At 42.3% G+C, this 112,560-nt stretch overlaps 1 protein-coding gene across 1 annotated transcript; it reads right to left on the bottom strand.

The window, feature by feature from the left end:
- Positions 1–1,348: 1,348 nt before the first annotated feature.
- Positions 1,349–103,427, bottom strand: LOC143389855 (alpha-1,6-mannosylglycoprotein 6-beta-N-acetylglucosaminyltransferase A-like). Its single transcript, XM_076842622.2, has 9 exons — positions 103,339–103,427; positions 59,388–59,464; positions 57,911–58,000; positions 42,450–42,599; positions 34,750–34,896; positions 27,380–27,496; positions 20,730–20,804; positions 8,401–8,558; positions 1,349–1,905 (listed from the first exon to the last, which is right to left on the bottom strand). The coding sequence occupies exons 1-9, from the start codon at positions 103,346–103,348 to the stop codon at positions 1,890–1,892; spliced, it is 840 nt and encodes a 279-aa protein (XP_076698737.1). The 5' UTR covers positions 103,349–103,427; the 3' UTR covers positions 1,349–1,889.
- Positions 103,428–112,560: the final 9,133 nt, after the last annotated feature.

Genomic DNA, 112,560 nt, shown 5'->3' with positions numbered 1-112,560 from the left:
ATTTTCCAGATGTAGAGGCTCCCTGCTCCCCCGAAAGCAGAATTTTTCCCTTCCCTCATTTCCTGAAGGCCTACTCCATCATTAGCCTCGCCCAGCTGTTCAACCTGGCAGAGGCTCCACCTGGCTTCACCCCCACAAGCAGGGTGCTAGGAAACGGTTTCTGGTGTGTACTGCAGGCTTTTCAGTACACCAAACCACCAGTCAGAGCTGAGTGGATGATGCTGGCAGCTCCTAAACAGAAAAAGAAGATGGCTCACTCTCACAGGCATGGAGGTGCCAGGGGCCTCATGAGAAACCCACAAACATTTGTAGAGCATGGAAGCAGTGCTTCAGAAGATATGGGAACTTACAAAAAAACAGGGCTCCAGGGTGTGTGGAAGGTGGTTGCAACATGTCTGCCCAGCCTGCTGGTGAGCTCATTCAGTGGGGTTGCTCAGCCCTCTCAGAATAACTCTTCCTGGAGTAAAGTCTGCCCAACACTTTCACCCTTTGCAAGTGACACCAATGGGAGAGTGGTCAGGGCAGTGCAGGGCACTCATCCTGAGCTGTTCCTGCTCTCCCAGCAAACATCAAATGTTCACTGAGAGCCCCATTCCCTGGACTTTGGTGATATCAGACTTCAGAAGGAATATAACACCAGAACACCTGTGAGGTGTTCTTCGATAATTCCACTAATCTTAAGAGCCGAATTCATTCTTTCCGAAGCTCAGCTGTCTGAATGCTAGAAGGCCATCCCTCCAAGTCCAAAGGTAGTTTAGTTCTTTGAGTCCCACACCTCTACTCTCCTTATAGTAGCATATCAGAGAGGGCCAAGTTACCATAAATTAGCTAACAAAAATTCTACAATCCTGCATTTCTTTTCTAAGGACATTCTAGCCCAATTAGGGCCAAGGTGGGTGGGTTGGTGGGAACACACAGGAAAGGGTCTCTCTTGACTATAAAGCAGATGTCCCTGGCTGTCTTCTGTCCATGACTGGGTTCTCTGGACATGACAGCCATGTCCCCCCTACCAAAGGGGTTAAATGTCCTTTAGCTGCCATTTGCCAAGTACACACAGGATGCCTCCACTTGATGACAATGCCCTGGACAGTTTGCCTGTGTTTTCAAAGCAACAGTTTCTTTTGCTCTGCTGCCACCTGCTTCCAGAAGTCAGGTCCCCATAGCTGCCCTTGAGCACACCATTGGCCCCACTGTACCTGCCTGAGGCAGACAGAGGAACAGCAGTATTGAGAATAACTAACAGTGGGAAATAAAAGAAGAAACGTGTGATCAATCCCCTTCCTCCCTCCCTGTCCCCCTCCCTCCCTCCCAAATAAATAAGTTAATGGGTTTAGGAATGTTCCCAAAGTTCTTTCTAATCAGCTCATTTCTCCTCTTTTGTTTTAAATGAATCATGAGATTTTTTTCCCCCACCCTGGAGCACCTTCATTGACAATCTCCCTACAGCTGCTCCTCACAAAATAGGAAGGATGTTCCTTGAACCACAAGAAGCCAGGCTCCTTGCCTCACAACTTCTCTTGTGTTTGTTTTGGTGAAAACTCCCTGGGGGAGGCATTAACCTCAGCGGGAGCAATCCCAAGTCCAAACCTTAGACAAAAAATTCAGGCTCTGGCCAGAGTCCCTGAATGATTTCTGCCCCCCTGTCTCTGCCCAGTGGAGCCACCATCTTCCCCAGCAGACTTCATGTGGGGCTGAGCTGGCAGCTGCTATAGGCAGTCTTTACAGAGGGCCACTTGGCCTTTGATGAAGTCCCAGCAGGGGCAGATCCTCTGGTGCCTGGGGTGGGCGCCTGCACAGCTCAAGAGCAGAAGGTCCCCTTGAAACACACAGTGATTGCTCTTGGGGTCATAGGAGGGCTCCAGGATGTCCTTGGCCAGCTCTGAGCTTTGTCAGATCATTTCATACCTGAAGAGGAAGAGAAAAGCACATGGGTTGGAAATGCAGGGGACAGAGCTCATCCCTGTCACTGGCCACATTGGCCCACTTGCTGAGGTGTGGGAGATGCATTCAGTTCTCCTGCTGCAGAAATGAAATGGTGCCCCTCTAAGTCTTCAATTCTTCACTTCTAGGAACCTCAGCTCTGGAAACACAGGTGTGCCTGGGTGTACACAGGGGGGTATCTTTGAGGCTGCTCTGTAATAAAGGAGAACTGGAACCAACTGTCTTCTCACCAAGTAGGGAATCGCCAAATAAACCATGGCCATCCTGTGTCTGTGGAATTCCACACAGAACTCCAAACATGAAAAGTGTGCCCCGGCATGAGAGATGTCCCAGAGGAGGGCAAATTATGAAATAGGACATACAACATGGTCAACCTGGTGTGTTGTGTGACTATCCAAGCCAAGATGGCTGCACATGAAAGTGTTGACGGCGAGCAGAGGAACAGCACTGGGGCTTAGTGCTGGGTTTTTTAAGTATTTTTTTGATTAAATGTTCAAAAAGATTCCCATGATATGGCCTTAGTTTCTACTGGTGAGCAATTGGGTGCTCTCCCAGGGACTTCCTGCCCAGAATCTTGGAGTGTCACATGACCCTTCAATACAGCAGATTGTAATCTAAGCTACAGAAGAAGGAGCCAAGGCTTCAGGATGTGCAGAGCCAGTGAGCCAGGCCCTGCTCCTGAGGCTTGTGCTCTTCGCCATCTTCTCCCCACAGCAGAGTTGTCTGAGGGGCTGCAAAGGATATTCTGGGGTTTTTTTTGTTTATTGTTTTGGTTGTTGTTTGTTTCCAAAGGTACTGGCCACCTATCTCCAAGGGCTTTCCCTCTCACCTGGGATACACTGGTTCACCCCACCGTGGCTTCTCCAGGACAACAAGGCTTAGCCTGGTGTCTTGTGTGGAAGCCAGTTAGGACCTGGTGCTGCACTCAAGTTCCAGAAACAAGGTGTAGGGGGCCGGGCAGACCTGGGTTTCAGTTCCTGGCTTTGTCTCTTAAGAGCTGTGTAATCCCAGACAAAGGACTGAGTCTCTGTGTGGCTCAGTGTTTTCTTCCGTAAAATGGGATAAATAGTCCTTAACTGCAGGAATTAGAGAAACATTTCTAGAGCACTTGGTGGAATCTGGTTCTGAGTGGTGGTCGATAAATATTAGCTATTACTATTATTACTGCCATTGCCATCACAACCCTGGCAGGCCTTGCATGGGTTATGTCACCTTCCTCCCTTGTAGATGGCATGAATCTACACACACCAGCTATTTCCATTGCATTTTTCACAGAAGTCTCACTTCTTGCTTGGATGGAGAGAGATTAGAACAGTGAATTTGAGATTTCCCACTACCTCTGGGAGGCTTCCAGGTGGCAGGGAAAAGCACCGCCCTCCTTCTTTCTCCAGCCAACCAAGGGGCCTGAGCCCGGCCTCCTTTGGCCAGTGTTTATCTGGCGATTACCAGCACATCTGCTATGGCTTCTGGGGCACTCTTCCAGGCTACCAGCCTGGCTCCTGCTCAGCCAGGGCTGAAGTCCCACTGCTCCAGGAACCAGCACTCCCTGGGGCTCTGGCTTCCCTGATGCATGCCAACTGGACCCAGCTCCAATGCCTGCTCCGGAGGCCAACACCCCTCTTGACTTGTCCCTGCAGTCACCAGGGGTGTTCTACACTTTCTCAAGTGCCCTAACATCCCTGGCCTTGGTGCCACCTGGGAGATAGTGATGAACTAGGAAGAAGGCTAAAGTGAGCATTTCATGGATTTCCTGAAAGGAAAAAAGAGTCAGAGACTATGTCCTTGTCAGTGTACCAAACTGGCCATCAAAGAGAAAGGGGAATCTGGAGCTGAGCTGGGAATGAAAAGTTTACATGTGGTAAGAAAGAACATGTAATATTTCTCTTTAAAGGTCTCACTTATGTCACTTAATGTCTTCCAGTTCCATCCATTTTGCTTCAAGTGACAAGATTTCAGTTTTTAATGACTCAGAATGATCCATTGTGATTATGTGCCACATTTTTTTTATCCATTCATTGTTGAGCACCTGGGTTGATTCCTTCCACTTTTAGCTATTGTGAATGGTGCTACAATAAACAGATATGTGTGTCTCTCTTTGGAAAAAAAAAAGAAAAGCTTACATGTAGAATGTGGCTTTGGGACACAGATTTATGTTTATGCTATTATTTATGTTGGTGGATTACAGTAGCTGCTGTGACCTCATTCAGACCAGCTGCCTGGAATGTGGCTAACAAGAAGTATGGAAATCTCTACCACAACTCTCAGACCCTGTGGTAGGGGTGGAATTGCTGGAGCCATGAAAAGTCTTCCTATGCCCTCCCAGGTCACCAATCCCCAGGCTCCTGTGCAGTCTGCTCGTGTGCGTGTACTTGTGAGTGCAAACCTGTGAATGGGTCTCAACTGAGGCTGTAGCAGGTGACACCTGCTGGGGAGAAGCAGAGACTCCCACCGAGGGCTGCAGCAACTGTCACTTCCTGGGGCCACAGTGAAGGCACACCTCAGGCAGCTCCCCAAAGGTTCACTGATGTGTGTTGGGGGTATGTATGACCCTACCCCCTCTCGAACACCACCCAACCCCTGGCCTGAGCATCTCCTAGGTCCCTGGTGGGGGGGGGGGGCTCCCTTTTGTGGGTGTGCAGGTACCTGTTCTGCAGCCCTGGGCAGGCAAAAAGGCTACTCCATCATCCTTGTGTAACTAGTGAGCAAAAGTCACAAGAGAGGTGCCTCACTGGATTAGACAGCCTCCCTAGTCCAGGGGTCCTCAATCCCTAAGGGATCCCCGACCTTTTCAGGGTACACACAGGGCTGCATGTGCCTCTCTGTCCTATCTTGTCAGATACACACACCCTTCCCTTCTTCTCAGAGACTCCAAGCATCATGTGTGTGTCCTCCCATCCACTCTCCCACAGTACCACCTTCTCTCGGACTGGCCCATGACACTTTTCTTACAGGTTGAGTTTGGTAGTTTCTGGGACCCCTCAGTACTCAGTGCACAATTTTTGGCTCTTGAAGAAGAATAAGAGAGCAAATTCTCCTCCCATGGGGCTGCCACCTTCTCCTTACCACAGGAGTTAGGTAGGCTAGGAACCCCAGCACTAGGTGGAGAATGGAAGGTACTGGCCCCTCCCAGACAGGACACAAGCCTGTCCTACATCCTGCTCCTGTTCCTCCCACTGGTCCCTGCCCCAGAGTGCCTGCCTTCTCTCCAAGACCTGGTAACCACTCTGATTCAGGGCCATCTCCTTTCTTGATGCCAAGGCACACACAGTCTAGACTCTACAGCTCAGAAGACCTAAAGGGCCAACACAGATGCACCTCTGCTTCAGACAGTGTTATGCCTCCATCTATCCATCCTATGCTGAAAATATATCAAAACATGCACTGAATACCCAACCTACTGACCACACCAGCTTAGCCACACAGCACCTTGTGAAGCAGGTGGTTCCCTCTGGTGACCGTGTGGCTGACTGGCGTCTCAGTTTAACCCTACGGCCCAATATCGTGAGACAGTATTAAACTACCTGCACAAAGCCTGGAAAAAGATCCAAATTCAAATCTGGAGCACAGTTTCTGCTGAACATCCACACCCTCATATCAACCTATAGTCAAAAAAATTATAAGCTGCCCCATCTTATGTTAGGGGGTCACCTGCATTTTAAAATTTTGGAAGATACACCTTTAAGGGGTAGCTAAGGGCTGGGGAAGTGGCTCAGCAGTAGAATACTTGCTTAGCATGTGTGAGGCCCTAGGTTTTATCCCCAGAAAAACAGAGGTAACCAAAATATAAAGTGGGCTTCATATTAACACATGTTCCTTTTTATGGAGCTCAGTCCTCTCCACTGGGCCATGCTGGAATGATCTCGGCACTTCAGGGGCTTTTTGCCTTCTGGATCCTTCTACTCCTGATCTAGGTGAAGTCTTGCCCAGAGGAGGAATCACAAATGCTCCGAGGTGGTCTCTCCAGCATTTAACAGTTCCCTGCACATATAGGAATTCAAAGACCCCTGGCCTGCTCCTCCCTGATTCAAGATGGCCACATGGATGCTCCAAAGGACGTGATTTATGTAATCTGTTAAATTCATACTATACAGTGAGGACAGGTGGCTCTTAAAAGTTGTGGACACCCCAAGATGGAAAAAGCGTAAGCTCAGCTTAGAACCAAGTCCCAAGTTGGAGAAGCAAAAGCAGCCCTAGTTCGTGGAGCTGCTAATTGCTAATTGGCCATGAATATGGATGGGCCAGGATTACCTCCACGCTGAGGAGGCACTCAATAGACTGTCAGATAGCTGGGGTTTTTTTACAACATTATCTGTATTTACCAATGCATGAACAAGTTATTCAGTAGGGCTGTTATGTTCACAGAATTAATTTTAGACGGCTTTATTACGAAATTACCATTCATTCCAGCCTCCTGGTAAGAAAACCCAAATATCCACTGTGGGGAGGCGTGGAGGAGACAGCGATCGCCTGGCACAGGGTCTGACTGCAGGACTGTCCCACACCATGCCCTTCTCTACTCTGTGGATCTGCATGGGGCATGAAGGAGGAGGAAAAGGTGGCAGTCTGGCCAGGAAATTGGTTTTTGAACTCTATCACCTAGAACTGCCTGGAAGGAGGGGCCATTCTGTTCTTCAGCAAGAGCTATCCATTATCATCCTGTTATCACCCAGGATGTCCCCACTCTACAGCTGAGAAACTGATGGAACAGAGGGCACTGGCCCCTTTCCCAGCAGTTGGTTGCCCTTTTTCTGTTCCCATTGACCCAGACCCTTACCCTAGAGGCAGGCCACCTGCATGGGCTCCAGGCTAGTTCTGAGCCAGATATCAGTCACTGTACTAAGTGCCATGACTCCCTCCCAGGCTTGGAGGGAAGACCCACTATTCAGGAGTCCCATGCAGGTCTCATTCCCAGGAGGCACCTTCTTGTCCTCCGTTTTCCAGAAGGGGCTGCATACAGGCAGAACTAGGAGTACAGTGCCACATCTGTACCAAGCAATTTCAGAACTCCAATACAGTGCTCAGGGTTCTCAAAAAGCCATCTTGCCCTGGGAGATATCTACAAACTGAGCCAGTGGAAAGCCAGCCCCAGAATTCAACATCTCTGCTGTGGAGTTGGAGGTTCCATGTCAAAACCAGCCCTCTTAGGAAGCTCCCTCCCCTCCCTCTCTGGCCTGTGCTTTTATGTTGATGGTGGAATCAAGGTAGCCTCTAGTTACCTACCCCATAAAAAGCCTGGTTCCCCTATAAAAAGAAAAAACAGCATCCCTCAGAGTCCTGCTCAGGAGAGCATTCCTACCAGTAATGCTTGAGACCATGCATTCCAAAGGGAGTTTTATACCATGTTTCAGGACAGCAAGACACACAGGAGGAAGCAGGCCAGCTCAGACCACCATGAACAATAACGGCAGTGGCCGGGTAGGAAGCCAGAATGGGGGATAACTGATCCCCAAGACCACTCTATTCCTGAAACATCTCCTTCAAGCCTAGGACAGCACAACCATTGGACTGAATCTTCACAGTTAAGATAGCAGTCCTTATTGTTTATAGACATGTTTCTTGGAGAAAATCCCTTATCAGGGAAATTAAGGTGGAAGACTAGATGGTGGACCAAGGTGGGGAGTGATAAAATTTAGGAGAGCAGAATTCATACTGAGAGGGATCAGGAGGCAGAAGCCAGAAAAAAAAACCTCATGTGGAAATCTTGGAACTGTAGATGTCAAACTCAAATGCTGATGCAAAGGGAAATGAATGGCATCACTAAACAAATTGCAAGTATGAGGCAAGAAATTCCAGGAACATAAAGGCCCCCCCGATACAGCCCTGGCCAACATTCCCAGGCCTGCACCTGTGTGCTGGGGAGGGACCCAGCAGTCAGGTCTACTGAGGCCTGATGCATGATGCACCAAAGGTTCCCGAGGAAAGTTGGAGAGGGGAGGGGACCAGAAGAGGGGAAGGTGGCACTTGGAATCTGTTTTGGGCAGTTTTGTGCCAGCTGCTCCTCCCCATTTCTCAATCCTTTCTGACTCCAAAGTTGAAGATGCCACCTCTTTTCTATGCTGCTCATACTCTGCCAGGGGCCATCTAGGGATCTGCCTGCTGCCAGAGGTCTCAGGGGTGGGTCCACCCATGGCTATGATTCTGTGCCACCTCCATTCCCTGTTCATGGGTATGGCATTAGCAAAACCAACATCTCCCATGATCTCCAAGGCCAGATGTGGCTTTATTTATGCAAATACAATGTCCCTACACAGATCCCAAGTATACCAGGTGACTACATCTTACTGAACACTGAAAATGTAGGGGTCCAGCTGCAAACTGCTGCCTTCACCTCATCTTTCCCCTAAAGCCCACAGCCTGGAAACTGAGAATGAGCACCTCTCAATCTGACTCTAACCCAGAAAGCTCACAGAGGCTGAGTTGACCCCCTTCCATTCTCTCTCCCCATCCCAAGGCACTTACTTCAGTAGGTCCTTGTCCTTGTTGAGGTGCTGGAAGAATGACGGCTCACAGATGAGCTGGTTCTCCTGGCACACCTGCTTGCAGGACTGCCCAGGCTCAGCAAGCTTCACTTGTAGGGCACTGAGGGGCGGCCACATCACCTGCCCGTGGCAGAAGTCCTAAAAATGAAAACACAGCCATCAGCCAAGGGACCAAGGATGCAACTGGGCATCTCCACCTCTGCCAAACCATCTGGAAGATGAGAGGGACCCACCATGCTGTGAAAGAAGAGTGAACAGGATAGTTGGGAGCCAGTTGGACACACCCTGAGCCAGGTCTTGATTTGTCTCATTACCAGCTTCCTCAACCATAAAGGGGGATGACAGCAGCATCTCCCATGCAGGGATGAGGGGCGAGAGGTGACATCTGCAGTGCACACAGAACCTACTATGGTTTGAACATGAGGTGTCCCCTTAAAGCTCCTGTGTTAGTGAAGGAATACTCAGAGGCAAAATGATTCATTTATGAGAACTGTAACATTGGTCTGTCCTAATTTGAATGGGTGGCAACTATAGGCAGGTGGGATATGGCTGGAGGAGGTGGGTCACTGTGGGTATGTCCTGGAAGGGTGCATTTTCCCTGCTGCCCCTAATCCTTTCTCTCTCTCTGCTTCCCAGCCACTATAAGATGAGCCCCTTTCCTCTACCACTGCCCTTCTGCCATGCTGTTTGGCCTCATCTCAGGCTCAAAGCAATGGAGTTAGCCAACCATGGACTCAATCTCTGAAACCAGGAGCCCCAAATAAACTTTTCTTCCTCTAAGTTCTTTGTTTAGGCATTTTGGTCACAATGACAAAAAAGCTTACTAACACAGTAACACACTGGCCCACAGGGGTGGCTATTCACTATCGTCACATCACTAATGCCCCAAAGGCTATCACAATCTGCCCTTGAAGGCACAGCCTCACCCACCTGCACCAGCTGGCCAGTTCACCCCTCTCTGAGTCTCAAGTCTTGGTAAGGATATACCGAAATTTTGCAGCTACCTAGTATGACCTTGTTTTAACTCAATGACTGAGGCTGTGAAAATGCTGAGGCTGTGAGGTGGAGGATGCCACCAAGGACCCGTAGGCATCCAGAGCATCACCAGACACAGTCCAACATCTTTTCCAGGGATTCTGTGCTTATTGGTTGAAAATAGTGACTACTATGTCACAGGAACTCGACAAGTAGAGACATATGCGAAGGACATAGTACCCCTAACAACAGGGTTATGTGGGGCAAAGCCAGTCTCTCTGGGATGTAGAGTGAGGAAGTAGCATGCTGGAGGGAGACGCAGGGGTGAGGGCATCATGAATGATGAGAAACTGGAGAAGGGAGGGGCAGCCACTCTCTGACCTGGGACCTCCTGTCAGCTGTGCCCAAAGCAACCTTATGTAAGCGCCAGTGCTGGGATGCATGACCCTGGTGCCCAGAGCTGGTTCTTCTTGCCCAAGGCAGAATGGACCTGTGAATGGACCCAAGGCAGAATGGCTTCAAGTCCCCAGATGACACAACCTGCTGAAGATGCTACCTGCACAGGAGCACAGAGGACCTGTGTGTGATATTCCCTCAGGGAAGTGCCAGTCCTCAGGAGTGACGATTAGAATGCTGGGTACATGCGTGCCTTCTGATAATGCACCCCACAGAAAGAGGGGACACATGCAAAGAAACCATCTGAAACAGCACGGCAGCATTGGAAAGATGAAGCAAAGAGCTCCATATCATCCAAAGGTTGTATTTACACAGACACCTATTTAGGACAAATAATACACCAAATGAGGAGGTTTCCATGCACTGATGTAAGAACATCTCTGAGGCATGCTGATCAGTGAGAGGAACCAGGTAACGGGGGCTCCCAGTGTGTTTCCATCTGTGGCAGGCGCTGAGGGGAGGAGGCACAGACATACAGAAACGTGTGTGTGCTATTCCAAGAACACCTCCTGCTGGTCATGATGCTGCTGAGAAGGGAAACGCAGGACTAGGCTCAGGAGATTCACTTTGCAATGTGTGTCCTTCTGGAAGACTGTATTTTTCCTCAGGTTTCCTTACCCACTTTGGTGTGGATGAGGAAATTAGTCATCTCAGGGCCCAGAGCTCCTGGCACTGGGGCACACAGAGGAAACGTTCTGTCCCACCCTTGTTTGTTGCAGAGAGTGTTGCATGAGGGACCTCCTACTGCCCAGCAGGTCCTCTAGCAACGAGAAGGGTGTGGCTCCCCAACAAACTGTATCCAACAGGGGCCTCTGGCACTTCTTGTGTGTTAGTGTTTTCATTTTTTTTAAACCTTATGCCTGTATTACTTTTTAATGAGTAAGCCAAGACACAGCAAAGAGAGCAAAGTAACCTCCCCGATTCTGCAGCCAGCAGCCATCAAGGTCCACCCTGCCTCTCCCGTTTACTAGCTATGTGAATCTTTGGGCAAAAATACTTAACATTTGGAGTTTCAGTTTCTTCCTCAGAAAAAACAGAGAGAAAGACAGTGATGATTACCTGTGCTGCCTCCTTCTTAAAGGAGGTTAAGCTGCTGAGAAAGGCAGTCTCCAGGTGGCCAGCCCCTGGCAGGACCTTCTCTTTCAGTCTCTACAAAGGACTGCATCAGGCAGGCCCACTGCGGGTCTCCACGTCACTCTCCCCTGATAGGGAACTTGACTCCACCAGTCTGAGTTTGTGGAGAAAGAACAGAAACGCTTCCCCCAACAGTGGGTAGGAAACCTAGAGCCGGATTCCTAGCCACGGAAAGCACAAGACTCCAGAATGGTCTAATAATTCAGAGATAGGGAGAAATACACTGGATTACTTAGGAATGTTGAGATGCAGCCTAATCTTCTGAAAGTGAGGCATGGTGGCAGGTAAGCAGGGTGTCCTGAGACCTACACAGCCCTGGGCATCACTAGGCAGGAAGACACATCTGACTTCTCACATTCACAGTGCTTTTGAGTACAGTCTAAGCCCTTTCTCAGCCAAGGGCAGCAGCAGTAATGTGGGCCTGGACACTGTCACTAAGGGTGACAGCATGACTGCACAGACCCGTTATCCAAATGGGACACTGTGCACTGCTGGCCACTGCTCTTTTGTAATGACAGCACAGGGAAGCCTTGCATTTTATACCCTGTCCATTCCACCAGGATGACCGTCATCAGATAGGAAGAATGAACATACACCATGACCTGAAGTTATTGGTTATGAGAACGGAGAGCTGCAGGGGCATTTGGAAGATGTCCAGGTCGACATTACTGTGCTGTTCACGGCTGTGCAAGAGCTTAGACTGGACTTAAAAGCACTGTGAACATGAGAAGTCAGATGGGTCTCCCTGCCTAGTGGTGGGTCTCAGGACACTCCGTGTGGGTCTCAGGACACTCCGTTCACCTGCCACCAATGTGGTTTGCCTGGCTGGCTAATGTAAGCATCTTTGCTTACAATTCCTTAGGAAAAAATGGATAACTACAACAGCTTTTAACTATAATAATAAAGAGATGTGAAATCCAGCACACTCCAAAGTCTACAGCACAGGCAAACAACCAGCAAAATGACATCAGACCATACCTGCCTCAGATGAAGCCAAGTGGGACTTTCTTTTTGGATAGGCCCAAAGTCCCATCTGTTAAAACCCGATCTCTGGTATAGCACTACTGGGAGGGGCTGGATCATGTTGGAGCTGGGACCTAGTGAGAAGTCCTAAGGTAACTGGGAGTGTGACCTGAAGGTGATATTAATAATCTGGCCCCATCTTGTCTCTCTTTGCTTCCTGACCATGAGGTAAGAGGTTTTGCTTGGCTTTTGTGTGAGTGTATGTGGCATGAAGTAGTAACACAGTCCCAAAGCAATGGGGCCAATCAATCATGGACAGAAACCTCTGAAACTATGTGCCCAAGGAAACATTTTTGATTTGTAAGTTGATTATTGCAGGCATTTATTATAGTAACAGCAAGCTAACTAACACACCTGGATTAGGCTGGGTGATTAAAAACCCATGAAGGATAAAGTGGAGCCTGTATTTTATTTATTTTTCTAAGAAAACTGACATCTCTCTCCATGAGCACCTCAGAGCTGAGGAGAGCTTCTCTGCACCTCTTGAGTAGGAGGAAGATTAAGAAACTTTCTTTTGTATTTATTCTCAGCCTGTACAAGGCCAGAACTAAAGTTAGAACACAGATCCCGCTGTGTTGGAGAGGAGATGATGTGGCAAAGGACTGGATGGACAAAATTTGAGGCCCTACCATGTGGCACATTACACAGCAGGTCTGACCTTCATTAGAATGATGTTAACAGGGTGTGAGAATGGCGGCAAATGTCAGGTGCACCACGAACACTTGTCTCCATCCTTGGGCTCCTCCTGGGAAGAGCTGCCTCCACCCTGTGCAGCTTTCAGGCCCACCTCATTGGAGAAACAGACTAGGCACCCCCAGATAAACAGATGTCCCAAACCTGGTCTAGACTAGGGCAGGGCAGGGCAGGGCTGCGAGGTCTGGCAATGGGAGTTGGCCTTAAAGCTACACCGTGAGCTTCCTGCTTCTTCATCAACCTCAGCAGCCACCCTTCTTGGGTCCCTGGCAACAGGCCTGCTCAGCTCACTTCTGCACAGCAGCGTGGGGGCTCCAGGCACCTTGCTGCTGCTCACCAGGAAGACTGTCTGGCATCCTCCCAGGAGGCCCAGAAGATCAGGAATAATAAAAATAGCAGCAGGACCTTCTTAAAGCTTGGGGAACCATCTGGAAAGCCTGAAGGTGATAAGGTGGAACAGAGGGAGCCTGAAGGTGTTATCAGAAAGCACAACAGGAGTAAGGTAGGAGGGACCTGGGGGCTTGGGCTGAGATCCTGGCCCCCCGAGGGGGAGGGCTTTATAGATATAGTCTCCCAAGCTTTCTATGCCTGTCCTCTCACATAAAACTGGGATAGTACCATCTGCCCTACATCCCTGGATAATTTCTGTGGAATGGAAGTGAGAGGACTAAGGAGAAGGTCCCTGAGATATTCAAGGTAATGCTCTAGGCTGGACCATTCTGAATAGTCAAGCACAATTAGTAGAAATTTGGTGACTAGTCGAAATATTTGTTTGAGAGGCATGCAGATGGAGTGTGTTCTAGATATACACAGATATAAACAGCAATTTCCAATCTGGTGAACAAGCCCCCGGGAAGAAGAACTGGGCCAAAGCCTCTGGACCATTGCTGCCCTGGTCCAGAGGCTGAAGCCAAGCAGGAGGGGTAACATATGACAATTCATGCAGGACAGCCTCCGGGCCCAGATGCTCGCAGGTGGAAATGGAAGTCCCTGCCAGAAGCCTCCCCTCACTGAAGGTGCAACCCCTACTGGGTGCTCACAGGAGGCTGGAGGTCTTCTGTCTCATTCAACCTCAGCACAGGCTAACATGGCAACACCAAGCCACCTTTTCTCCTCGCTGCAGGCACACATTCACTCATATGTTCATTCAACACATATTTTCTAAGAGATAGAAAAGCACCATTCATTCACAACTTCACAAATGGCCGTTCAAGCCTTATGCTGGGTATTAGAAATAGGAACACGAAAGAGACACAGTCTCTGGACTCAGAGGTTCAGTGCACAGGCTAGTAAGAGAGGCTGACACTTAAAAAAATTACAGAACAGAATTAAACTCATGCCCAAGAATGAGGTCACCTGGAGGAGCAAAAGAGTGACAGTGGTAGCAATTAGAGAAGGCTTTCAGAAGATAAGGATTTTCTAGGATGGGTTTTGCAGGCTGAATAGGAGTTAGTGGCTTACCACTAACAAGGTGTTTTGCATATAACTGGTGCTCATCAAAGAGATGTTGAACAGAACTAAATGGTCTTGGCATCCTGGAACTCTGATAGCAACAGAAATAGAAAAGGAGACTATTCCAACCTAATGAGGCATTTATGCAGCCAAAATGAGATATACACAGTAATTTCCAATCTGGTTAACAAGCCCACTTAGAACACACACCATCTGCATTCCTCTCTAACAATTATTTCAACTAGTCACCAAATTTCTACTAAATGTGCTTGACTATTCAGAAATTTCCAGGCAGTAAGCATAAACCACAGTTAGAAAGGTTTATTCACCAAGAAAATCTATGAGAAAACAGGTAAATGCAAGCTCCGTGAGGCAAGGTATGGGTGCCACCTCTATCATGGAGGCTAATTGGTGACACAAAGAAAATGAGACTCACAAACTACCCCAAGAGCTAGAGAAGACAGGGTGGGGCTGCCGCAGGGGAGAAGCACCAGGTGGAGGGGCCATCTGTGCCAGGTGGGGAGGGTCACCTGCTAGCTACAAAGCAGAGGTGCGGGAACAGCAGAGAATACCATCTATAGAATGTACAGCCTTCGCCACAAACCCTCCACCCACCTGGTCCTGGCCAGATCAATAATGGAGTTACTAAAGCTCTGACACGTTAGGTGTACATGGATCTCTATGGAACCCACATTGTCTGGAACTGAGAAGACAGGTTCAGATGTACAGGACTAAAGGCAGACGCTACAGGGAATAAGGTCAGGAATTTGCAAAAAAAAATAAAAATAAAAATGAATAAAAGGGGGTTTGATAGGACAGGTTTCAGACCATGAAAGGGGGATGTGGCTCACATTCAGCTACCTGGGGGCCAAGGCACATATTTGTTACCTGTGTGATAGTAGTGAAATCCAGGGGCTGGCACAGAATGTTCAATAAATACTGATGACTGATTGGGTTAAGTCAGCTCAGTTGCCTGTTGGCACCCACCATTCTTAGTCTGCATGACCCTCAAAAGGAAGTGAACACTGTCCCCAGGTGCTTCACCAAAGGAGGTGTCCATTTGTTTTCATAAAGGCAACGAACAATGTGACTGTGAAGCTGAGCAATAAGGACTGATGTCCACAGAGCATCCTTACGCATGTCAATCATCTGAGCCCAAAATGGACCTTGACAGTGACGCATAAATCTACCATATTTCATTCTCCTGGAACACTGGGAGTCTCCTTAGGAGAAATAAAAAAACACATCCACACGAACAGCGGATGTTATAGCAGCACTCATCACACAATCAAAATAAGTGGGGGTCCGTCAGCTGGTGAATGGACAACACATTGTGGTACATACACTCTATGACTATTCAGCAATAAAAGGAAATTAAATTCAGATACACACTACAATCCGGAGGAGCCCCAACAACATATGCTAAGTGAGAGAGGCCAGAAATCTCCAGAAAAGGCAAAGCTGCAGAGAAAGGAAATAGATAAGTGATTTCTGAGGCAAAGGCAGAAACAAGAACTGATTGTGGACAGATATCATTTTGGGGTGATAGAAATGTTGCTAAACTAGACTGAGGTAGTTACTGTTCATCTTGATCAATTTGCTAAATAAACACTGATTGCGTCCTTATATGGAGTGATTTTTATGGTCTGTAAATTACACCTCAGTGAGGCTGTTAGAAAAAGATACCTTGGCTGGTTTCTGGGCTCCTGCAGCAGCAAGCAGCTAAGGCTTTCAGAGTGCTCATGTGGGCCAGCTACAGTTCTTAGCCTCATCATGTATTAATCTATTGATTCCTCCACCAACACCATGAGGCAAAAGCATTATCCCTATTTCACAGAAGAGGAAAGAGCACAAAGAGGGTAGATAACCTGCCCAAGGTCAAAGTCAGTGGCAGCAGAGCAGGTGTGAAGATTCTAGGGTCCAGCACTCCATTGACGCCCAACCAGGCTCCAGGAGCAGATTGATAGCAGCCTCAGTTATTTGAAGAGTAAAGACATCTCAAGCCAGTGCCCATCTTCTCCCCCTGCCAATTCCTTTTCCTCTTTTGTTCGGCAACCTCTGTCACCTCCACCATCTTCCTGCCCTGGGACTACCCAGACTCACTAAGAGATTTCCCTTGTACCTAGAACATACCCCAGTAAGTTCCACCTGGACTCAGAGGAGCAAGACATCCTAGGAGCTTAATCAGTTTCCACTGCTGTTTTTGGACTTGATTCTTTGTCCCTCCATATCTCCAGCATGCTTTTCACATGAATTCCAAGGCTCTTTACAAACCATGAGTGTGACTGACCATCCTGCACATTCACAGTCTTTATGGGGACTGGAAAATAGGGTTGAAGACAGTGTATGTGTGGCTTTCAGAAAACCCATGAGAACACTGCCTTTCCTTGTTATGTTATCTAGCTGGAGGCAAATACAAAACTTTCCTAAGAAATGCACAAGGAAAACCTTAACAAGCCTGGACACACTCAGGGAATAATTTCCCTTGATCTTCAATTACAAGGGACTTCCCCCTTGGCACTCACTACCCCTTTGCTGGAGGCAGCCTTTTAAAGTGCTCATCTCAAAGAGCATGCCACCCAATCAACATTTGTAGTATTAGCAAAGTGTTTAGGGTGGGTGCATGGAGGGAGAAGAGCAAGCACTCCTCCTAGAGCCAGGCTTCTTTTCCTCTGGGTGCCTGCACACCGGGCTGGCTGGATCCGAGGAAGGTTTCCTGTCAGTGGCTGTTCAACTGTCCACTAAAGCCTGGGGTGCTCTCGATTGCTGTCAATTGTCTTCCTCTGGTGCCTGCCACCTTGGGTAAGCATGATGGACGACCTTGAAAGTGTTCTGGGATAGAAGACCCTGTGTTCCCCTTGCAGATCACAGGGAGGACTCTGAGGCTGAGATCAGCCTAACAAGCACTGTAGCTCCCCTGGTTCACACACAGGAAGCTCCTGCTTATGGCTGCAGCCTTTTCCACCTACACCAGAGGCACATTCTCTCCATCCTCGCTGCTCTTTGAAGATACTCTGCTGGCTGTAAAAATAACCAATGCCCCAAGCTGTACAAGACTGGGACCTGGAGCTCACAGTGAGAGGCTGGAGACTCAGTTTGTGGGTCAATGGGGTCTGGTCTGGCATCGGGAGAGTATTCTGGGTCTGATAGAATTCCTGGCAAAAACTCAAACTAGTCTCCTTTATTGCCCATTTAGCAGCACTGGGAGAATGTTTTACAAGAAATTCCCTAAATACAAGATTCCTAGAAAGATTTTTCTAGAGCTCCTGGTAGCAGCATTGCTGCTCACCCTGTAGTAAATCTTCTCTTTAGCTTATCTCAGAATCAAATTTGGACCCTCCAGATGAGTCTTGGTCTTTTCACACTGGTTCCTCCTCCAGCCTTGACTCCCATGCCACTGTGCTCTTCAGCCACACATACGTATGCATCCTAAAATTCACCATCATTTCCTTTTTTTTTTTTTTTTAGGCCCTGACATCTCGACTTGGTGGGCCCTTCCCATTTTCTTTCTCACACTTTCTTTCAGGACTTACCTCCTACAAGATGCCTTCCATTACTCTTGCCATCTTTCCCATCCTTCCTGGGGGCTGAGTCACATGATCCCAAAGCACCCTGGTTCTATCACTTGTACAGAGTTTAACCTGCAGGGGTGCACTGGCTCTATAAAACCTCACCCACCCAAGGCCTTGGACTTCTCTTCTTGACTGCCTGCACAGCGCATGGCGTGCTGTACTAACAAGTAGTGACAGAGTTGATGAGAGAATCAATAAGGCAGATAAAAAAAGAGATATCTCTGGATTTCCGTGGCCAGCATATCCCTGTAGAAAAGTCTCTATGCAGAAGTGATGGGAAGGAGCAGTTTCATTAGCATGTTTTCCAGAAGAGAATTTTAGTAGTATGTTTTAGAATATTTATAATTTTAGTACCAGGCTGGTGCTGGGCGCGTGGGATTGTGAGGTGAACAAGCCAGGAGGAGCTGGTGCTAAGTAGCACTTAACAAGGACTGTTTGGGAAATGGGACCTTCCTGCTTAAAAGGAAATCTAGCATTAGACTCAATGGAGGAGCTTAGACCTCAAAAGGACTGGCTGGATTCATAAGCTGACTCAGGGAGGAAAGAAGTAAAGATCTTCAAATAAACCTGGCCAAGAGACATTTATGTCTGCTGGTGACTTTCTCCTAAGAGGAGGCAGAACCAGGAAAAAAGGAAGAGAGTTTCAGAATCAGCCACAGAAATGGAGTAAGAGCTCAAGAGAGCCTCTGAGAGGGAGGGTATGGTAGGCACAGCTGTGAGGTATCAAAACCCTGTGCCAAAAGTGGTCAGTGGCTCCTCTCCAAACCTTCAGGGAGGTACACCAGGGAGAATGTGAGAAGCTGAGCTTAGGGACACCTGCCACCTCCTGAGTCCCTAGTAAATGCTTCCAGTGCAGACTTAGCCCCACACCAAACTGTATTGAATCTTTTTTATTTTTTTGAGAGAGAGAGAGAGAGAGAGAGAGAGAGAGAATTTTTTAATATTTATTTTTTAGTCTTTGGCGGACACAACATCTTTGTTTGTATGTGGTGCTGAGGATCAAACCCTGGCCGCACGCATGCCAGGCGAGCACGCTACCACTTGAGCCCATCCCCAGCCCCCTGTATTGAATCTTGATTGTTCCACCTGTGAGCCTCTTGCCTGGGAGTCCTGATTCCCATTATGCAGAGAATGGAGTTATTATTGCCACCTCCTGGGGCTACTGTGAAGATTAAATGAGATGTTACCCAGTAAATAGTCCTCCCTTGTCCTCAGGGACACGTTCTGAACACCAACTGGATGCCTGAAACTGTAGATAGTACCAAACCCTATATATCTTTTCTCCTATGATAAAGTTGATTTTATAAATTAGGCAGAGCAAGAGATTAACTATAATTAAAACAATAATAACGATACACTGTAAAAGAAGTTATATAAATATTTATATGAATTATCTCTGTCTCTCAAAATATCTCACTGTAATGGTATTTCCACTTGGTATTTTGGGTTGTGGTTGACTGTGGGTAATCAAAACCTTGGAAAGTGAAACTGCAGATTGGGCGGGGGGGCTGTAGGGTACTGTGATGTGTTTCATGTGTTGGCATAGAATCTGTGTATACATGGCAGTTAGTTATGATAATGCCACCATTCTGTAGTCATGTACAGACTGAATGAGATGATGAGTTCAATGTTACACTCTCCTGGAAAAGCCTGAGAATTAGTGTATGAGATATATAATTATTAATGTGATATCACATAATTTAATATACTATAATATAGCATAACATGTTCAATAACAATACTAGGTCATATTTATTGAGCACTATGTGCAAGGCCCTGTTCCAAATACTTTCTGTGTATTAGCTTGTGTGATCTTCCCATTAGCTCAGTAAGGTCCTCTTATTATTTTTATGTTACTGAGGGAAGAAGGCACAGAGAAGCTGAGTAATGTCTGTTCAGCTCATATAACCACAGACTCGTGGTGCTAAGAGCTGAACCTAGCAGCTGGACTGGAGGGCACATCCTTTTGCAGCTCTCAAAACCTGAGATGATCAGATAGGCCATCCTGAAGCCGATGTGCCATGGTGCTCTTGCCAACAGCAGTGCCCCGCTGCCGGCCACCGTCCACCGCCTTACTTTCCTCAAACCACCAACTCTTCCTTTTGAAACTCCCACTGGGCCTTCAGTCTATTGCCTACTTAAATTTTCAACTCACAGTTTCTATTTTCAGTTGGCTCTGTTGGTCCCCCACTGGGTAAAGATCCTTTACGGCCTAGACCACTCTGCCCTGCCCTTTAAAGGGAGCCCCTTATATTTGAAATCTGGTCAAGGAGTTTAGATTCTCCTACCCACAGGGGTTCCAAGTCTGTCTATTTCTAGCTCTGGGTTGCTTTCAAAGCCCAAGGAATTAAAACATTATAAAAGGAAGGTGGTGACACTCATGGCCTTCACTTCTAAGGACACAAGCTGTAGTTTCCAAGCCCTGTTGGGGGTGGTGGAACTGTGTGCACTCTCCCCTGCTTTGGAGTTGAAGTCCTTCTTTTATCTGTTTTATATACCTAGGATTTGTTTGAAAGAGGTCTTGTGTGAAGAGATATTTGAAAAACCACTAAAAAGTCCTAAAATGCTTAGAATTACTGAGCACATACTATTAAAAGAAAGCTTAGAAAACAGTTTCAGTTCTTGCCTTTCTTGCGGGTGAGAAACAAAGGCAGGACAGACAGCTGTCTGTCTACCCCTCCTAAGTCCTTGTGATGCCCCCAGAGCACACTTACTACACAAGCCCTGCTGGTCAGGGAAAACTCTGACCTGATCATCCTGTCTTCCCTGCTGTCAGTGTCAATGTGACCTTCCACTGTCACCAAGAACATCCCCCAATGAAAGACTGCTCCCTTGGGTGACCATGATGGTGCTGCATTTAGAATTCCAACAAGGCATTATCCAGATTCTGGAGACTTCCAAAGCAGGCAAATAACCACAGAAATATTGTGAGCTCACAACTGTTGATGAGAACCTGATGAGGGAATGGGAAGCAAGGAAAGACGGACTCTTTGACAAGACTTACTTGTTTTTCGATGAATGCATTGATTCGCTGCAACATCCCCTCACATGTGAATTCGTAGGGCATGTATGGCTCAATCTGCGGAAACAGAAGGTTCCATGAATGAGGAGAACACACAACACACACCACTTACCAGCTCTCCTAGAACCTCTCAATGCATGAGTGCCAATGCCTGCAGGCGGCCTTGGGAGAAGCTGGAAGTCACCAGTTTCCCAATGTCACCTTGTCTGCCCTAGGTGCAGTCCCTGAGCAGACTGTCTACCATCCACAAGTCTCAGATCACCCAAGAATGAAGCAGTGGCAAGAAAGCCACTGTTTTTTTTAAGCTACAGTGAAGACTATATAAGGGGAAAAGCACTAAATTTAGTGTTTGGCACACAGTAGGCACTCAACAGAAGGTGGAGATTACCACTTGCTAGCAGGTAAGCCCCCTGGGGTAAAGTTATGGCTGTGTCATTTGCACCCCTGTGTGCACACAGTGTAGGACAGGTAGGCTCTTAGCATGAATCTGTTGAATGAAGATAAGGTTACACTGCTTTGAGGAAACCACACAATGAGCTATTTATAGACCCACAACAGTGACCGGAAAACTGAGTTACAATCTTAGGTGAGGTCAGCACATATGCATGGAACTCATGGTACAAAACTAACTGATATAAGGTCCTGAAGAGCCCAGCTAGAGGATTCTGGGAGGTCAGAGGGCGAAGCAGACTATGTTTATGAGTCCAGAGAGCCAAGACTGGGGAGTGAGGAGAGATGGCAGCTGTTCCAGGTGGAGTAGCATGAGATTTGATGTGTAAAGACAGAGGAAGCTGCAGCTCAGGACTGTGGACCTTGGTGAGAGGACGCAGGAAAGACTCACTGATGTCACCAAAAGTCTTGAGATTTCTAAACTGAGTTGCTTGAACTTCAAGGAGGGCAGAAAACCCTGGGAGGTGCTCACTGTTGTGGGGAAGGCATTCCAATCTACACTGAGCCTGGAGGGAAGGGGAAGATAGGTGCGTCTGGATCTCCACTGCACAATGTTTGCTAGGATGCTGAGGTCTGCATCTTCAGCAGCGCACCAATCTGAGATGGGAAATTCACTTCGGAGAAAATCACCAGCTTCACAGAGCCCTTTAGCCCCTGGGGATCTCTGGGTGGGAAGGAGCACCTTCACCTCTTCCTCTTGAGTCTACACTTACCTACCTCAGATCTCTGGGGTAGAGAACAGGACAAAGTACCTGAGATCTGAGGCCTGCTAAACGTGGGACAATGGACAGAGGATATTCCTTAGTAGGCAGCCACAAAGTTGGTTTCGGGACATCCTCTCCCCTTTTCTCTAAGTTTATGTTATATTTAAAATTTTAAGCCATGATTTATAAAAAATTGATAACATATCTTTATTTATACACAATTAAATGCCAGTAGTGTGTTTACAGACAACTGGATGCCAGTTTCATCACACAGGTTGGATCTCAGCCATATCTGTCCACATCTGTCTGGACAGTCAGGAGAGGCTGAGCCTCTGTAAGATCATGGACACTCTTCCACAAGAACAGAGAGGTCACCTTCCTCATCTCTAAAGAGCTCAACCTTCTTTGAAGAACATATTCTCAGCTTGTTTGTCCCCATTTCAAGCTTCTGAACCTCAGCAGGGCCATTTCTGACCTAGATATAGCTCTTCATATAAAATGTGAAATTTTCTTTTCTTTTAAAGGTATTTATTTACTGAACTCATGGATGATTCAAGAAGCTTTGTGTAACAGGCCTAGAGAAATGTCTCCTCTCAAAGGATACATAGGAACCAAAAGAAACCATTTAAGGCAGAGGACATGCATATCTGGAATTATTTACAAGTAGACAAGTAGAATTCAGAATTAAACATACATTGGTGTTCTTCTGTCACAAGACCAAGAGATCTACTTCTGTGGCAGGAAGCACCCAATGGCGATTCTGACAATATATTCCAAAGGGCATCCATTAGAACTCATAAATTAATGAATTCAAATGATTCAATGCAGTAAATACAGAAAATGGCTCTTCCTGTTCTCCCAGTCACGCCCAATTTAACCAAAGGGATGCTGACTCATTCATTGCTCTAGGGCCAATTCACTGTTTTAAAGGATATGAAGCCAGACAGTTTTCCTACAAAGGAAAAGGAAAAAAAAAAGGAAACTGCATTCCTATGCCACTGCACTGCCAGGGAGTCCCCCTTGCCATTCCAGTGTGGATGGGTACAACCTCCTCTGCATGGGAAAGCTCTCCAGACCCTGAGCTTAGGGGACAGAGAGCAACAGCACACCCCAGAAGTGAAAGCCATTTCATGGACTGAAGGGAAGGGACAGCCTTCTGCCTAATACACCTTCAGGAACAAGTGAAGGCCACTTTGGGGTATGAATGAAAGAGAATGCTGACCACACCCAATCCCTGAGAAACCCAAGTAGGGCCCAAAAGGGAAAAACAAGGGCCCGCTTGTGGTCATCCTCCTTTGTGGAAAAAGGCCTGTTACTCATCCAACTAAGGCCGCAGGCAGGATGTTTGCAGGCTACTGGCCTGCTGGCTTGGAAAATTTCTATGAATTTTCCATCTTCTCCTCTGGACCTGCTTTCCTGTGAGATTTCCTGTGTCCACTGGTACCCCCTCACCTTTGCAAATCTTACTGCAAATTGCTTTCAAAAATCAGCTAAAGCCTGAATGGTCCCACCTAACAGGTGGCTTGACATCATCTGATGAAGACATGGTTTTAGTAGGTACCAGAAAACCAGGGTTTAAGTCTAGGTTCCTCTTTTACTAGCCATACAGTTTTAAGTTAGGGAGATCTTATATTTTCTCTGGAGGATTCCAAATATAAACTAGGTCATGTCATTGTCCTGTTCAAAATTTCCCACCATACTTAAAAATACATACTTAAATACACATACTTAAAGAATACAATAGCCTCCTCATTGTCCCCAAGAGTGCCTATTTAAAAGCCCCATACATCTTCTAGTTTCTAAAATCTGTTTTATGGTTTCCATTGTTTCTGATGAGTAGTTGGCTGTCTTTAATATCATCATTCTTCTGAACGTAATGTTTTTCCTCCAGCTAGCTGCTTTCAAGATTTTTTCCTTTATTTGTTTCTTGCCCTTTGACTATGTGCTTTTCTTTTTGTATTTATTCCTGTTGGGGTCCACTGTGCCCTTAGCATTTGTAAATTGATTGGAAAATTCTTCGTTCATTAATTGGAAAATTCTTACCCACTGCTCTTTCAGAAATTTCTTCTGTGCCAGTCTCTCCCTTTTCTCAGATTCCAACTACACCTAATTTATGCTGCTTCATTTTGTCCCAAAGATATCATGTACCCTTTTCCATTTAATTCTTTCTCTGTGTTTCAGTTTGAATAATTTCTATTGAGGAGTCTCCAACTTCATTGTTTTTTCCCCCCTCTGCTTTGTACAGTCTGCTTAGAAGCCACTGAAGGAATGCATTTCTGACATTGTATTTTTTTCCTAGAATTTTTCATTTGACTTAAAAAATAGCTTCCACCTCTCTGATGAAATTCTCCATCCATTTACGTATGTTGTCCACTTTCTTCCCCAAATTGTTCAATATATTTATCATAGAACTTTTTTTCTTTCTTTGTGGGTGTTGGGGATAGAACCCAAGGGTGATCTACCACTGAGCTACATCCTGCCCTTTTTATTTTTTATGTGGACCATTAAAGGTCTTGTTAAGTTTCCTAGGCTGACCTTGAACTTGTGATCCTCCTGCCTTAGCCACCTGAGATGATGTGATTACAGGAGTACATAACCTTGCATGTTATTATAAAATTTTTAAGTTGTTATCTCATAATTCCAATATCTCGACCATCTCAAGTTCTGGTTGTGTTGATTGTTTCCTCTCTTAATGAAAGGTCATGTTTTCTTTTTCTTTTTTGGGTGTCATGTAATTTAAAAATCTTGGAATTACATATGAGAAAACACTACCACATTTCTAATCCATCTCTAACAACTTTTATGACAATAATTTTTATATTAATCTCTTTCCTTATTCCATACTCCATTACTCTTTCACAGTTTATCTTTCCTTTTATTCTATTTTGTGTTTTTTTTTAATTATTATCTTAAAAAACTAATAAAAAAGACTTGAATTTGATTCCAGGTTTTACTAGTTACTAGTATGATCTTGCAAAACATCTTTTTAAGCCTTAATTTTCTCATCTGTATCATGGAAAATAATCCCACTTAAAATGTGAATGTAACTTTATTTGGAAATAGGGTCTTTGTAAATGTACTCAAGATGAGGTCACACTGATTTAGGGTGGACCCTAATTTATCATAAGTAGAGGAGAAGCAGAGATACACACAGGGAGAAGCCACACTGTCATGTAGGCAGAGAATAAAGCTCAGAGACTTTAAGCCAAGTAATGCTTGAGGTTGATAGAAGCTTGGAGGGGCAAGAAAGAATACAATAGCCTCCTCATCAATGGGGGATACATTCTAATACTCCTTGTAGATGCCTAAAACTGAGGATAGTACACAAACTTTTATATAAGCACTGTGGTAGCACAATAGCTTAGCTGATAACAGATAGCTACTAAGTGACTAAACCAGGGTGGATAGTGTATATAGCATGGATACACTGGACATAAGGCTGATTCATGTCATGAGTGGGATGGAGAAAGATGGTGTGAGATCTCATCATATTATTCAGAATGGTATGCAATTTAAAATATATGACTTTTATGGAAATTTCCATTTAATATTTTTGTAACATGGATGACTATAGGTCACTGACATCATAGAAAATTTCAGATATAAGGAACTACTGTATAGTCCAGTAGAATTGCTGTATACTTCACAGTGTGCATGATCCTCTGCTGACATCTAATTTCAGACTTCAGGCCTTTAAAACTGAGAGACAACATTTCTGTTGTTCAAGCCATCAAATTGTGGTACTATGTCACATGCAACCCTAGATAACTAATACACAAGTAACTCTGGGACACAGGAAGGAAGATCCTTAAATCTCCTCAGGAATGACTCCCTGGTGGTAAAACTTTAGGTGTGGAGCAAATATTTTCAGGCAGCCCAGTATGACCACACTTCACTAGGAACTTCTATCAAATGGGTCAGTTGAGTTCGGGGACTCCTGCCTACAATTGTTGAGACTGGGTTTGGGACTACACATGTGACCATTGGGAAGCTGAGAGCTATGCCAAAGCCCAATACCCAGACCATCTTCAAGGGGACAGAATATGGATAGCACATCAGAGTGCCCTTGCTCCCCTGGAGATGCTCTCAATTAACTGAAATTGGCAGGTTAGTGGGCCACCGACTTGTTATCATTCCATTCTATTTCCCAAAGGGGAAAGATGTTGTTTCAAAGAGGTAAACTGGCCATTCATCCAGGATATGTGCCCTTCTCGGATCTTTTCCTTCCACTGAACCCATGCCTTATCCATGCCATTCACAGTTTTGCTTTGAAAATTCCTACTCAAATGATAACTCAAAATGCAGCATTCACCAGAAGCACCCCCGACCCCTGCTCCCATCCCTAGATCTTCTGCATGTTGATTTTGGCACTGAACATCATCTGCGCTGTTAAGCATGTGTTTGTTGCTAACATCAACTCCTATCTCTGATCCAGGTAAATCACAGTGCTGAATACTAGGAATATAGCAGGCAGACATATATAGCAGGCAGACATATATGTGCTGCTTTCATGTTGCTTATAGTCTAGCAGAAACTCAGATGGTCTATTGTAAGAAATAAAAAACACTTCTTAGTGGCTAAACACTTCCTATGTGATAGACATTGTATTCAAGCACTTTGTATATGTGATCTCATTTAGTCCACTCAGGTTACCAGTCAAGTATGTAATATCAGCTCTACATTACAGAGGAGGGAACTCTACTAGTCACTGGAAGCCAAACCCAAAGTGTGTAAGTCCAGCCCACCCTCAAAACACACCTGCATGATTCTCTTAAATATCACAACCAAGTGTGAAGAGTGCTCTGATAGGAGAAGCACAGGGGCAGTGTGTACCTGAGACAGTTAACTGCAGGATCAGGACAACTGAACTCATCCCAGGTGGGTGGTCAACTCCCACAGGTGGTGAGACAGCCTCACCTGTGGTTATGGAACAAGCACCCCTCCCCCTCCCCAGAGTGACTCAGACAGTTCTCACAGACAGTAAGTGCTTAATAAATGTCTACTGAATTGATGAGAAGAGTCCAGAAAAGTAAGTTATTTTACAAGAGCCTACCTAATATTTTGGTAGAAAGAAACAAATAAACAGATATTATGCAAAAACATTTCTTTCATGATTTCTTCCCCATCTCCCCCTCCCCTCTTTTGGGGTAAGGTAAAAGAAGCAGGCCCATCTTTTCAGATCTCTAAGAGTGACCTAAGTCAATCTTGGAAGCTAGCCTAGTTCAAGCCCCTCCTTCTGTGCCTGGTACACAGGATCCATGACAGTTCAGAAGAATCCATGGCCACATGTGGACACTGGCTCTGCTTTCCATGTCACACAACATCCATAAAATCCCCAGGCCAAGTCCTACAGACTGGCTACTCTTCTAACTCCAGCTACTGTGGGAAAGTGCTATTGACTGAATCCAAGGGACTGTGATGCTTTCCACACATCAGGTCCCATCACAAATGGGGGGGAAATGGAATTAAAGAAACAACCTTCTGATTCAAAATCGCTTTCACTGCATCCTCGACTTCCTCCTGATTGTTGAGATTGACAGTCCACACATGCGGCCGGCTGATGAAAACTTCAGCATACGGATGCTGGGATGTCAGCTGGAAAAGAGGAAACAACACCTCAGTTTCACACTGATTTACAAAAATCTTCTGGGCTAGATGAAGTGTTGTACATTTTACCGCACTGAGTTGTACTTGCGCAGGTAATAAGACACTCATCCTCTCCCTCGACAACTGAAACATCCTGTGCAAACATAGCAGTTCAGAAACAAATAGTGATGGCTGCACATCTTGAATCCCTCTTGGAAATAAGAGAATGTCACAATCTGGTGACAAGGTGGCTGTTTTAGGTGGGGTGTGTGGGTGTGCCAGGGATTGAACCTGGGACCTTGTGCATGTTAGGCAGGGGCTCTACCACCAAGCTACACTCCCAGCCCTTATAGGTGACTTTAATTCCTAATGAACATTTATGCTCAACCAAAATAAGCATAGCTCATCCATACTCACCCCTGAAAATAACCTCTTTCAAACCAGTATCTATTTTCTTGGCTAGGACAGACAGGTAAGCATAAAAAATTGCAATAAAAATCAAGGCTGCAACAGTCCCAAGAAGATGAGTAATGGTGCATACAAAAGGTGATAGAAACAGAAGTGATCCCATCAGAATAAAACAGAATCTTTAGGGTTTGGGGAATAATCATCAGCATAATATTGGGGCCTGAAATTTTTAGAAGCAATCTGTAATTGGAAAAGCAAGAAATGGCAGTTTTATCCTAAAGGAGGTTTTATTTTATAAAACAGGGTGGTCAAAGAAGCAAAGATATATATTGACAATTCTGGGTTCTTTAAAAATCCATTCTTCAGGACAGCTAAATTTATCCCTCGATCATGCTGCCACCTCTATTCTTATACCCCTTTAAGGTAGTGGTGTAAAGGAGTGTTCTAGACATTTATGAGAATATTTTTAGTTACCACAAGAGCTGGTGCTACTCTTAGCCTGTGGGTGGGGACTAGGGATACATGACATCTAGTGAGGTCTAGGACAGACCTGCACAAGGAGGAATTGTTCAACTTCCATCATCATCATCATTTTCATCATTTTTGATGATGGGAATTGAACCAGGACCTTGTTAATGCTCTTTACCACTGATCTCCTCCTCCAGCTCAAAGAACTTCCAAATGCCCTGCTGGGCTTTTAGGTGGATTTATAGCATCTAACACTTTGATACAGTTTTAATATACAATAAATTTCCCAGGAGCATAATTACCATGTAAATCAAGAAATGTTTGTACTGTTTTATTTGGAACTTCGCCCATGAGCTGTCACCATTTTGGAAAAATCATGGCAGTGAAGTCAATGCCACTCAGGATATCAGAACTGCCAGTAAAATGTCCCCAAATTGGTCTATATTTGTAGCTATCACATTAATGGCAATTATGTATATATGTGTGATATGTGTACACACTCTTATATTTAGTTTCTCGTTCATAATGTCAATTACAAGCAAAAAAGGCTGACAACTCTTAGTTGAATGTTTTATTCCTTTTAAATACAAGTGTTCATGGTAAGAGGGAATGAAAAATCATGTCTGCTAGGATAGGTCTTGGCTACATAATATTGAAATATGTATTACTTTATTATGAATTATTTTCTTTTTATTTATTCTTCATATTCGAGTTAGGAAACTATACTTTTTTAATTATGTAGGCAGGCAGGTTACATTATTTAAGATTTTCATTTCAGGAGAAAAAAAAGATGTTATAACATGTTTATCATAAAAGGAGGTGTTAGCTCTGGAGTGTTAAGACCTTTGCTGTGGAAGCAAAAGGTCTGGCTCTCTTTTTTCCTTTTCTCTTTAGACTCTGATATAGAGATATACTTGGAGGAGTGGATGTTCCCTCTTGCTCTCAGTCACTGGTCTTGGTAGCCTGCTGCAGCAGTGGTGTGCAAAAACATGACTAAGGACAGGAAAAATGGGCCACAAGTCATTGGGCTCCAGCTGCAGTTTTCACTGCCAGTCACTCAGGGAAATCATGTGAGGAAAGTCCAAGAAGGTTTTCCCCGCTCTGCTCCTGCTTCTCTGCCCTGGGTCAGGTCCTGCACTAGCCTTTTCAACTCTCCACCCTCCTGATGTGTGCCTTGCTCTTTTGCACACTGGGCTTTGTGGTCAGTGGAAGGCTACAGATGATATGCAGTTCCATGGAACTGGGAACACCTGTTTTTTTTTTTCTCTGCACATATTTGGATTCAATCCCTATCAGTGAAATCCCATGTGGGGCCAGGCATTGCGTGATCACCTGCACATACATCACTTATTGGGTTTCTTATGTAGTCGTAAAGATTCTGAGGTATAGACCCAACAACCAGAATGTTCAAATCCAGATCCTTCAACAACTTATTAGCTTTGAAAAGGAAAGAGCATGACAATTTAGAGGATGTCAATGACTGAAGGCAAACAAAAGCCTTTTAAAACTTGCCAACATAAAACAAAATTCATTGGACTGGATTTATGCCCCTATTAGACCTTTTGTGAAGATGAGCAAAAAATGTTGCATTATTTTCATTTTGTGGCTTAGAGGACAAACTAATTAGCCCTTCTGCTCTAATCAGTGTAAATTAGAGTTGCCATCAATGTCACTATTTAGCAAGTAATATATCAGCAGCAGTCTCTCACCCCTCCCTACTCTTTAAGGTCCCTGCATATTTACAGGTTGCTCTAAGCACTAAGAAAATACAAAATGTTGAGCCATTATAATTTCATTCATCTACATTTATTGAGGGTTGCTTAATTTTATGAGGGAGGCATTTTGTGATTCATTAGCCCCTTTTGAATGTTATGTTCTTCCTTGCTAATTTATTGAGAACCGTCTGATCTCAGCTACTTCATCATGTATCAATCAGGAAATTTACTATAGAATAGTTTGTAAAAGTAATGAAAATCTTATTAAATATGAGACATTACTTCAGAGTAGCTATTAAATCTCCAAGGAGAACATGGGTTCTCTTTATTGGATAGGTTAAGAAAACCCAAAACAACAACAACAAAAAAAACCCTGAACTCAGAGAATTTCTCATAGTTTACAAAATGTCAGAATAATGACTGGGAATCTACTAATATGTTTCCAAATATGAAGATAAAAATAAAAATCCAATTCATATTAAAGTATAAAGAACCAAGTATAACCTAAGGCATTGTGAAATGTTTTTCCCTCTGAGTATACACTGTATTTAAAAAACTTGGCCCAATGCAAAAATAAAAACAAAGTTAAACTTACAGTTAGAACTCTAGACTTTCCCTTCAAGTGAAGGCAAAAAAAGAGACCCATAGGCAATTGATATGGGCCAATTTATGTTGCATGAATTGTTGATTGACATAAAAGGTTAACATAGGCAAAATAGAGATTTATAATTATACATACTCAGGTATATTTATAATTATATATATATACTTGTAAAAATTTCCCCTTTCCTGAGGGGAAAAATAAAAGATAATTTCTAAGAGGTTTTGACCCTTAGAAATCTGTAGACCTATTGACAGCTTTTTTCTAATTAAAAGCATCTTTGGGTAGGAGGATTTGGCAGCTTCTGTGAGCTGAAAGAGCAGAGGAGGCAGCCCCTCTCAAAGCTGCCTGGTGTTGCTGGAGGGAGCTACAGATGAAACCTGACCTTCTTGGGTTTCCCCCCAAGTTCATCAACATTCATCCCTCTCAGGCTTGAAGTCCTTTCTTCTCCTTTTTCTTTAAGGCCAAGCCCCATCTGTCAATCTTTGTCAGTTAACCCTGCACATTCTCCTTCCACCTGGCACAACTCCAAGTTAACTCCCCTCCTTAATCCATCTCCCTATTTCTTATGCACTCCCACTGATTATGCAGCTGTCTTATCCTTCTTCCAGATCAGATCTAGAGCTCTGAAAACAGAAAATGTGTCCTGCTGAATTCCATTAACGCAGCAAATAGTACCATGGACTCTGTAGGGATGCATTAAACATCTGTCAACTGCCCTTCTGCCTCCCAGCCCTCCGGTGGAAGCCCAGGACTGATGGAGTCATCTGTCTGAGGTCACTCACTGAGCAACCGTTGAAAGCAGTCCACACTGTCTTTCTATTGGAATCTCATTTCGGGCCTGGTGGCATCATCCCAGGCAGCAGTTCCAATGTCTGTTCTCTCTTTATGGCATAAAGAATGAAAACCCTCTGCGACCTCGGCAGTAAGCAAATGACTAAATGATGGCACTAACTGACAGAAAATAATGAACATACTTTTCTTGATAACTTCGTACTGGTTGATCTGGGCCATGTAACGTGACATCACTGACTTGGCCAAGTGTCTGGAGTGTTCTCAGTGTTGTGAGGAAACACTCAGCATACAAACAGCTGATCTGAATTCTTTAAAAGCAGTGAGGGTCATGAGTGACAATGAAAGGCTGGCTTTTTACAGACTGGGAGACTAACGGGACATGACAATCGACAAATGCAACATGGGATTCTGAATCAGATCCAGTAACAGAAGAATAATTTTAGCAGAAAAAAATGGCAAAGTGCAAATATAGTCTTTAGTTCAGATAATACTAGGGTACTGCTATTAATTTTATTTATTTTGATAATTGTAGTATGGTTTTGTAAAATGTCACCAGAAGATGAAGCTGGATAAAGAATATACCTCAATGCTATATTATTTTTGCAACTTCTCTGCAGACTATCTTAAAATCAGTAAAAAATGCAAAATTCTACTTGTAGGCATATAATCAAAAGAGTTATTATCAGGAACTCAAACAGACAGGGGTATACCACTATTCATAGTTGCATTAATCAGAATAAGGAAAAAAAAAAGTGGGAACAGCTCAAATGTCCATCAGCAAATGAAAGGATAAGTTCAACATGGTAAATACATGCAATGGAAAATTAGCCTTAAAAAAATTAAAAAGGATTCGGACACACGCTGCAACATGATCAACCCTGAAAACATCACATCAAAGTGAATAAGGCAGACCTAAGAACAAATATAACATGATTCCATCAAGCCCCTAGAGTGGGCAAACTCATAGAGACATAAAGTAGGAGAGAGGAGGAGGGGAGAATGGGGAGTTACCACCGTTTAAAGGGGACAGAGTTTCTGCTTGGATGATGAATAAGGCTACAGATTGATAATAGTGATTGTTGCATAACACTGTGAATTTACTTAATGCCAGTGAATCACACTTATAAATGGCTAAAAGGTTTTATATTATGTATGATTTATCACAAAGTTTTAAAATAGGGGAAATTACAAAAAAAAATCAATTTGGACAGAAGAAGGAACTTCTGAGATTTTCTATACCCAAAGGAAAACCTATGGATGATACACAATGGAGAAGAACAGTCTCATCAATGAATAGTGATAGGTGTGTTAATGAGCTTTATTATGGTGATCACTTTGCAATGTTTATTATTTCAAATATCAAGTTGTTTATCTTATATATATACTTCTTATTTGTGAAAAACAAACAAAAACTGCTAGGGATGACTGAAGTCTATTTTCAACCTCAAACTCTAAAGTTTCAAAATCAGTCACGTGCTGTAGCAGAGATTTCTAAACTGAGAAGTTAATCTCCCTGTTGGGAAAAGTCTTTTAAGCCTTTCCAAAATAAATAGGCTCTTCAAGACTGTTCCTGATCTCTGCGTCTAGTGCCTCCCACAGCACTGGCACCTGGCACACAGGTGAGCTAAATATTGGTGAATGAACTGACCTTTCAAAATGAAACCACTTCCATGAAGAGTTCAAGTTATACGAGTAAAAGGTAAAAAGTAAGCAAACATCCAGTTAACCCTGGTCAGATGTTATCTGGGCTACAGTTAACCTCTTTGAGATAATCTATGGTTCTTATTGATTTTCCATCTCCTTTGGCCATTTCACCAATGATACAGGGGGTTGGAGAAAAGAACTCTTAAAAATAATCAGTTCTATGAACTGATAGGATTCCCGATTCATTAATAAACATCACTAAACAATTTATTTTATGTGCTATATAACATTTGTTATACAGTTATGACAGGTTCAGAGAAAGTGACCCAGAAGGGTTTCAAAGCAGCAGCACTGAAAAAATAAATGCTTCAAAAAGTCATGGTTATGTCATGGGAGGACTGTCCATCAGTGTAATTCCCCTGTTGAAGGCCCTGAAGGACAAGGGTGTTGCTTTAACTGATGGAGAACATCTTGCAGAACCACCTACTAACTACATGGAAATAAAAAGAAAATCATTCTTAAAGTTTCTTGCACACATCTTTTTCTGGCCAGATATGGAAGCACCCAGCTTGATCATTCACACTTAGCTGCAAATGACTTGTTTATTGCTTCTAATCAAATCCAGCTTTCCTTGGTGGTGATTTATCATCTATTGTGAATTTTCAAGCTGATCTCTGAAGGCAACTGAAGCAAGGCTTCTGCAAATGGTTCTAGCAATGGCAGGACCACTTCATGGGGTGGTGCCTGCTGATGGTGGGCTAAAAACTCAGGCATATCACCTGAGTGCCCAGGGACATGTTTTGCCTCTTAAGGTTGAGGTTCTTGGAGAATATCCATGGCCCACTTTTAACTCTCTATAGCTCATCATGGAGAGTTGATTCTCCACAAATATGTTACAAATTTGTTACTCAGTTGATCTTATCCTAAGCTCCCAACAAGAAGAGTTTAGCTTCAGACAAGAAGAGCTCAGCTGCAATCAAAAGGCTAGAATGTCCTTGTTGATTAGACAGTTGGCATAGAGGTGATGTGACTGAATCATTTGTTTCTCTAAGCTCCAGGATCAGGTCCCTAACCATTTCCCTTCCCACATAACCATGTTGGATGATGCTAATAACACTATCACTTCTCTGCTTTCTTTATCCCTGGTTCAGCATCTTTGGGTCCAGAAATATTTAAAAACATTTGAAAAAACTTCATGTACTCTGAAAATGGGCAGACTTTTTCCTCTTAACATTATCCCTTAAACACTGCATAACTACTGTTTATGTAGCACTTACATTGTAATTATAAGTAATCCAGAGATGATTTGAAGTATGTAAGGGGATATTCTATGCAAATACTATGCCATTTTACATAAGGGACTTGAGGATCCAGAGATTTTGGTGTCTGTGTGTGCACGCATGGGGAGGGGTGGCCAAGGGGGGCGGTCCTGGCACCAATTCTCCATAGATACCAAGAAGACTATACCTACATTATCACTAAGTAAATAGTTCTTCTTTTTTACCTCCCATGTTGCTGGGGATTGATCCCAGGACCCTGAGCACGCTAGGCAAGTGCTCTATTACTGAGCTACATCCTACCCCCAATTATTCCTGTAATTGAAAAATAGAATGATTCTGATAGATACTTACCTCTCTCAGTGTTGGCTTGCCAATGAAAAAGTCTGTGTTTTTGCTGCTTTTTGGTGGGTTGAACTTGGGATTCAGAAAAGCACATCCATTTGCAATAGCCTCCAGGGGAGCTGGGCCCTCATATGGGAACCCAAGTCCAACAAACAACTGGAAGACAGAAAAACATGCATATATAAACACATCAGTCAGGACTGGCCTCCCTGGCTCACAGGGGGCTACACTGTGGTCCATTCCTGTGAATGCCTCAGACACTCTGGAAGGGTCCCAGATCCTAGGGGGTGGGGTGGGGCAAAAAGAAGGGGCTTGTTCCAATATCTGAAAAACATCACCAGGGACTTTTAAAACCCTTGTGAAGTGGCTCAGCTTACGGTATTCTTCTTCTCTCTGCTAAAAAAAGTAAGAAAATAAGTGTTGGGAGGGGGGTTGAGGGTGGCTAGAGTATTAAAAGAAAAACAACAACAACAAAAACCAAGGCCCTACAATCATCTTTCTGTAACTCACCAGGAGACATGACTGAAAAAACACTTGCTTAACTAAACAGAAGGTTTCTTCATTGAAGCAGCAAACAACAGGCCCTTTCAGGGATGCTGGGCAGAGGGACAGAAAGGTCACTTGGCGGTTTGATTACAGTTCAAATGGAACTGCTTTAAAACAATGGTAGGTCAGTAAACACAGGTTTTCATAATGGGGTTTTCACTGGGGGACACCAACATCTTGGTTTTACTTTCTTCTGGGTGGGGGAAGAAGGTACTCAGTTGCTAAATCTGCACGGCAATGAATGTTCCTGCTCCAGCAAGCAAGCCACATGTTTCCCCCAAGGCAGACAATAGATGGCAGCAGAAACACGCTCTCTCAAAGTCTTAGGAACAACCACAGCAGCAGGGAGACACTGTGACAAAGGGGACGTGCTGCTACAGTTCAGTGGATCTGATTCCTGGGTCCAAAAATGAGATAATATCTCAGACAAATGCCTCACTCTGCATAATGTTCATGCAAGAATACTGCACACTGCTGGAGGGCTGGAGGTAGGTGACGGTGAGGTACAAGCCTGAGTTTAGTGAGGCCTGTGTTCTTCCTACCCACATCACAGAGTCAATTCTGAAATCTCTCCAGTTCCCAAGAGGCATGTCAAGTGATAAAGCCCAGGTGGGCCCCAGGGCAGTGCTTCCTTTCATCTTCATGGTGAGAAACACCCACAGAAGGTCCTGAGAGTGGAGGAGTCTGCTGAGCTGGATTTATCTGTATGTGTGGTTCTCCCGTCCCTAGGCTCTCTCCTCAGCTCCCCCACCCCATGCAGCTGTTTTAAATGAGCAATCACTGAGATGTTTCTGCTGGAAAGCACCGGGTCCAAGCTGCTGGATTCCCTGTGCATTCCTGGAAGACAAAGGATGCATGTGTCTGGCACTCAACACAAGGGCTGCACAGAGAGCAGTCCACATGTGACACTGGAGAATCATGCAGATCCCTAAGGAGTTTTGGAGCAAAACACCTGAAATTTCAGGTTTTCTGAAGAAACTCCCTATCCTATTAATTTTTGTATAGACAGGGCACTTAACCTTTCTTTTTTTTTGCTGAAGAAATAACCTTTCATTTTCTGTAAACCTTGAGATCACACAGCCAGGGACATCCATGAGGGAGAAAGGGAGGTGGGGTGAACAGAAGGTTCAGGAGGCCTGCAGAACTCCTACTGCTGGCTGTGTCATTTCCCCTTGGAAGGAAGAGTCCCTGGAGGTCATGGGGTGAGGGTGAGGGCCTGGAAGCTGCAGCATAGAGGGAAATCTCTATTCCACTCTCCTGCTCTGGATTTCATTCTTGGTGCAGAGTGAACAGAAGTCAGATTCTCAGAGAGAACTGTTGAATACAGAGTGTGGCCCGGCACTGTGGCCCAGAGGTGGAAGAGGCCTGACAGCAGAAGAAATGCAAATAAATATTGGGATGTACTAATGCTCCAGGACATTCTCCAGGCTCTCTCCTCAGCCCCCCCCAACCCCATGCAGCTGTTTTAAATGAGCAATCATTGAGACATTTCTGCTGGAAAGAGGCCTTATTGAGCATGAAGAATCCAGGGTTTCCATCCTTAAGGCTTTTGACTTCTGTGATCTCCTCTTCCTATCACACTTTAGGAAGAATGTGCCAAAACTCTCCAGGAAAAAATAGATGACATCCATCAGGCCATGATTGGACAGAGCACAGCATAGAACACCTGGGCCTTTTTGATTAAAAGCAGTACTAAAAGATGCAGAATAGGTTTTCATGGGTTTAGTCAGAGACCCAGCACCCACAGTGGTTCCTGACCTTTGGAAATTGAGGCCTGCCATGAAATGCCAATACCCTTATCAACCCTAAACTGTCAATAACAACTTTGGAGGAAATGGAAGAAGCACAATGCTTTTCTATTTCAATGGAAAATCTTGGAGAAAAATTTAATTAGCTCCTTCAGATCAACCAATCTGAACCTATTAATTAAAAGAATTTGAGGCTGTGGCTTAATGGACTTGAATATAACCTAGGTTTAATTATATCTGAATAACAATTTGCACCAACTCTTCTGCCTTGCTGGGACCAGAATATCTCAGTGCGAAGAAAATAAACACTTTGGGCTACCTCTCCCAAGCCTATTTAGAAGGAAGCTTGAGCAAATACCACATAATTTCTTGGCAATGGGTTTTCCTGTCACACTAATTAACACTGCAGAAAATGCATGATTTGGAAACACCAAATAATAGTTTTCTGTCACTTCTGTCAATAAGCAAGTATTTTCTTGCTTCCTGTCTACTCATTACTTGTGACATTATGATGGAGCAGATATATTAAGGTCAAACAGCACATCTGAGAGTTGAACGACAACAGGATAGGCACAGAAAATTCACCACTTCTAGCTGGAAACTTTGGCATGCTTACAGCCTTGCCACAAACCAGTACCTTAACTGTAACAAATTGTTTTGGCCCTAATCTCCACTCCCCAGTCCTTGCACCTACTTGCAGACTTACTTAGCATGGATGAAAGAGAGAAAGAGACAGAAGTAGGACAGCATTCAAGCACTGGGGATAACCTTCTCAGGAGAAAACTGTCCATATTTTATTTAAACTGCATCTGGCCCTCAGAAGCCCAGAATCTAACAAGGATATTTCAGGTGACAGAACATCTCCATGGCTGCAACTCTAACCCCATCAGTGAGTGTTCCTAAACAGAGGGATGACATGCTCTAAAATTAAATTGTGAACTAATGCTAAGAGAAAAAGGGCAGATGAAGCACCATTCGCCTTCTTCACAGCATAGGGTGGAAACATTCCAACACAGAGACCAGCAAAATTTTTCCTCTCAGAATTTTTCTCTGTGTGAAAGGAGAAATGGAATTATTTCAAACCCATAAGTGGGGCACTCAACAAAGATTCCTTCAAACATGGACAAAGGCAGTTCTTATGATAACTGCATGGTTTTGGTCAGTTTTAGTCACTTTCTTTTTTTGGGTGGTGGTGCTGAGGATGGAAGTCAGTGTCAGCCTCCTAGGCAAGGGCTCTACCACTGTGCTATACTCCCAGCCCAGTTCTAGTCACTTTTGATGGGGCACATCAAGAATAATCCAAAATCTGGTATACTCAACATACACTTTTCTGATGATAATTAGCCGTGCTGAGGTGGCTCAGGAGGGAGTTGAGCAATGAAGTAACCTTGAGTTACCCAATAAATTGGTTATGACACAAAGTAGCAATTAACAGTACAAGCTTGGGAGTCAAGGAGAACAGGGTTCAAGTCCTGACACCGTCATTTCATACTTCCATAACTGTGACAAGTTGCCTGTCTGTGGATTCTCTGAGGCTCATGCATAATCTATTTTCTTCAGGGTTGGGACCTTCTCAAGTGCAAAATGGGGACAACAACATTGTTTTATCTCATGGGGTTGCTGTGAGGATTATGTGAAATATTTCACAGAAAAATTCAATATTCCAAAACTTGGTACTCTATAAACATTTACTAAGTAGTGGCCCAAGTTCATATACCGCTACAGTGTCACACATCTGCACATCATGGGCTAGCATCAGTAGTTGGGGTTTAGTTGTATGGAAGTTGTGCTTGTAGCATCATGTCAGCACCCAAAAAGTTTTGGATTGCAACATTTTGGATGAGGGATATTTGGCCTGTATCCAGTACCTTCTATAAGCCAGGTGTTCTTCTAGGCATTGGAAATATACCCACAAAGAGAACAAGCAAAACCTCTGGTGCAAAGTTCATGGTGCTACATGGTGGCCTGGTTCCAGTGGTGGTGGAACCTCAAGTCCTGATTCTGAGAGAGGTTTCAAAACCCATCCAAGCTGTATAAGAAAAGTCATAGCTGAATGAATGTCTATTTGGCAGAGGGTGGGGAGTTAGGCATGAAGACAGGATAGGATGTGGCAGCCCGTTTGCCAAATCTGTCCAGGCCTCTATGTGAGCTGGCATGGTGGGGAACACAGGATCACCATGGTTTACCAAGGCTTGGAGGGGAAAAGAAATAAAGTCTGGGTAGAGAAGGGTACAGGTATAGCATGAGCACTAGTAGCAGCTTCACCTGGCAGGCCACAGTCAGAGATGTTCTGACTGCAGAAAGGAAGGTATCTTGTCTGGCTCCTACGTCAGAACTGCAGACACCCTTGCATCCCAGTGTTAAATGTGAATACCCTATTTAATATCACAAATGTAATAGGAAGCTTCCTGAAGCAAGAAGAGGAAGGTGGACATGAAGAGGTTACGATTAGGAAGGTGAAGAAAGAAAATATATTACAAGAGATGGAGATTTACATCAAAATTAAAAACATGCTACTCTAGCGAATCCTGATTTGCTGACCTCAACTGATCTCTTGGAGTTTGCTGGACTGAATGACTTGTCTGTGGTCCTTTGATAAATAATTCATTCATCCAAATTTTTATCATTTTCTCTAGATTCTCATCTCTTTCAGTGTTTCATTAATTCCTCCTGTCTTTCCAGATTCCCTGAAGCAAGAGTCTGCTGGAGATGCCTGGGCCCCTAATGGCATGCCAGGACAAATTATGCTGAGCAGAGGGTTTCCTGGGCTTGGTGCAGAGATTCAAAGAGGGCTCATAAAGAAAAATAATGAGTCTAGAGCTGATTAAACATCAATCATTCCTTCAAACCTCTCGAGGAGCTCAGGCTTGTTCCCTCTCCAGTATTGAGGCTGAAGACCTTGTGAATCTACTTTATTCCACAGTCCTCAGCAGCTCTACGTCTCCACTTCCAAGGTGGATTGGAATAAGTTGCTTTTAAATTGCTCAGAGACACAGAGGAAGGAGTTGGAAGCAGAAAGGGTTATAAATGCAAAGGCTGACCGGCCTTCCATGTCACTACTGCAGAGGCCAAGATCCATTCATTTTAGTGCATGAGGGTGTGTTCTGGGTGTGAGGAGAATCTCAGTGATACACTGCCTTAGCCTCATCCTATTTGCTAACTGTTTGAGCCATAGTTCCACTTGGAGTATTTTAATATATTCTTTTCAGATAAGCAGGCACTATGTAATGGGCTCAGGGACATGCTCAGAAGTTACCCATTTTTCAAGGATGAATACATGTCCCTCATGCTAAAATTCAAGCTGTCCTCCTTGGCTGTTGGCCACTCTGACATCGTGGCTGGGGTTTTATGGGCCTCTTCTTGTTCTCTCCTGGACATCAGGGACCTCAGTTTTGGCCTATTTCCTATTCTATGACAGGGTAAGTGGATGGTAAGTAAGTAAGGGTTCTTTTAAAATTTGCAAGGCTGAGCAAGACATTCATGAGGCTGGGTTAATAGAAGTGTGTGAGACAGTAAAGACATGCTCCTGAAAACCAGCTCTGCCAAATGTTATTTTAAAGGAGCTTGAACTTTTTCCACAACCTGATGTGGAGAAAAGTAAAATGAGGCAAATAGCAAAAAATAGCACTGCTGTTAAAGGGCCCGGACATCCTGATGATTCTAAAATATCAACGTAAGACAGGAGGTGATGGGAAGCAAATGGTAAAACGGGACACACGTCATTCCTGGAGGGCTTCAAATAATCATCTGATTACAGGTGACCTTACAAGGAAATAATATCTTCATTAAAACAAGGACTTAAAGAACTGACAGAATATTTTGTTCATGCTATTGCACAAATAACTTGAAGGTTGAAAGGATAAAATATATTTACAAATGAAGAAACTGAAGCAGAGGAGATAGATACTCTTTGATAGGTTGGTTTCCATTGAGTTTGGGTGTTTATGAGGCTGGTTCATCAACAGCCTAGCAGAGATTTCATTTGCAATTAAAACAATCACGAGTTAGAGTGACCTCCTCAACTTGACCTCAATTTACCATAGGCATGTCCAGCTCTCCAGAGTTAACAACCCTACTAGCACTGTCTACCTCTTAAAGCTGTTGTGAGATTCCAAGAGGATAGCACATATGAATGTACCTTCTAAATAAGATCAGTGATGGCTAACATGCTACAAAAGTTTATTTGTTCAACCTCTCTGCCCTATCTTGAATATAAAAGCAAAGTGAGCCAAGGACCAGAGTTAAGAAATCCACCCGTGATAATAAACTTCTCTATGCTTTAGGAAACACTAGTGGAGGGATCTGCTTGTTTTGTTCACTGTTGCATTCCTTGCACAATGCCTGGTATATACTAGTTGTTCAATAAGTATATGCAAAATTCATAAAAAAAACTTATTAGTAAATATAAGAAAGCATATCAAATAAATTAAAGGGCTTTCACAGCCAACTCTGTTATTCACAAGCTACCTAACTTCATGTGATACTTTAATGCAGGAATATAGAAAGGGCATAGCCCACAAAGCCCCAGACCATTATGCTCTAGTGTAGTACAATAACACTCAGTGGCTCCCCAACTATCTATGTGCAGTGTCTGCATGCCTCTTTCTGTGACCATTGACCCTTATTTCCTGTTGTATTTAATCATCTACTATTTTCCAATACTTTCTAGATAGGTTGCTTTCTAGTTTTCTCCTGAATATGCCATTGGCACCTTGGCTACCTGATTCTGTCTCTTTATATGGTTCAATAGTAGGTGTATCCATACCCCAGCAATCTCTTATATCTGTGATGATGATTTCTCTGCTCCCTGAGGCAGCAGGGATTTTTCTTCCATATGAACCTCTTCTTTTTTTTTTCTGGTGTCCAGGACATACTTGCTAAATGAGGAGGTATGAGGAAAAGCTGGTTAGGGACCCAATTTGATTCCTTGAACACAGATAACAGAGTGAAGAGTTCATTAACCCTGGCTTACTGTGAAGAGGCTCCTATTCTAGCAGAAGGACTGTCCTTTAAGATAGAGCCTTACCTTTCCCATGTTTGGCCCTACTCCCAGCCCCTGGCTTATTGCCTAGCACAGAGAAGATCCTCTGTAAATTTTTTTTATTATAAAGTTTCCTGACTTCCCCACTTATTTTTAGTTAGTTCAGGAATTGTGCAAATAACAATTTTTGAAAAAAAATTAATTGCATTATTTTTTTGCCAAAATCAATTAACAAACAGTAGCAACCTCCTTTCCCTATTCACTAATTTTTTTAGTGACAGCTGCTAGGAAACTACTGCCCAATCAAGGCCTAAAGAGCTATTGCATTGTTAGAAAGAAAACAAGAAAGAATCTGATTGCATTTTTAATGCCAAGGGAAACAAACCTGTAAAGAGCAACTCTGGTCAATGTTTACAAATCTACTGAAAACTCACCTTGGTTTCTCGGAGAAGAAATTGCAGGTCTCGTCCACTGAGTATGCCATGGTTTTTCACGTAACTGGAAATATTCTTTGTGCTGGAGCCATAAACTGTTGCATGCACTTCCATATATGTGTGGATGATGTCCAAATAGATCTTTCTATTCTAAAACGAGGGCACAAGCAGAAAGCATTTCTTGTTTTATTTGCTTAACAACCTGTCTGGAAGGATGGAGCTTCTAAGAGCTAGAGGCCTCAGGGGTGGGCATTCTTATCGTGGAAATGGCAGTAGTTTGGCAATCCAAATTCTGGACTTTCTTTTTTAAGGTTAAAAATAGTCATATTGCTACTGTATAACTATGCAAGAAATACACTATATTACAACACATTACTGAGTACCAATGACAACTCATTGCCACTCTTTGGAAGTATCGTCCTCACTTTGTAAATTACCAGGGATCCTCAAGTTGCTTTTGGCTCATCCTCTTTATGGGGGAGAGAGTTTGGAGATGGAAGACCCAGAGAAGCCAGAAGATTGGACTGGAATGTTTATCCGGAGATGCTAAGCTGTCCCCAAGGAATACAAACATCCCCAGCTCTTGCCAATATTTCTAGTGATGATTAACTCATGTTGTTGGAACTGGATCCCACTTAATTCTCGTCATGGGGAGAGAAGAGTTTCCCACAATATGTATCGATTGACTCAGTAGCTGGAGAGAGAAGAATATCCAGGTAGGCAAAAGTAAAAAAAGGGATAAATGGAAACTCTGGTAAGACCAGAAACATTCAAGAGTAGTTTTACTTTTTATTCTAGAAGCAAAACCAAGCCCCCCTTTTTTTTGTATTTGTAGGAACTGGATTTGAAGCATATTTTCTGAATCAAAACCACCTATAAAGTGGAAACCAGATCACTTTTTCTTCCTCTTCGTGTTTCCGTGTGACTAAGTTGTGCAAGCTGGATTTTGTACAGCTTGGTTGTTTGGTGTTTTATTTATTTATTTGAAAGCTGAAAAATTCAAGTTCTGTAATGTTTTCCAGTTGTATGAAGGTGGGACAAGGCTTTCCCATTCTAAGCCTGTTTCAGACACTTGAGGCAAATCTATTAATAGAAAGTTCTGTGACTCAAACCCATAAGGGACACAGGGTGTGACAACAGTAGCCATGGAGCACAGGGAAGAGGAGGCAGGCTCTGAATGCAGCCAGTCACAATTTGCCCTCTGCCACTCACTGCCCTCGTGACTATAACACAGGACTCTCAGTCTAGGGGAAAACTTTCAAATCATATATCAGAAATATTCATGAAGGATACAACAGCAAGTCCACATTCTCTATTTTACAGATCAGGATGACTTAGCATCAAGCAAGCTACTCCCTGAAGACTAACATATAAATAACATGAACGCTTGAGCTGCAAGTTTAATTCCAGGTGAAGTTTGGTGAGGCTGCTGGGCATAGTGATGAGGAACCATTTATAAATCACAGCTTCCCACTTGGGAGTTTGAGCCATGCTTAGGGCCATCTACCTGGGAAAGGTTAATTGGAGGGGCTCTGGGATATGGTTCTTATGGTAGACATGTTTGGTAACTCTTGCCTCACACAACCTCTTCTCAGGGACCCTGCCTCCTCCCCTGCTAATGGAACTGGGGGACCCAGGGATGGTGTGGTAGGCTGAAGCAGATGAAGAAAGTCAGAATCCTGACTCAGAGGGATTCCTGACAGATGGTGATAGACATTATAGCAAAAAGGTCATTCAGTGTTGGAATCTGTGAGGTCATAGACCAGGGAACAGGCCCCGAGGAAGCCAGAGGCCAATTGTGGTGTGGGAAAAGAATCAAGTAAGTACTAAAGGGAAGGAGGGGGTAGGCACGGGCAGATGGTAATGAGAGGGACTGCACTGAGACATCCCAGTGAGAGAAAGGAGGAAAAGGAGGGAGAGAGGGGAATAGAGAGGAAGAAGGGGCAAAGGGGAAGGGGGAGATGAAGGAGGAGGAGGAGGAGGAGAAGATAAAAGCAAGAGATGGAGAGAAAACTAGGGCCCACCCACGAGCAGCCATTCCCTATTCTAAGTGTGCCAGGTCTTTCTGGACACTTTCAACAGCAGCAGCTACCCAAACTCTTCCTGGACCCCACCCTACATTTTTAGCTACTGAGGGCTGATTCCAATCACACAAAAGGAGGCCTCTCAGGACATCCTGCTGGCCTTGAGGCAGAGATTGGGGGTGGGGACAGGCATCTCTCCCTTATAAAAAGGAGACACCGCCCCATGAAAAGTCAGCTGCTAAATAGTGAGGGTGGACCACAGGCCCCAGGTAAGACCTGCAGCAAGCTACAGGCAGAATAGGGAATGGTCCATCTGCTTCCCACCCTGCAGAAAACCATTCATGGCAGACTTAAGAGTAGAGTTCCCAGAGTAAATGTCTGTGAAAGAAATGATACACTAGGTTACATATGTACTGTCAGCAAATCCCAGGAAAGGTTGGGGCACCTTGAAGCATAACAAGGTGGCAAGTTTGGGCAAATAGAAAGAAGTCTACATAAAGGCTAATAAAGTCTTTGAACTCTTTAACACTAAGGCATGGTGCAGTCAGAAAGCAGGAATTATATTCAGAGAGGATTTATAGAATCTCACAAATGAGAAAATCCCCATGGATGATTGGAGGGAAAACTGTCTCAAGTATAACTCTAACCTTTGAAGCTGACATGGTAATTAGTTAACTCAGCCTTGGTTCTCTTGCTGACACTTGTCAGAGTTTGGTAGAAATCTCGTGAGTCTGAACCACACTATTTATTCCAGGTAAAGGTGCCACTGAAGTTTCTTAAACCAAACTATTATAATGCCTGAAGTGAACGCTCATGAGATGCTCAAGGAACCCAACAAGGCATTTCCAGCTCAGGTCTCTTTCCTGAATTTCAAGTCCAAATATCTCATGGCATTCTGAAATTTTCCATCTGTTATGCTGTAGTTGCTTCCAACTTAACAGGTCTAAAAGAGGACCCATCACCTAACCTGAGCAGTATCCTTGTATCTGCCCCTGAGTTCAGTGACCAGCATTAATCTCCCTACCAATACCTGGACCATAATCATTATTCCTCACTCCAATTCCTGCCAATATGTGCATCAAATCAATCACAAAGTTCTGCTGATGCTGCCTGTAGAATGTCAAGTTGGTCTCTTTCCAGGCCCTGATTGTTCATCTGGATTGTGCCACAATTAATATAAGCAGCACCTTACCACATACTTCCCTGTAGCTCAAAAGGGGATGTAACTTGTCTGTGGTTTCTGCAAGAGAGCAACAGTATGGGGACCCATTGTGAAACAATCTATATGGCTGGATGCAACTTTTGTATATTCTTAACCCTACAAAGCAATATTATGCATGTGGGTAATGTTCACACTTATGGACATTTGTAGCTGAAGTACAAAAACATGTAGGAGGATGATTGGAACTAAATTCCAGATACTGATTACAGAGGAGAGATGATCTACAGAAGCAGATGGAGCTTCAGTGTTATTTGTAATATATCATTTCCATGTTTAAAAATACTGTAAGTACTAACATCAACAAATCTGGGTGGTACTTGGATGTCTGCTATGATTCAGATGTGTTTCCCCAAGGTGATGTGTTAGAAATTCATATATTAATGGTATTTGGAGGTGGGCCTTTGGGAGGTAATTAGGATTAGATGAGGTCATGACGGTGAAGCCCCCAGATGACATTAGTGGTCTTATGAGAAGAAGCGAGGCCTGAGCTGGCACACTTGCTCTGTCTCCCCAGGGGATGTCCTCCTCTATATTATGATGAAGCATGAGGCCCTCACCAAGCCCCCAGAAGATGCCAGCATCGCGCTCTTGGACTTCTCAGCCTCCAGAATCATGAGCCAAAAAAAGTCTGTTCTTTATAAATTATCCAAACTAAAATATTTTATTATGCTAAGAGAAAATGGACTAAGACAATGCCTTGGTTTTTAAAGACTTCTGTATATTTCACAATGGAATTTTATTCAGCCATAAAGAAAAAAGAAATCATGGCATTTGCAGGAAAATGGATGGAACAAGTGGCCATCATGTTAAGTAAAATAAGTCAAACTCAGAAGGTCAAGGGTCATATGTTTTCTCTCAAATGTGAAAGCTGGACAGAAAAAGAAAAAGAAAGGTGGGGGTGGATCTCAGGGAATGAAAATCAAAGGGAGATCAGTAAAGGAAAGGAACCAGGGAGTGGAAGGGAGAGGGGGAGGCAGGGGGAGGGGGGAAGTGCTGGGGCGTGATACTGGCCAAATTATATTGTTACCTTGTGTGCATGTACAAATACACAACAACAAATCCCATCAATATGTACAATTATAGTACACCAGTAAAAAAATGTGGAAAAAACATTTGTATATTTGATATAGTTCACATGTAAAATGTAAAAATTTAAAACAGATGTGATCATGAATAAACCAAACACAGTATGTCCAAGACTCTAAGGCCTCACCACTGTCACCACACTGTAAGGCTTAGTTCCTGGCATCAAGGGGTTCAAGGGATCCCCTTTTATCTTCAGTGTGTGATGTGTACTCTACCCTTTGTGTTTAAGGGCTGAGGTTTCTTAAATTAAGTGTGTCCCTGCTTGCCTTTCCTCAACTCATGGGAAGGCCCAAAGAGGCGGGTGATATACAGGGATGGGGGCATCTTCTAGCATATACCCCCTTCCTTTCCCTTGTTTTGGTCATCCAGGCTTAGATGGAAAATCCAAGTCCCATTGATCAAAGAAGTGGGTTGAAATCACTCTAGGAAGCTTTCCTTCTCTGACTTAAGGGGCCAAAGTTAAAAAAAAAAAAAAAAAGCTTAGTCCCAATGCTCTGCCACCTACTAATTCCTGAGATCTAGTCAGAAAGGGCTTGCACTGAGGATCACACTACAGCAAGCCACCACCCATCTTAGAGCCAGGGGAAATGCTGCTACCACGTTCCAGCTGAGTGACTTGCAGCCCCCTAATATTTTCAGTCCCTAGTTCAATTTAAATTCCCATTAAAAACAACGGATCTAACTGATTAAAATTTAAATCTACCTAACCTCATCTGGGGGCAGGAGATGCAAAGGGAAAAGAGAGCCCTGATGGAGTCAACGAGCACCGCAGTCGCGTGTCTTTGGCTGTTTATGGCTATAGCTGGGGGCAGGCACATTTGCGGAACTTGTAGGAAGATATTTAGAGCCAGGATGGAGAGATTTAGGAAAACAATTCAATCTAAGCAACACTGGTAAGCGCTGCAGCAGGGGAGGCAGGATGCAGAACTTGAGAGGCAGAAGCTCTGTGTCTAACTTCTCTTTCATCTGGGAGTATAGACTTGACCTCTGGAAATGGCAGTATTTTGAGCTTTAGATTGGAGTATGGATGGCATGTATTTTTCCTCAGTAATACCCCTGTTCCCCACTGCAAACACACATAGCCTCTTCTACTTCATTTCTACACATCCATGTAGCACCTGGTGACCTGCCATTAACAACAACAACAACAAAAACGAATTTACAGCCCTGCCCCAAGTTTGTTTGTCTAGTGGAAAGTACCTGGTAAGTCTGAGCCAGGGGAATTCTCCCTGGGACGTGCCAGGCAGTATGGAGAGTCAAGACCTCTCCAGGCAATAGAAATTGGACTGCAAAACTGGGCTGTGGAGGCAAGGGCAGATCCTACCCTGCGGAGACCAGACTCAAAGAAAAATGAAGCCCTCACACATACAAGGCCAAGTGGGAGAGAGTTTGTGGCCCTGAAAGGCTTCTGGTCTGCAGAACCAGTTAATTCTGAGCCCTGCTGCATCCTTGCCCTCCATCAGGGTTCCAAGAGTCAGCACATCCTGGCTATGGTCCAGGCCAGGGAAGTTGGGCTGCCATTTCCAGCACAAAGAATCTGAGAAGGACACTTGTGATCAGGAGCTTCCTGGAGTTTCAATCACTTTTAAAGTAGTAGCTTCCACCTCCTTCCCCACAAATTAAGAAACTGGTCTATTACATGGTTTTACAACTATAGATGCTCCTTGACTTACAATGGGGCTACGTCCTGGTAAGCACAGCTTAAGAAATGATATGGTAAATCACAAGTGTATTTAATACTCCAATGAACCAAGTCGAACTGTAAGTTGGGGCCATGTGTGTACAATAATGCATCATGTTTTCCTTAAGAAACAAGGCCATAGAATAAGCACATCTAGACTGAAAATAGACATACAAGTCCTTTACTAGTGCTGCGATATTCCTTCTTAAAAGATTATGTGTGGACTTGTCCACTGTACTGAGTGGCCATCTTGTGCATCTTCTGCTGCTCCCGGTCTCCTCCTTTCACTCTGCACCTGTCCCATCCTGTTGTCACTTCTGTAAGCTAAGTTCCATTGTGCATGATGACACACATACATTATGAGCCTTCCCTGATTTCCCCAGCTGCCTGCTCTTTCTCTTTCTCTTTCTCAGTCAGTGCTCACATCAGCCAGGCTAGGAAGAAGCCACAAGGTGGAATGGTGGGACATGGGGGTTTAGTTTACTGTGAGGTAAACCAAGGCCAATGGCACATTGGGCAGAGCAGGGCAAATAAGCCCACTTCTTTTATGTCACCTAGACGATGCTAAAGCAGAGATCTTTATAAACCTCCAGGAGTCCAGTATCCACTGTGCCCCCATGTCTGTATGGCTCTTGGTAAAACAGAGGAACAGCGTGGTTACACACTCCATCACATCTTCTCACACTTTTCCTTTGCCACAGTAAAATATGGTAGTCTCTCTTTATCTATGAGGGATAGTTCCAAGAACCCCAGTGGATGCCTGAAGCTGCAGATAGAAAGGGAACCTACATATACTGTGTTCTTTCCTATATATAGGAACTTATGATCAATTTTAATTAATAAGTTAGGCACAATGAGAGACAATAGCTTACAATAAAAGAAAATAATGATAACAACATATGGTCATAAAAGTCATCCAACACTTAGAAACTGGTTGTTTCTGGAATTTTCCACTTACTATTTTAAGGACACAGTGTAACACAGTTAAATGAATTTATGGACAGCAATCCTAGAGAGGAGGGGCTACTGTGTGTGAGTCTGCCTCAAGCCCTACTTCCTAGAAGGTAAGATACTATTTCCAAACTCTAGCTCCTTCAATCCACCTTCTAGTTTCTCAAATGAAAATTTTGCTCTCCTATAGAAATGGTTCTAAAGGTCCCTCCGGTCATTTGGATAAAAGACTCCTTTCTGAACTCTATACACAAGTCCCCTCACAATCTGGGCTTCTTTCCTGAAAGCTCTCCAACTTTTCCTTCTATGGTTTATTTCTTCTCTATTTCCTTCTATGGTTTATTTCCTTCTGGTCATTCCCAGCCTCTCTTGCACCTGGTACCATTGTCTTTGCCTGCAATGCCCCTCCTTCCTCTTTATTTTTCTCCTGGATAGACTTCTTCATCCTCATCCTTGACAAGTCTGATTTCCTGCATTCACCCAAGTGAATTTCACTGCTACCAGCTCTGTATCTTCAAGATCTTCTTGCTTGATCTCTGGGCAACACAGTCCCTGGAGGTTCCCACCCAGGTGGAACTGTGGACTTCTAAAGAGCAGGACACGAACTCAGCAGAGACCTGATACTGAGCAAGCACTCATACATGATGATTAAGAAGGATAGAGGATGCCCAGACCACAAAGCATTTATGGATTTATAGAAAAGACAGTCTTAGGTAAGGCCTAGTTCCTGATACACACTAAGGATCTGTTCAACTTCCCAGGTGGGGGTCAGGAGCCATGTCCTTCCACTTAGATAAGGAGTTCAAGTTCAGGACCATCTAGACTTATTTTTAATAAAAAATAAAAGGAGAATTATGAACCTTAGAAGGTACACTGTACAATTGATTCACCTTCCTTTTAACATAGCTACTAAGAATAAGGTTCTCTCAAATGCAAATCAAAACTACTCTGAGATATCATCTTCCTCTTGTCAGAATGGCAGCTATTATGAAGACAAACAACAATAAGTGTTGGTGAGGATGTGGGGAGAAAAGGTACACGCATACGTTGCTGACGGGACTGCAAATTGGTGTAGCCAATATGGAAAGCAGGATGGAGATTCCTTGAAAAACTGGGAATGAAACCACCATTTAACCCAGCTATCCCTCTCCTCAAACTACACCCAACGGACTTAAAAACAGCATACTATAGAAAAATAGCCACATCAATGTTTATGGCACACAATTCACAATAGCTAAACAGTAGAACAAACCTAGATGCCCTTCAATAGATAAATGGGTAAAGAAAATGTGGCATATATACACAATGGAACATTACTCAGCAATAAAAGAGAATAAAATCATGGCATTTGCAGGTAAATGGATGGTATTGGAGAAGATAATGCTAAGTGAAGTTAGCCAATCCCCCCAAACCAAATGCCAAATGTTTTCTCTGATATAAGGAGGCTGATTCATAGTGAGATAGGGAGAAGAAGCATGGGAGGAATAGACAAACACTAGATAGGGCAGAGGAGTGGGAGGGGAAGGGAGAGGACATGGAGTTAGGAATGATGGTGGAATGAGATGGATATCATTATACAAAGTACATGTATGGAGACACGAATTAATGTGAATATACTTTATATACAACCAGAGATATGAAAAAATGTGCTGTATATGTATAATAAGAATTATAATACATTGTGCTGTCATATATAAAAAAATCAATAAAAAACAAAAACAAAAGATAAAGGAAAATGATCCAAAAAAAAAAGAATAAGGTTTTCTCTCATAGGAATTTTGAGGTAAAAAGAAAGAAGAGAGGTGCAAAGGGAGACAAAAGGAGACAACCTCATCTGCCTGCTCCTGAAGGCTAAAATTCAACAAGGATGAAAAAGTGTTTTATTCCAAGATTAGAGGTAAGCTCTAAAATGAAAATCTCTGTGAATTTCAGCACTGAAGCAGAAATAATTTACATTGCAGAATAATTTAAAGTCTGTGCAGTTCTTGGCTCATTTATCTCATGTAACCCCCTGAGAGAAAGGTGTGTATGTATGGGGGAGGGGGAGCAGTCCTTGCTGTATCTCATTCAAGTCTTGAGGGTTCCAGAAGATCTTCAGAAGCCAAGGATCTCAAAGGCTACCCCACCTGCCCTCCTCCTCCCCACATTCTTTCTTTAGGCAAAGAAATGGTGCTCAGTTCTGACAGCAGGAGTAACAAGGGGAATTCTGCTCTTTTGCCACTGGCCTGGCCTGTGGTCTACCTGTGGGCAATAAAAAGAAAGAATTCTGCTGCTTATGATACACTTGTTGAGTGTTTCTAATCCCCAAATCTGAAATTTAAAAGGCTCAAAAAAAATCCAGATTTTGTAGCATTTCAAGTTTCAAATTTTCAGATTTAGGATGCTCAATCAGGAAAGCCTATGCAAATATTCCAAAATCAAAAACTCTCTGAAATTCTGGTCATAAGCATTTCAGATGCTAAATAGAGCCACATTTGAAACCCAGGTGATTTAAATAAAAGGCTGAATGCAAAGTCAATTCCTATAAATTACATGCCTGAGTTTTCTTTGGGACCAAGGAGCAGCAAAGAGACGTCTGAGCTATCTGTGACTTGGGTTTCCATTAACCATTGGAACTGATGAGTGGTTTAAATGAGATTGGATATTTGAGGTGTCCGTCTTAGAGTGGGGGCTCAATGATGCTTCATTCTCTCTACCACCCAGAGACCCCCCAAAACAAGGGCACCTCTTTCACCACAATGGTCCTGTCCATTCCAGGCAATAGTGCAGTGTCAGACATATAACAAGCAGTCACAGGGATACTATAAGGGGTCAGTCATTCTGATGGCTTCACTTCCTACATGATTAACCAAAAATGATCTGTAGATCACACATAATGAGGGCAAAAGTGGAGGTTTCTAAATCTGTAATTCAGTGGGATCTGGCCACTGAGACAACCCTAAGAAGAAGGAATGAAGGAAGGAAGAAAGAATGCCACTTATTAAGACAGGGCTGGGGCTGGGGCTGAGCAGTGGAGCGCTAGGCTAGCATGAGCATAGCCCTGGGTTCGATCCTCAGCACCATATAAAAATAAAGAAAATGAAGGTATTGTGTCCAGCTACAACTAAATTTTTTTTTTTTTAACACCGTTCTGCATCTGATGCTGCAATTCACCAGGTAACTAAAAAGATGAGGCATTTTACTTTATTTCCTTGTGAGATCTGTCAAACTTCTAATGTTGAAAATAGATAGAAAAAAGAATTGGCTCTTTCAATAGGATAACTAGAACAAAAGTCACTGGGGCATATGCTGATCAAGTTGAGAAGCCAAATAAGGATATCCCTCTAGGTTATCTTATCACCCGCTAGAGAAATCTGGCATATGATATGGGAAATTATCAATCTTCAGGGTTCAATGAAGTAAGAAAACAGGGAGAGAGGAGAGAGGGGAAGGGGAAATGGGGGAGAGACATAAAACGAAAAAATAAACCAAAACCAGACCAGCAAACCCCAACAATGACTGAGGTATTATCTAGGATTTAAAATACTAGATGGGAATTAATTGAAGGAATTAATTGGCTTTGGAAACCATCTCTGCCAATTTCACTTTAACAATTATAGTGGGTATACTGACTCCATATACACCAGCTCCCAATTTATTTTTTTATTATTTTTTTTAAAGAGAGAGTGAGAGAGGGAGAGAGAGAGAGAGAGAGAGAGAGAGAGAGAGAGAGAGAGAGAGAGAGAGAATTTTTAATATTTACTTTTTAGTTTTCGGCGTACACAACATCTTTGTTTGTATGTGGTGTTAAGGATCGAACCTGGGACCCGGGCCGCACGCATGCCAGGCGAGCATGCTACCACTTGAGCCACATCCCCAACCACCAGCTCACAATTTAAATGCAAACACAAGCATCATATCCAGAGATAAACAGGTAAGGGGAAATGTGCTTTCCATTAAAAAAAAGTGAGGTAAAGGGCATGCTAATTAGCTTGATTTGGTCTTTTACAATATATGAGTGTATCAAAACATTGTGTTGCACAAACTTAGACAATTTCTATTTTTCAATTTAAAAAAAAAGCATCAAGGGAACTGTTGAATTTCTAAATTACCAGAAGTCAAAGGATCTAAAGTTAAATCAGATTTGGTGAGCAAGAACCATACATTGATTTTAATTCTAAAATGGAACCAAAAGCCCACTTATAATGTCCAAGGCTAAGTGACAGGCCACAACTATCTTCAAATAATGATGACATTGAAAACCATAAATGTATCAGTTATGTTGATTGCCTGTCTTCCATTTCTAGGCTCTGCTCTAAGTACTTTCTCATAGAAACGAGAATCCTCACAATACACTCAAGGTAAGGTCTTTCAAAACCAAACAAAAATTAAAACTAATAGTTACTAAAGGAAGAACCCCAGGCATGAAGAAGTTGAGTCACTTTCCCAAAATCACAAAACATAGAAAACAGGAGAAATGGAAGCTGAAGTTCAGTTATGAGGCTCTAAGGCAGTAAGTAATCCTATTGAAGTGACCATCACAGTGAAACTTTTGAACTCTTATAAGGTAACTTGATGATGCTTTGATTAAAAAAAATTTTTTAAAGTCCTGGTTCAGGGTTATTTTTAGAATAAAACTTAAAAAAGAGGTTCCTAGCACTCTCCCAAGAGAAACCATCTCTATCCTTCCTGGATCATTCTTCCTCTCCCATCTGACTCTTAGGATGAGCACACAGCATGATGGAAAGAAAATGAGTTCTCAGTAGTTGACAATAGATGATTATGACAGATGTTCAAGAAGTGCTCACTTAGAATTTGCCTAAACAAAAGGGAAAACCTGATCATCTTCAGAAAAGAGTGATTGAGTAATGAATTCCCATTCCACACTTTGTGACTATAAGAATCATGTCCTGAAAGGAAACACTCTGTCTCCAAAGTAAGTACAGATGACCCATGCAGAGCCAAATCTGTCCAGCAGTCCTTTCAATTTTGCTTCAGAACCTTGCTTTTCTTTCCTTTCAGCTCCCCTGGGAACTGGGAGTGGGCAGTGGTCTCAAAGGAAGGGAACAGGTCATGAATAATTGCAGTCCCTTTCTAGCAGGTCCCCCCCACTTTCGTACTGTGGATTGAACCTAGGGACACTAAACCACTGAGCAACAACCCCAGACCTTTTATTTTTTATGAGACAGGGTCTCATAGGGCCTCCCTAAGTTGTTGAAGCTGGCTTTGAACATATGATCTTCCTGCCTCAGCATCCTGAATTGCTGGGATTACAGGAATGTACCACTGCACCTGGCTTTTCAGTGGTCTTTATTGCACTCCGACAGCTTTCCAGCTCCTGCCTCAGAGATGGAGAGGAAGTTGAAGTGGGAATGTAAAATCCTCTATTCTGTCCTCAGTCCTCTCCTTCTTGGGAAGGTGTGAAATTGGCTTGGTTTGTCAATCATAGTGCACAGTTGGATTCTGGCTATATTCTATCACAGGGAAAGGGGAAGAAAACTTGAAAATTAAATTGAATGAGAAGCCTCTCCCTCGGGGCAGGAAAAGTACTTCTAATTGACTTCTCACTGGAGTGAAGGTTAATTTGTAGACCCAAGCCTTAACCCCCTACAGAAGGAAATGATAACTTAGGCCACAGGCCACCCAAGTCACAAATAAGAAACACACAGAGATAACCAGTAGTCAGACGGCCCCTGGCATATGCCTATAATCCCAGCAACTCAGGAGGCTGAGGCAGGAGATTGCAAGTTCCAGGCCAGCTTCAGCAATTTAGCAACACCCTGTCTCAACATTGAAAAAAGGGGTAGATGTGGGCCTGGAGATGTAACTCAGTGGTAGAGGTTCAGTCTTCAGTAGAATAAAAACATAAAAATAAAAATGTATTTGCTAGCAGCCCGCTAATGAGGCAAAGCACAAGCCCAACTCTTGAACTTTTAATTTCCAAGAGGTTCTAAACTCATTTATTCTGGGGTTCTCATGATGGCCACAGAGTGGCCATTGAACAACTTGTCAAAAAATTTTTTTAAAAAGTCTGTGGGACTGGAAGTATAGCTCAGTGATAGAGCATATGAGAAGCCCTGGGTTCAATCCCCTGGACTATACAAAAAAGTCTGATTTAAATGTACTAAAGAAAGAGGGAATGATCAAAAAAGAGAGGCAAACTCCATAGAATGCAGGGATACATGCTGGCACGCTGAATACCAATACTGACCTGACTTCTGTAATCAAAAGAGGTCTGCTCCTGTCACCTTATGAAGCAGAAAAGAAAGGCACCTGAATCCCACTAAGAGACCCAAGTGGTGGGAATATGAGGTTAAGGGATCATTCAATAAGCTGGTCCTACCAAGCTAACCTTCATATGCAGGAGAAATGTGGATTCAAAATGCCCATAAGAACACAAGTTACTCTGAAGGGGGGACTTTTGTGACCCTTACACAGACCAGGTTTCAGAAGTCAGGGAGAGGCCTGGGGTTGTGGCTCAGAGGTAGAGCACTCACCTAGCACGAGTGAGGCCCTGGGTTCAACACTCAGCACCACATAGAAATAAATAAATAAAGATATTGTGTCCAACTACAACTAAAAAATAAATATTAAAAGAAAAGAAGTCAGGGAGATAAGGATAATTCACCCTAACCATAAAATCTATAACAAGAGGACCCAATTAGCACTGTGACAAGCATGGGCCAAAATGACCTAACATTGTCCTGGACCTTTACCATGCACAGTGAGGACTTAGAAGACTGATATCATTCTGTTGTCAGTCAAAAGTCAAGAGGTAGACATGGGTGGGACTCTCTGGAAACTCTCCTTGGACCCTCAATGAAACTTGAGGGAAGGAGGGGCATTTTGTTCGTCTCCTCTTTGAGAGGACTCACTCTCTCCTTGAGAGTGTCCCCTTTTCCTATCCCTTCAATGAAAGTATGCCTAGTACTCTTGAGAGACATGTCTGATGTGATTGAAAGAGCCAGCAAGAAAGGACCACTCTAGTGGCCTCAGCTCTACAATGGGAACTTGCCCTGTAACATCACAATGAAAACTATGGCAAACACATTTAATTTAGCTTCAAAACTGGAGTCATTTTCCATGGAGCACCGGGGAGCTATTAATGTTGGCTAAATGGCAATATCAACAGCACACAAAAATAGGATAGGATGAAAAAGAAATGGCAGCAGAAAGCCCACTGAGCTGCATTCTCTGAAACTGGTCTTCATCTGTTTCATCAGCCCTGAGGGCTGGCCTGGCCATCAGTGGGAGAAGGAGAAGTAGCAGGGTTTGGTCCCCTAGAGGTTCTTCCCCTTCAGCTGCTTCTGTATAGACCTTAACACCTCTCCACTCCTTGACTTTCCTAAAGGTGAAATGAAGATCACTGAAGCCTATAGCAAATCCAGTGTGGTCTGGAAAATGCTCTGCAATCCTTATTTAAAACAAACAAACAAACAAACAAAGCTTCTATTTAAATTCAAGGGTGCAATAACAGAAGTAAGAGAAGGCAAAAGTAACTAATTCAACCTTTAAGAAAATGGCTAACTCTGGCCACATGACAAGAAGCTCAGTATCACTAAAAAAGGAAATGCAAACCAAAACCACAATGAGTTTTATCACTCACATCCATAGAGATGGCTACTATCGAAAACACAGAAGGTACCATGTATTGGTGAAGATTTGGAGAATCTGGAACCCTTGTTTTTGGTGGCAATGTAAAGGGTATGACTGTCATAGAAAACAATACAGCAGGTCCTCAAGAAATGAAAAATAGAATTATTGAATCATCCTGTAATTCCATTTCTGGGTATATACTTTCCAAAGAACTAAAAACAAGGTATTCAAGAGAAAATTATACACCCAGGCTCAAAGCAGCATTATTCACAAAAGCCAAATGGAGAAGCAACCCAAGCATTCACAGATAGGTGGATAAATAAGCAAATGGTAGTATATAAACACAGTGGCATATGGTTCAGTCTTAAAATGGAAAGAAACTCTAACACATACTACAACTTGAAGATTAGTGAAGTGAGCCAGATGCAAATTATACGATTTTGTTTTTAGGGGGTAACTAGAATAGTCAAGTTCAAAGAGACAGAAAGTAGAATGATGACTGCTAGATGCTAGGGGACAAAGGTGTGGAATTAGTGCTAACTAGGTACAGAGTTTAAGTTGTGCAAGATGAAAATGATTCTGGAGATGGGTGGCGCTGATGTTTACACAATACTGTGGAAGTACTCAATGCCACTGAATTGGTCTTAAACGTGGTTCAGAGGGTAGATCTCACATTACCTGTTTTTCACAATAGGAAAAATTGAAGGAAAAAGTGAACAGCTCACTCAAGCCTGTTTTTCTACTAATGAAAAAAAAATCTTTTGAGAGGTGGGGAGAATAATGACAAAAAGACCATAGTTCCTCCATATAAAAACAACACTACACATTTTGAAACTTTTCAAATTCCAGGCTCAGCCACAAAACAGTTTAGCCACACACATGCACCCCGCCAGGAGCCACAGGAAGTGAGCTACTTACCTACCTCACTGAGGTAAATAAAAAATGAGCAGGTGGACCCATCCACTCCATAGTCTGCGTAGCAGCGATCCGAGCGCCACATATCTTTCATCCACTGAAATGACAAGCACACACATGAACACCTTTCAGCTCTCCATTCCCTGGGCTCCTACCCATCTGCTGAGAGAAGGAGGGGGTATAAAGGGTGATAGCAGGGTGAATGGTTCAAACCATAGCTTAACAACAGAGCAAGTGGTTGCTGAGCCACGATGACCAGATGTTCAACACCTGGAGCACCCACAGGAAGACACTGGCTTCAGCTAGGCCACAGCTGTAGAGTGAGGCCAGGAGAGGCCATGCCTAGCAGAGTTTTATCAAGGCCAAATGCACATCTTCTGGAAACTAGGGTTTCACCAATGCCTGAAACACAGAGTGTGGGCAGGTGGGCCTGAGTGCAATTTGAGCATCGGGGAGCACCTGCTCCAAAGGAGATCAGCAAGTGCTTGCCAGGTTGGTCTCACAGTCATAACTGCAGACCTAAACTGAAACTTCTCCCTGAAAGTTACTGGGCAGGCTATATAATTTTCTTTTTAACTATAGACTTTATGTTTTAGAGCAGTTTTAGGTTCACAGCAAAAGTGAGTGGACGGTACAGAGCTTCTATGCACCCTTCTCCACAACACAGCACTCCCATCAACATCCTGCATTAGAGTGTTACATTTGCTATAATCAGTGACCTACATGAACACATCAATATCAACTCAAGACCATCATCCACATTAGGCTTCACCTTTGGTGTTGTACATTCCATAGCTTTAGATAAATGTATTATAGCATGCATCCACCATGAAATTATCAATGGGATAGTTCATTGCCTAAATAATCCCTTCTGCTTTACCTCATGTCTCCCACCCCCCCAATCCCCTGGCAACCACTAATCTCTTTACTGTCGCTATGGATTTTTAAAAAAAATGTAACATTGGGCTGGGGCTGCAGGTTGGTGTTAGAGAATGAGCGTAGCATACATGAGGCATGGGTTGGTCCCCAGCACCAAAAAATAAAAAATGATAACTCTGAAAGAGTGGCCCAGTATCGCTGGGTACTCACCACAAATGCAAATGTGGCACCAAATTTATAGCCTGGATTAAATGATCAGGAGCCTGGGACTAAGACGGCAGGGAGGTAGGGGTAGGGGGCAGGTGGACACTAAGAAACCCTCACAGGAAGCACCCACCCACTAGAGGCTGGAAAAGAAAGCAGCATTATGGCAGGCACCCAAAGCGGGCCAGGCTCTTCCAGTGTGACCATGGAGGGTAAATGTTGACTAACTCCATGGGGTTGGCATAAGCAAAGAAGGGTCATGATGGCCACAATGCAATACTGAAGGATGGAGGCACCCCTTAAATAACTCACTTCCAGGTCTCACTCACTCATTTGTATCTGGGGGGGTGGGGTGGAAGATTGAGGATGATGGAAATGAGCAGGTGATGCTTCAGCCTTACCTTGATCTTCCCCTCGTAGTGGGGGTAGCCATCCATAGGAGGCAATACACATTTTTCTCGAGCTCCATTAATGATATCTAAAAAAATGAAAAACAACAAAGGATACCATCAAGTCCATAAAATATACATGCCTAACATCCTTGTCAGCAGAGAGACAGGAAGAGAAACCAAAATAAGAGATGCCCATCATGGCAGCCAGGTTCTGACCCATAGAACCTCACCAGCTCCAAACATGTTTGATTGGTCTGTGGTGAGGACCTGACTCCAGGAGACCCCACCTACAAGATGATGACCTCTGACTGGTGTGCCTTGGCTCAGAACGGTGAGTAGGCTGACCAGTGTGCTTGCTTAGAAATTTGCAAGTGAGAAACAGAGAACCAAATGAATGGGGAGCAGGAAATAAAGCCATGAGATTAGGAGTGCCTGCCAGGGCTGGGGGGTGGGGGGGCATCGGAGGCCACATGGGCAAAGTGAGATCATGCAGAAACTTCATGCAGTCATGTGTATGAGCTCAAGAAACCAACAGGAGACAGAAGGGCAAATAGAACTTGGGTGCAGAGGAGCAGAGAGGCACAAAACACCTGCGCCATCTTGAGGAATTCCCACTGTGGTTCCAATAGGGACAGCTCCTTACAGATATTAGATTTCCACCAGGATTTCTTTATTGCTTTATATATTTTCTCACCACAAATCCCATTTATAGTAACTAGTACAAGTGGATTCCGCTTCCTGGTGACTATAGAATCAAAACTGAAAAAAGAGCAGCATTCTTACAAGAAGCTTATAATCTAAAGAGAAAGAGTGAACAAGAAACTGAACGGTATAGCTGACATGATTCAGGACTGGCCAAGGGAGGAGACCCAACTCAATCTCCAAAGCTCAGAGACGGCCTCCCAGATCCAATACTAACTTAGCTGAGATGGGAGGACAATGTGGGAATGAGCCAGACAATTTAAAGATGTCTTTCAAAGTACTGAGGTGGGTCCAAATGTAGGAACCCACTTAGGCTGGAAGGAAAATATGTGAGATACTGAGAGGTGAGACAGATGAGACAGGCAGTGCCCACACAGGAAAGACCTCAAATGCCACGACAAGGACTTTGGTCTTTTCCTCAAAGAACAGCAGAGCAATAAATAGTGAAAGGTTTTAAGAAGTGAATAGTTATAAACCGATTTTTCTATAGCAATGATCATGCTGGTTGGAAATCTGGATGACTCTATCTGCTTCATTCTCATTTTGTATCTATATTTTCCAGGAAGGTTTGGAAAATGTCACCCTTATTTCCTACCAGTGGTTTTCTATATAAAGAACTAGTCAGAAATCAGATCCCAAATTGCAACATTATTTGATAAATAGTACCTTGGTGGTTATTGGGACTAAAAGAAGAAGTTAGCCCTACAGAGGATCTTAGCTGTACCTAATCCTCAAAAGCCACATCTTTCGAAAGTCTGCAACAGAAATTCATGACTTCTTGATCAGGCATTTCACTGGGACATCTCCACAAGAAGAAACACCATCCTTATCAGGGATCAGAGGCAGCGTCTACTGGCAGTCAAAACGAAGTTACTTAGATTGTCGGGGCCTCTGTTTTGTTATCTATAAAATGGAAATGGCTGTTGCTCTATTTCTTCTAGCTCTTACTAGCCAAGAGTTCAGCCTGGCTCAGCCACTTTTAGAAATGCATTCTTTGTGTTTCTTCATGCTCTGCCTGCAGCTTCCCTCTCCCACTTGCTAGGGCACAGAAGTCACTAAAGCATGGGCTGCTGCATCAAAGAATACAGAGTACTTCCCAATGACTGTGACTCCCATCAGTGTTGCAAATCCTGGTTTTGCTGGGCAACACTTACCAAGCTGCTAAACAGTAGCAGAGGTCCTGAGAAATTAGGAGTCTCCAACAGTTGCAGGATGGGGTGATCAGATGTTTTTGAAGAGATATATAGAGTGAAATGCCCAGCCCCCTACCTCCACTACAGACACTATTCTACTTCCAGAGTGTTTAGAGACCAGAGGCTCCTGACTTGAGTGGCAGGTAGGGTGGGGTGAAGCAAATTCATTAGATGGTCCAGGAAGTAGATAGAGCCCTGGGGCTGGACTATGAGTATTCTTATTGAGAGTTTCAAAAATATGTGATGGCCAAGGTCACTAAACTTTTTCTAAAACACACCCAATATAGGCAGTGTGCCACACAGTCTCTCTCTGATGTAGTAGCCACACAAAAGAATGGGTGGGGCCACACTCTAATATAACTTTATTTACAGAATCAGATACAGACCCTTGGGTTTGCTCTGCTAGGAGACTCCCCAAATGAGATTCATCCTTTCTGTGAACACCTGCTGAACTGATTCCTTCCCCAAGACTAAGGACAAAATATTCAGGGGAATTTTGCTACTAAGCTTCAGTCCCAGCCCTTTCTATTTTGAGACAGGGTCTCCTTAAGTTGCTGAGGCTGGCCTCAAACTTGTGATCTTTCTGCCTCAGCCTCTCAGGACACTAGGATGACAGGTGTGCACCTTACTTGGCCTGAAGCCAGTCCTTCTAAGGAGCCCTGCAGGAATTCCTCTGCCTCTTCTGTTCTCCGCCCACCTTCCTTTATATAGAACTCAACCAGGGCTTGCCTCCGTGAAAACACAGTCCTCAACCTGACCCTCTTATGCCCGGTTGGGTTTAGTTGGATTTGGCCTTGCCCTCCTTTGGGCTTCCCTGGACTCCTGTGTACACCTCTCCACCACCATCTGCTATTCTCTTTATATCTGTCCATCTCCTGTCCCAGGTCATGAGGAACACGAGAAGCTAATATCTTTTTGCTGGGTCACCAGGCACTCAGTGAATGCTGTTTGAATGAACGCAGGCAGGTTCCCGTCTTTCCCTCGATCTGACTCCTAGTCTGGGGAGGAGACTCCAGCTAGGCCACAGTTTTTAATCTTCCTCTTGACAGTTTATCAACAAATCTAACAGGGTCTCCTCTGTGATTCTATTACCTAATAGTTGAATTTCCTGTCCCTTATTTTGTGACACAGTGATGGTTCTGAATACACAATGGGTTTCCAAAGGCTCTAATGTGCTACAGGCTGTGGGGTGGGTGGAATCAGAGTGCAATAAACAGAAGTTCCAGCCTTCTACCACAGGGAAGAGCTGCTCCCTAAATCCGACCAAGGGCAGAACCTTCCATCACCACACAGCTCCTGAGGACTCTGGGCTTTTTCTCAGAGGACAGCTCCCCATTTTGTTTCCATCACAATGAAAAAAAAACTCAGTAAATGTTTTTATTAGTTTGTACTCACGGAGAACTTTCCAACCTGTGGAAGAGTCTGTGATCTGAGTGTGGCTAAGAAACAAAATCTTAATCTAGTAAAGGTTAATGCTAATGCTTTTCAGGGGATGCTTGTAATTACTCTATACAAGGTCCCTTCAAAAGAGGGGGACAGACCCTGCTAAGATGTCACTAGAACGTTTTCCCTGCCATTCACCCAAGTTCTCTCTCCCTGCCATTTTTTTTCCATATGATGAAAGGGCAAAGAAATACAAAGAGATGTTAATATAAGCAATGAGGCTCAGTTCTTAACTGTTGTTGAGGATTCAGTTTCACCTCTCACCTTCACGAAAGCCAAGCTACATCATTGTGGTTCACCTAAAACTTCACCTCTGTACTGATTCTACAGAACTGTCACCCAGCTGTCAACAGAACAGGCAGACTACGTTGGTGTGAAAATTCCTCTGTTTTATAATGGTACCCACACAGTGTAGAAAGTGCTTGGGTACTGGGTTTAATCTATGAGAACAAACACTTTCTGTCATGCTTAGACTTGGGAAGAACACACAATACAGAGGCAGCGGTAGCAAATGGAGGGGTCCACACACATAGATGCGTGCTCCTGTGAAGGGTAGGCAGCATCTCCTGACTGCCACACAGATGCAGCTACGCTGGGAGACATGTGCACAGGGCAAGAGCAGCATTAAACACACACTGACAGGAAACGATGACTGTGAACCAGATAGATTTTTTTCACTCATGCTTTCCTTCCCATCTGAGGGCAGAAGGGAGGGAAGCAGGGAGTCAGGACACGAATAAGGAGTAAAGAGGTTTTGAAGGAATGGAGGAGATGGAAATACGGTAATATAAGGCAGGAAGCCAAGGTGGATGGAGGACACTAACAGGCTTATGCAGCACTTGTCTTTCTGAAGTGTTGTCGCACACAGGATCACATTTTAGACAAGGGAGATGGTGACCTCATCTTATAGATGGGAAAGTAGAATGTTTAAAATCCTCAGCACCAACCTCCAAACTCAGCCCAGTCGATGTGAACCTGCTGCCTGCTGTGTGCTGAAATGGGTCCTTCTGAGACATAGTCTGCACCTTCTAGAAGGTAACCACCACGTGTGTGGAGGAAGGGACCTTGTGTGGCATGTGGAAGGAGGGGTCTCATGGGGGGATATGGGAAGAGGGACCCCTGTGTGGGAGGTGGGGACCCATGTAACAGTAAAAGAGGTACCTGTCAGCCTCCTGTGGTGGGGGGGAGTGGGCAGGATTTTTGTCCAGGGGTCCAAACTCCACAGGCTTTTTCAAACAACTGAATGAACAAATGCAAAAAGTCGTAAAGAGCCCAAGTTCCCATGAAGTGGAGAGGAACGTTTCACAGAGAAACAAGGGACCAGAAATCCTCTCTCCTAATCACTGACCCAGCAACTCTGAGTTGTGGACCACAGCCTAGGGAACCTGGGCTCAAAATGAGGCAAACAGCAGCAGAAGAAGACCCTTTTCTGCTGGGAGAGGAGATGTGGATTGCTGATATTTAAAGCTTCTTGGAATTTAAAAAGAGAGCTTGTGGTTTTTTGATATGATCTTAATGAATCATTTGTTAACTGTCCTGATGCTTTTACAAGGTTCATCAGGTACTATACAATTGATCTCTTAACTACCCCGTTTGACATACATGCATATATATATTTTTAAGACATCAACTCTTGACTATGCAGCATAGTTCAAACATCTACTGCACACTGAAGTTAATGATAACCAGTCCTCGCTGCCGAATCAAAGAGATCTGGAAATAAGGTCACAAAAAGAGTCTCCCAAACAAAAGAGACTGAAGTCAGATGTCAATCTCAATCCTGATTCAGACAGTGCTTATAGGTGGGATGATGCATAAGAAACTCAATCAGCTCTGGGTGATGATAAAGTGATGAAGGAATAGAGGAAAACCAGTGGTAGGGAGAGGGACAGGTATCTGAAAGTGAGCCTCACACAAAGACAGGTATTCAGAGTGAAATTTGCTCTACCATGAAGAGAGGTTGCTCTGCCAAGGCTCACTTTTCTGTACATCGATAACAGTAAAGAAGACAAGTGTTTGAAATGACATCTTAGAAAAGAATTCAAAGGACATAGTGTCATTGGCTTTTTTATTGAGAACCCCCCCAGGTGTCTGAGAGGTTAAGAGTGTCTGATCCCTCACCCTGAGTGAAGAGAGAAAAGGGGCAAAGGTAGAAGAAAGATGAGTTTAAAATAAACCTCTCAAAATTCAAAAACTGATGGCCATCTGTTTGCTCCTGGAAGTGTCACAAAACCCAGTTTGATCTTCTCACCTTTACCGACAACTGGGATCACCATCCACACTAGCACGGGCTCCATTCAACTCAAAGGCACTTCACCCATAATTCCTCTCCAATGATAAAAGGTCTCCAGGGATTCTGTCCTGTGTGTAGGACAAGGTGGCAATTTCTCCATGCACACCTCATATGAACATGCAGCTACACTTATCAGAAGGCCCCAGCAAAGTGCACCCCTGTGAACCCACACTGCCTCAGCATCTCAGCAACAGCCAGGAGCTGGCTGGATCTGCACACTTGAGACCCAGCTCTTGCCAGCATCTCCATCAGCTAGCTTGGCTACAGGAGTGAAGAGCAATAAAGCCAACAGAAATCAGCCATGGTAAAATACAGTCTCCAATTAAAATGACCTCACTGCTCATTCTCAGTTTGCAAATACTCACTTAGGGCTGCTTCACAGTTTCGCTATGAGAAAAGTAATTTAATTTCTATAACTGAGCCATGTACACATATTTCAAGCAGAAGACTCTACAGTAATGAGAAGGTCCTTGATCACCAAAGGAATGGGGCAGCCAAGATGTGGCTAACAGGCAAGACTCTATCCCAGAGAGTATAGAGCTTGAGTATCCCTTCTTTTAAATGCCTGGAAGTATTTAAAATCTGAGAGATTTTTCAGAATGGAATATTTGCATAAACTTCTGGTTAAGCATTCCTCATCAGAGAATCCCAAATCAAAAACGTCCCAAAATTTGAAAACTTGGGGGCATCATGTCAACAACTGAAAAAGCTTAGGATTTTCAAGTATTGTGGACATCAGATTAGTGACGCTCAACTAGTACTGGACACTCTGAAAAGGCTTATAATATTTTCTTGTTCTTTTAGTCTAAAAAGCTGGGAATGCAATTATCTCTGTGCAGAGGAATTTTGGAGCTGCAAGAGACTTCATATTTGTCAGACCTTTCTTTACTTAAAACTCTTGATTCATAAAACTACAGCCTAGAGAAATGAAGTGCAATCCTCATTCATTGATGTAACAAAATTTATCAAGCACCTTCCCTGTGCAAGACACTGTGAATGTTCAACCCAGGACTTTGTCTTCTGATTCAAATTCATTCCCAGCATTCTGTTTCTAGGAATTTAAAAGACAAAGAACCAGTAACAGTACCATATTTGTGTTCTGCATAGGAAATTCCATGAATCAACACAGAGGAATAAAATAACAAATTATTTTTCCCTTCTGTAAAAAGCACTTCCAAGGTCCTTGTGGATTTGTTAAATGGAAACCTAGAGCTCCACTGTTGCCCATGTATGAATACTATGGAAGTAATGGAAGTCAACAAGCATATAAAAGTACATTGCCAAGTACAAACATTGTCATAATATTTCCTATCATAATTTGGCCAAATAACCTCAGATTATTTATACTACCCTTGTTCACATATTCTTTCATTATTTTTTATAACTTTATCTTCCTAATTAAGCTTCCAAGAATTAATGAGGTTTTTCCTTTTCTTGGTAAGTTAGTATTAAGAACAGGACCTCGACCAAGATTCTCCGTATGAGAGACAGGACTTATACACATCCATACACTACATGCATACACCAAAACTCCATTCTGATAAGCCCCAAGATGTTGCTTCTAGACATGTCCACCCAGAGAAAAAGGTGCATATCACATGGTAGGCAGAAAATAGATAGGGTTAAATAACTGCCACTCAAATGAAAAAAAAAAGAGCTTATCATTAGACATCAGGGAAAAACAAATCAAAAGCACAGTGAAACAGGAGTTCACATCAATTAAAATGACTATAATAAAAAATTCAGATAATAACAAGTATTGACAAGGATAAGGAAACATTAGCACCCTCTAACAGTCCCCAAAACTCTGCCATTGATTCATTCAACAAACCCTGGACTTAAATAAGCATCTGTAATGACTTCAGTACCTTTCTAAGAAGTTAACACAGCAATAAAAAACACTCTCTACCTTAAGAGAATATAAAATGCTGTGGCTACTTTGGAAAACACTCTGGCAGTTCCTTTAAAAGACAGAGTGATCATTTGGACCTAGCATTTCTACTTCTTGGTTTATAAAGAACAAAAGCATATGTCCATGCAAAAAAAAAATTTGTACACAAATGTTCACTGCAGTCTTACTGTTAACAGCCAAAAGTTAAACAATTTAAATGCCCATCAGCCAATGATTAAATCAAATGTGATCCATTCGTAGGGTGGAGTATCATTCAGCCATAGAAAGGAATTAAGTGCTAACATTGATGAATCTTTAAAAGTTCATGCTAGATGAAAGCTAGTCACAAGAGGCACTCATTGTAGGGTTTCACTTAAAAGAAATTCCCAGAATAGGAAAATCTATAGAGGTGGGAAGTAGATAAGCATTTGAGGGAGGGGACATGGAGAAGCAGAGGGAGGATGATGGCTAAAGGGCACAAAGTTTATTGTGGGGTGATGAAAATATTATAAAATTAATTGTGATATGAGCAGTAGAACCCCCTGAATATGCTACAACTTTTTTGAATAGGACATTTCAGATGGGTAATTTGCATGCTGTATGAATTCTATCTCAGTAAAGCGGTTACAGAGCCCCTAATAGTCTGCCACCCATTTGTAATGATTTTAATAGCTTCCTAAGAAATAAAGCAACACAAAATAATCTCAACCTCGAGGGTGTCTCGGATAAAATTTGTAAGTTGCTCCAGGAAAGGCAGTTAAAAGTCCAATGTCATGTATAGAGAGGGACTGATGCGACGATGAGGAGGAATGACAGGAAGAGGAAGCCCACGACTAGCGCCCAGGGGGATCAGTAAGCCTCCAGGGTTTCGAAGGCCAATTGTGAACCTCCCAGTTTATATTTGTAGTTATATTTATATCTCCCAGAGAGAAATACAGATACCTAGATTAGAAAACAATTTGATTGCCCCTCATTCCATAGGACCAGATTACTTAAGTACCCAGGCACATAGTCAGGGTCTCTTCTGCAGGTAGGTGTGAGGTTAATATTAAATTCAGGACCAGTACATGTGAGAACAAATGTCAAATGACCTCAAATTTCAGGACAATCTGCCTGGCTGAGCTATTGTTTTGACACCCCCCCCACCCTCAACAGTTATGTATAGAAAGGTAGCAGAACTGTCCTTTTCTCTCAGTTTGAATATTCTATTGTGAACATGAAATTTAATTTGTTATCTGAAGACTAGGAAGAGAAAGCAGTTGGCCCATTTATCTGAATATTTAGAGCAAGAATTCTCAACCTCAACTTCACACCCAGGATCACCTCAGAGAACTGCATTTACAATTACATACCATGGAAGGGAATTTCTATTGAAGAGGGATTGCAGATATAACAGGGGTCTCCTAAGATCATAAAGGAGCTGGAAAGTAAGTACTGCAGAACACATCACTTGGTGTTGTTTAAACAAGCATCATCCTGCCAGGAATGTAAAAATAAAGCAATACAGCTACAGACAACACATCTTCACAACTTCACAACTTCACAACTTCATCATGATAAATGACTGTTACTGATTTATGTATTTACTACACTATACCTTTGGTCATTATTTTAGTGTACTCCTTGTTATATTTTTTTTAAAAAAGAATATGCCATGTTTTACTGGCAGCAACCTCATCTATCTCTTGTTTACAAGTGTCTCTGGATCACAACAAGAGGATCAATGATGTGGTTGACCTACACCAACTAGGTTTGTGTTCTTGTTTTGTTTTGTGCAGTCTGAAGATGAAATGCAGGACCTTATGCACTTTTGGCAAGTGCTGCACCACTGAGCTACACCTCCAGCCCCACAAGGTTTGTGGAAGCACACTCTATGATGTTCACACAATGATACAATCACTTAATGGCTGGCACAGTTCTCAAGAACATATCCCTATGATTAAGGGACTGATGACTGTAATTGGTCTGGGCACTGGAATTCCTGAAAGTCTCTCAGATGATCCTAGTGGGCAGACATGGTTGAGAACCATGACAATATCAGAATAAAATTTGGACCACAGGTGACAGAGTAGGGTCTTAACCTTTTGTATTCCCTGAACCCCACTGACAATCTGATGATTGGGTATTTCCTTCAAATAATGCAGGAAATGCATGAAATAAAACACAAAGGATTTAAGGGAAACAAATTAGACTTGTTATCATAATACGTTAAAGTTGCAATATGGTAATATGAGTGCCTCTTTATGAATACACAAAGTTATAAGATCCAAAAATGGGTCAGTTATATACCATCATTTTGAAGTTGTGATGACTGAAAAAAATATTTAGAAATCTCTGCAACAATAGTAATGTGATATGGATTCACAGATAACAAAGGTCAAAGTATTCCTGATACAGCTAGTCTCTATATCGGTGGGCGCTACATCCTCAGATTCAACCAAGCACAGATTGAAAATATCCCCCTCAGGATATTATTTTTGTACAATTTTTTCTTGCCATTATTCCTTAAACAATACCGTATAACAATTATTTACATTGCATTAGTGCTTATATGTCATCTAGAGATGATTTAAAGTACAGGGGAGGATGTGTCTAGAATGCACTATTTTATATAAGGGATTTGAGTGGCTGCAGATTTTGGCATCTACAGGGGTCCTGGAACCAATTCTGCTCAGATTCCAAGGTATAACTGTTTTACTTTAGTTTATGCCTGTACCCATAACTGAAGAAAAGGCCAAATTTTAATGAGAACTTGGTCCATAAAAAAAGGGAATTACTTCTCACCACCTAAGTTCACAGTCTTTCCCGTACAGAGGAGGGGAAGAGGAGAGGTGAAAACAGACTTATAGGACTTGCTCACCCTTGCATTGATTTGACCACCTTCAATAGAAGGGAGGAAAAAAGCCAATAATATCAACCTCATCAAGTGCTAATTTCCAGTAGACTATCCCTCCTTTTTCTCTTAAATAACTCCGTAAAGTTTCTTCAAGACATGAAAAATGTACATTTCCTGAAAATTAACTATACTGTATGTTTTAATTACAGCAATATTTTTCAAGTGCCATGTCATGTGAAAAGATTCCTGTTTCTTCCACTAAAAAGACTCAACTGTTTTATCTGCCTGGAGACATCCATCACACAAGTGCTGATATCTTGGGACTTAAAAGGGTTTTTTTTGAAACTTTCTAGGTGTTTAATCAATAGGCTCCTTTTCATATAGTGCTATGCTGCCTGAATAGATTCTGAATGTTTTTCCCCCCATTTAATCTGAATTTAAAATAGCATTAACCATGTACTGAATGGCTGTTATACTTTGGGTACGGCACTAGGCTCTTTTCTTAAATTATTCTAATGTTCACATCCATCATCTCATCTTACTAATGAAGAAATAAAATGATTAAGAATTTCAAAACAGTTGATGTTACAAAATCATTTTCTGAGAAAAACAGTGTGTATATGAAAGAGAGAACCCAAGCTACATTAAAATTCGTGTTTGAAATTCCAGCTATAAATTAAAAGGTACTTATTTTTAAGTAAGTAAATAATAAAATATTGTCCTGGGGTAGGAAGGAGACATCACTTCACTTTTCCTAGAAGCAGACAGAATTAAGTGGCTCAAAAGTTGATCTTTCTTCATAGCCAAACTTTCCTAACTGTAGAATGACTTCTCAAATTTCTTCCATTCATGAGTAATACAATGTTCTTATAAAAATTCAAGAGTCAATGGCATTGTCAGACCCAGAATGCAGGCATATGGCAGTCAAAACAGCAGTCACCACTCTGCAGAGGCCAAAGAAGGTCAGCTGCAGATGCTAGTGCCCAATAGACCAGGAGGCACTGGCCCATGTAATGTCTTGAACAAGTTAGGGAGGTTCCCAATGTCTCATGTCCATCAAAGACAACAGGAAGGTTCTCATTCATCACTACTAAGAGACTTTAAAAATGACCCTACTCAAACACTTTAATTCTAAAAGTTCTCAGAACTCATTCCCTTCATCATGATAAAAGAAGTGGGGCAGGATGAAGTGGAGTGACATCAGTTTTACTTTATGCCCGCTATGAAATCAGTTCTTCATTTAACCATTTAATGGGGAGGGGGAGACTTATTGCTGAGAGCCATAGCCAAGTAGGAAAGACGCATGGCAATTTCCTTGTCAGCCTACCCAATGTTGTTTAGAGGGAGGACTCTCCATTGTGGAAATGGGCTTGCCTTGGACCCAGGTCATTTGCAGTGACATTCCATGAAAGGTGACCTTGCTCAGGGATTAGGGCGGATCTGGGTTTAGGGCGGATCCGGGTTTAGAGTGGATCCGGGTTTAGGGTGGATCCTGCTGGGAATAGGGCACCCGCTCCTTGAGTTCTCCAAGGATTCAGAGAGTATTTGGGATGCAGAGCCCAGTGGAGGTGTGGATTTTCCCAGAATGTGGGTGTAGAGTGCCGGTGAGAGTTCGGGAATAAAGAGTTGCTGTTTGAATCTACAAGGCTTTTGTGGTGGCTCAGTTATTTTGTGCCGAGCCAGACTGTGGCAACTTATCATTAATGAGTTGTTTCAACACTAACCAAAACTATAAACATAACTAAGAATGCCCCAAACCCTCCGTAATGCCAGATAAAGAGTTGAGAAACGAAATCAGGAAAGAAAGATCACACGGAAAAGACCAGACTCACCAATAACATGGACATGTTGAAGACAGTCTTACAGAAAAATCACAGCACTTACCTTATATTCTCAAACCACTTATCCCACCAGGGTGGAAATGTAGAAGAGGCCAGAGCTTAAAAACAAATGGAGGCATGGTATGTCAAGAAAGAACTGGCATTATTAAGTCCTAGTAAGTTTAAGGGACTTTCACAAGCATAACTCCTTTATTTTTTCCCAAAACCTTATCAGATCAGTAATCACCTCTCCAATTTATAAATGAAACTGAAAGTTAGAGCAATTAAGCAACTTTCCCAGAAGAAACATGGTCAGTAACAGAAATGAGAATTGGAAAGGGTTGTCCTTCCCCTGAGGCTCCTTCTCCTGCCCCCCACTCCCCTCAGATCTTCTTAGTTATTTTCACTTCAAATTTTAAGACTCGGGAAAATTGTATCTCAGATTCTTAAGGATGGGAGTGGTGGGGGAGAACTTTCCTAGGTCATTATCTCTTGGAGGATAAGGGGAAATATCAACATATATCCAGGAAGGGAGAAGAGGAGGGAGATAAAAGCAAACTGATTGATTTAAAAAATAAAATAAAATTAGGGAGGTTGAGGTGGAGCCCAGAAATTATACATCCTGAGTATTCAATTTCTAAACAGGAATATTTAGCAAATCATTTGTGAACATCTGAAAAGATGATCCTACAAAGAATAATTGGTAAACAGCCAGGCACGCCAGGGTAAACCCAGGTCCTTTCTGGAAGGGATGCTTAGCCTGGTCAACCTAGAGGTGGTACAGACTCATGGTCTCTGTCTCAACAAGCCATCCGACATGGTCGCCTGTGAGACATCACTCTCAATGGCCCAAGGACATCTAAGGCCCTCCCAACCTTCAAAACCTCCTTCAAAATCATTTTGATCATATATCCCTTCCGTCCCAAATAAGCATTACCCTAACACATTTAAAAAAAATGTGTATATATATATATATATATATATATATATATATATATATATATATATATATATATGTATTACTGCCAACGTATAACTAAGTAAAATTTAAGATTTTAATTTTTAAGGGTGAAAAAATGCAAGTTTTCTTCTCCCCTGAGCACTAAATGTTAGAATTCACTGCCCTGGACATGCAACAATGCAGGTCTTAGGCCCAATGATTTCCCTCCACCTGAGCCACCTCCACTGCCAATGACAGTGACTTGCTCTTCACCATGACAGTCCTGGAATCATTCCTTTCCATTTTATCATCATCCACGCCTCTCCCCTCCATATTCTCTTAGCCCCCTGGACCATCTACTATCAGTGCCTTCTTCTCCACATCCTTATCTTACCTCTCTGATCACCCCACCAAAATCCCCACCTTTTAACAACAAATTATGGCTTTGCTTCACAATCTAACTTCCCTTCTGCACTCAGGGAGCTCAAAAAAATAAAATAAAAATAAATGAATGAATATAGAGTACCTACATAAACAATGTGACCAGGTTAATGAGGCCCTGGTTTTCCCCAGGTCGCATAATAATTCAAGACTTTTCTTGTCCTCAGCCAACTCCATTTCCCTTCCTCCTCAGCCAAGCAGAACATGCACTACCTTCCTTCCTCCCACCTGCTAATTAATGGATCTCCCTCATTCTCTTGTGTGTTAAAACATTCTCTGAGCACACACTGTATGGTCAGCATTTCCAGACAGGACCAAATCTCACAGTGCTTCCTCTCCATAAGCAAGAAAGTACCAGGGACTAGGCAATGCTGAGAATATAGATCTTTACAAAATAGGGAGCAAGCATGGGCAGAGGTAGGGCTCACCTTACTCCCTGCTCACCTCTGCTTTCTCCAATTTTTTTTAAAAAATATTTGCATTAAAATTCAAATAACATACTTAGAAATGTATAATTCATATGGGGGTGGGATGTTCAGCTCAACGGTTGAGCATGTGCCTGGCATGCATGAGGCTCTTGGTTCCATCCTCAATACCAATAAAAAATAAAGTGTACAATTCAGTAGCATGTAGTACATTCACCTTGTTGTACAACCATCACCTCTGTTTAGTTTCAGAATCCCTGAACCTAGTCTTCCTCCCCAGGCCCAGGAATGACACTCATCTGTTTCCTGTCAGTGAATTTATCTTTCCTGGACATTTTATATCAATGAAGTCAGCAATGCCCTCTCCAATTCTGAAACAGCTCTGCCCTTCCTGCTTTGTTCCTCCAGTCTCTCTCTCTTCAGTGCTTTTGGTCCGCGTCTCACATCTGTCCAGAAATGCCCAGTCCCCTCCTGCCTATGCCTTGGAAATCTCCCTGTGAACTGATCTTGCCTATGAGCAATTCTCTGACCCCTTAAAAACAATCCCATACTTCCTTTGACCTTCTTCCTCTTGTCAGTACAGGTCCAACACCTTCCTTCCCTTCTCAGCCTCTGATTCATTCAGCAGAATTTGGGAAGGTCCTCAAAGATTTCCAAATGGACACAAGCAATAAAAACTCGAAGGCCTTATATGTTAGTCAGCTTTTCATCATTGTGACAAAAATACCTGACCAGAAAGAGGAGCAAAAGTTCATTCCAACCTCCCAGTTTCAGAGGTTCAGTCCCTGGTCAGCCAAATCCATTGCTCTGAGCCCAAAGTGAAAACATCATGGCTGAAGGGCATGGTTAAAAAAAAATGCTGCTTTGCTGCTTAGTACAGGACAGCCAGGAAGCAAAGAGTTCCAGTGTCCAGGTATAAAATACAATCCCCAAATTACACCTGTAATGACCCATTTCCTCCAGCCACGCCCCACCTGCCTACAGTTAGCAGCCAGTAATCCATTCAAATTATTCATTCTTTGAATGAATCAATCCACTGATTAGGTCACAGCTCCTCATAATCTAATCATTTCACCTCTGAACAGTCCTGTATTAACACAAGAGTTCTGGGGGAACGCCTCATATCCAAACAACACCACCATATCTCCCAGGTGCCTCTGGTCAAATGATGTATGTGACCATGGATAACTGGTGATGAAGTGTCTCCATGCCTTCTCAATTTTCTTATCTGTAAAATGGGAATCAGAATACTACTGATTAAATTAAATTATAGATGAACACAATATCTTTATTTTGTTTGTTTATTTTTATGTGGTGCTGAAGATGGAACCCAGTATCTCACTTGTGCAAGGCAAGCTATCTGCCACTGAGCCAAAACCCCAGCCCCCTCATTGGGTCTTTTTGAAGAGTAGATGAGTATACCGAGTACCCAAAGTGTTCAAAAAAAATGTGTGAGGCATGCAGTGAGGGTTCAAAAATGTTATCACCAGGGTCAGGATTACCTATCTCATAAAACCCTTGGCCCTGCTTGCTCAGGAATGGCTGCTTTAGCAGCCATTTTTCAACTTTGGTGGCCAACTTCTTTTCAATGTAGCCTATAAGTGCAAGAATTTTTCAAAGGACTGGCTCTTCCAGGGTAACACTTTTTCAAGGTGATATCATCCATTCTCCCGGCTTTCACTGCTACCTGATGCTGACAAGGCCACAACCCCCCATTTATTCTTGTCTTTACTTCCGGGGCTCAGTTCTGCACCTATATGGGAACACCTCTGCACACATTAACACCCCCAGAGTGCCTTGAATAAAGCGTTCCCTGAATTAAGAATCATCCTGACCTTGCACTTCTCACCACCTCCCTGCCTGCCACCCTTTCCCCTCCTGACTTGAGTTTTCCATGATCTCTCACCAAGACATCAGCCTGCCCTTCCTGTCCCATCGTATTCTGTACCCTGTTTTGCATACAGTGGCAGGAAAAGCCATCCAAACTCCAAATCTGCCCAAGCCACACTCCTCCTTAAATTCTTGCAGGAGTCTACTCTCCACTGTTCTCAGGATCAAGTCCAAATGCCTTCCCAGGGAAAGCTGTCCCTAAAGTATCCCATCTATGAGGTGCTCTGGGAATGCTGACAGCTCAAGGCAATGCTAGAGTCAGCCCACACAGCCCCCTCTGCTACAATGCCTTTCCACCAGAGTCTGCCAGATTAGCAATGAAACGTGGGGTACATTAGTTCACCTCTAAATGCCTTAGTTTCCTCATGTGTAAAATTAGAACAGGAGGGCCTAACTACTACTTTCATTTTTTTGGTAAGATTGAGAGCTAAGAGATGTAAATTGACAGAAAGGATCTATAAAACAGTCTGGTACATCATGCCTGCTTTCTAAGAGTTAGTTATTCTTCCTGTAGTTGGAGCAATGGGAAGCATTTATGGCGGGTCGCACTCTGGATGGGGATTCTGGAGCTGTAGTCGCCTTTGTGCCAGTGTCTTAAGTATAAGACCTTGGTAAATGTTTATGGAGCCAGCCAGGTCTTGGAGAGCCCTTCAAGAATAGTTCATTGGCTTAGCACCAAAGACTTTCAGAGCTTAAAGTCACACAGGATAACATCTGACCCAACCCTCCCACTTTGGCAAAAGAGGCAGAGGCTTACCAGCTAGTTAGTCATAGGGACCGGCCTCCAGATCTCCTGACTTCCTGGTGGGTGTCTTGTGGTGGCCTAATGCAAGCAGCTTCATGTCACCCCAGCAGCCCAGCTGTTTTACATCTTCAGTCTCCCTCTTGAACGGCCGCTGCTCACCACCCATGCTCTTTTCTTCCCTTGGTTCCCTTTCTCATGCCTCTCCTCCAACCTAGTTTTGTTTTTCTGCCTGTCTTATGGTTGGGGGTTCTCATTCTTCCAAAGAAATGTCTACCCTTTCACAAAGTGAACCAGATATGGGTATGTTCTTCATGATGTGGCTGAAACAAAGCATGGGGCAGGTGCAATCCCTGAGCCTTCCAGTCCCCCTCCAGGACTTCCTGATCACTCCCAATGGGAGGGAGATTTTTCTTCATCACCAGAAAGTTACATTTTGCTACTCTGGGATTCAGATGTTTTAGATACTCCAAGATTCCTAAATAGTTGTTGTATGGTATTGTTTGGGGAATAAGAACAAGAAAAAGAAGTCTACACATGTTTGGAACAGAAACTATTTTTTCCAAAAAGTTTTTTTCTGAATGGCTGAGGCTTGAACCCAGGGATTCCTGCATATCACACACATGCAGATCCCACATTAATCTAGATATACAACAAAGGGCAAGTAATGGCTCTCAGTTCAAAACTGTATCCTAAAGTTTCAACCACATACATAAATTTCGCCCATCCACCCCTTTGCTCTAGCTTCCAAGAAGTGGCCTCTACATGGCCTGTCACTTTGGCACTGCAGACTGATGACAAGTGGCATTCCAACAGGACTTTTATTTTTTTCAGGCTGTGGTATTTACAGAACTGCTCTACTCTGAAACTTCTGCTTGGACACTTCCATAGGCTTAGAAGGCAGCCAGTGAACTTAACACTGTGAACAAATAAATCCTGGTATGCTGCATAAAGCTCTTGATTACTTTCCATGGTTGGGTTATAATGGCATTTAAAAAGCCTTGCACTTCATGTATCTTTAAGGCTGAGCCTCTGCTGAGTTGTCATGCACATGTCTGACATTCACCAGAGCACAAAGCTCATCACAAGCCTGAGTGGGGCAAGACGGGGAATGTAGTTACGTTGAAGGGCTGGGATTTTTAGACTACATATCTTAGAAATGATTATACCACACAAATTTGCCTTGACAATAACAGCCATGGACACAGTGCTAAAAGTGGGTGGTAAATTTGTATGCACATGCCTTACTACTTAAGAATTTACTACAATCCAAATCCTTGGGTTCAACATCTGTGGATTCAATCATCCATGATAAAAAATATTTGAAAAAAGGGCTGGGGGTATAGCTCAGTAGGAAAGCATGTGCATAGCATTCAGGAAGCCCTGGGTTCAAGTCTCAGCCACTCAGAAAAAAAAAAACATTTTGGAAAAAAAAATTTCTGTCCTGAATACATGTAGACTTTTTTTCATGTTTTATTCCCCAAATAATACCATATAACAACTATTTACATACTATTTACATAGTATTAGGTTTTATGAGTAATCTAGAGATTATTTCAAGCATGGAGAGGATGTGCATAGGTGAGATATAGACACTATGCTACTTTATGTTTTGGGTGCTGGAACAAATAACTTCTGGACACCAAGGGACAACCAAATGTCACTGTCTTACTATTGGCTATAAAGATGTTTGCCCTGGATATGAGATGTTAGGAGTCTTACTTTGTTTTTCTTGTAAATGCTAAGGCAGATCTGTTCTTTTAAAAAATAAATGAAAAACCATTTATTTTAGAAAAAGAAAAATTGCCTGCCTTCTTGATAAAACACTTTCTACACGAAAGACCTCTAGTACATCTTTCTCTTGCCAAAAACCTTTTACCTAGCTTAGGGGTGTTTTTCTTTGGCTCCACACTTAGAACAGGACTCATCCTCAGAAGGGCATTTGACATGCACCACATGAATTCATTTGTAGATGGGTGGCTTGAGTCAACAGCCTGTGATGGAGAACAGGCAGGCTTTAGAATCAGAGATCTGCATTGAACCCCCAATCAGCACCTGATTTGCAGGTGATCTTATATCCTTTAATGTCTGTTATCTTAGCCTAAACATTAATAGCACCACTTTTACCTCTCAAAGAGTCCAGGTTTCAATGATAAATTATGTGGTCACCTTGCTTATTATTGGAGTTACTGCAGATAAGACTCTTCACACAGTCTCAAGTTTATTAAATGAAAACAAGGGAATCTAACTGTCACAAGCATGAAATCAGACAATGTGCACAAGTCTTGTTTCCAGAGTGTCTAGTGTTCCCCAGAATACCAGTTTCCATGCCCAAAAGGTCAGCTCTCAGGAGAAAGTGTTTATCCATACACATCATGGACTCACCTCTTCCGGGCAGGTTGAATATAGAACCTGTATTTCCCACTTTTTATTGCAATAATGTCTATAAAATAGGAATGAGATCTGGGTCCACAGCTGCACATTAATTCCATCATCCACCTGACTAGGAGATGACTCATTCATGGATATTTAAATGCCTACATTCTAGATCATCTGGATTTTATTTACTCAATCTACAAAGGTGGGGTTAAGATCAAGTCAACCCAAATCAAACCTCTATAAAACAGGCTAAGTGAATGTGGTACAGATACAGAAGGCTAAGAGGTCCTTTGAAGTAAGTGTGATTACCACCTCTTAGTCAATTGACTGTGGTGAGTTTCTTGCTTTTTTAAGCCAAAAACAGCTGGCTATATAGATCCCATGGAAGAACAGCTTGTTTAAAAAAAAAAGGATCTTAGATACCGCACTTTAAAAATGAGGCCTAATCATTCACAGTCTCAAACATGAATCTGTACTATCAATCAGTGGGTACAGAAAACAATAGAATTTTGTTATTACCACTGAGAGAGAGAGAGAGAGAGAGAGAGAGAGAGAGAGAGAGAGGTGAGATGCTGTCACTTCATTGCTAAGCTTGTTAAATACACATATGTTCTCCCTATTTCAAATGAATAGTAACAATTTCCACTTCTTTAAGAGGTGATTTATACTCAAGGAGAAATGTGAGTAATAACTAGATCAATAGAAAAATGAAGAAAAAAATCATGAGACTATTTGATCCCAATTTTCAGCATAATATTTTTGGAAACAAAAATGAAAAGTCATTCTTCCAATTATCATTTAATATAATTGTCCAAGGTATTTGTGTTGAATATGTGAAGGTCCTTGCCTACCATAACTTCTAAAGAATTAGAAAGGAAATGTTCAGGATTTTCATGCTCTAAACACAGACTTAGAAGCTATAAGAAGAAAAAGATGCTCATGGCATTGCAACAATAGCTTAGTGTCTGGAGGACAGTGAGAAACAGTGCAGAAAGCTATTCTGACAAAGTCACTTCCTATCAGCAGAAGTTTCCAGAAACAGAAAAGGGCTGACAGCACTCCAGAAATCCAGTTATAGCTGCAACACAGCACCTTGCAAGCTGGACTCACTGGGTAGCAAATTAGCAACCAAGTCAAGTACATACCTATGGACCTGTCTACCTCTACCCTGAGTCCTAATTTCTAGAGAACATTCTTCTCCCACATTAGCCATACACACAACCCCCTACACACATTCACAGGCAAGGAGCCATCTGCAAAACAGAGTAACTTCTTACAGTTGTGTTGGTTATTATGTAACTTAGAAGCATATGAAGAAAAAAATGTCTGGTTTTTCTCCCCTTGAAAAACTGAAGCAGAAATCACACTTCTGGTTAGAATTCACATAATCAGTATGTTTTTAAGTAAATGCTTCATGTACCTTATACAACTTGTCAATTTCACCAAGGGAATATTCTAACAAACTTTCCTCCTCAAAATATGATAGAAGAGTGAGTCACAAATATAGTTCAACTGGTTGACCAAGTCTAAGAAGAAAACTAGCCAGGTGGAGATAAGCTCACACCCACTCCACACCCTTGTCTGACAGCCTTGGGGAAAGCCAAGGAAGAGAAGGACTCCTGGTGACAGGAAGGGACAGGGGAGCAGCAGGCTGAATGTTTCACAATGCTCTACAATTTCTATACCACCCCCCCCCCAGAAGACTGAAGAGGCATATGGACCCCCTCACAGAAGGATTTTTTTCAATGCATAAAATACATAGGATCTCAAGAGGAAATCAATTATATTTAAAAAGTTGACAAAATACTTTTTAAATCATGATATAGTAATACATATACATGTTTATTTAGCACATTAATATCACTGTCTAGCAGCAGGTTTAACAACCACTATAATTTCCAAGTGGCGATGAGTATTGATATTTTAAGATATCTGCTAACCATGTACAGTGTGAAATCAAAATATTGTATATCTATTGGTGAAAAAGTCACAAATAACACTCATACTGCAGCAATTTGAGGCCAACATTTAAAGGTGAAAGAATTGCAGCAGGGTGCAGTGGTGCCTACCTATAATCCCAGAGACTTGGGAGGTTAAGGCAGGAGGATCTCCTCAGCAATTTGAGGAGATCCAGTCTTAATAAGAGAACTGGGGATGTAGCTCAGTAGCAAAGTGCCCCTGGGTTCAAACCCCAGTATGGAAAAACAACAACAACAAATGAAGGACTTGCTAAATTTTGCTACAAATTAGTAAACATCAAAGTGCAATAATTTGCCACCAAAGCTCACAGATCTCCTTGAAGCCTTGCAGTGGGCTCATGTGAAAAATCATGTGATAATCTGATTTAATCCTTGCTATGATTTCACAATGGTCCCCCCCACTTCCCACTGTCCAAGTGGTAGAAATGAACAGTGAAGGAGGAGCCTAGTAAAAAGTAAGAGGAGGCTCTACCCCAGTGAATGGATTAATGCTATCTCAAAAGAGTGGTCAGGTCTCATAGGACTGGATTCCTTCCCATGAGAATGGATTGTGTGAGTTTGGCTCAAAAGTGAGTTTGGCTTTCTCAGCTCACACTCCCTTGCTTCCTTTTCCATCATGTGAGCTCTCTCACACACTCCCACCATGTGCTCTCACTATGTGATACCATCTGCCACGTTTTGATGCACTCAGGGGATCCTCACCAAATTCTGGCACCATGCTATTTAGACTTTGCAGCCACCAGAAATGTGAGTCAAATCCTCTTTATGCATTACCAATCATCAGGTATTTTTGTTGTAACAGCACAATGTGGACTAATATAACCTCCCATTCCTGTGGTCTTACCAGAATAATGAAAATACCCACAAGGGAGCCTTTGTCCAAAAACAACAATTAAACCACATATGTGGGAGAGCAGAAGGTCTGCACCAAGGAGAGTCTATGACATGTATGTGTGACTGGGAGAGAAGCAGTATGACTGGGACCAACATCTATATTATATTACTGATGCATCCAATGTATGGGTCACAGGTTGTTTCTTTAAAATGCTTGACATTAGCAGTAGTAATTCAGCTGAAGTATTGACTAGAAGGGAAAAGTTATTTTATAAACCATCTCCCCTAACACTGAAACCTATGGGACCCCAAAGCCTCCAGCTTATAGCAAATTTCCAATACTCCTTTATTGTCTAAAGTCAAATTATTACATAAACTATCTAGACATAGTTTCAAACATACTTGCTGAATGCCATAAGAATAACATAAATGGGAATAAAAGTAATTATGACAAACCTAATGTATTTCAATATGAAATTAGTTGGGCAGGATTACTCTAGCAGCATAATAGCATTGTTAGATGCCTGCACTTTATGTTAAAAAAAAGAAGGGGGGGCAGATGAAAATGTTAATGTGAAATGTGAAATGGAGAGTCACAACCAACTGAGAGGTTATAAAATCATCGCAGATGAGGTAATGCTACATGGGTGATATGAATCTCCAAGGGTAACTTCCCCAACAAAACAGGGAGCAATCTTTTTCTTCATTGACTGGAAAAGTTGATGCCTTTTTAAAATGAACAAAAATGATGTTTATATGGAAGTTAGGTGTAGATTGAAGTTTGCTTGCCCATGATAACCTAGTTGTAGCATACAGCTTGTGGCACAAGACTGTTCTTCCCACATAGATGTTTTACATCTATAATGGTTTGGATCTGGAATGTCCCCCGCAAAAAACTCATGTGTTAAAAAGCATGGTCCTCAATGCAGGAAGGTTCAAAGGTAGATTTTTAGGCAATGACTAGATAATGAGGAATCTGACTTCATCAGCGGATTACTCCATTTGATCAGTGGAGTAATCCATCAAATAGATGGAAGTAGGTCACTGGGGGTCATGCCCTGGGTTTAATCTATCTGTGGTCCCATCATCTTCGTCTCCCCCAACCCATCTCTCCCAGCTTTCCATCTGCCATGTAGCAGCTTTCCTATACCATCCCTTATGCCATAATATTTCTATCTCAGAGCTGGCTGACATGAACTGAGACCTCTGAAGCCACGTGGCCCAAACCAACTTCTCCTCCTGTTAAGTTGTTCTTGTCAGGTATTTTGGTCAGAGTGATAAAAAGCTGACTAACACAGCACTCGTGGTCCTCACCCAATAAGTGCTATAGCAATTCTCAAGGAATGACAATGAAAATTGCCCCCACAAATTTCTGAAATGCCTATAACCACACTGTTGGGTCTGAGGCTAGACCAGAGTCCCATCTTTAGGTCCCAACCCTGCCTACCTCTGAGTGATTTTAAGCTGGCACAAAGAGGACACTCCCTGGGTGACTGGGGCAGGCATTACAAGAGAAACCTTATGCTTGTATAGCGGGTACCTTTACCCAGAGTTCTGCCCTTGGGAGAAGAAAAGCGGAATATAGTAGGGAGAGAAAATAAGCAGCCAGGCAAATGGAAGCAGGAGGAGCCTAGATCCCAGGATGCAGGTGGCTCCTGGAACCTCTCCCAGTCCCTGATGTGAATTCTCCACTTTGGCTGCAACAAGCTCCAGAAGGTTTCTACTGCTGGTGCCCAGAAGAATCCTTATTAATTACACACACCCAACCACCTAGAGGGAAAGCCACCCACCTACCTGAACTAAGGGGACAGCAGCAACAACATAAATGCTCAAGGGAACTTACTCTGCTGTCAAAGAAGCTATGTTTCTTGAGGAAGGTCCCTCAGATCTTACCTAAGCTTTTCATGCTATAGTCAAACCTCATGCATTTTGATTCTACCCTCACTGCCAATAAAAGAAATGAGTCAGTGGCCACTCTTCATCTGGCATTTCAGATTCTAAAAAGACATATCCAGATCATTCTGAAGTCTTTTCTGCCTCAGCTCTTGCTCATCAATTCCATGAGCCACACAACATAAATAACCATGTCGTCCTTCCTAACAGCTTGGAAAATGTAGGTATTAAAGAAAGTTGGCCTTTAAGGGCCCAATTAGGTCTGAGTGAAAAAAAAATTTTTTTTCCTAAAATCTGTTCAACTGCAAAAGTTCATAATTTAATGTCTCTAAATTGTATTATGCTCAGAAATACTACCACCATAAATCAGAAATGTGGCAATAAGGACCACTTGCCAGAGATGTTCTTAAAAGAAGGCAGGATCACTGTTTCTCTACCTCTTCCACTAATGGACTCCATTATATCACAAAAAAGGCCCTGCTGGAATCTAATGAATAAATAACTAGCACTTGAATGGAATTTGTGTCCATTTTAATTCCAATTAGTTTCCACTAGAAAGCCTGGGCCCCATTCCAATAAACTTTATTTACAACAGGGGCAGCTGGTCATAGTCTGCTGATCCCTGACCAGCATTTTTTTAAAAGCAATAAAAAGAGAATAGAAAATATTGGAGGACATCATACTAATAAAGATAAGTACTATTTCGTAAAACTTTACTTGCTGTTACATATGTGAATTCTGAGTCAATATATGTGTTACTATAGATTCAAATCAAAAGCTGCCAGAATAGAAGATTTGAAAAAAAATACATTGTTGAGGCTGGAGTTGTGGCTCAGTGTAGAATGCTCACCTAGCACATGTGAGGCACTGGGTTCGATCCTCAGTACCACATAAAAATATATTTTAAAAAATAATAGCATATAGAGTAAAAAAAATCTCTTAACTATTCAAGAACAGAGTCTGCTTCTGAGTGAAACTGGTGAGAATTTAAAGAACTTTAATTTTGTGCTAAAAACAGGGAAAGAGCAGATATCATGGGACATTCATACAGCTAAAATTATAATCTTAAAAGAATATTAATTAGTTACAACTAATACAAAATGATCTTCCAGAGGACACTAAAATTACTTCTCATGTTTTTCAAATATCTAATAGGAGCTGTGTATCAACTGTTGCAAATTTCTCCATAACTCAGTGGTTTAAAACAAGCATGTTTGTACACAAAGGTACAGGCTAGACGGGTGATTTTGCTGACACAGGCCAGGCTGAGCTGATCTAGGCCAGACATGCTCAGGAGACTGTGAGCAGCTGATGGGTCAGAAAAAAGCTGGATGGTCTAGGATGGAATCAGCTGGCATATCCTGGCTCACCCCACTGGGCTAGTCTGGGCATGTTCTCATGGTAGGGGCAGAGATCTGAGAATAAACCCAGTACTTACAAAGCCAATCAGAAACACATAGGAGCTCTTAAAACTGTTTATACACAGTATTTACTAACATTCCATTGATCAAAGCAAGTCACATAACCAATACCAGGGATGGGGAACGGGAAGAAAGCAGTACTACAAAGCTACTGGGGGAAGAATGTGGCTATAGACAGGCCATTAATCAGAGCCATTAGTGCAATCAATCTACCACCAGTGATATTCATTGTTTATTATGGCAGAAGCACAGAGATCTGACATTATTTCAGGTTTTTCCATTACTATTGCTCATTTTGTTTGTTCATAATCACTTGTAAGGCAGAAAAGCAGAATGAAAAGAATGAACAGCTTTAAAATGTAGGCTTTTGAAACCTGGCTCTTCCACTTCTGGCTATGTAACCCTGAACAAGTTTGCTTCACTCCTCCATTTACTCATTAAAATAAAAGGTTCAGGGACAATTACATACTGTGTGACATGTAAGAGTACTTGGCTCTCTCTCTAGCCTTAGCAGAACTCAAAATTTATTTAGATACTAAAATGCTTTGCATACAGTTGGTGTGACTATTTCAAAAAGGGGAATGAGGAAACAGGTAAATTTTCTATAACAGTTAAACACCTTCACACACACACACACACACACACACAAACACACTCACAAAAAGCTAGTTTTCATAAAGGGTAAAGAATCGTTTCCTTTCAAAGAATTTTGAGGACTGTGGTAAGCACAAACATGTCCCCTGAAGATATTCATAACAGAATCCCTGGAACCTATGATCATATTACCCTACAAGACAGATGTGATTAAATTAAGGACCTTCAGAGGGGTGATTATCGTGGATTATCCTGATTGGTCTAATCTAATCACTTGGATCCATAAAAGAAAAGAACCTTTCTCAGCTCTCTCCAGAGTACCAGCATGGGGGCAGAGCACAGGTCTCAGCTCAGGGTTGGTGGTGCTGAAGGAAGGGGACACAAGCTCAGAATTCAGGCAACCCCTAGATTTTAGGAAAGACAAGAAATGGATTTGCCCATGGAGCCAACAGAAAAGATGCTAGCTGGTGAGAATCCCATTAAAGCTTTTACCTACAGAATTAAAAGTGACAGAGTGTTGCTTTAAGCTCCTGGGTTTGTGGTTGTTACAACAGCAATACAAGGATGATGTAATCTAACAATGAGGAAGCAGAAAAGTCTCTTAGCCAGGTGCAGTGGTGCAAGCCTGTAATCCCAGCCACTGGGTAGGCTGAGGCAGGTGGATTGCTAGTTCAAAGCCAGCCTCAACAACTTAGCGAGGCCCTAAGCAACTCAGTGATACCCTGTTTCTAAATAAAATACAAAAGAAGGCTGAGGATGGGGCTCAGTGGTTAAGCACACCTGGGTTCCATCCCCAGTACCAAAAAAAAAAAGAAAGAAAGAAAAAGGAAAGAAAAGTCCCTCTTGAAACAAAAGGACTGGTAAGAAGAATTTCTGGAACTTGGAGAATATTAACTAGACATGGCATCAAAAATGGAAGCTGTTTCTGATTCTGATTTTAGGGGCAGCTAGAGAAAAGGCAATATGATAGAAATAGCAACTCAGGATATCATGGAAAAACTTCTAGTACACTTTATAGGAAAATACAATGAAAATCATCATCCTCAGCATCTAAGCACCCCCTACTTATGACTAGGGGAAAGGCCTCACTAATAAAGTCTTCCACAGAAACTCTGGAGATTTCATTTATATGATGCTATTCCAGACCTGAACTACAACACTTACTGCTCCATTTTTTTTTTGTAGATGACAATAAGGTTATAACCCCTGGTTAAGTATTAACACACACACACACACACACACACACACACACACACACACACACACACAGAGAGAGAGAGAGAGAGAGAGAGAGAGAGAGAGAGAGAGAGTTTAAATCTGTTGATCTTCATGAGCCCATGTATTACATGCACTGTGAATGAGGCAGATGTCAACAAAAAGTCCACAGAGTGATTTGTGAAAAACAGAACTTTATAGAGGCACAAAGATCACATAGGACCTTAAAATTAGGAACACACCTAAGAATATTTGTAAGGATAGATTAGAGAAGCTAGAGTTCCCTTGAAGGATACACTAGTAAAACTTCCCACACCCCCAGGACAGGAGAAGCTGAGTGACAGGTCATCTGACAGATGAGAAGCTGGGTTCAGGAGCACAGAGCCAGCCCACAGGGCCACAGCAGCCCAGCTCAGAGGCCTCACCAGCCAGAGTTGGGGTTCACTCACCAACCCCACCAGCAGGCTTTTCTCGTGACTCCAGCATGCCAGGCTCTGTGCCAGGCAATGAGCTCTCAGTCTGTGCCTACTCGAGTTCCAAACTCTTCTCTGTGTATTTCTTGGGTTAGATGTGGGTTTTTTTTTTGGGGGGGGTGTTTTGTTTTGTTTTGTTGGAACAAGCCTAGTGGGGGGAAAAATTTGCCCTTGTGGGAGTTTTTGAATATCTGAATAACAAATAAGTCCTGGTGAACTTATGAAAAGTGACCGTATTTACCCAAGAGAATGACATTTGCACCTACAAAACAATGTACAGTGTAGACTGCCCACTTAACAATGGATGTCATCTTTACATCTAGCAAGCATAATGATTAAAAATAAAAGAGAAGTGGGAAGGATGTATCATTCTTAGGGGAGAGTAGAAAATTGCATTAAAGGGGGAAAGCAACAGAGAGGCCTGATACTGTGTTGCAGGGGTCTCACAGAGGACAGCAGAGACTTCATAGTGTACATTACTAGGAGAGGAGATAGAAAAAAGCTCCCCTTCCCCTACATGCCCCCCACATTTTGCTGCCTCTACCTCTACTAGCTCTAACAATTATAGTGGAGGAAGCTGGGTGTGGTGGCATGGCCTGCAATTCCAGTGACTGTGAGGCTGAAGTAGGAGGATCACAAGTTCAAGGCAAGCCTCTGCAATTTATGAGACCCTGTTTCAAAATTAAAAAAAAAACAAACAACAACAAAAAGACGTTGCTAAAGTGCACCTGGGTTCCATCCCCAGTACCTAAAGAAAAAAATATATATACAAAGAAGGAATGACAGAAATATATCAACCAGAAATACTAACAAAGGTACCAAAGGAAAACAGAAAGATGAAAGATGAGATTAACAGGGGCATCAGAAAGTGCTTCCCTAAAGAAGATGTGCAACATAAAGAATTGGTCATTTAGAAAACTCATTGCTATGAATACTAGTAAATTTAAAAAAAATTCAGAGTTGAAAATAACAAATTTCCTAAAAAAAAAAATCAGCTTCAAGGAGACTGATATAAAACCCTTATCCTTTAAATGTAGTTGCTTCATAGGGATGCATAGAAGTCATGTAAACAGGATTTGGCCCGGCTCGTGGCTGTGTCAATGCAGAGTCACATTTCCCAGGATGCTGTGGCACAGAACCACAGAATTTTGTGAGCCCAATCATCTTCTGGTCTTTGGACTTCAATTTCCCCAGGGAAAAATACTGCTTCACTAGAGGAAGGGAGGTTATTTCTAAGCTGAGATACAGGATCAAGGCTTTTCATTTCTAAACATATAAAAGTAAACATCCCAAAAGATAGCGATAATAAAGGGTTGGTTCTTAGGTATGCATTTCACGGTCTGCTAAAGGGAGTTTATACAAGAACAAAAGAATCTTGAATGTTTTCTCAATCTTTTTTAATTTTTTTTTAATTCATTGAGGGAATTTGTTTATTCTACACCCATTTTTGTCAGAGGTGTAGAATCAGACAACATCAGCACTGAACAGATCTCTGGAGTCCATTCAACCCCCTTACTTTCCAACCTTAGGCCCAAAGTGGTCATACAGGCTGACTCCGTGTATTCACATTTGCATTTGTCTTCATGACTGAACTTAACTCTTGGAGTAGGACCTAACCACAGAGCTTCTCAAGGAACTCCAAACCCCTTGAGCAGCTAAGTTCTATTCATTGAGCAGAAACATTCTGACGTCAGGAGCAGGTGAGAGAACTGATGCTGGATCCATTCCTAAGCACAAGAAGGGACTAGAAGGAAAGGAAATGGAGCCCACTGGTAGACCCAGCAGCAAAACTCCACCAAGTGGGTGATCTCAGGGATCAGAGGAACATCTTGCAGGGCCTCTGCACTCTTTCTAGGATTCCTCATACTGTGGGGTTGCCTTCACAGGCAACCTTTACTAGTTGGTCCAGGAACAGTTCTGACACCACTGCCACATCACTCTGTGCTCTTAAAGGTGAAAAATCAATGCCTAGAGGAGCAGGAACCCAATGACACATTGAGAGAATTAATTAATAAGAGTAAAACATAACATTCAGCCCAGACAGTATCCTTAAAATGTCAGACTGCTAGGGTGGAACACACCTGTAATCCCAGCAACTCACTTGTAAACCCAGCTATGTCAGGAACTGAGGCAAGAGGACTTCGAATACAAGGTCAGCTAGGGCAACTTAGCAAGATCCTGTCTCAAAACAAAATTTAAAAAGAGTATGTGTGGAAAGGGGAGTTTGGGCATGTAGCTCAGTGGTAGAGTGCCACATGCATAGCCTGTGGAAGGCCCTGGGTTCTATCCCTGGCAAAACAAGATGTCAAATTGCACAGGAAAAGCAACAAGAGAACATATCACTCAAAGGGACATAAATCACCTACGTACCCCCAGCCCAGGAGGGGGAGAACTGTGCCACTCCCATATTTGCTCCCCCACCATATTCCAAAGTGAAGCTGGATGTGAGTCCACTTGGGGACTCTAGGAAGACCCAAAAGTCCAGCACATTCTCTTCCCAGAACATCTCTATAAACAAAGCAGGCACACATTGATATCAATTGTTTCCAGGGGACCCAGGGTCAGGGCTGAAGCTCAGCATTGCCACTTCCAACTGCTGGTAAGCAAGTCTGTCAACCTCTCTGCAGGTCTGTGTCCTCAGCTAGACAGGAAGGGGGTCCAGAAGAACTCCACTGCTGCCCTTCCAAACCCCAAGTGTCTTAAGACTTCTTGGTTGGGATTATAAAGGAGGCCCTGCTATGTATATGATATCCTTGACAGCATTAGTAACTAGACATGGTCCATCTTGCATGGGTTCTGGGTTCAAATCCTCACACTGCCTCCTGAGGCTGTTCAAGACTTTGGCCAGATTTCATGATCCTGCATGTTACAGTCTTTCTATGTATAAAAACTAGGAGCAACAATGCCTCAGGGTTGTAATAAGGATTAAATGAGATAATACAAAGGAAGCATGGAGACTAATGTCAATTATGGAAGATAAATCTTTTTCATTGTTATCATTCTTATTTTCTTGATTACCTGTTCTTGACATTTTTCTACCAAGACATATAATCTTTGTGACAATCACCATTACAACATACTTCCATGGCAGGGACAGAGATGTAGAAAAGAACCAAAACTGTCAGAGTGGAAGACTTTTCTGTGTGAGATACTAATAAAAAGAATTTTATACCAGCATGACAGGACCCATAAGCAGTTCGTGTGCAGAAGTACAACACTAAGGAGCTCAGACAGGAGTAGGGGCTGGTACACCTCCAGGGCCAGCCGCAACCACAGAGGAAGCAAACAAGTGAGCTCTTGTTATTCTAGGGATAACACTGTAAGGCTGACTTCTTAAGTATATTGCAAACAGCAATACTGAACTCTTACTAGTAATGAAATATTTGGGCTACACCTCACCTCTGAACTCACAGACAATAGGGTAGAGGACTGTGAATACAAGATCAGCCAGGGCAACTTAGCAAGATTCTGTCTCAAAACAAAATTTAAAAGAATATGTATGAAAAGGGGATTTGGGGCATGTAGCTCAGTGGTAGAGTTTCTTATCCATCCTCAGCAGGGCCAAGGTCCAGCAGGCATTAACACGGGCCTGGCAGTGGAGGTGACAAAGGGATAGTGCTAATTTCCAAGGAGAACTGCTCCCTCCAAACCTGACTCAATAGCTTACACCCCTTGCCTCTCCAGACTTTCAAGGCTAGACAAAGAGCCCCAAGATGAAGGCCCCACTCTGATTCCAGAGGCTGTGTGTGTAGACAAGAGAGTCGAATCCTTCAACCCTTCTTATGCATGCATACAACATACAGAACAAAGTCAGAGAAAGGTCCATTTAATTCTGGCAATGGAAAAAATAAAATAGCCTAAATGGGCAAACACAGCTTAAGTCCCCACTCTCGGCTGAGAGCATGGTCGCAGTACTAAAGGCTCCTGGGACTCACCTTGGTGGCTTTCCAAGAGCTATTAGCTATTAGTTTGCATTAACACACTGAAAGAGAAGGTCAGATGAATTAAAAGTGAGAAGGTAATTCAGAGAAAGGACATCTTCATACTAAGCAACAGCAGAATGCATGACACATGGTAAAGACTGGATATATACTGAGTGCACTTACAGACAACATCAGGGTCATGCACGTATTTGTGTTAGTGATATGGACACAGGCTGTAAAGTGCATACAGGACAATAGCTTAGCTGAGAAACTTTATAAAACTTTAAGGGTCGAGAAGATTTTTACTGAATTTTCAACAGAAATTTCAAAGTAGAGCCATCTTCAGACTATTAGGAGTGACTCTATACTTCAAAGCAATTATTAACTTTAAAGGCAGCCTAATAAAACCTGCACTGACAAGTTCCTAATGCTCCACTGTCACCTACATGGCAATTCTGCCCCTACAAAATATAAAATCTTTACCTCCCTTTTTTTAAAGTACCTGTATTCTGGAACATACCTACTTTCCTTCAGTCATCACCTGTTCACCTGGCACCAGGATACATACTTCTACAAACTGACAGTCACCATAGCAACCCCCCAGAGACAAACCTGAAGGAACCACTTTCCTGAGACTCACTATAATAGCATCAACATAGACAGCCACCCCACCCAGCCCCGTCACCCCTCATAGAATCAGGAGGACAGGACAAACAGGAGGACAGGAGAGAAGAAAATGAATCCCTGGTGCTCTTTAAGCCTCTTGGAATCGGGTAAAACCCAATCAGGATAATCACAGAGTGAGAGAGGGTACACACATCCAAGCCCAGAGGGCTTGATGACTGATGACTATTCTTTGTGATTTTCCAGGCATCTTGGCAGGGAACACACGTGTTTCCTGACAAAACTTATTCCATTGTGACCCTGCAGTGACTTGGACCCCCAAACCTGTGGAACATAAGGAAAAGGTCAAATGTCAGTTGCTATCTGGGACAAATCCTGAGCAGCTATACTTCTCAGGAGAGGAGTCAACTCCCCACCCTCCCCACCCCCAGTTAGGGCCACAGGGGAGGGGGGGACTCCGGCATTTCAATGCCGTTGGAGACCAGATGAGCAGAAGACTGGTTGGTTATTTTTAAATTGAGAAAACTGAATGGGAAGGGAGAAAACCTGAATTCTTGTGATCTCTTAAGGCCCCTTCCAGCCTCCAGATTCTCCTAAGGAACACTGCATATGCACATACATATGCACACGCTTCTTTATAAAAATGTATACGGATGCGTGTGTGTGTGTGTGTGTGAATATATATATATATATATATATATAAATGAGTACAGTATTCACACTTCCAAACACAAAGTACTTGAAATGCACACTGCTGAGATCAAAAGGCTAGTGAGCTGCTTTGCAGCAGCTGGGACTGAAGCACACAGATACCACTGACAGATCTGGGCAGAGCCTAGCAGCTCTCCTGACATTGCAGTTCACCTTAAAACCAACTGACTGGTGGCCATTTGGGTAGCTGCAAACCCTGCAAAAGTCCATAGACGCTTTCTCCTAGTGATTCTAGTCACCAGTGTCCAAAAGTCAGAAGTTCAGGCTGGAAAAAAGGAAGGAGAGGAAAGAAAATGCCCAAGCCCTATCTCCAGACACCCAGCTCCACCACAAACAGTAGGCTGGCAGAGCAACTTCCTTCCTCTAGTTCAGTTCCTTAAAAGGGCAAAAAGGTCACTCTCTTCCCACCTTGATTTTCAGGGGTCCCCCTCAACACTTTGATCACAGGTACATTAAGTTGAAAACTGAAGAAAACTATAAAATCCTCTAAAAGGAGGAGTTTCACTCTGATCCTATACTGTCAAATAAATTTAAAGGTGTCCATCTCAGCCCTGAACAATCAGAACAAAAATAATTTATAGCAAAGGAGAAAGGAGTGAAAATCCCTTCAGATGAATGAACTGAGATGGTTTATCCCAGGTTGTTATTTTCTTGGATCAGGCAAGAGTTCTGATCCCACGTCAAGAATCAAAATGTGGGTGACAGAGGCCAATATCCGATAGGAGTAATAACCAACCAAGTCGCTCAGGTCCTGACAAAGAGCTGGGGAGCTTTGGGTTTAATTAACTTGTTCTCCACTTACAGACCATTAGAACAAGATCCTACTCTTAACCCTTTGTTGACAGATGTGCTGCCAGCCCACAGGAACAGTTTGCCTCCCCTCCAACTTCACAGCCCCAGTAATGCCCAACATTTCCTAACCGGGCCAGCAGGGCCGGGTGCAGACATTGGCGTCCTCCCAGTGTTGGGTCCTGGCAGGCAGAGCCAGAAGTAGTGAAGGCCTTAGACCTCCACTAGCGTCTCAGAAAACCATAGCATCACCTTGTCTGTGCCGCCCAGAGATGCTTGGCTATTCTTAACGCTGCTGGACAATGCAAGCGCCACCCCTTTGCTCTTCGACAGGGTGGCTAGGAAAGCGCGGCTTTGTGTGTGACAGCGAGTGTGCGTGCGCGAACGTCCCCAGGCTCACACACCCCCTTCCACCTAGCCTGCTTGCAGCTCCCAGTCTGTGCGCGCGAGGGGCGCACTGAGACAGGATCCACCTGGCAGACAGCCGCGCCACCAGGCCTCTGGCCACAAGGCCTCGGGAGTAGGCCATCTCCCCCCACCCCCGGGGATGGCGAGCTCCGACATGATCATCCGACCCAGCAGCTCTTACCTTCTTGTTGAGCAGGAGCAGCAGCAGAAGCCGGGATCACCTCCCGCCACCCTGCCCACAGGGCCCGAGGCGCAGCTGGGCTCGGGGTCGTGGCGCCCGGAGCCTGAGGCGTGGGTACCTGGGCTAGATCGCGCCCGGGGTGGCCACCGCCGCCGAGCTGCAGGGCCGCAGCTGAGCGGGCCGCGGCAGGGACGGTCTGCAAACTCCCAGCCCTGGCGGGGCCGCGCACAGCGCGTCCACACTAGGCCTACGCGCGGTAGAGACAGTCCTCTGGGTCCAGTGGACCAGGGCAAGGGAGTCTGCCCGCGATTTCTTCAAACCCTCTGCAACCCGACCTCTCCAACTTCTCTCTGCTTCTGAGCTCGTGGCTCGCGGAGGCAGGGATTCCGGCCAGGGACATTCGGCAACTCCCTGCCCTCCCCAGAGGAGCGCTCAGCCAATTCCAATTCGGAACGCCCCAGCTTTTCAGGGGTTGTCTGCAAACTCTCAATCTTGTTGAGGAGGACTTCCAGCCTCGCAATTCCGCCGCCCTAGGGGAGACAAGAGAGAGCTTGACCAATTGTAGTCATAAATAATGTTCTAGGGGCAGCGTGCAAATGCTGATATGACCATGTATCCTCCAGAGTGGTGCAGTCCAAGCCTGTAAGGACCTGTGGCCATCCAGCGGTGAAATCCAATGAGGATGAGATTATAGGTTCAACTGTCTAGTGGTGCAGGCAACTTTAATAAATGCCCTGAGGCTCAGTTACTTCCTTTGTAGAATGGTTTAAATGAGGCCATCAGAGTTGCTACCGCTTGGTTTTTGTGACCTTGTGCAAGCCACTTAACCATTTGGGATTCAGCTGCTTTATCTGTGAACATAATAAATACAGATTCATGAGGCTATTGTGAAGATGAAATAAATGTAAAGTATTTAGTAATACCTGGCATATAGTAGGCACCTAGATAATGAGTTTGGTTCCTCTTTCTCTGCCCTGCTTCCTGCCCCTGATTTTAGGAACACTCTGGACATATACCCAACCATTATACTGTTGTAAATTCAAAAAGAAATGAAACACATCCCATGCCCTGAAGGGACCACAAAGAACACTGACGGGCATGAAATGTTAATTCTGAACCTCCAGAGAGAATGCCTTACATTCACTAAGCATTACAGATCCATATTAAGTCATATCTGTAATGGAGAAAGAGTGGGCTGGTGGATTACCAAGGGGTGAAAATGACAAGGTCTGTAATCCCAGCATGTTCCAGGTTTTTTAACACTACTTCAGGTTACAGTGAATGAGTTTATGTTAAATTCCTCTGACCTTCCCTGCAGGATTTCTCCATCCCATTTCCCTGTCCTCCTTGGGTGTCTTCATTCTTGGACTAAGATCACCCCATCCTGCTGCTCAGGGTTTTCAGCAGAAGCATTTAGAGAGAGAGGATTGTAGAAAGTTTAAACTCTAGAAACAATTCAATTCATCTTCATATTGTAAGTAATTTCTCAGGACCACACACCCAGTTAGGGAGGTCTCCTGACTCCAGGACCTTAACACACCCTGTGGCCTCTCTTGCACAGAGAGTTTGAGGCACCAGGTCAGTTTTCCCTATAACTTGAACCTGGAAGAAATAAGTGGAATTTTTCCCCATCAGATGAGCCACAAAATATCAGCCACTTGGGTCCTCAGCTGTCAGGAATTGTCCAGGTAGTTCTCAAGGACCACAAGGAAATCTGCATGGACAAGACAATTCCTATTCATAAGAAAAAGACCTTTTGTTGAAATCCCAGGAATCCCAAGGCACATATTTCCCTTAGTCCCTTGGAAGAAAATAATGTCACAAGCTTGCTTCAGGCACCAGGAGGGAAATAAAAGAATGGTGACATCTGGTGGCTAGGCCTTTCTGTGATGAATATGGATAGTACAGATTCTAATCATTACAGATTCGCTTGGAAGCCAAGTTCCCACAGGTGGTTAATTGTACCACCTGGTTGCTAAAGATTTCTAAAATACATTAATCATTTAAACTTTATGGTTATTACAGATGGTTTTCTCAGAAAGTTTTTTTTTACAAAAAGTATATGTATACGTAGAGAGAGAACAAAACAGTGTAAATCCATATTTGTATATGTATGTGAATTTTCTATATTTGTATTATATAGTCTACTTATTTATATAAATAATATACTTGCAACACCTTTGAAGAAATTAATACTTTCTCAATTGTTTTTCCCCACAGAGTTAGTATTGCAATTTGTTATACTAATAACTGCCAAAGGACACTGCTCATAGATATAAAGATGCTCACTAGGATGGAGTTATCTGTTTCATCGTGTCCTTTCAAGAGAGGGTTCGTTACAAACTTAGGAAGAAAATAACACAGTGGACTTTCAATAGTGAAAATCTTGACAAGTGATGGTCAAGGTCATACCTGGTGAACAGGTATCTCTTTCTAACAGTATACCACTTATGAGCAACAAGTGTTAGGTTAAAAGAAGAGAGATGTTAGGAATTATTTCACAACAATACCACAGTATCTTTTGGTATTGCTAAATCTTCTCTGTGTTGCTCCATGCCTTCCCATATACTTGTCACAGGTACTCTATGTTAGAAAATTGCCCAATTATAATCATAAAAAACATCTCTGTCCATACAATCAAGTCCATTGTTTTTCAGCATCTCTATTTAAGTTACATTTATCCTCATAATAATTTACGAGCAGATTTTATGATACACATTTGATACAAACAGCATACTAGACTTTAAAAGATAAATAATATATTCATCAATAGACACAATTGATAAAGATCAGAGCGAGAATTGAAACCAAAGTTTGTATGTCTCTAAAGTCCAGAATCTTTTACACCATACTGCCCACATTAGACAACATGTAAGAAATGAAAATTAGGGTGTAAACTACTCTAAAGTAGTTTTTCTAAAGCACATTTCTTGGTCTATTCAAATTGTATGAAAATTATAAGCAACAATTATGTTTGTAAATCTTAAAAATCTGGGTCCCATGTAACTCAGTCTTGGAACAGCTCTCTTTGAAATAAACAAATGATATGTTTTTCCTGCCTAGGACTTTGACTATCTTTAATGGCTGGAGGAATTATCTGTTACATAATCCTAGTAGAAGGTGAAGCTTCTGACCAAGTTTTTAGGGCACCATTGCTAGCAGCAGTACCCAGAGACTGATCCATAGCATGAGGATGTAGACTGCGATGTCTGGCACTTAGTGGTGAAGGTGACAGCACCTTCACCTTACCAGTTCTATGACACAGTTTTAGGAGTTGTTTCTAGATGCATGCCTCTGAGCCTTACTCTCCATTTTTCCTTAAATAAATTCCTTGTCTCCTAATAACAATCAGAGTGTTTCAGTTGTTAGTACTGAAGTAACCAGAGGGATGCAGACATTAGAATCAAGAGGCACAGGACTTGGTGGGGGGTGGGGGGTCAAGGATGGGTTATCTAGTCTCATTAAGGCCTGCTAAGGCTGAAAACCCAGTGGGGAATGATATTGGCCAAATTATATTTCTTTATTGTGTGTATGTACAAATATGTAACAACAAAACCCATCACCATGTATGATTATAATGCACCAATTTAAAAAATGGGAAAATAATAATAATAAAGAAAACCCAGTGGGTTTAAAAGCTTTTGATGCAGGCAGCTGTGGCATATAGTGGCAACAATTTATTAAATTCAGCTCTGGAGATGTGGTGCAAGGCTCTGGGTTAAATCCCCAGGGTTCAATCCCCAGCATCAACACACACACACACACACACACACACACAAACACAGAGTTCATTAAAATGTCAACTGTAGTTACCCAAAATAAAGTACTTGTTGAAATCAAGTTTTAGAGAAACCAAGTGGCAGCTAAGGAATGTAAGGACTGGGAAAGAAAGGTGTTTGTTTTTTATGCAGTTGGACAACTTAAAGAAAGAATAATAAGCTCAAAGTCCTGAATTTTCAGGTCAAAGTACATATAGAGTAGAGATATGTCTATGACTTCTGAAACAGACAAACCAAAAACTAACAACAATAAACAATAAAACTTATTTTTAGCAACTAGAGGCCAAGACAGGTAAAAAAGAAATAGATACCATGGGTTACTAAATTACAATTTTCTTGAATTCACAGTCACTCTCAAATTTGAAACCAAAGACACCAATTAGAACAGAGTAGAACTGAGGACAGACTGGAGACACATAGGAGAATTCAGATGACTGGGTGTATTCCATACCCCTCAAATTCTACATTGGCTTCCCTTACCAAATGAAGGCAATAATGAGGTCCTTGCTGTGTTGATTGAGGTCCTATAACGAGCAGGCAGAGGGTGTGGTCTTGAAACCTCAGATCCCAGCATGCTCCAAGAGGTCAATTGAAAAGGTAAACTAGAAAGGGAAAAACTTATTCATCCATGAGTTGTGAGATCCTGCTAATTTGTAAAAGCACCAATCTGAGGGATACACATGGACACTGATTCTGAGAATACTAGACCAAGGAAGAAGAACACAGCATTAGATCAGGCTGAAATGATTGATGTGGAGGAGTTGCCAGATTCTAGACTCACTGAGCAGTTGGGAGTAGTGTTCATCATCTGCTCAGTTGCTAGGTATTATCCTAGTTAAGCTGTGGTGTCCTGATCGTGCCTGACCCTGCTGTCCAGAGTCCCTGCTGAATATATTGCCTGAGATAATGTATTCTTTTAAAAAAATGTGTTGGATCATATATCCATTGTAATTAGGGCAAAGGAAGAGTCAGAAGAAAGTCAGATGAAAAGCATGTGAAGAATATTATGAAAACATTAACCACTCTGTTAAATCCTAATTTTCTCAAACATTCTTTCCTGTATGCTTCTATTTTACCTACTTATTTGAATCTTTTATCTGTCACTATCAGATATGGTCTCCTTGAGGGTAAGGACCATTATTTACCTTTTCATCTCCAGAGATAGTACCTGATATATTCAGAGTTCAGTGTGTATTTGCTAAGTAAATGAATGAATAAATTGAATAAATATAGTATACATTTACATATGAAGCTAAGCATCTTGAACTCTGTAATTACTTTTTACATACATCATTGTAGCCTAATCTAAACTGAAAATAAGAATCACCAAGGGAATTTTATTAAGAATCCAGCTTCCTAGGAATCTCTCTTGATGAGTTTTGGGTTTTAACTGGAACCCTGTTGAGATTAATAAAATTTATTAAAAGTGCCTCAGGGAGTCATAAGACCAGTTAGTTGGAATGATATAGATGATTCCATATTTAAGTTGTATATTTAGAAAGCAGGTAGGTCTCAAGAAAATCTAACAATTGTGTTTTCTTGAGGTGAGTTTTTCTGCTTCCTAATTGGTCTGTCACTACAAAAGTAAACTACACTCCCTTCTTTAACTTCAGTGTAGAAAGATTATGATTTAAGAAAATAAATTTTATGATGGAAAAGATGAAGCATTCAATAGCATTCTTCTGCAGGGTGGCCTATAAGGCACTGGCTTTTGAGAACAGAATACATAAGAACATGGTCATACAAATGTGAGTCTTCAAACAGGGTTACATAGAGAGTGGGTGGAGGAGTAGAAGTTCTAATAATTGTACATTATGAACAGGTATTTTATGAGGATTTTGTATACACACTTTCTCCATGAGTTTGCACAATCAACCTAGTAGTTGGGCATTATCTCCATTTACACTGAAGAATCATGATATACAACGGTCACTCACTCCATGGGGAGACTAAGCTAGATCTCTGAGTGCTATCTTGCTATCTTTTTTTTCCCCCAACCTACTACAACCATGATTTTAAAATGACTGTGGATCTTTGGAAAGCAAGATTCACAGTTTCCTAATATATCAAATGCACACTGGAATTTTGTAGCTGTATTTTATATAGTCATTTCTATTGGGGAATAAAAAAAGAAGAAGGTGTGAGGGAGACAGTGAGAAACTTATAAAACTTAGTGCAATAAGCTATCTTAACTTCTCCTACCTCCTGCATATCTCCTATTTTAAACATTTTTTCTTGCACATAGATTCTCTTACCTCCTTGAATAGGTTAATTGTTTGAACTTCCTTACGACACTCTAAATTAGATTTTTGGTGATCTTATTTCTTATTTAAGCAAGGGTCAAGCCTATCCCTACTCCTGCTCAAATCCAGCACCATTGTTTTATGCTGAGTGCCTGGAATGCATTATAAACAGTGAGTATGATAAAAAGAGGTTGAGAAGAATGTAAGAAATGATGGTGTTAGGTAAGAGTTCAGAAATGCCAAGCTGGTGGAGGCAGGGTGTAAGAAGATGCGAGGACAAGACAGGCAAACAAGTCATCATGTCCCTGTTAAGATTAGTCACATTCCCATGACAACTCCCACCATTGAGGGCTATCACCATGACAACTCCTGCCATAGTTTCTATACTTTAAAATGGCCAATGGGGGTAAAGTGAGCTGCATTCTAAAGTAACCAATAAGGGAAAATGGACAATATTCTATTCAGGTATCATGAGGTAACCAATGAGAGCAAATGGGATACAGTCGTCAATCCAGTCCACATAGGGAAGAAAAGGCTTCACAGCTCAGTATATAAGATAATTCCCAGACACTGGGGTCTTGAGCCTCTCTTGCTTGGTCCGCTGCACTCTACTTTATGAAATGCTACTTCTAACTTCAACTTTATTTAATTTGTACCTTGTCTGTTACTTCTTTGGGTCTTGCTCAATTCTTTGTTCAGGACAAAAAGAACCTGAATCCCAACTGGACACCCTGATGATAAAAGTGCCACTTCTCAAAGTATCTATTCTAACCAATATTCTCATGCTAAAAAAAGGTTTTTAAATCCATTTCTTTCATGCTTTCTGCAAATCATGTGTTGTTATTTGCAGCATTTAATGAAAAATGTGACTTGGATTTGTTTAACCAACTATTTTTTTAAGTTGAATTTCAAACTACAAAGGTAGAATCTAAGGTTAATATATCAAGCCAGTGCTATCGCTGAATCCCCTTTATGCCTATAGACAATCCATATCCTTTATATGACCCTTGCAGAGAGTGGATACACAGCCAACTATTTTATTAAATCCTCTGTCGTGACCAAGAGTGAAGTCACTAACAAGGAAAGGAAAACAAGGCATGAGAGAAGAGCAATTGCACCCCATGTCAAGACATTCAGTAGGTGGATCAATACCATCTTCAAAAGCACCCACAAAAACAAAAATAATATTCTAACTTCATCCAAAATCTCCAGTCACCTCCGGCTAACAAAAGACCATATTCTACTACCCACAGCAGTAACTTTATGTTCCCTGCCGCTGTGGAAAATGTTTTATTGGACAAATGGGTCACACTGTGGCTATTGGATTAAGTAGTAGCTGCAGAATCCCAGGCCATCACACACAGGCAACTCTCCTGTTGGTATGCCTAGATAAGGTCTTATTCAATTTATGTCTTCTAATAATTTTTGAAAGTCATTCAGTGATTTGAGTTGATCTACTTGTATTTGAATTTTTGGTGAATGCACCATGGTTGAAGATAATAGAACTCCTAAATAATTAATTGGAAAATTTAATTGTACTTTATCTATTGCTATCTCTAGATTATAATTTTTTACTAAATTTGTAAGTGTGGCATAATATTCTAGCAACGTGTTTCTAAGTTTATGTGCTAATAATAAATCATCCATATAGTGAAATATTTCTAAGTGGCTGGATTGCTTTGTTAACAAAAATTTGACACATAGTTAGGCTGTTAGCCATCCCTTGAGGGAGTACTTTCCATTCATATCTCAAATAGGAACTTCATGATTTAGTGCAGGGATAGTAAATGCAAAATGTGGACTATCCTCAGGATGAATTGGAATTGAAAAAAAAACAATCTTTAATATCTATAGCTAAAACATACTAGGTTTTTGGCAAAGCAGACTATTGGGGAATCCCTGATTGAGCAGGTCCCATAATAAGCATCTCATTATTAATGGCTCTTAAATCTTGCAATAATCTCCATTTACCAGATTTCTTTTTAATGACAAAAATAGGAGTATTATAGGGAGATATGGAAGGTTGTATATGTCCCTCCGTTAATTGTTGTTTGACCAGGTCATGGGCTGCTTGTATCTTTTCTTTACTCAGGGGCCACTGAGAAACCTATACTGGTCTTTCTGATTTCCAAGTAATTTTTATTGTCTCAGTGACCCCTTCTGAAAACCCAATCCATGTCTATTTATTTCTTGATCTATTTGAATTGGTGCTGCTATACCTTGTTCTTGTTCTCCTAATCTTTTTTCTTTCCTAAAATCTTGTCTAGCCCTAATAGTGGGCGCATTTGGATTGCTATTATTTGTTAATTGCAAACCTAATTGATCTAGGATATCTCGTCCCCATAAATTTATAGGAAGATGATCCAATAAATATGGCTGTATAGTTCCTTCACATCCTTCAGGATCCTTCCAATCTAACACCATTGCGTTTCTATGGGGATTAGTTGCCACTCCTAAGCCTCAAAGTGTTTGACTGGCTTGTTGTAATGGTCAATGTTTTGACCATTCTTGATGAGATATGATGCTAAGGTCTGCATGTGACCAGTAGCCCATTAAATTCATATCCTTGAATATTTAGTTTTAGCATTGGGCGAGAATCTAAATTTAAAGACAGCAGAGACCAATCTACAACTGTGGAGCCTAATCCCCTGGAACCTCTTTCTATTGTACTACTGGAAAATTTATCATGTAGGCTGGGTATTATTAATAACTGTGCTATTCTGTCTCCTGGTGAAATTACTGATATACCCTTTGGAGAACTAGCTATAATTTTTATTTCACCTTCATAATCGGGATCAATTACCCCAGGACTTATCATAAGTCCTTTTGTAGTAGAAGAACTGTGTCCCAAAAATAAGCCTACTGTTCCTTGGGGAAGAGGTCCTTTTACTCCTGTGAGAATTATTTGAACTCGCATCTCTGGTGTTAGTACTGTGCTGGTGGAGGTGCAGATGTCCAACCCTGTGCTCCCTCTGGTTCGTCTGATGAGAGATCTGATGGATAATGTGTCCTTGGCACTACCCTGGTGGTGTTGCTGGGTTCCTCCATGGTGTTTCTGAGTTCCGCCAGTGACCCATATATTTGAGGTTGTGGGCTATGTACTTTATAAAGAAAAGAGGTTTATATATTACAGTTTGGGAAGCTGAAAAAATAAAAATTAGATATTCTTATTAATTCAGCCTCTGATGAGGGTTCCTTCTTTGGCTATATAACATCATGGCAGATCGCATTGTTGCAGGAATACAAGCAAAAAGGAGAGATCACATGATGAGCTAGGAAGCCAGAGACTGTGGAGAAGTCTTACTCTTTCATAATGACTCTCAAGATGCAAGAACTAACCAGAGTCTCTTCTAAGGGCAGCATCTTCAGGTCTCCCTTTCTGAGGGCAGTGTCCTCAGTGACCTACCACTAGCTCCATCTCTTCAAGGTTTCACCATACCCCATATCACCACACTCAGGAGCAAGCTTCCAACACAGGAACCCTGGGTGGACAAACCACACCTAAACTAAGCACTTGATAACTGAAGCTTTACACTCAATGCACAAAACTCTCACAGTGGGGAGAAAAATCTGGAACTCCTGCAGAAGCCCAGCAGATTGGAGAGGAATCAACATCCTATAAGCATCCAGAAAGTACAAAGGGAAAGAATTAAGCTTTAAGATGATAATAGTAGTTCTCAATTAATTTATTTGGCAATGATAACCAAACACCTTGCTGGCTTAACTTTTACAGAGGAGCAGGGGAGGTTGGCTGCCTGTACATGGTTCCAGAAAAAGGAAAACATTAATGATAAAGAGGGAGAGCAACCAAACACATCAGAAATGAGTGCTTTTCTTTTTTAAGATCATCTTTTAGCTTTGATATCAGTGAACCCTAAACAATGATCCAAGACATTACCTCTGTTCATCCTGATAAGAGCTGGCAAGAGTCATGGAGACCACTTGAAGCCCTCTGCCTTCATGTTCCACTCTGAACCAGGTTGCTGACATGGAGATCTGCAAATGGATACAGGTCCTAAATGGCAGGCATCAAGCAGGGTGCCAGGACACAGAATTGAACCCTTCCCTCCAGGAGGCTACTGGAAGTGATGAAATGCAATTGATGACTTACACCCAATGGGACACTGCTTCACAGAATGCCATAGAGATCAGGAACATATCCAGTCATACTATCTAGACCCTCCCTGCATGTCCAGGTAATGCAGTATACTGGTCACAACCAGAGACTGTGTCACAAGACTGCAGTTCAAATCTTAGCTCTGCCATTTACCATCTGGGTGATCTGGGCGGCTCCTCAATCTCTCCACATCTCAGTTCCTCATCTGTAAGAACTGGGGAGTGATGATGTCTACCCTCTGAGATTATAGTGGGAAGTAAAAGAATCTGTACATACAAAAGTAGCTCATATTGTGCCCTGGATATGTGACCACGTTCATCAATCTAACCCAATTAGCCCAATGTACAAAAGCACATTCATCTTTGCCCCATTTATCCTATCTCCAGCCAAAAGAAACGTTATGAAAATGAACTTTTCCCTCAAAACTTTTCTGCCAACTGAGTGAAACTAACCTTTAACTTCCACCTCCCAAGGGATGGCTGGTCTGAGATCTTTTCACCACTATGTGGATTTCTATTCACAGAAATTCCTTACAACCTCTTAGGGAGGTGTGATCCCAGCTAGAAGCCTCATGATCCTGATAATAAAATTAAAAGGTCATAACTCTGGACAGCTCTGGTGGGGAACAACCAGCTGCTTTTGGGGTTGAAGCAGCCACTGTCCACAGGAAAACAGCTGCCCCACGTCTACCTGCACCCAAAAGTCCTACCTAGCACACCGCCCAACAATTCCCTGTAAATCTGTCTGACCATGCAGAGAAGAAGTGTAAAAGGGAATGTCAGCACAAATGAAGAGTCAGTCACAACAAGGCACTTGGGGAAATAGATATCAATAAAGATGTTAGGAGATCAGGCAAAGTACAAAATGAGTGATAAGATCAGGGATAATTTAACAGGGGGGTAGTTGAATGCACTATCCTTGAAAGAATCAAGTGTATACTCACCATAAGAGTGAAATTTGAAAACAATAGGCAATGCAGACATAGATGATTTTAGTAATCATGCTCTCTTTAAAATGAGGCTTTGGGAGAAGAATTAGAAAAATGTGAGTTTTGCATTTTGTGTCCAGAACATGAGGTGATGAAAGGAATATATGCAGCAGGTGACATGCGTATTTCTTCCACCATTTCTGGGAGCATGTTTTGAAACCCTATCATTTAGAGTTTGGGGATAAAAATAGGTGTACCCTGGGTTTATGTATATAGATATGATGAATAAATAGACCACATGGTGAATAAAAAATATAACAGGTTACTATTTTAAATAATGGATTCAATTGATATTTTAAAAAATACATAAAATCTAGTATTCGCATACAAACATTCAATCCAAGTAGTTATACATGTAGTGGTAATATTAGGGTTACTAATTATAACAAACTGTGTTTGAGTTTTGCTTTGAAAATGATGAAGGAATTCAAAAGTTATGTGAAATAAAAGAAATCTCATGAAAAAGCAAGTAAAGCAACATGGAGAAATACATGGGATCTGATACAGGGAGTGAATGAAAGTGAATCATATGCATATCAATTTGTAAATTGTGGATGAAATGATACATCCTATGATGTATATATACTGAAGAAATAAGAATACAACAATTTTGAATAAAAATTTAATTCAAAATACACATCATGTCCCATATGAATATACTTTCATTGATGTTAAACTGGGTCACTTACTGTAGAAATATTAGGGTTAGCACTCAATATTCACTGAAGTTCATCTTGAGTATTCCAAAATGAATTTGTATGTCAAGAAAATGAATATTTCGGAAAAATATCTCCTGAAAAGTTGATTATAAATCCACACAGATGGACATGAAAGAATCAAGGTAGTATAAGTATATGACACAAATAGTTCATGTTTGCAAATTCATAATATATATATATATATATATATATATATATATATATATATATATATATATATTTAATACATTAAAATGAAATAGTATGTACGCCAATCGAAATTCATAAGGGGATATATATCCTTCACATATGTACCCAAAATATTCATTTCCCTCTACATTGTTTCATATCTAAATTTTTTGAAGTATGAAGCTCACCACAGCTTGACTTTTCAGTTACCTCAGTGTATTGGGGGGCAGTGATCTCTTCATGAAATTCGTAGTTACCAAAGTGAGAGTACTCTCAAGAATATACCTGTGATGGCAGTAGAATTATATATATATATATATGTATATAAAAACATACATTGTGACCAAGGCGACAGAGACAGGGAGTCAGGAAGTTACATATTTGTTAATTTTGAAGATTCATGGAGAAGTAAAATGAGAAAAATGTGTCACAGGTTTTATAATATGTATCTTTGATGAAGCAAAGGCAAGTCCAAGTATACACCATGCGTCCTATCAAATGCCTCTACTTCTATTCCTTTAGGATTATTTTTATCGATGTTAGGATAAGTAGTCAGAGCCTAGAAGGTTATGGGTTAGTGTCAGAGATTCAATATTTCAAATGGCAAAATCAAAAATGAGTCTAATACATATGGGAACACGTGGCACATAAAAATCTTCCACTATCATCCACCACAATGCCTGCACATTACTATCACCCCAAAGAAGACAAAATGAGAGGAGAAGAGGAAAAAAACCTGTGAATACATATCTGAAATTGGAAATTCTGAGGAGCTCATAAACTTGGGTGTGGCAGAAGAGATCCCAAAAGTAGAGGACAGGGTAAACATTCCACAAACATGGAACTTTGCTGGCCTAATGACTTCTTGACTATCTGCCTCTGACATTAGTCCACTAGAAATATAGCTTTGTGTTTTAGTTTCCTTTGTAGTGAGATCATGAAAGCTTGGTCTGAGTCCATGTGAACAGGAGGACATGGGTTCATATTTTCAAATAGGAATAGGAGGCAGCAGTCCTGAATCCTCTCTATGCAGGTAACTGTGGCCTTTGGGGTATGAATGTCTCCCTGAGTGGATTGTGAAGCCTTTGGATCACTGCCCAGTTTTAATGGCATTTCTTTCAGCTTCCCTGAAAAATTGGTCTTTGTTTTTGAAATACAAAAAGGTCAACCAGTACACAGTGCTGGAGAAAGCTCTGTCACGTGGGGTGAGTCAGGGTCTGAAGTCAAAAACACAAACTGGGCTGATACCCCATATATCATACCCACTTGAGGGTAGCAACTTGTTTCTGAGCATCACACCAAATCCTCTCCCCACAAAAACATGCCTTTATATTTTCGGGTCTCCTGGCTACACCTTGTCAGTCACATGTCATTTGGAAGCCAATGACAGAACCACAGGGGCCCACCACAGATGTTGGATCACACACCTGCACTCCATTGCTCCAGGCCCAGTTCGCTGCTGGCTCCTACTCACTGGCATCTCTGCTCTTCACCATGGTCATGAATTCCACTCAGTCAAAAATGGCACTCACTGCTTCAGTCATGATGAGCAACAGGAGATCTAAAGGTTCTCTAGGGATTTCTGGTCATGGGATTCTCAAAAACTTCATGGTATTGGCCTAGCCATATTTCAAGAATGAAGAAGTGGACACTGTGGGTTTTGATTCATTCAGGAGCCATTAAGTTTTGAGGAATCTCCTTTCAGTAAAACCTCTCAAGATCGCATGCAGGCAAGGTTCCCAAGGAGTGGCGAAAGGTCACAGGAATCCAGGCCCATTGGGGTCTAAAATATGAGGTTCCTGTGAGTTTTGGCTCTCAACTGTAGCTGAGAAGGCTTTCACAGCAAAATCATGTGAAATCCTGGCTGAGATTCCCAGTGCTGTGGAGAAAGCCACCCTCAGCAAAGATCTCCTTTCCAAAGGCTCCTCTAATGCCTGGCCTTCTAAAATCCAAACACAATTCATGGCAATAGTTCTTTGAGATCAGTTCCAGAACTCAGTCTCTAATGGCATCACACCAGAGTTCAAGCTGAGGTGGACCCAGTCATCTTTTCCAACCACCACACAAAAGACCACTATTCTAACAAAAACATTCCCACATGGCCCTCATCTTCTTTAATACAGACACTCATCATAACATTCTGGCAGGGGGTTTCTATAGGGTGAGCAGTCTTAGATGGTGTGCAAAGTAAGCTCTCATACCCATCATATGCCAAATGTCATGGTGGCCAAGACACCCTTCCTAAGAAACAGGATAGATATAATGGGCCTGTAGTTAATACTGCTCTGCTTCTCAAATTAGACGCCTCCTGCCTGCCAGGGGTAGATTCTTTATGTGTACTGGACTCATGAAAAACCCCAAACACCTGTGTGCTAGTTACTGGAGGGCTTGCAACAACTCATTTGACCCAGAGGATCCCTGTTCTGACTTCATAGGGGTCAGGAGCCTGACCAGAGGAAGGCAATAGACTTCATCCAATAGTACACTTCTTTTTCATCCTGTTAGTGTGGGATGGACACATGTGATTTTTCTTGAGTTTCCTGGGGTGCTGAGAATGTAATTCACAGCCACACACAGGGCCAAGAGTCTGATTCAGACACAGCTTTTACAAAGCACTTTACTTCAAAGGCACAGATTAAGCCTCTTCATTTCCATTTGAAACTGTTTTCTTGAGGAGTCCCAAAGGAGTGCCCTAAGGCAAACACCTCCCTGACATTCAGGGGAACAGAACAATAGGGAATAAAGAAACCTGGAGAAAAACTTTTCTTTAATTGAACACTGTGGCACTGACAGCTCCTAATCATGCAACTTGGGTTGCTATCTATCCAAGCAGGAATTCTCCAGAGAGATCCTTACCAGTCATGCTAATTTTTGAGTTTTCTAAGACGCTTGGCATGCCCTTCAGCAATCCAGTCCATGGCCATGTCACAGAGCTTGAATGTGGTGCATATCTTGGACACAAAACCACGAACCCCTTCAGAGAGTGGCCAAAATTCAGGAAGAATACAGGAACTTAGGATCTTGGTAGGTGTTGCCCATCTGCAAGGCAAGCAGCAGTCCATTCATAAATTGGCCATGAGGAGTCCTGCAAAGATTTCCACTAGACAGGACACATTCACAGCTGCATACTTTTCTCTACTCTCTTTTACCACAAACCGAGTGGGATCCACTGACATAAAAAGGCTCACTAGTTAACAGTCCATTTCAAAAAAAAACAATCAAAAAAAAAAACTTTTTTCCTTCATTTTCTCAGAACATGAGACAAAACCACAAATTAAAACACACACCCACTGAGACACACAAACCACCCCTGTATTTGGTCTGCACCTATCCACTCTGTCCTCTGACTGGTGGGTGAAAATATGTTCCTCAGTAGTGACCTGTCCTGTCTTAGCTCTGGTCTCCTTGGTCATCTTTGTGTAGTTGTCAGGAGCCAGCAATGAGTCAACACTTCTTTCTCAGGAAAGGCCCCTGTTGAGACCATTCCAGGCATTTGGCTATCCACACATCACTAGGTACCAACAAAGAATGACTCTGGCCTTGATCTAGACAATCAAGTGAGCCCACTGGGAGTGAAACTGCCTCTGGATGCCTCGCCTCCTGGATCCCAAGTTCAGAGAGTTCCATCACCAAGGAAGTGAGGTGAGGTCACTTCCTTCAGGGAAGTGAATGAGGTCACTGCCTTGGCAACCACTTTGTTTTAACAGTTGTTTCCAAGGGTCCCATGAGATGGAGGCTGCCCCACATTCCTGTGACATTTTCACAAGACATAAAGTCTATATACCCTAGGAGCCCGGTATCAGCAATCCACACACCTGATTTTGTCCATCTTCACTGCATTGAGAAGAGAGAGCCTAATTCAGCCTCATCCCTTCATCCTGACTGGGTTCTTGGCCATGGAAGATGACTTTAGACCTCACAGGTCCTACCTAGCTTCCTACATTTGCTCCAGGGATCATTTCTGCATCTACCTTTGAGCTTCTCAGCAGCTGTAGGATTCCCTACATACCTGTATGGCAAGATAAACTCGGGACCTGCTGTTATGTGAAAATCAATTGAGGGAACAGAGTATGGTTAAGGGTCATATCATGTTCGATTTGGGTTAGGAGTCATTCTGCTAGATGAATACGGGTATTTGACAACTGGGATATTTATACGAATGTAAGGTGAAATGTAAGTATCAAAATACAAAACTAGGTACGATCTGAAGCACACAAGTTTGTTGGGCCCTTGATTTGGATACATAGTTTTGAATTATGTTCTGCAGAGATGAATCCTCTAAATCCATAGATAATGGCCTAAGATCTTGTACCTGGTACTACTGAATGTAAAAGAGAACTTGCAGTGAAATAGAGAGAGTAGGTAGGATTCCAGTGTAGGGTAAGGAAGAAGAGTGAGTTTTGGATTGGGACCAAAGGCCCTTTTAGCAATCCAATGAATTTCTATTAAAGTGTAAATGGGAATGTCAACACACATGAAGAGTCAGTCACAACAAGGCACTTGGGTAAATAGATATCAATAAGGATGTTAGGAGATCAGTACCAGTACAAAATGAGTGATAAGATCAGGGATAATTTCAAAAGGGGGGTAGTTGAATGCACTATCCTTGAAAGAATCAAGTGTATACTCACCATAGGATTGAAATTTGAAAATAATAGGCAATGCAGACATAGATGATTTTAGTAATCCATTCTCTCATTAAAATGAGGCTTTGGGAGAAGAATAAGATAAGTTTGAGTTTTGCATTTTGTGTCCAGAAGATGATGTGATGAAAGGAATACATGGAGCAGGTGACATGCGTATTTCTTCCACAATTTCCGGGAGCATGTTTTGAAACCCTATCGTTTTAGAGTTTGGGGATAAGAATAGGTGTACACTGGGTTCATGTATATAGAGATGATGCAGGAATAGACCATATGGTGAATAAAAAGTATAACAGGTTCCTATTTTAAATAATGGATTGAATTGATATTTTAAAAATTACATGAAATCTGGTATTCTCAAAGAAACATACAATCCAAGTAGTTATACATGTAGTGGTAATATTAGGGTTACTAATTATAACAAACTGTCTTTGAGTTTTGCTTTGAAAACAACATTTCTAGCAATTAAAGAATTGCAAATCAAAACTACTCCAACATTTAATCTTACTCCAATCAGAATGAAAATTATTGAAATTACAAGGAAAAATATATATTGGTGAGGATGTGAGGAAAAAGGCCCACTGTTACACTGTTGGTAGGACTCTCAATTGGTGAAACTAATCTGGAAAAGAATAAGGAGATTCCTTAGAAAACTTGGAAAGAAACCAAAATTTACTCAGCTATCCCACTCCTCAATTTAGACCAACAAGAGCTAAAAACAGCATAATACAGAGGCATATCCACATCAATGCTCATAGCAAAACAATTCACAATAGGTAAACTATAGAACCAATTTATATGCTCTTCAATAGATGAATGGGCAAGGAAAATATGGTCTATTTACACAGTGAAATGTTACTGAACATTAAAAGAGAATAAAATTATGGAATTGGGAAGTAAATGGATGGAGTTAAAGAATATCATGTTAAGGTAAGTAAGCCAATCCTCCTAAATCAAAGACCTAATTTTTTCTCTGCTAAGTGGATGGTGATCCACAATGAGGAAAGTGGGAGTTAGCATGGAAGAAATGAAGAAACTTTGAATAAGACAACAAGGAGGGAGGTGATGGGAGATGGTATAGAGGTAGGTAAGATGGTGTAAGAGATGAAAATCTTGTTGTACACAAATTAGAGGTTCATGGGTTTTTTAACTATACTTTCTGTACAACAAGAGAAATAAAATTGTGTGCTAATAGAGCAGAACAAATTAACAAATTAATTGATTTTTAAGAATTCAGGAAAGAGACTTGCCTTCTCTAGATCTATATATAAACATATATGTGCATATATATGTATATATTCTATATATAACATGCACATATTTAATGTATATAATTTATGAACAATATTTTTTTATATTTCTATCATTTTTTTAAAGAAATGACAACAGAAGCATTACAATTCTTATTTCATGTATAGAACACAATTTTTCATCTCTGGTATATATATAAAGTATGGTGATACAAATTTGTGTCTTTGTACATGTACTTTTGATTATGGTCTCTATCACATTCCACCATTCTTGCCCCTTTTCCTTTCCTTCCACCCCTATTTTTTATTGAGAATCCATCTATTTCTCTCATGCTCCCCCTCCCTACCCCATAATGAATCAGCCTCATTATATTTTTTTTTGTAATTGGCTAACATCACTTAGCATTATCTTCTCCAATGCTATCCATTTACCTGCAAATGCCAGATATGATTATATACTAGAAGACTCAAAAAACTCCACCAGAAAACTTCTAGAACTAGTAAATTAATTTAGCAAAGTAGCAGGATAAAACATCAGCACCCATAAATCAAAGGCATTTCTGTATATCAGTGAAAAATCTTCTGAGAAAGAAATGAAGATAGATAACAACCCCATTTATAATAACTTCAAAAAAATAAGATACTTGGGAAGCAACTTAATAAAAAAGGTAATAGATCTAAACAAGAAACACTACAGAACCCTAAAGAAAAAATTTAAAAAGACCTTAGAAGATGGAAAGATCAACCTTGATCATGAGTAGGCAGAAGTAATATTTTCAAAATGACAATGCTACCAAAGCACTATACAGATTTACCGCAACCTGATCAAAATATTAATGGCATTCCTCACAGAAATAGAAAAAGCAAACATGAAATTTATCTGGAAAAATAAGAGACCAAGAATAGATAAAGTAATCCTCAGCAGAAAGAGTAAAACAGGTGGTATCACTATACCAGACCTTCAGTGATACTACAGAGCAATGGTAACAAAAACAGCATTGCATTTGCAAAAAAACAAGCAAACAAACAAACAAACAAAAAAAAAAAACCAGACTGCAGACAAATGGTATAGAATAGAGGTCACAGAGACCAGCCCCCCAAAAATAATTATTATATATTAGACAAAGGTGTCAAAACATGCACTGGAGAAAAGATAGCCTCTTCAACAAACCACTATCTCTCACCATGCACAAAACTCAACTCCAAATGTATCAAGAACCTAGGAATTAAACCCA

The sequence above is a fragment of the Callospermophilus lateralis genome, unplaced genomic scaffold (genome assembly GCF_048772815.1).
Source record: "Callospermophilus lateralis isolate mCalLat2 unplaced genomic scaffold, mCalLat2.hap1 Scaffold_66, whole genome shotgun sequence".
NCBI lineage: Eukaryota > Metazoa > Chordata > Mammalia > Rodentia > Sciuridae > Callospermophilus > Callospermophilus lateralis.
The sequence above is the reverse complement of the archived record's forward strand: the minus strand, read 5'-3'. Positions and strand labels throughout refer to the sequence as shown.

What these genes read in the sequence shown, in the direction of transcription:
- LOC143389855 (XM_076842622.2), bottom strand. An exon ending in TTTTTATTTACCTCAGTGAG is followed by an intron (nt 42,600 to 57,910) that starts GTAGGTAAGTAG and finishes CCCTCGTTTTAG; the next exon opens with AATAGAAAGATCTATTTGGA. An exon ending in AAGCGATTTTGAATCAGAAG is followed by an intron (nt 20,805 to 27,379) that starts GTTGTTTCTTTA and finishes CTGTTTCCGCAG; the next exon opens with ATTGAGCCATACATGCCCTA.